The sequence below is a fragment of the Saccopteryx bilineata genome, chromosome 2 (assembly GCF_036850765.1).
Source record: "Saccopteryx bilineata isolate mSacBil1 chromosome 2, mSacBil1_pri_phased_curated, whole genome shotgun sequence".
Lineage (NCBI taxonomy): Eukaryota > Metazoa > Chordata > Mammalia > Chiroptera > Emballonuridae > Saccopteryx > Saccopteryx bilineata.
Window position 1 is genome coordinate 310,567,168 of NC_089491.1, and position 144,179 is coordinate 310,711,346.

The window sequence follows — 144,179 nt, forward strand, 5'->3', positions numbered from 1 at the left end:
CCTCATTCTCCTTTGTTCCTCATCTCCTTTTCTCTACACAAACTCTGCACTAACTGTCTTCTCTTTCAGCACTGCACCATCCTGGCTGCCTCTCCTCTCCTCCACGTGGCCTGACTCTGCTCTCCAACCTGCTCTCTGCTCTAATGCTAATCTCAGGAACCGAGAGAGAGCAAGCTCCCAGTCTGCCCCACTTTATAGTGCAGAAATCAAAACCTTTAATCCAATATACAAAATAGGGAAGTCTCTAATACAGGGGTCCCCAAACTTTTTACACAGGGGGCCAGTTCACTGTCCCTCAGACCATTGGAGGGCCAGACTATAAAAAAAACTATGAACAAATCCCTATGCACACTGCACAGATCTTATTTTAAAGTAAAAAAACAAACAAAATGGGAACAAATACAATATTTAAAATAAAGAACAAGTAAATTTAAATCAACCAACTGACCAGTATTTCAATGGGAACTATGCTCCTCTCACTGACCACCAATGAAAGAGGTGCCCCAATGAGATACCACCTCACACCTGTTCGATTAGCTGTTATTAGCAAGTCAGGTAATAGCAAATGTTGGAGAGGCTGTGGAGAAAAAGGAACCCTCATACACTGTTGGTGGGAATGTAAAGTAGTACAACCATTATGGAAGAAAGTATGGTGGTTCCTCAAAAAACTGAAAATAGAACTACCTTATGACCCAGCAATCCCTCTACTGGGTATATATCCCCAAAACTCAGAAACACTGATACGTAAAGACACATGCAGCCCCATGTTTATTGCAGCATTGTTCACAGTGGCCAGGACATGGAAACAACCAAAAAGCCCATCAATAGATGACTGGATAAAGAAGATGTGGCACATATACACTATGGAATACTACTCAGCCATAAGAAATGATGACATCGGAACATTTACAGCAAAATGGTGGGATCTTGATAACATGATACGAAGCAAAATAAGTAAATCAGAAAAAAACAGGAACTGTATTATTCCATACGTAGGTGGGACATAATAGTGAAACTAAGAGACATTGATAAGAGTGTGGTGGTTACGGGGGGGAGGGGGGAATGGGAGAGGGATAGGGGGTGGGGAGGGGCACAAAGAAAACAAGATAGAAGGTGACAGAGGACAATCTGACTTTGGGTGGTGGGTATGCAACATAATTGAATGACAAGATAACCTGGACTTGTTATCTTTGAATATATGTATCTTGATTTGTTGATGTCACCCCATTAAAAAAATAAAATTATTAAAAAAAAAAAAAAAAGAAATAAAAAAAAAACAAAACAAGAAAGAGGTGCCCCTTCTGGAAGTGCAGCGGGGGCCGGATAAATGGCCTCAGGGGGCCGCATGTGGCCTGCGGGCCATAGTTTGGGGACCCCTGCTCTAATACAAAGTCACATATCTGAGGCATGATGGGATTGTACCACCCCACATCCAAAAGAGTGGGAAAGGCTTAGTCCTAAAACCAAGCCCCAGACTACAAGGATCCTGCCTGCCCACAGCCCGCCCCCAACACACATTAATATCACCCAGGCGAAGGGCTTCCATGTGGGCAGCACCATCTTTAACAAAGTGAGCATAATATATTTTATCTGCCCAACAGAGATATATTTATGCAAAAAACAGAACAGGGTAAAATGGATCAGGGATATTGAAACTATGTTGGCTTGGACTAAGGGAAAAAAAAGCAATACCCAGCCACTGATCTGCCCTTTAGGAGTGGCTGGGGTTGTGACTGACATTAATTGTTCGCATGATCTGGAAACGCTAAGGAAAGTAACTAACATAAATTGGCCCCAGGTTGTTAGTGCCTTTCCTCATCATTCCTGGGGCGTGGAGAGTCACTGCCTGACAAAAACAAAAGAAAACTTTCCACCCAGGCTGCCAAAGGTCTCCAGGGACAAAGCACAAACCTGAGCTCACAGTAAAAAACAAACAAACAAACAAACAAAACTATTAATGGCAGATTTAGGATTCAATAAAGAGTTGATGCTGAAACCCATGCTTGTAACTCCTGTCGATGTGCCTTCTACACACACACCAGGACATACCACACACCCTCACGGACAGGGTTGCCTTAGGATCCAAGGTATTTAGGAAATCACCTACTCCAATCTCCCTAACAAGGCAGGCATCTTTCTGTAGCATGACACAGATCATCAGCCTCTGCCTGAATACCTCTAGGGAAGGAGTATACATTCCTTCCTTGGATAATGAGCAAAAACAACACGAAATAGGCTCCTTCATCCTGAGTCAGGTGATCTTGGACAGGATCATTAACCAGATGAATTTAAGTATTTTAATCTGTGAAATGGGGATATCGTCTCATAGGGCCATGCTGAGGCTAAATAGAGCAATGGATATAAAAGTTTATTAGACACATAATAGATAATCTTATTTTTTCTTCTCATTAACATCTAGATCTAAGTAACAATAAAAAGACTTATTTGGCCCTGGCCAGTTGGCTAAATGGACAGAGCATCAGCCCTGTGTATGAATGTCCTTGGTTCAATTCCTGGTCAGAACACACAGGAGAAGCAACCCTCTGCTTTTCTTCCCTACTTCTCCCCCATCTCTCCCTTTTCCCCTCCTGTAGCAGTGGCTTGATTGGTTCAAGCACTGGCCCCAGGCACTGAGGATAGCTCATTGAAGCATCAACCTCAGAGGCTAAAAATAGCTCAGGTGATTGTTGGTCCCAGAGAAGGGTTGCCAGGTGGATCCTGATCAGGGTGCAAGCAGGAGTCTGTCTCGTTATCGCCCCTCTTCTCACTTAAAAAAGACTTACTATGCTTTGCATTTATCAGCTCCAATGATAGGCATTAGATTTTTTAAAAATCTAAATTTTAGAGGGAACAAATCTCATTCATTTCAATATTCCACTGGGGATGAGTTTTGCTATGTAAAAAATTGCTAATTTCGTCTGACCAGGTGGTGGCGCAGTGGATAGAGCGTCGGACTGGGATTCAGAGGACCTGGGTTCGAGACCCCGAGGTTGCCAGCTTGAGCATGGGCTCATCTGGTTTGAGCAAAAAGCCCACCAGCTTGAACCCAAGATCGCTGGCTCCAGCAAGGGGTTACTCGGTCTGCTGAAGGCTCGTGGTCAAGGCACATCTGAGAAAGCAATCAATGAACAACTAAGGTGTTGCAATGCGCAATGAAAAACTAATGATTGGCCTGACCTGTGGTGGTGCAGTGGGATAAAGCGTCGACCTGGAACACTGAGGTCGCCGGTTCCTAAACCTTGGGCTTGCCTGGTCAAGGCACATATGGGAGTTGATGCTTCCTGCTCCTCCCCCTTCTCTCTCTCTCTCTGTCTCTCTCTCTCACTCCTCTCTCTCTCTAAGAAAAATCAATAAAAAACTAATGATTGATGCTTCTCATCTCTCTTCGTTCCTGTCTGTCTATCCCTCTCTCTGACTCACTGTCTCTCTAAAAAAAAAATACATAGCCTGACCAGGCGGTGGCGCAGTGGATGGAGCGTCGGACTGGGATGCGGAGGACCCGGGTTCGAGACCCCGAGGTCGCCAGCTTGAATGCGGGCTCATCTGGTTTGAGGAAAGAGCCCACCAGCTTGAACCCAAGGTCGCTGGCTCTAGCAAGGGGTTGCTCGGTCTGCTGAAGGCCCGCGGTCAAGGCACGTATGAGAGAGCAACCAATGAACAACTAAGGTGTTGTAATGCGCAATGAAAAACTAATAGTTGATGCTTCTCATCTCTCTCTGTCCCTGTCTATCCCTCTCTCTGACTCTCTCTCTGTCTCTGTAAAAAATAAATAAAATTTAAAAAATATACATAATTGCTAATTTCTATTTAATTTTGAACCAACTCTGTTTCTGAATTTCAAAGTGTCTTCTATTTCCAGTCTGAAGGCTTGTGGCTACCTACTTACTCCGTCTGTGCTGGGATGGGGGATGAGTCTGCGAAGTCTCTTGATTGGGGATGGGTATAACCTCCACTGTGAGGACTCGCTCTCTTTTTTTTTCAAGACTAAATTTTATTCACTTAGACTCCATAATTTAAAAATTATGTTATTATTTACATGCAATACAATTAACCTACTTAAGGGGTACATTTTGCTGAAATTCTATAATTGTAGACAATTGCATAGCCACCCCACAATCAAGATATAGAACAATTCCCTCACTTTAAGTTTTCCCCTTTAGATCCTTGATTTTTTTAAAATTTAATTTAATTTTTTTTTTTTTTTTTTTTTTTTACAGAGACAGAGAGAGAGTCAGAGTGAGGGATAGACAGGGACAGACAGACAGGAACGGAGAGATGAGAAGCATCAAACATTAGTTTTTTTAGCATTAATCATTGTTTTTTTTTCGTTGCGTATTGCGACACCTTAATTGTTCATTGATTGCTTTCTCATATGTGCCTTGACCGCAGGCCTTCAGCAGACCGAGTAACCCCTTGCTTGAGCCAGTGACCTTGGGTCCAAGCTGGTGAATTTTTGCTCAAACCAGATGAGCCCGTGCTCAAGCTGGCTACCTCGGGGTCTCGAACCTGGGTCTTCCGCATCCCAGTCTGATGCTCTATCCACTGCGCCGCCACCGCCTGGTCAGGCAGATCCTTGATTTTTTTAAAGTAGCTTTTTAAAAATACTTTTCTCTCTTTTTCCTTTATTTAAATTTTATTTATTGAATTTTAGAGAGAGAGGATGTGATAGAGAGAGAGACAGACAGACAGACAGAAACATCAACCTGTTCTTGTATGTGCCCTGACTGGAGATTGCACTGGCAACCTTTGGCTATAGGGATAATGACCAACTGACCATCTGGCCAGGGATAGGTCCTTGATTTTAAGAGGAATGTTGACAAATTGGCTGCAGTTTAGGGTTAGAAGTCTTGAAGTCATGGCATTGGCAAACCACCTTAAGGACTGAGGCTTATGGAGAATGTACCAGCCTTCCAATATTTGAAGAGCTGCTATGTAGATAAAGAGTGAACTTAAGGAAGCTTAGAGGGAGCCATCAGGACCTGGGGGTGGAAATCAGAGATATTTTGACTCAATATAAAAAATGAATTTCTAATAACAATATAATAACAACTATTTACAGATGATGAAAGTGAGACTCAGAGTTAAAAATTAATTACTCTAGATCAAACACCTGGGAAGTGGTAACTTCAGAATTTGAATCCAGGTGTTCTGATTTTCAATCCAGATTTTCCCATTCTCCCCTTTTCTTGGAAATATATGCAGGAGGCTCAGGGGGCATGGTGTCAAGGTGAACATGGCCTGAGTTAGTTGCTCAGATGTTCATCATTTTGATCATTTATTTTCTAGCTTGGGCCATGTTTTTGTTGGGGACAGCCAAGGCCCAGTGAAGACCAGTGTCCCTTCCAGCATGCGTGGAGGAGGGGGAGGCCACGCTCTCCTCAGCCTGTGGTTTGCTTTGCTTCATTCCTGGAGCCACCTGGTAATGCCTCTGTTGGAGGCCAAGCAGGTACACATAGGATTTGGGCAGACCACAGAAGAACCAGGGAGCTGAAAGGCGGGCCATTCCTATTGATTGGATTCTCACAATGGCGGATGAGTGAACAGAACACCGCCTCCAGTGATCAGGAAAACCACCTCTTGTAGCGGCAGGCAAGCAAACAGGAAAACTGCTCCTAGGGGAAAGGCTACACCCACACGTGGCTTTCTTCCACGTGCTCACGCATTCATCACGCAAAACAAGTGAGCAAGCCTAACCACAGCTGTTTTCCCTACACCTCTTTTGTGCGGGTTTCCAGTGTAGGTTGAGGATACAGGTCAGTGAGGAGCTGGGTGCTGGGTTAGCCTGTGTGAGTGCCACTGATAAGCGTAGAGGCCTGAACAGGAACATAGAACAGGGACACAGTTCAGTGCCCTGAGGCAAAAGGCACAGTGGCGTCACTGACAGAAAGTACCGAACATAGTACCGTGTTGAACACAGCACACAATAGGTAGAGAATGAGCAATTCTGATTAATCAATAGGCGGGTAGGTATCTCAAAACTGAGCTACTTCCCTTGCCCTTTTGTTAGCTCTAAAGAAGTTCTCCTTCCTAATTTCTTCATTCTTGGCTCTGCTTCTATTTGTATCAGTAAATATCTGTAGGAATTGGGGATCGGGGCCATTCTCATGAAACCTATAGGGGATTGAGAGGCGGTCTCCCCCAGGCCCCTCGATGCACTCCATCTGGTCTCTGAGTAGTTATTGCCTTCGCAACAGACAGGGAGCAGCTGCTGGCTCGGCTGGGCTTGGGCCTGAGAGGAGTTTGGAGAAATGCCTTCCACCTACCTAGCTGGGTTTGACTGAGAGACTGAGGGTGAAAGGGGGAAACAATTGAGAATAAAACAGCATTCTCAGGTGAAAGAGAGGAAAAAAGGAGAGAGAGAGGGAAGAGAGAGTGTGTAACAAGAGGAAGGGAGCCTGAGTGATAAGAGCTAGGGCTTTATTGTTCAACTCCTAGGGAGCAAGTTAGAGCTTCCACTGCCAGAGGAGAAAGGACAGGCAGGTGAGGAGCTTTGCTCCATTTACTGGGCTTATTGGCCTTGTGGCCTTCTTCTTCTATTGTGGTTGCACAGGTTACTGCCCCCCAGGAAGACCTCACTGCGTGAGGATGCTCAAGTGACCCTCAGCCCTCACCTGTGGATGGGAGACAGCAGGCGCCCCTAAGGCATTGGGTGTTAGTTGGATGTGACCAAGGCATCTGCGGAAGAGAGGGAACTGAGAAGGCAGAGGCACCTCCCCCCGCTGCACTTCTCCTCTTTTCTGCCCTCCTTTTCTCTGGGAGGGGCTGGTGAGCAGTGGAATTCCGCAGTTAGGCAGGTGGGCCAGTGCATTGGGTTTGTCCAGCTTAGGGCCCAGCCCACTGGCAGGAAGCAAGACAGAGGTCACTTGAATTCAGACCATGTGTCCCTGTTAAATACATCAGCTTTTAAATCAATCTTTGTTCAAAGTCCAGTGAGTTCCAAGACAACAACTCAGCAGCAGAGAGTGAATTCCTGAGTGGATCCAGCAGCTTTTCCTTCTAGATCCAGGTAAGAAATTACTCTGTGTCCCTCTGACTGACAGACTGGCCACCTGGGCCTGAACCACCTTGTTTCTTTTCCTTTTTCCTTTTCTAAGCAGTAGCTGGCTGTCCAGGGCAGAAGAGAGGCCCATGGGGAAGGAGCAAGGAGCCAGGCCCCTTTGGTGATGGGGCGTATGTGGGTGAGAACTAGTCTCCTAGATTGTCTCTGCTTGAGACCCAACACTCGCAGGTGAGGGTCTGTTTCACAAAGGAGTTGGTAAACTGATCCTCAGAAAAAGCTTTCCCAGGGTTGCATGGAGGTTTTGATGTACAGCCAAAGGGAGTGAGACACCAGACCTCACAGGTCACAGGAAGATACTTATAGGACCTTCCCACTAATGCAAGGGTTTTGGGTATTTTCTTAAAGGATTCAACCTAATGTAACTGAATAATAAACATAGGCACTGCTCCTCTTTTCATCACTTTATAGCACTGAGCAATAAGGAAAAATGAACTAGATTTTCTAAGCTGGCCAAATTTTAAAATGTAGATCTTCAGACTCTATCCTTTGGAGTTTCTAGTTCTTTGGCTCTTGTGTGCATCTGAAAAAATATTTGTTTTTTTTTAATACTTATCTAGATGATTTTTTTTCCCTAGATGATTCTTATGTGCAGGCAGGTGTGGGAACCACTGTTAGCTTCTTTCCTAAGCAGAGGGGTTAAAGGACTTAAAATTCATCTCAGGAGAATCCTGTTCTGGCTGGCTCTGCAAGAAGGACACATTCCTCCTTGGTTCCAGTCCTGCAGCATTGCGCTGACATGCTCTCATTTCTGTATCCAGAAGTCACAGGGCTACTGTCTCAGGTCATGGTTGTCTAGTCACCCGGAGTCACTTGTTCCTTACTGAAGCAAATAACTCAGGGACTTGACATTTGTGTTATGACTAACTGTATTGGTCGTAGCGTTGACTCTGTTGCATGTTCTTTGCACTATAAATCCATGAAGTTGCTAGTAAAGAGGTCTTATATTCAAAGACCACTGGCTAGACAGCTGCTCCTCATCCAGAGGGAAGAACATAGGGCTGGAATGCAAATAACCTGGGTTGTGATTCAGTTGTTAGTGACAGGCTCTTAGACAAGTTGTTTAGCCAGTTGCAGCTTCAATTTTATCATCTATTAAAGCCTCTCATCTTTTGCTGAAGACTGAACTGAAAAGAAAATAATAAATATGTGTTTGAGCAGAAACATAAATGTTCTCACATTTCAAATGTATGTATCCAAAGGCTCGGTGGAATCGTGGGAGAAACAGCCTTGTGGCTACTTGGAGTCCTTGTCCAGTCTTTGAATCTCATTGAGCTTCTATTTACTCATCTAAAAATATGGAATTGAGACTTAATGATCACAATTGTTATTTTCAGCCTACTAAGTATAACAGATCCTGGCATTTTGAAGGCTGGATCCTTCTTGCCACTTGGGTATGAAGTAAAATTTGAGCCCCCCCAGGAAGGAAGGGCTTTAAAATCATCTTCCTCCTCTACTCTACCCCTGTATCCCTCATTTGTATCCTTATTATCAGAAATTATCTTGTTTACTTTTTTCTTTTTTTTTTGTATTTTTCTGAAGTGAGAGGCAGGGAGGCACAGACACAGACTCCCACATGTGCCCGACCAGGATCCACCCGGCATGCCCACTAGGGGGCAATGCTCTGCCCATCTGGGGCGTTGCTCCATTGCAACCAGAACCATTCTAGCACCTGAGGTGGAAGCCATGGAGCCATCCTCAGCGCTCAGGCCAACTTTGCTCCAATGAAGCCTCAGCTGCGGCTGGAGGAAGGGTGGCGAAGCAGATGGTAGCTTCTACTGTGTGCCCTGACCAGGAATTCGAACCCGGGACATTCACATGCCAGGCCGATCGATGCTCTACTACTGAGCCAGCTGGTCAGGGCTTTGTTTACTTTTTATATACCATCTTGGCAAGATATTTAGCTTCAAGAGACCAGAATGTGCCTGGCTTGTGGTGGTGCAGTGGATGGACCATCAACCTGGAATGCTGGGGTCGCTGGTTTGAGGCCCCGGGTTTGCCCGGTCAGGGCGCATATGAGAAGCAACTGCTATGAGTTAATGCTTCCCACTCCTTCCCCACCCTCACTTCTCTATCTCTCTTCTCTCTAAAATCAATAAATAAAATATTTTAATAATAATAATAAAAAGAGCAGGGATGTCCTTTGTGTCCTGCTGTAATTCCAGTTCCTAGAACAATACCTGGTGAGAGTAGATGCTTAGATATTTGGATAAATGGAAGTTAGTGTGGCAGGGAAGGAGGTGCGAGGATAGAATCAGGACATTTTGATAAACTTTTCCAAAGGAGAGGAGTTGGAAGAATTCTGATACTCAGGTCATCTGAGGTCTCAAGTCTGATCATGTGGAAATGGGCATCTCTGTTTTACATTTTGGTTAAATGATTTTCACATTTGTTGCATAGGAATTTGATAAGAGTAGCAAGTTAGAGCTAGACACATTGCCCTCAAGATCTCAGCAACTCCTCACCTTAATCCTTCATGAGAGACTGCCCAGATTTCTTTCATTTCTTTGCCTGGTTGGTTTCATGGCTAGATGATTAAGAGCATGGATGTGGAACTGGAAACCTGCATCCCAGAGCAGATGTATTCTTCCTCTCTACATCTCCATTTCCTCATCAGTCAAACAGGCATAATAGAACCTAGTTCCTAGTTATGAGTATTACATGGGAGAATGCGCTTTGTACCTAGTACACCTGAAGTATATTCTGATGATCTTCAGACAGCTTTGTGAGAGGCATGACCCTAGGGAAGGAAGAAACCCTGGTAGTGGCAAGGGTCCCCCCGCAACCCTGCCCCGGGACAGAGAGAAAGTCAGAGAGAGGGATAGATAGGGACAGACAGACAGAAACAGAGAGAGATGAGAACCATCAATCACCAGTTTTTCGTTGCAACACCTTAGTTGTTCATTGATTGCTTTCTCATATGTGCCTTGACTGTGGGGCTACAGCAGACCGAGTAACCCCTTGCTCAAGCCAGCGTCCTTGGGTCCAAGCTGGTGAGCTTTGCTCAAACCAGATGAGCCCGTGCTCAAGCTGGCAACCTTGGGGTCTCAAACCTGGGTCCTCCGCATCCGAGTCCGACACTCTATCCACTGCGCCACCGCCTGGTCAGGCTCAAGGGGTTTTGATAAGCAGGAAAGATAGCACCTACTAGTTTACCTGATGACAGCTAGGGAGGGCTTGCTCTTGGTCTCAGATGACCCCCAGCTTCAGCAGCTCCAAGCCTCACAGACATAAACACTGAAGCTCCTCTGTAACCTACAGAACTGAGTCTAAGGCACTTTACCGTCTAAACTTCTTTGTCTTTTCCACATTTCTCTGTCCTCTGGCTGTTCTGAACCATTCACCATTCCTGAACTCACCTGTACTATTTATTTTGTCTTCCTCCTCCCACTTGAATTTTCTAACACAGAATATCCCTTATGGTTTGAAAAGAGCCCAGACTCAGTTGGGTTTGAATTCAGGTTCTGTTGGGTTCTCCAAACAGCCATGGGAAACTAACTTAAATTTTCAGAGTCTTTTTTTTCCTCATTGTAAAATGGACCAGGAAGATGAAATGAAAACTCATAAAAGTTATCTCAGCTGGTGCTTGGATCCTAGTGAGAGCTCAGTAAATATGTATAACAATAACAACCCACTTAACTTTTTTTTTCTTTTTCAATTATGGTTGACATGCAATATTACATTAGTTTTAGGTATTAGATGTTTATATAACTTACAAGCTTATTGATCACTCTGATAAATTTGGTACCCATCTAGCACCATACATAGTTACTGCAATATTATTGACTCTATTCCCTGTGCTGTACTCTGAATCCCTCTCATTATTTTCATAACTGGCAATTTGTACTTAATCTCTTTCACCTTTTTTACTCATCCCCTCAACCTCCCCTCCCACCTGGTGACCATTGTTTTGTTCTCTGTATCAGTGAGTTTGTCTCTGTACAAAACATTTACTTTTTAATATTCCAGCACCCCTGCCCTTTTTTTTTTTGTATTTTTCTGAAGCTAGAAACAGGGAGAGACAGTCAGACAGACTCCAGCATGCGCCCAACCAGGATCCACCCGGCACACCCACCAGAGGGCGATGCCCTGCCCCTCCGGGGCGTCGCTCCTTCGCGACCAGAGCCACTCTAGCGCCTGGGGCAGAGGCCAAGGAGCCATCCCCAGCGCCCGGGCCATCTTTGCTCCAGTGGAGCCTTGGCTGCGGGAGGGGAAGAGAGAGACAGAGAGGAAGGAGAGGGGGATGGGTGGAGAAGCAGATGGGCGCTTCTCCTATGTGCCCTGGCTGGGAATCGAACCCAGGACTTCTGCATGCCAGGCCGACGCTCTACCACTGAGCCAACCGGCCAGGGCCACCCCTACCCTTTTTTGGTAGTTATGTTCATAACTCTCTTCACTGCACTCTGGGCTCTGTGAGGGCAGGACAGTATCTAATCTGGATTGAGCTCAGTGTCTGCCCCACAGTAAGTACCAAATATAATTTATTGATTATATAAATGATACTTGAAATTCAGAGGATGGAGTGGTACCTTTAGACTTTACTGGTCAGGAAAGGATTTGTATATAATCTAACATTTGAACTTAGCCTTGAAAATAGGTAGGTCTTGGATTCATTCACGTGTAAAAAATGTTTGCTTAGGTCACAGGCATCCCCAAACTGCGGCTCCCTGAGGCCATTTACGGCCCCCCCCCGCACTTCTGGAAGGGGCACCTCTTTCATTGGTGGTCAGTGAGAGGAGCATTGTATGTGGTGGCCCTCCAATGGTCTGAGGGACAGTGAACTGGCCCCCTGTGTAAAAAGTTCGGGGACCCCTGGCTTAGGACATAATCTTAAGTGGGATGGTATTTCAGGCAGAGCATGGGGTCTGCTGAGGAGTAGAGCAGAATGGGCTGGATTATGCTGAACCTCAAAACCTGAGCCAGGCACCTGGACTTTTTCTTGAATATGTATCTAGAGGCTAAGATGGTGAGAGCAAGAACAGGAAGTGCCTCAAGTCATCTTGAGCAGTGACTGGGAGAGATGGGAAGTGGAAGGACCCTGGTATATACAAAAAAAGTGAGAGGGTAGCAATGCAAGTTTAAAGGCTCTTGTTAAACAAGATGCCAATTTGGGGGGATAGCTTTGTTCTAGCCAACCCTCAGGATGGTTTGGCTATTATCAGGCACTAGTTTTATCAGTAGGAGTAGATAGTGTTTCCTTTCCTTTCTGTGAGGGCCTTTTTGTATTCGCACAATATTGACTCCATCTCTCGCCCAACATACAGAACTCTTAGATAAACAAGTAAAGTGTGAAAGACTTTGAACTACAGCCCAGAGTCCTACCATCCTACCATATAGGACAAAGTGTCATTCATGGTGGCTGGGGCAGTACTTAGTACCAGAAGGACAAATAAACTGCGAGATAAACAGATTCCATTCCTTATCCTAAGTCAGAAACAAGAATTGAATTACTCACTGGGCCTTTAATCACTCTTCTCCACATAGTTCAACATGCAATGCATTTCATTAACTTTCTACACTTGAAATCTATTGCTCGGGAAGAACAAACAGTAACTATCACAGTGGGGAAATACAGTTAGCAAATACATATTTTAGGGCTCCACATATCCTATTTTTATTTTTATTTTTGTATTTTTCTGAAGCTGAAAACGGGGAGAGACAGTCAGACAGACTCCCGCATGCGCCCGACCGGGATTCACCCAGCACGCCCACCAGGGGTGACGCTCTGCCCACCAGGGGGCAATGCTCTGCCCCTCCGAGGCGTCGCTCTGCCATGACCAGAGCCACTCTAGTGTCTGGGGCAGAGGCCAAGGAGCCATCCCCAGCGCCCAGGCCATCTTTGCTCCAATGGAGCCTCGCTGCAGGAGGGGAAGAGAGAGACAGAGAGGAAGGAGGGGGGGGTGGAGAAGCAAATGGGCGCTTCTCTTATGTGCCCTGGCCGGGAATCGAACCCGGGTCCCCCGCACTCCAGGCCGATGCTCTACCGCTGAGCCAACCGGCCAGGACATATCCTATTTTTGATAGTAATTAATTAAAATCACAATATACTTGAGTGAATTTTCACAGGTCTTGCCTGACAAAGGAGGAATCCAGTTGGCCTTAAAAAATATTATCTGCAGAAAGATATAGGATCTGCTTTAGGTAAAATATTTCTGAAGAAGAATAAAGTTGAATTGCCTTGCTCGAGGTATCTGTCTATACCAGCTGAAGTACAGTAGGATTCCTTTCCCGCTGTAGAAAGGAACCACCTGGGCTGGTGCTCTGAAGGAAGGCAGGCATGCCTGGCATAGGGCAGGAAGCCCTTCGTCAGGGCTGATGGCTGTGGGGTAGTGGCCTGCCTAGAGTTTTGGACTTAATATCACCAGTCTCCACCAGTTGTACTTTCTAACAAAAGTCCAGTGATTTGTTCATCTCACTCTTTATACATGTATGCAAATACTGAGGAAGCATTCCTCACAAGGGCAGGGTGTGCAGATATGCCTGGTCAAGCTTCCCAGGAATGTTGCTTTCTCCTTGCTAAAGTTCAAAGTGTTTTATACATCAGCATGGAGTTCAGTACAAAGTGAGTAACATTTAGGTTGAATGTTACCCAAGAGCTCTTGCCCTCTCTTCCCCTCATGTCTTCTTGAAACAGAAATCATTTACTCTTTGGTTACATCCTAAGCGGTACAATCAAATATCCTTCCATAGTCTCAGTAACTAGGGTTAAATATTACTCATCTACTGTTTTGCTAAGTTTTTGCTGTTAGTGTTTTCATGGCTCAAGGGTTGGTTACATAAGAGCCTTGTGAGGATAGGCTATATTTTCTCTGTAGTCTGATATTGACTACATCATGGATTCCTAATTACTACTAGATAAGATGCTGGTTAGGCCAGAGTACTCATGATTAACAGTTGTAAATCACTGTGTTTATAGACTAATCCTAATTGCATCCTAGACATTAGGAGATCAGCAAAGAAGATACACCCTGGGCTCCTTTATTGCTGATGGTAGTCATCGTGCCTGGTGATCTCTGGCTTAAACCAGCCTTCTTCTGTTTTTCCACCTCCAAGCAGAATGCTGTTCGTCTACATACTTTCGCTAATCTTTCAGAAATCAGTGAGGCCGTCTTGTGAGTGAGCATGTTCTCTAGGTACTCCCTGGTTACCAGGGTCCATACGCCATCTTTCCCACCCTTGTCTGCTCCTTGGGTCCCTTTGCTGGGGTACCTTGGGCTCAAACCTTTTAGATCTAATCTGCTCCAGATGTTGGGACAACTTAGTTTTGAAGTTCTGTGAAAGCTCCTTGGAGTCTTATCTCTTTTTGATACCTAGCATGAGGTGCTATTTTTGTACTTCCCAAGATTTCAGACGTACATGGTACTTCTGGACTTAGGGAAATCTGATTTTATTATGTGAGCTTTAAAATGTCATGGGGAACAAAATCTTCAGCCTTGGCTTTTCATCAGCTAAAACTAACTTTGCAGAGGTGGCCTGGAGGGAGTAGACAGAAAACCCCTAACCTGGTCATCAAGGTGCCTGCCCATCCCTAGTCTATCATTCCATCTCTACTTGTCTGCTCTTAAAGGAAAATCAGGAGCATTGCTCAAATGTTCTCTCAGAAGATGGAATTCCCGTTGCTGCAAGACTGCCGCCAGACGACAGGGAAGACGGGGTGCATGGGCTGGGCTCCTCTGCTCAAGATACAGTGCTTAGATGCTTACACGTTCTATTTATTTTTATTTATTTTTATTTTTTTATTTTACACGTTCTATTTTAAGTAACCTTCCATGTGCCTTTTCTATTCTGGGTATACTTCTGTCTTCGGCTCAGAATTAAGGAAGTCACCCATGTTCTCACAACTACCACATAGTGACTGGGTTTAGATTTAAAACTCTTGTTCTTTCTAATGTACTTTTCCTAGATTAGAATGCTGATGGGAGAAGGAAAGAAAAATGCAAATTTCTTTCACATGAACCACATATCCATATGGCCATTTTAGGCTTTTCCTTACTGAAAACTACTCTGTTCTAAAGATCTTTTAAGATGACTTTTTCCATGTGAACCCTTTCATTTTTGAAACTGCTCCTTCAGTCCCTTCTTTTCCCTGCTCATCCTGCTGAACCAGTCCCTGAAATCCTTGTCTTTCCTGACTTCTCTTATCTATCAATTCACATTGGCCCCACAGTCTAACACTTCTAGTGCCTGAGGCAGAGGCCATGGAGCCATCCTTAGTGCCCGGGCCAACTTTGCTCCAATGGAGCCTTGGCTGTGGGAGGGGAAGAGAGAGACAGAGAGGAAGGAGAGGGGAGGGGTGGAGAAGCAGATGGGTGCCTCTCCTGTGTGCCCTGGCCAGGAATTGAACCCAGGACTCCCGTACGCCAGGCCGACGCTCTACCACTGAGCCAACTAGCCAGGGCTAAATTTAATTTCTTGACTCATTGTAGTGAAACCATAGTGTGGCTATTAGAAATCCTTTTCGCCAGTGGTTATAAACTGCCAGCCCAGTTTATAACTGTTTAGTTTATATGGAGCTTCTTAAAAATCTGAAATAGTTGTCAGCTTTTTAAAATGAAAACATTCTCCTGGATTAAAGATTTAATTGTAGCCTGGCCTGTGGTGAGGCAGTGGATAGACCACTGACCTGGAACACTGAAGTTGCTGGTTTGAAACTCTGGGCTTGCCTGGTCAAGGCACTGAGATATCACTTCACACCTGTCAGAATCACTATCATCAATAAATCAACAAACAACACATATTGGTGAGGAAGTGGAGGAAAGGAAACCCTTGTGCACTGTTGGTTGAAATGCATATTGGTGCAGCCACTGTAGAAAACATTATAGAGCGTCCTCAAAAAATTAAAAATGGAACTGCCTTATGACCCAGTGATTCCAATTCTGGGTATATCCTTGAAGAAACCCAAAACACTAATTTGAAAGAAGATATGCACACCTATGTTCGGTGTAGCATTATTTACGATAGCCAAGATATAGAAGCAACCCAAATGCCCATCAATAAATGGGTGGATAAAAAAGCGGTGGTACATATATACAATGCAATATTCCTCAGTATAACAAAAGAATGAAATCTGCCTCAGCCAAACAGCTTGGTTGGTTAGAGCGTCACCCCAAAACACAGAGGTTGCTGGTTTGATCTCTGGTCAGGGCACATACAGGAACAGATCTATTTCTCCCTTTCTCTCTCTCTCTCCTTTCTCTCTCTCAAAAATCAATTAAAAAAAATCTTACCATTTGCGACAGCATGGATGGACCTAGAGGGTATTATGATAAGTGGATAAATCAGAGAAAAACAAATACCATATAATTTCATTTATATGTGAAATCTAAATATCAAAATAAACAAAATCGAAGCAGACTCATAGATACAGAGAATAGACTGATGGTTGCCTGAAGGAATAGATGTTTGGGGACTGGGTGAAAAAGGTGAAGGAGCCAGAACTCGGAGAGGGAGGGGCAAGGCAGAGTCTTTCAGTTGCCACATATTTGTGTATTCTTAGCCAGGCCACTCACTGTGGGTACAGCTGGATCCTGAAGGCCTCTCCTAACCAGGCTGCCACCTTGGTTTCTCAAGTTGAATACAGGTAAGCTCAGGGTAGCTGTTAATAGTTTACCCAACCTTGACATTCTTCTCCAACCCATGAGGATATTATCCCAAGATTGAAGGGAGAAAAGAGGAGTTAGAAACAGAAAAGGGTAGTTTTCTTTTCTTTCTTTCTTTCTTTCTTTCTTTCTTTCTTTCTTTCTTTCTTTCTTTCTTTCTTTCTTTTTTTTTTTACAGAGACAGAGTCAGAGAGAGGGATAGGTAGGGACAGACAGACAGGAATGGAGAGAGATGAGAAGCATCAATCATCAGTTTTTCGTTGCGACACCTTAGTTGTTCATTGATTGCTTTCTCATATGTGCCTTGACCGCAGGCCTTCAGCAGACCGAGTAACCCCTTGCTGGAGCCAGCGATCTTGGGTCCAAGCTGGTGAGCTTTTTCTTTTTCTGCTCAAGCCAGATGAGCCTGCACTCAAGTTGGCGACCTCGGGGTCTCGAACCTGGGTCCTCTGCATCCCAGTCCAACACTCTATCCACTGCGCCACTGCCTGGTCAGGCTGAAAAAGGTAGTTTTAAGCACTAGTTTTTTAAGTTGGTGGCATTTTAAAAATGCTCATGTTCCTGAGGCTTGCAGATTAGTCCGATCAGCAGTAAGATTAGTAAAAGGTCAGAAAGTCAGAGGGGCCATACACAGGTGCTTGCATGTGAGAAACTCCACTCTGGTGATCTCCTCTCATCCTGTATCTCCTCTTTTGCACCCAAAGTTGATGACGATATAGCAGAGCTGCTAAGTTTTTCCAGTTTTATGCAGTGACCACAATGATCATGGCTTCACTTTTTTCTTTTCCTGATTTTCAGTGGGAGGACTCAGGCCCCGGGACCTTAGTAAGAGTTCACTTGAAACATTGCCTATTTGTTTCATGTTTTCTTGGCTGCTTAGTCACTCATGCCACTGTCGGTGTGGCTGCCAGGCTCTGCTGAGACCACGTGAAATGGCCGAGTCATCTGGTAGTGGGAGGCTCTCTGCCTGGTTTGTAGTGTACATCTGTCTGTGGGCACAAAGGTCAGAGATGGCTATCTTGAATTACCACAGTGTGGCTCCCAGGGGACCTGGGGCACTTTGTTGTCTTTTTCACCCTCCACCCCATACACTGCATGGTCATCAGTTCCTGTTGCTCCAGGAGTGAAGGGACAATTGGTTTATTCTCTGACTTACTGCTATAGAACTGTGATGAGAGGAACGAGGGCTTGCCCTGCAGGCAGTTTACCCAGCAGTCTAGCCATCTTCTGTTGGATCTCAGCCTTACCTCAGCAGTTCTGGTCGCTACTCTTATTCCCCTACGAACAAAGAAATGTGAGCCAGGAGGGTTTGGGACACTGGTAGGCGTCTTCCTCTTACTAACTGGGTGCCAAAGCCTCAGCTGTTGGTTTTCACGCTTGTCCTTCCTCTTCCTGTGGCCCAGGACCCTGCTTCTTCAGTGGGGCAATGGGAGGGGAAGGATGGACGGAAATGGAAGCCATTTTAGGAGGGAGAAATCTGACCTGCCCATGAGAATCCTTCTCTATTGGGCATCCCTAATCTGCTCTGACTAGAACTTTAGGGACCTGGAAAACCACCTTTCTATCTCATTTCCAATGCATCGGGCTAACTCTAAGGCCTGGCTGCTCTGTTTTTAATTGAGGTCTTCCTTGTCTTGTCCTGCCTCACCTAACTCCTATGAATCCTTTAGGTCTTGGAAAAGTCATTTCTCTAGGAAGCTATTCTTTTTTTTTTTTCTTTTTTTTTCATTTTTCTGAAGCTGGAAACAGGGAGAGACAGTCAGACAGACTCCCGCATGCGCCCGACCGGGATCCACCCGGCACGCCCACCAGGGGCGATGCTCTGCCCACCAGGGGGCGATGCTCTGCCCATCCTGGGCGTCGCCATGTTGTGACCAGAGCCACTCTAGCACCTGAGGCAGAGGCCACAGAACCATCCCCAGCGCCTGGGCCATCTTTGCTCCAATGGAGCCTTGGCTGTGGGAGGGGAAGAGAGAGACAGAGAGGAAAGCGCTGCGGAGGGGTGGAGAAGCAAATGGGCACTTCTCCTGTGTGCCCTGGCCGGGAATCGAACCCGGGTCCTCCGCACGCTAGGCCGACGCTCTACTGCTGAGCCAACTGGCCAGGGCCTCTAGGAAGCTATTCTTAATTCTCCTTACCCCATTCCCTACTCCCAAGACCTTTTGTTATATTCTTCCTTTTTACTTGATTCTTTCCTAGCATATCATTCACCACATAGCATTGTAAAAATATGTTCTCCCTGATATGAGAAGCATATGGGTCTATTTTGTCTATAGATTTATCCTCAATGCCTAGAACATGCGAGGCTCTTTAAATATTTGAATGAAAGTGAACTTGAATTTTCTTTTTTTTATTCATTCATTTTAGAGAAGAGAGAGAGAAGGGGGTAAGAGCAGGAAGTATCAACTTCCATATGTGCCTTGACAGGCCAAGCCCAGGGTTTTGAACCAGCAACCTCAGTGTTCCAGGTTGAATGCTTGATCCACTGCGCCACCACAGATCAGGCTAGCTTGAATTTTCTTAAAAATTTTAAGACACATATTTGGATTTAATTTTTTTAGGTCAGGGGACAAAGAAGAATTTGGTTTTGGAGGTATTAAAAGTAAAGCATCTGTGCCTAGTACCCACAAAAATATGTACATCTGAAACTCAAGTAAAAAGGTTATCCTTGGGGAAATAGATTTGGAAATCATTGGTAAGTCTTGAAAGGAGGTCTCCTATATCCCCAGTGTTGCTTCTCAAATGGTCTGGATTTGATGTGATTAGAATAATAAAATTATAGGGGATGGTGGACAAGGTTCTCACTCCAATTAGATTTCTTTCCCATGGATTTCTCCATTTGTTTTTCATCACAGAAATGGCCTCTGCCTTCAACCCCCGAGAATGTAAGCTGTCCAAACAAGAAGGACACAGCTATGGCTTTTTCCTGAGGATTGAGAAAGACACTGATGGACACCTTGTCCGGGTGGTTGAGAAGGGGAGCCCGGCAGAGAGGGCTGGCCTCCAGGATGGAGACAGAGTTCTTAGGATCAACGGCGTCTTTGTGGACAAGGAGGAACACACACAGGTGAATGGGACATTTGTGGTACTTCTTCCAGGATCTCTTCAGCCCACACATCTTTGCTGTCTGGGGGGTCAATGGAGCTTTCCTGGCTGTCACTGGCAAAGCCTTTATGGATGCACTTTCTGCCAGCTAATCAAGTCTCTTACACTTAATCAAAAACTGTACGAATTATTCCTAGATTTTAATAGTGTCAGGTCTAAAATGCACTGTGTGTTGGCTATAGGCCAGAAACTATGCTAGGCAATTTCATATTCATTACTTTGTTAAATCCTCATCACGACCCTGAGGTACGTATTACCATTTCACAGATGAGAGGTGGCGCTCGGATAACTTATGTGTTCATGCTGGGAACAAATGGGAGGGCCTGATCTGACCTCTCGTCTGCCTGCCTCCAAGTGGGTGCCCTTTTCAATACACCATGCTGTCTCCATAGACCTGGAAGGACTGTTGTGCTCTAGGGTAGCATTCACCCCTAGAAAGAATGAATCCTTGTAAGAGTCTGCTGGGCTGGGGTTGGGCCACACTCTTGATTCTAATAGAACTAGAGGCCCAATCTAATCTGCACCTGGCTCTTGAAAGGGCTGGAGTGGAGATGGCTGGGACATTATCTGCTATCAGGGATCAGCTATCAGAATCTCCAGGGCCAGAGAATGAGCCAGAAAACTTTCTCTGGTGGTTAATAGAAGGTTATTGGTTAAAATTGTCCCTTCTTCCTCCTAGGTTGTGGATCTGGTGAGAAAGAGTGGGAATTCAGTGACTTTACTAGTTCTGGATGGGGATTCCTATGAGAAAGCCATGAAAAAAAAGGTAGACTTGAAACAATTGAGTCCAAGTCAGAAGGGGCCATGTTTGAATGATAAGAAGCTGCCTCCTATGATGAATGGAGGAGCACAGACTTGGACCCAGCCACGGCTCTGCTTCCTGGTGAAGGAGGGGAACAGCTATGGCTTTTCTCTAAAAACTGTCCCAGGTAAGCTCGAGGGTGGGGCATGAACAGCCAGCTTTCCGGAAGACAGATATTATCAATTAATGACTTCTTTAACTTTTCAGTTGCTATGGATATCTAACAGCAGCTGTACTCTCTCCCCTTCCTTCCCATGCCTTGCACAGTTATGCAATGAGGGATTAAGACATTGGACAGCAGCAGGGTTGTGGGGTAGCATTGGGAAGTCCAGACCCCCAGTGTTTGTCAGGCTGAGCCTTTGAAGCCAGAAGGTTAGAGGATTGATGCTTCTTTGGTATTCTTTTCTAGCTTCCATAGGGTAAGCGTAATGGGGAGATTGGAAATAGGCAAGAAAAAGGAGGTTCTTCATAATAGCTACTTTTGAGGAAGAATGATATCTTTTGTTCATCTCTCAGAGTGCCCAAGTTGTCACTCATTTATTCAACAACTTCTTGGGCATCTACTGATGTGTCAGACATAGTTATAGTTGTTGGGGACACAGCAAAAATCCCCACCCTCCTGTGATATTTAAATTTTATCCTCAGCCTGACCTGTGGTGGCACAGAAGATAAAGTGTCAACCTGGAAATGCTGAGGTTGCCGGTTCAAAACCCTGGGCTTGCCTGGTCAAGGCACATACGGGAGTTGATGCTTTCTGCTCCTCCCCCCTTCTCTCTCTCTCTCTCTCTCTCTCTCCCCTCTCTATAATGAATAAATAAAATCTTTAAAAAAAATAAAAATAAATTGTATCCTCAGCTGTGGCCGAGCCTCAATCTGAGGTGTGTCCTTGACCTCTAGCTGACCAATACATAGTTATTTGAAAAACTCTGACCATTAGGAAGTACTAGAAGTTCTGCTTCTGGAATTTCAGAGGTGCAGGCTGACCTGTGCTCAGTTGACCATGGTTCTATAATGGTTTCTCTGGGATCGAGAGCTGTGTTAGCCTTGTGGTTCCACCTCTAATGTTGTTTCTCCCATATTCTTTCTGGTATGGGAGTGACACTGGTGTTGGATCATAATTTGATAAGTGATAAAGGGCATAACCAAGAGTAAACATAAACTAGTTTCTAAGGCTTACTTAATCTGTAGCAAGAGATATAAACTATAAGAGGTATTTCCCAAGTTTGTCAGTTATTAAACACATGCTGTAGGTGGTCAAGGGAAACTTGGCATTTCTTAGAAGTCCATTATCAGTAAAATGGTAAAAAAAAAAAAAAAAAAAAGAAATCATGATACAGATTCTATTATTTGGTCCTTGGGTTAATGTACATAGTGAATGGTTTAGATTAGCTTCATGAAGAAAATGTTTTCTTCATAACAGAGATATAACAAGGTAACAGGAGAAATATATTTAAGGAAGCAGAATTTAAGTTACTGTTTTCCTTACAAATAATTTATATACTTATTATAAAGCAAACTTTGCCTAGACCATTAATATCTTGGAAGAACTGACAGCATTTCTTTAATCACTTAAATCATACCACCTACTAATCTAGACTGCATGCATGTATGCTTCCCCTCTCTCCTGTGCCCCGTCCTCTTTAGCCCGAATCAGTGAGATTTACTGACTTCGTTGGTCTATGATGGTTGGTGACAATACTAGTTAAAGAGGACAGAGTGGAGTGGATGTCTTCCAATTCTACAAATGCAAAGAAAGGGAGTATGACACAATGATGCAGTATGGGCATGGTCTGGTACTTGCTCATTCAGCTGGCCAGTGCTGCATGTAATTCCTTATTTGTATTTAGTTGGGTTCAGAAATTTTATGCAAATTTACAAAGAGCAATTGAATGATGACTGTGTCAAACTTTGCTAGAAGCTATAATTATAAATCTAAACCAGAAGCCAAAGGCTATTTGAGTTAACCCTAAATTGAAAGTCCTAATACTTTTACATTGGGAGAAAACCCTTTGCTGTTATATTTCCTGTGTAATGCAGTTGTAACATTCATCCACCTCTTACTCTCTTACAGGTAAAAAAGGAGTGTACATGACTGACATAATACCTCAAGGTGTGGCTATGAAAGCTGGTGTTCTAGCTGATGATCACTTGATTGAAGTGAATGGAGAGCCTGTAGAAAATGCCACTCATGAGGAAGTAGTTGAAAAGGTACTTTTCTTGCCTTATCTTTCTTTCTTTTTTTTTTTTTTTCATTTTTCTGAAGCTGGAAACAGGGAGAGACAGTCAGACAGACTCCCGCATGCGCCCGACCGGGATCTACCCGGCACGCCCACCAGGGGCCACGCTCTGCCCACCAGGGGGCGATGCTCTGCCCATCCTGGGCGTCGCCATGTTGCGACCAGAGCCACTCTAGCGCCTGAGGCAGAGGCCACAGAGCCATCCCCAGCGCCCGGGCCATCTTTGCTCCAATGGAGCCTTGGCTGCGGGAGGGGAAGAGAGAGACAGAGAGGAAGGCGTGGCGGAGGGGTGGAGAAGCAAATGGGCACTTCTGTGTGCCCTGGCTGGGAATCGAACCCGGGTCCTCCGCATGCTAGGTCTTGCCTTATCTTTCACTCTGCTCTCATTAAAAGTGACAAGAGCTAGGGCCCTGGCTGGTTGGCTCAGTGGTAGAGTGTCAGCCAGGCACATGGATATCCCAGGTTTGATTCCCAGTCAGGGCACACAGGAGAAGCTACCATCTGCTTCTCCACCCCTCCCCCTCTCTTTTCTCTCTCTCTCTTCTCCTCCTGCAGCCATGGCTTGGTTGGAGCAAGTTGGCCCTGGGCACTGAGGATGAATCCATGGCCTCACCTCAAGTGCTAAAAATAGCTTGATTGCTGAGCAATGGAGCAAAGGCCCCAGATGGGCAGAACATTGCCTGGTAGGGGGCTTGCTGGGTGAATCCTGGTCAGGGTGCATGCAGGACTCTTTCTCCCTGCCTCCTGTTTCTCACGTAAGAAAAATTAAAAAATGACAGAGATAGGAGTGGTAGTTTATGATATGAGAAATATAATGATGGAAGTTGCCCTTTTGTATTAAGAGCAAACAGACTCACTAGTGGCCTCAGGAGAGTTGATACAGGGTTTTAGAATAAGGCCTTTACTGGTTTCATGATGTCTTGAAGATAAGTGTTCTGCTTTTGTCTTTTGGATCTTATTGTATTTGATTGGTCATGCCCTCTGAATTGACAGTAAATTCGATGTTGAACCAATGTTACTAAAATATTTTAATAAAATCTGGAAAATAACTAACGTTGCAATGAATATAGAGTTATATGTGGGGTGTACTGGAAGGCCAGTTACCCCAAATCTTATGTTCCAGCATGGTCTCATGACACATTAAAAACAGTCTGAAATTTTCCTTTAAGGTCACATGGAATCTTGAACATTGACCAACATTATCTCTTCCTGGTAGAATAATCTTTCAAAATAGACCTTTACTCTTTATTCTTCTTCTTTTTCAAACTCATTTTCTAGCCTTCTTCTAAGTACCTTTCTGAGTTTTCTGAATTCTAGCTCTCAGTTGGGTTTAGTTAGCATCTGTGTATGTGAGGTTATGCTTAACAAAGGGAAAAACAACAACTCTGAAAGTGGAGGTAAATACCTGTGAGGTGGCAGGAGATAGTATAACAGCTGAAATAGGGTCTTACATCCCTATTTTCTGTTGAATCTAGAGACTGTGTGCCTCTCTACAGAACCTTTCCTATTTCCCAGTATCGTTTTTGGAGATTGATGTTGGTCCTCACCTGTGTATGTGGTTGCAGGTGAGGAAGTCAGGAAGCCGTGTCATGTTCCTGCTGGTGGACAAGGAAACTGACAAGCACCATAGTGAGCAGAATATAAAATTCAAGAGAGAAACAGCCAGTCTGAAATTATTACCCCACCAGCCTCGAGTTGTTGAAATGAAGAAAGGAAGCAATGGCTATGGTTTCTATCTGAGGACAGGCCCAGAACAGAAAGGTAAGGCACTTGAGAGCAGAAAACTTGGCAGTGTAAACACCAATTCTTTACCCCAGTCTGACTCCAGAGTTCCCCGAGTTTCCCCACCCTCAACACGAAGAGGGACAGTAAGAAGCTAGAAGGCATAGCTGGGTCAGTTTCTATGGAACATGAGGGCCTGGTGATGGGCATCCCCCCAAGTTTCCATAACAGAATGTTAAGGTAGAATTTCAGACCTGGGCAGTAGTATGCTGTTAAATTGGCTCTCAGGGGAGGGGGGGTACTAATTTGTAGCATTTGTTGATTTTTGTGTATAAATACCCCTACCATGTCTGATTTTAAGCTATCAACATGACACAGAATGCGAAGTTGAGAAGTACTATGCATAATTGGTGCTCATGAGCTGGTATGATATCACAGCACTAGGTCTGAGACACAGGTGTAGGTTGGGATCTTGGATTCAAACAGAATCAGGAATCTTTCTGATTCCTTATAACTCAACAAGCAAAAAAGCCCTTCTAGGAAAGGTGAATATATAAAAGAATGTAGGTTCAGGCTATGTAAACTGTTATACACCCAGAGGTTGCTATTTTTTTTATTTTTATTTTTGGTGCCGAAACCCGGGATCAAACCACAGAGGTTGCCATTTTAAAAATTATATACATTTACATGAATTCCTCAAATATTAGTTGGGTTCATATTATGTAAAAACACTGTCAGAGGGTTTTTTTTGGTATTTTTCTGAAGCTAGAAACGGGGAGAGACAGACAGACTCCCGCATGCGCCCGACTGGGATCCACCCAGCTCGCCCACCAGGGGCGACGCTCTTCCCACCAGGGGGCGATGCTCTGCCTCTCCGGGGCGTCGCTCTGTCGCGACCAGAGCCACTCTAGCGCCCCCAGTGCCCGGGCCATCTTTGCTCCAATGAAACCTTGGCTGCGGGAGGGGAAGAGAGAGACAGAGAGGAAGGAGGGGGGGGTGGAGAAGCAGATGGGCTCTTCTCCTGTGTGCCCTGGCCGGGAATCGAACCTGGGACTTCTGCATGCCAGGCCGACGCTCTACCACTGAGCGAACGAGCCAGGGCCTGTTAGAGGTTTTGAGAATATCAAGTGAATCAGATGAATTCTTCAAAGAACCTCCTAGTTAGATAAGACACACACAGGTTGGAGCAAGTTTTTCTCACTAGAAAGGTACTGGAAGGCCTCATCGTAGAGGTGGCACTTGAATTTAGGCTTTGTAACATGAAGAGAATTTAGACAAGTAGATGGAACAGGGACAAGGAAGGATGTTCCAGAAAGGTAGGAGTTGTGTGAACAAAGCAAGGAAACACAGGCACAGTTTGATTGACATCTCATGTGAGGAAGCACAGGAAACCAAGGTTGGAGAGACCATGACGGGCCTTTAATACTAGGTTGAAGAGTTTGGACTTGATTCTGTAGTCTATGAGGTGTTAAAATATTTTGAGCAGTGTCAGAGAAAAAAAATTAAGCCTACAGTGCCTGGGGGGCTTTGCACATAATTACTTCTAATAATTCTGCAAGAATTGCTGAAATTGAGGGCTTGGAGGAGATGCAGTAACTATATAAGGTCAAATAGTTATGGTATAACTGGAATCAAACTTGGGTCTGTTTAGTTCCAAAGCCCACGCTCATGGTGGCGCACTGGGGAGTGACTCAGCCAGACAGTAAGTCAACATGAATCTGAAGGCAGACCTGTACTGGAGAAGGCAGAGAACAGGGACAGGGACAGCAACTGGTGTGTTAGTAGTTTAGGTAGAATTCAAGACAGGAGCTAATACAAACTGCATTTAAGGTGGAGGAAGTGGGACTAAGGAAGTGATGTGTAAAATATTAAGGTAGCATCGAAGGACTTAGAAGTTGATTAGATATAGGGAGTGGATGCTGTGGAAGAATCAGCTGTCAAGTGTCAGCGACGGGGCCAATGGAGCTCCCACTAACAGGACGAAGAGGAGGGGCTTTGGGAATATATCACATTGGGAGAGATCTATGGGATATCCAATTAGAGATGCCAAACAGCTAGCTGGAAAAGTGAGACTAAAACTTGCTAAAACTGTGTGAGGGACAAAAGGAAGTATGAGAGATATGAAGACATTTGGTGATGACAGTTCAGGTTAGAAGGCTAATTCACAGACACATTCACAATTGCTACTAATATGCCAGCATGGGTTTCCTAGGGTCAGATTTTCTTCAGTTTTTGTTCTTCACTCTTCCCTTCCTCCCCTTTTATTGGTTAGCTTCTACATAAAATATATGGATACAAGTATGCCACTGACTTCTGGGAACTTGCTGACCCTTAATGCTTAGACTGCTATTTTGTCAAGATTGAATTTCAGGCACTTTTAGTAACAACATGATTCTTTTAAGACCCTTTCATTGTTAATAGGCTGGGTTTGTTCCTTCAGTGAGTTCCGAGCAGTGAATGAGACTGGATAGGGTGCTTACAGGCTTCTTAGAATGTCAGTGGGAGGGACAGGAGTTATACTCAGCATGCCTATTATATCTATTTTATCAGGGCCCTGGGTTCCAGCAGAAATCCTAGATTTTTTAGGGGGCTTTCTGATAATTTATTTTTTTTTTGGGGGGGGTTCTTAGGTCAAATCATCAAAGACATAGATCCCGGAAGTCCAGCAGAGAAGGCTGGCTTGAAGACCAGTGACCTGGTAGTTGCTGTCAATGGCGAATCTGTGGAATCCCTCAATCATGACAGTGTGGTGGAAATGATCCGAAAGGGTGGAGATCAGACTTCACTGTTGGTGGTAGACAAAGAGACGGACAGCATATATAAACTGGTAAGTAACACAAGGTCTCATATTCATGAATTTAGATTGGGCATTCACTCATGCCCTCAAATTTTGGCTAAGTTACCTCCCTCACCCCCTTTTTTGGCCAAGTGTTTTCCAGCTCATGAATAGTAGCTTCTATTTCCACCATCATGGCTACTCCATGAGCTCACTGTGTCAGCACTGGTATTCACTGTATCAGCTGATGAGAGAGTCTGGCTGATTTCAACTGGCTGGGTCATTTTCTCTGTTTGGTTGTTACCACTTTGATCTTCAAACTGGAAAGGGTATAACAATCATCATTACAGATGCATAGAAGCTCAAAGTGGGAGTGATAAGAGAATACCATGTTATTGGTAGAGGAGCTTTAGGTCCTTATATTCAAAATTTTGAAAGAATTTGCAAATATAATTGCAGAATTACTTTTGGTGTCTGAGAAAAATCTATGAACAGTAGTAGCCTGGGTATAGGTAAATGTAGCCCTAATTTTCCTAAATAGGGAGCAATTGGATTTTAAACTATAGACCAGTTAAGTTCCATTTATCCCATGTAAAAGCTTAGACAGGATTACTAAATAGCTTGTAATAATTTGAAAGATTATTATATGCAAAAAGTAGACTTATTTTTGAGGTGTTCTGTGGTGTATAGCTTGAGCACACAGAGAAGTTATAGGGAGCTAGCTTTTGGCTTCGGACAATCAAAGCTGCTAGGAACAGGATGAGCCATTTCTGCAGCGGAGTGAGCTCCCGGTTGGTAGAAAAGGTCACAAAGTCAGCATGTCACTGCTCTAGCTGTTTTGAAAGGGATTCTGGCATCGAGTCCTTTCTAACTTTTAATATTATGACAGAATGATTAGACTATAATTTTAATGTTTTGGTTGAAAAAGAGAACTTTGACCTATAAAGATGTCTGTCCCCATAGTCTTTCTCCCTATTCCCTCCCCTCAAAGTAAGTTAATAGGTAGGCTGGATGTTTGAGATATATCAATGAATAAAACAAACACCTAAACCACTGCCTGGAACATAGACACCTAAATAATTGAATGAAGAATGAATAAAAACTCATCAAGTGTTTTACGTTATTGTATTGCCTCAGGATTAGCTGCTACAGTCAAATAGTTGATTTGCTTGTTTGTGCAATGATGTCAGAGGTGTTTCTGCATATAATGAGTCACTGATCATTTCCCACATTTTAAAGAAAAAAAAATGTAGCAAATTTGCAAGTATATCACTGAAAGGTCTAAAGTTAGCTGAATTGGGTAAGTAGAAGGTTCTGTGCTGGTGCTATTCTTGTTTAGAAAGATGTGGTCTTGCGGTTAGTAGGACTGATGGAACTGGAGGACCCCAAGTCTAATTTTAGCAGGGCTGCTGAGCAAGATGATTTGAGGCAGGGTACACATTGTACTCACTTCCGATTGATTCATTTTTTTTTTTACTCATTGCCTCACAAATGTCTGTCTTGTGTACTTAAAATCTACCCTTTTAATTCTCTTAACTAAAACCCAGTCAGCTAAGCTCTTATTTCTATATAAAAAAATCAGCCATGTTTCCTGTTCAGTGCCTATTCTATATTCAAGACCATCATTCAATAAAAATTAAAAAAAAAATAAATAAAAAGGACCACCACTGCTGTCTTCTCATGGATGGTCTAGGAGTTGAGATGGATTAGAAATATATAAAGATAGTAAGGAGTTTGGCATAACGGAAGTGTTAGTTAATGGTTACAACAATAAATAGTAAACTAGAGTAAACAGATCACAGTGCTGGAGGGGTAGCTGGGAAGCAAATATCAAAGGGTTGGAATGAACTGTTGATACCATGTGACCGTATGGATTGCTGCCACCATCCACTCCTACCCCCAATTAGTTATTGCGTGTACTTTAGATTGTGATAAAAATAGTGTCGTTTGTTATACTTTCTCTTAAGTGTTTAAGGAGCTCTGCAGATCATCTTACTGAAGGGGAAGGATCACATGGACTTACTTTGCATGAGATAGTGGACAAGTCACTCAATGTGTGTAATCTCTGGACAGGAAGATTGCCAACAGTTGTTCAGTGGCTTGCTTACTATCACCAAGTCAGAAGAAACTAGCAGTTCTGTTAGACATATTTTTGGATCCCTGTACAACATTCTCAACTGCTTTTTTTGATTTAATTTTTTGAAAGAGAGTGAGAGTGAGACAGACAGAAAGGAGAGAGATAAGAAGCATCAACTCATAGTTGTGGCACCTTAGTTGTTCATTGATTGCTTCTCATATGTGCCTTGACTGGGGGGGCTCCAGCCGAGCCAGTGACCTTGGGCTTCAAGCCAGCAGTCTCTGGGCTCAAGCCACGATCATGGGATTATGTTGATGATCCCATGCTCAAGTCAGAGATCCTGTGCTCTAGCTCAGTGATCCCCAACCTTTTTTGGGCCACGGACAGGTTTAATGTCAGAAAATATTTTCACGGACCAGCCTTTAGGGTGGGATGAATAAATGTATCACGTGACTAAGACAAGCATCAAGAGTGAGTGTTAGACAGATGTAACAGAGGGAATCTGGTCATATTTTAAAAATAAAACATCGTTCAGACTTAAATATAAATAAAACGGAAATAATGTAAGTTATTTATTCTTTCTCTGCGGACTGGTACCAAATGGCCCACGGACTGGTACCGGTCTGCGGCCTGGGGGTTGGGAACCACTGCTCTAGCTTGTGAACCTGTGCTCAAGCCAGATGTGGCTGTAGTCAAGCCACAACCTCGGGGTTTCAGACTGGGTCCTCAGCACCCCAGGCGGATGCTTTACCCACTGTGCCACCACCAGTCAGGGTGTACTGCTTTTATTTTACATATATGTGCATTTGTTTACATGTTTATACACATTACTCCATAACCAAGTTCAATCTTCCTTCACACCTTTCCTGGTTGGAGTAATAGAGAAATTGTACAGCCCACAATCAGTTGTATCTGGAAGAGGAGTGGAACATGTATGACACCTTATAAAGTAAACCAGTACATTTAATAGTGTAATCACTCCTATTTATAATTAATATTTTTCCTTTTATTTTCATAGGCTAATTTTTCTCCATTTCTCTACTATGAAAATCAAGAACAACCTAATGGTTCTGTCAAGGAGGCTCCAGTTCCTATTCCTGCTCCTCTGGGGAGCTCGAGTCCAGATACTACAAAGGAAATAGATCATAAGCCTAAATTGTGCAGATTGGTTAAAGGTGAAAATGGCTATGGCTTCCACTTAAATGCAATTCGGGGTCAGCCAGGCCCCTTCGTCAAAGAGGTATGGTAATCTGGTTCCAGTAGCCAATGAACACAGCCACAGTTAGGAAGGCCTAGTTCTCCCACCCACCAGACTTAGTAAACAGGTTACACTGAAGGCCTACATTGCGTGTTTCACTTGGGTTCAAATAATTGCTGTCATGGTCCCAGACTCTTTAAGATAGCTACTAGTACATCTTAAGCTCATATCTTTTTTTTCCCCTTAAACATCTGTTCAACTCAATTGAACAATAAGACTGTGGTTGTCGGTCACTATCAGCACTGACTGGGAGTGGTGCTTATTTGCTCCTGTGCATTTGGCATAACGTCCCTATGCTGTAGACACTGACAGTGAGAAGATTATCCTTAGAGCTCTCAAGTTGGGAATGAAGAAGGGGAGCTATGAAATCTAATGCCTTCAACCCAGAAGACATACAATATGATATCCAACCACTGTTACACTACTTGTTTGAGTATGGAAGTTGTAGCTTACATGAGCAGAAAGCATTAGAGCACTTTTCTTAACTTCTGCACCTCAAGGAGAAATAATAACACAGTTAAGAAATTTTCAAACTCCTCATCTCTCTTCTGAAGGGAAACTAGCCTAACATTCTCTAATTTGTATCTGGAGGTGATAACTCAACCTTTGTTCACAGGTACAGAAGGGCAGCCCTGCCTACCTGGCTGGGCTAGAGGATGAGGATATCATCATTGAAGTGAACGGGGTGAATGTGCTGGACGAACGCTATGAGAAGGTGGTGGACAGAATCCAGAGCAGTGGGAAGAATGTCACACTTTTAGTCTGTGGAAAGAAGGCCTATGATTATTTCCAGGCTAAGAAAATACCTATTGTTTCCTCCATGGCTGATCCACTAGATGTACCCCTTGATTCCCAAGAAGGAACATCGGCACAGTCAGAGCACGACTCACACACAGCAAAGGAACGAGTGAGTGGTGACACATTGTTTTCAGTGATCTAACTTATCAGAATATGGAAAAGCCCTTAATAAGTGTACCTCATGTCCACATTTACCACAGATTTCCTAAAATACTAAAAAATTACAAATGTAAAGGTAATTGTCAAGTCAACTTATTATGAGAAAGGACGTAGTATAACAAATTTCTTATTTTTCTTTTTTTCCCCCATAAGTGAGAAGTGGGGAGGCAGAGAGACAGACTCCCCCATGTGCCCCAACTGGGATCCACCCAGCAATGCTCTGCCCATCTGGGGCTGTTGCTCTATTGTTTGATAACTGAGCTATTTTAGCACTTGAGGTGAGGCCAAGGAGCCATCCTCAGTGCCTGGGGCCAACTTGCTCCAACTGAGCCATGGCTGCAGGAGGGGATGAGAGAGAGAGAGAGAGAGAGAGAGAGAGAGAGAGAGAGAGAGAGGAGGAAGAAGGGGGAAGGGTAAAGAAGCAGATGGTCGCTTCTCCTGTGTGCCCTGACTGGGAATTGAACCCGGGACATCCACATGCTGAGCCAACCAGCCAGGGCCAAATTTCTTATTTTTCATAGCATAGAATTGACGGTAACTATCTAGAATCAATAAATGAAAAAATAAGTTTATCAAAATTATAATAGAGGTAGAACTTGAATCAGATTATTTATGTACAAATTCTGTTCTGCCTTGGGCAAATGGATTTACTGTCTCTGTGCCTTGGATTCCTTACATATAAAACAAGGATAATTTGTAGGACTGTTATCAGAATTATATTAACTAAGACTATTAAAGTGGTTCAAACAGTGCCTTATGCACAGTAAGCATAAATATGGTGGTGGTTAGAAACAGTATTGTTTTTAAAATAATTGGTATGTATTTAAGTTTTATTACTAGGGAAGAGTAAACATTATGTATTTAGATTAGATAATTACTTGGTAAATCTCAGGTTTTTTTTTTTTTTTTGATTTTTTAATTGATTTTTAGAGAGAGGGGAGAGAGAGAGAAGGGGGAGGAGCAGGAAGCATCAACTCCCATATGTGCCTTGACCAGGCAAGCCCAGGGTTTCAAACTGGCAACCTCAGTGTTCCAGTTCGACGCTCCATCCCACTGCGCCACCACAGGTCAGGCCTCAGTTTTTATTTTTTAATTATTATTTTTAATTTTTTTATTTTTTGTGGCAGAGATAGAGTCAGAGAGAGGGACAGATAGGGACAGACAGACAGGAAGGAGAGAGATGAGAAACATCAATTCTTCACTGCGGTTCCTTAGTTGTTCATTGATTGCTTTCTCATATGTGCCTTGACCGGGGGGCTATAGCAGACCGAGTAACCCCTTGCTCGAGCCAGTGACCTTGGGCTCAAGCCCAATGAGCTCGCGCTCAAGCTGGTGACCTTGAGGTCTCAAACCTGGGTCCTCCGTGTCCCAGTCCAACGCTCTATCCACTGTGCCACCACATGGTCAGGCAGTTTTTATTTTTGTGCAATTTTTTTTCATAGATAAACTGGAGGTCCAGGTTCATAAAGGAAATGTATGACAAAGCTAAGGCTCTAAAAGTTTTATATTATTTTTCTTTCATTACATTAATTTAATGTATAACCACTGTCATAGTCCATTTAGGTTACTATAACAAAATATCATATACTGGGTGGCTTATAAATAGCAAACATTTATTTCTCATAGTTCTGGAGGGAGGGAAGTCCAAGATCAAGGTGCCAGCAGGTTTGGTGTCTGGTGAATGCCCCCTTCCAGGTTGCAGACTGAGGACTTCTTGCTCTGTCCTAACATGGTGGAAATACCTAGAGCACTAATCCCAGCAGTGCCCTCATAACTTACCACTTTCCAAAGGCCCTATCGCCTTAGACTATCACCTTGTAGATTGGGATTTCATTATACAAACTTTGGGGAGCTACAAATATTCAGTCCAAAACACACACAATAGCCATTGACCATATTCTAGATTTCTTAACAAAGAAAGTGTTCTCTTGTCTTTTAAGAATACTATAATATCTCTATAGGGAGGCAATTATAGTACAGTTAGCTTTATAGAAATTTTATATATATACAAATATACTTGAAGAAATTTGTTAGTTTCTACTAAGTGACTCTACTCCCTGATTTAAGTCATGCAGCTGTAGAATAGATCATCCATCTCCTGATATTCACGCTCTACCACTTACAGATCCTTTGTGTTCTTTTGCACAGGCCTACAGTACAGCCTCTCAATCTTCCTCCAATTCTGAAGATACAGAGATGTGATGAGAACAAATAATGGCTTTGGCTGATAGCTGTTTCTGGATATTTAATAGGAATCCTTTTCCAAGGAATGAGTGGCCACCCATTTGCTGTCTCTGTTAAAAAACTCCTCTGGAAACCAGTTCATCATGTGTAATTGTTTTCTGTTGTCATTTCTCTCAGAGGTGGCTCTTGCATATTTATGGTCAACTTAGGAAAAGTTAAGTTGGGGGCTAGATTCTACTCATGTAATTTCTTTCAAGCTTCAACTTAACTATATTTCTCTGTTATGATGATATCTCTTACTTCTATAGGTTCCTTGAGCACCAAAGACAATTTATAAATCTGTATATGTGAGAGCTTGATAGTATCTAAGCAGATAAGCCTTCAACAGATTATGCTTTTTAAAGAATTTTGTGGTTATTAAAATAAATGCCATTAAAATGCCTTTATTTATTTTTATTTTTTTTTCTGAAGTGAGAAGTGGGGAGGCAGAGAGACAGACTCATGCATGTGCCTGACTAGGATCCACTTGGCATGTCCACTAGGGGCCGCTGCTCTGTTGCAACCAGGGCCATCCTAGCACCTGAGGTGGAGGCCATAGAGCCATCCTCAGTGCCTGGGTCAACTTTGCTCCAATGGAGCCTTGACTGTGAGAGGGGAAGAGAGAGACAAAGAGGAAGGAGAGGGGGAGGGGTGGAGAAGCAGAAGGGTGCTTCTCCTGTGTGCCCTGGCTTGGAATTGAACCCGGGACTTCCATACACTGGACCGATGGTCTACCGCTGAGCTAGCCAGCCAGGACTTAAAATGCCTTTTGAGTGTGCTTGAACCTCCCTGTTCGCTGACCTAACCTTAACAGTGTTTTTATTTTTGGTAAACTTTTTATGCTTTAACCTTCGTTTTGCCTCAAGAAATCTAAAACAAAATAAAATTCAGAATAAGATCCTAGTAATAAATAGATTTCCTGGTAGTAAAATTCAGGATTTTCTTACTTTGCATTTCTGAGTGTTCTACAAAATTTCTAGCATCTTCCTTTTACAGACAAAGAAACTGAGTTGTAGGACAGTAAAATTACTTATTCCAGTTAGCAGTTATTGTTTCACCCACAGCATACGGGGCAGATGGAAGGAAAATATGAGACTCTTAAATAAAACTAAAAAAAAAAAAAAAAAATCAAGAAAAATGGCATACTTGAAATCTCTCTTGATAGAATCTATTCCAATTGCAGCCCATCCCTTCCCCAGAAAACGACAGATAACTTCTTGGCTACGTAACTGAGGCAAGGTTGGGGAAGGAAGGGGGTGATCTGCTAACTCACGTTAGATCAATCAAGTAAAATACCAAACTATCACTAATAGCTAAGGCCAAAGAGTTATAATCTCTTATTTTAGTGACAGTCCATCTAAGGGAGAGCCAAAACCTTCTCCATGTGAACCCTGACTTAAACAGAGATCCTACACATTTGGTTCAGCTACTGTAGACTTCTCTCACCCCAGAGTTCCAGTGTATTTCCCCCTCTAGTTCCCTGGCTCTTTCCCACCCCGCTTCCCAATGCTGCACCAGCCTCAAATCCACACAGGAACCTCTAGGCTGAACATTAGATTCAGTTACCTCATTCTCTCATGCTCTAGCTGATGCTACTTATGATCACAGGATCGTCTGAGGAGGAAGGCATAAGCTGGAGGTAGAATATGCTACAATAGCATCTTGTTCGTTTGAAAATATTAGACCCTGGTCCCCTCCATTTATTCCCTCTTATATCCAAATTCTCACATAACTGGCCTGTTAGCAGTCTGTAACAGACATGAGTTCAAGGTGCCATATGCTTCTCTGGTGCCTGTTTGTGAGCCAAATAGAGGAACAGGATGCTGGAGAGAGCACTGACCAAGAAGATCACATCAAACCAACGGTGGTAGAAGTTGAACTGCAGTTCTCCAAGGACTTCGGTAATTATGGTGCGGTATTCTAGGGGCATGCTCATTCGGATCAGCAGCACAGAGGAGACGAAGTACATGCCCTGTGAGTTAAACACGTTAATCCAGAAGTCAGTCTGAATAGGTCAAAGGACATGGTTAAAATATATTTTATTTATTAAAAAAATTTTTTTTTTTGTGAGAGGAGGGAGGATAGTGAGCTATTGGGATCCACTTGGCAACCCCCATCTGGAGCCTGATGCATGAGTACTGAGCTATTTTTAGCACCTGAAGAGGGGAGCTATCCTCAGGGGTCATGCTAGAACCAATAGAGCCACTGGCTATGGGAGGGGAAGAGGGAGAAAAGGGGGAGAGGAAGTGGGGAGAAGCAGATGGGTGCTTCTCCTGTGTGCCCTGACTAGAAATTGAACCTGGGATGTCCATACACAGGGCCAATGCTCTATCCATTGAGACACCGGCCAGGGCCAAAATATAAAACACTTCTGGTATTTCACAGCTCTAAAGATAAATCTAGTTTTTACAACTTACCATTATCTGTGCTAATAGCAGGACAATGACATTGGAGGACTTACTGCTAGAGATGGCATAAAAGAACTGTCAAGAAAGGAAAAAGATGAATTTATGCAGCACTGCTATATCCTGTGTCAAGAACATTAAGTTGCATGGTTAACATTTAATTAAAAGTGTCTCTTTGATGCCACAATCCTATATAGAACAATTTTTTATGATTAAGGCTATAAAGAAGAGACTTAAACAGACTGAAAAAGGATCTAGTTATAGTTTTCCCAGTGGAGTGGTTGGTGATTTTAAGTGACACAAAAGGATTTCAATTGTTAAACTTTTTAGAAACTATGTGATACATATAATTTTAACATCACTAAAAAGCATTAAGACAGATTATTCCAGGTACCTGTAATTGTTACTAGGCTCCTGAACTCTTTCCAAAATTGTGCTAGAGATCCTGTCTCCTCCCTTCCCTCAAGCTGTTCTCTTTTCATTCATACAACTCTGGGATCTGAAACCCCTACCTCTTTTACTAGAGAGGACTCACCTTCCTAGAAGTGTTCCTATTTTGAACAGAAAACAGTTGTATATTCCTGCTTCTCCTACTTCCATATCCTCCTTACATGTAAGTGGCTCTCACAGTTATTCTTCTAACCTCAAATATGTATCTCAGTCATTACAAATATCTGCTGAATTCCTACCATGTGCCAGGTGCTATTCTAATTTATTATTTTTTTATTTTATTTATTTATTTTTAGAGAGGAGAGAGAGACAGAGAGGGAGAGAGAGGAGAGAGAGACAGAGAGAGAGAAGGGGGGAGGAGCAGGAAGCATCAACTCCCATATGTGCCTTGACCAGGCAAGCCCAGGGTTTCGAACTGGCGACCTCAGCATTTCCAGGTCGACGCTTTATCCACTGCGCCACCACAGGTCAGGCGCCAGGTGCTATTCTAGATGCTGCTGACATATTAGTGAACAAAACAGACAGTGGTCTCATTCTATGACTTCTGGTAAATGCAGTTATCTGATTATATAATGTAAATACATCATCATCAATTTATGTATTTAACTTTTAAAAAATTCTCTTGTATACCTTTTATTTTATTTTATTTTATTTTTTTTTGCATTTTTCTGAAGCTGGAAACAGGGAGAGACAGTCAGACAGACTCCCGCATGCGCCCGACCGGGATCCACCCGGCACGCCCACCAGGGGGCGACGCTCTGCCCACCAGGGGGCGATGCTCTGCCCATCCTGGGCGTCGCCATGTTGCGACCAGAGCCACTCTAGCGTCTGAGGCAGAGGCCACAGAGCCAACCCCAGCACCTGGGCCATTTTTGCTCCAATGGAGCCTTGGCTGCGGGAGGGGAAGAGAGAGACAGAGAGGAAGGCGCGGCGGAGGGGTGGAGAAGCAAATGGGCGCTTCTCCTGTGTGCCCTGGCCGGGAATCGAACCCGGGTCCTCCGCACGCTAGGCCGACGCTCTACCGCTGAGCCAACCGGCCAGGGCTTGTATACCTTTTATATTTGTGACTGCTGTTTAAGATCTCAGAGGACAGAAATCTTAAATAGGGAAAATTATCCCATGATGATGCATGTAATTAAACAAATAATTACTTTTTTTAACTGTGATATATAACATACCTTGGTAAGAGTGATCAGCAATCCTCTGATAGATGTGACAATGATTATTCCAACCAGAATGAAGGAAATGTGTTGGGACCAGAACTTCACCTGTCACCATAATAGAAAGGAAAAAAAAAATTTTTAATTACTTTTAATGGGATGACATTGATAAATCCGGGTACATATGTTCAGAGAAAACATCTCCAAATTATTTTGACATTTGATTATGTTGCCTACCCCTCACCCAGAGTCAAATTGTCTTCCGTCACCTTCTTTCTGGTTTCTTTGTGCCCTGCTCCCCGCCACCCCCCCGTAACCACTCTTGCCATGTCTCTGAGTCTCATTTTTATTTCCCATCTATGTATGGAATCATATAGTTCTTAGTTTTTGCTGATTTACTTCTTTCACTCAGTATAATGTTATCAAGGCCCATCCATGTTATTGTAAAAGAACCTATGTCATCATTTCTTTTTTTTTTCTTTTTTTTTCTTTTTTTTTTTCATTTTTCTGAAGCTGGAAACAGGGAGAGACAGTCAGACAGACTCCCGCATGCGCCCGACCGGGATCCACCCGGCACGCCCACCAGGGGCAAAGCTCTGCCCACCAGGGGGCGATGCTCTGCCCATCCTGGGCGTCGCCATGTTGCGACCAGAGCCACTCTAAAGCCTGAGGCAGAGGCCAAAGAGCCATCCCCAGCGCTCGGGCCATCTTTGCTCCAATGGAGCCTTGGCTGCGGGAGGGGAAGAGAGAGACAGAGAGGAAAGCGCGGCGGAGGGGTGGAGAAGCAAATGGGCGCTTCTCCTGTGTGCCCTGGCCGGGAATCAAACCCGGGTCCTCCGCACGCTAGGCCGACGCTCTACCGCTGAGCCAAACGGCCAGGGCTATGTCATCATTTCTTATGGCTGAGTAGTATTCCATAGTATATATGTACCAAAGCTTTTTAATCCACTCATTCTCTGACGGACACTTGGGCTGCTTCCAGATCTTTGCTATTTTGAACAATGCTGCCATAAACATGGGGGTGCATTTCTCCTTTTCAAACTGTGCTATAGTATTCTTGAGGTATATTTCTAAAAGTGGGATGGCTATCAAAAGACAGTTTGATTTTTAATATTCTGAGGAATCTCCATACTGTTTTCCACAGTGGCTGCACCAGTCTGCATTCCCACAGCAGTGCAGGAGGGTTCCCTTTTCTCCACATCCTCGCCAGCACTTATTCTGTGTTGTTTTGTTGATGAGCACCATTCTGACTGGTGTGAAGTGATATCTCATTGTGGTTTTAATTTGCATTTCTCTAATGATTAGTGATATTGAGCATTTTTTCATATGCCTATTGGCCATCTGTGTGTCCTCTTGGAGAAGTGTCTATTCAGTTCTTTTGCCCATTTTTTGAACCAGCAACCTCAGTGTTCCAGGTAGACGCTTTATCCACTGCGCCACCAGAGGTCAGGCTCTTTTGCCCATTTTTTGATTGGACTGTTTGTCTTCCTGGTGTTGAGTTTTACAAGTTCTTATTTTGGTTATTAACCCCTTATCAGACGTATTGTCAAATATATTCTCCTATTGTGTAATTTGTCTTTTTATTCTGTTCTTATTGTCTTTAGCTGTGCAGAAGCTTTTTAGTTTGATAAAGTCCCATTTGTTTATCCTGTCTTTTATTTCATTTGTCCATAGAGATAAATCGGCAAATATATTGCTGCGAGAGATGTCGGAGAGCTTACTGCCTATGTTTTCTTCTAAGATGCTTATGGTTTCATGGCTTACATTTAAGTCTTTTATCTATTTTGAGTTTATTTTTGTGAATGGTATAAGATAGTGGCCTAGTTTCATTTTTTTTGCAGGTAGATGTCCAATTTTCCCAACATCATTTATTAAAGAGGCTGTCTTTACTCCATTGTATGCTCTTACCTCCGTCAAATATCAGTTGTTCATAAAAGGGTGGGTTTATTTCTGGGTTCTCTGTTCTGTTCCATTGATCTATATGCCTGTTCTTATGCCAGTACCAGGCTGCTTTGAGTACAATGGCTTTGTAGTATAACTTGATATTGGGAAGTGTGATACCTCCTACTTTATTCCTCCTTTTCAAGATTGCTGAGGCTATTGGTGTTCTTTTCTGGTTCCATATTAATTTTTGGAATATGTGTTCTATATCTTTGAAGAATGTCATTGGTATTTTAATTGGTATTGCATTGAATTTATAAATTGCTTTGGGTAATATAGTCATTTTAATGATGTTTATTCTTCCTAACCATGAGCACAGTATATGCTTCCACTTGCTTGTATCTTCCTTGATTTATTTATCAATGTTTTATAATTTTCCAAGTACAAGTCTTTAATCTCCTTGGTTAAATTTACTCCTAGGTACTTTATTTTTTTTGGTTGCAATAGTGAAGGGGATTGTTTCCTTAATTTCTCTTTCTGACAGTTCATTGTTAAGTGTATAAAAATGCCTCTGATTTCTGAGTATTAATTTTATATCCTGCCATCTGCTGAATTCATTTATCAGGTCCAGTAGTTTTTTGACTGCGACTTTAGGGTTTTCTATATACAATATCATATCATCTGCAAATAATGATAGTTTTACTTCTTCTTTTCCAATTTGGATGCCTTTTGTTTCTTCTTCTTGTCTGACTGCTGTGGCTAGAACTTCCAGGACTATGTTGAGTAAGAGTAGTGAAAGGGGGCACCCCTGCCTTGTTCCTGATCGTAAGAGGATTGCTTTTAATTTTTGCCCATTGAGCATGATGTTAGCTGTGGGTTTGTCATAGATGGCCTTTATCATGCTGAAGTATGTTCCCTATATTCCCACTTTGCTGAGAGTTTTGATTATGAATGGATGCTGGATTTTATCAAATGCTTTCTCTGCATCTATTGAAATTATCATGTAGTTTTTCTCCTCCCTTTTGTTTATGTGATGAATCACATTGATTGATTTGCGAATATTGTACCAGCCTTGCCTCCTCAGAATAAATCCCACTTGATCATGGTGTATGATTTTTTTCATATATTGCTGCATCTGGTTTGCTAATATTTTGTTGAGGATTTTAGCATCTATATTCATCAGGGATATTGGAATATAATTTTGTTTCTTTGTGTTGTCTATGTAGGTTTTGGAATCAGAATTATGCTTGCCTCATAAAAGGAGCTTGGAAGTCTTCCTTCCTCTTGAATTTTTTGAAATAGCTTGAGAAGGATAGGAGTTAGTTCTTTGAATATTTGGTAGAGTTCACTTGTGAAGCCATCAGCCCCAGGACTTTTCTTTGTTGGAAGTTTTTTGATAGCTGTTTCAATCTCATTTGTTATAGTCGATCTGTTTAGGTTTTCTGATTCTTCCAGATTGATTTTTGGAAGATTGTATGTTTCAAGGACTTTGTCCATTTCATCTAAGTTGTCTAGTTTTTTTGGCATATAGTTCTTCATAGTATTTTCTTACAATATTTTGTATTTCTGTGTGTCAGTTGTTATTTCTCCACTCTCATTTCTAATTTTATTTGAGTCCTCTCTCTCTTTTTCTTGGTGAGTCTAATTAAAGGTTCATCGATCTTGTTTACCTTTTCAAAGAACCAGCTCCTAGTTTCATTGATCCTCTGTATTGTTTCTCTAGCCTCTATGTCATTTATTTCTGCTCTGATCTTTATTATTTCCTTCCTTCTACTACATTTGGGCTTTACTTGCTGTTCCTTTTCTAGTTCTTTTAGATGCAGGGTTAAGTTGTTTATTTGAGCTTTTCCTAGCTTCTTAAAGTGTGCCTGTAATGCTATGAACTTCCCTCAGTACTGCTTTTGCTGTGTCCCATAAATTTTGAGTTGTTGTATGCTCATTGTCATTCGTTTCCAGGAATTTTTTTATTTCTTCTTTGATCTCATTCTTTTTTTTTTTTTTTAAATGTTTTATCATAGAATGGCAAAGCTGCTCAGTTTTTTTTTTTCAATTTTTATTTATTCATTTTAGAGAGGAGAGAGACAGAGACAGAGAGAGAGAGAGGAGAGACAGAGAGAGAGAAGGGGGGAGGAGCTGGAAGCATCAACTCCCATATGTGCCTTGACCAGGCAAGCCCAGGGTTTCAAACTGGCGACCTCAGCATTTCCAGGTCGACGCTTTATCCACTGCGCCACCACAGGTCAGGCTTTGATCTCATTCTTAATCCATTTGGTATTTAACAACCTGCTATTTAGCTTTCATGTGTTTGAGAATTTTTGAGTTTTTCTGTTGTGGTTGATTTCTGGTTTCATGCCATTGTGATCAGAGAAAATGCTTGATATAATTTCAATCTTCTTAAATTTGTTGAGACCACTTTTGTGCCCTAACATGTGGTCTATCCTAGAGAATGTACCATGAGCATTTGAAAAGAATGTATATTCTGCTGCTTTAGGGTAAAAGGTTCTGAAGATATTTATTAAATCCAGTTAATCTAGTGTGTCCTTTAAGACTGCTGTTTCTTTGTTAATTTTCTTTCTTGAGGATCTATCTAGTGATGTTAGTGGGGTATTGAAATCCCCTACTATTATAATATTGCTGTTGATCTCACCCTTTATATCTATCAAAATCTGCTTTATATATTTGGGTGCTCCTATATTAGGTGCATAGATATTTATAATGGTTATATCTTCCTGTTGGATTGCTCCCTTTATCATTATGTAGTGTCCTTCTTTATCTCTTACTATATCCTTTGTTTTAAATTCCATTTTTTTCTGATATAAGTATTGCTACCCCAGCTTTTTTTTCATTTCCATTTGCATGAAATATTTTTTTCCAACCTTTTACCTTCAACCTATGTGCATCTTTTGTTTTAAGGTGTGTCTCTTGTAGACAGCATATATACGGGTCCTGTTTTCTTATTCATGCAGCTACCCTATGTCTTTGATTGGATCATTTAATCCATTTACATTTAAGGTTATTATTGATATGTAGTTGTTTGTTGCCATTTTATTCTTTAAAGCTGTATGCCTCTTTTGCTATATTCTTTTCCCACTTTGATCTGTTTACAACAGGCCCCTTTAACATTTCCTGCAGCATTGGTTTGGTTGTACTGAGTTCCTTGAGGTTTTTTTTGTTTGTTTGTTTGTTTTTTTTTGTCTGGGAAGCTCTTTATTTCTCCTTCAATTTTATTTATTAAAAAAAATATTTTTTTAGATTTTATTTATTCATTATAGAGAGGAGAGATAGGGAGTGAGAGCAAAAGGGGGGGAGGAGCAGGAAGCATCAACTCCCATATGTGCCTTGACCAGGGAAACCAGAGTTTTGAACCGGTGACCTCAGAATTCCAGGTTGACGCTTTATCCACTGCGCCACCACAGGTCAGGCTCTTTCGATTTTAAATGATAGCCTTGTAGGATAAAGTAGTCTTGGTTGTAAGTTCTTGTTCTGCATTACTTTGAATATTTCTTGCCATTCCCTTCTGGCCTCAAGTGTTTCTGTTGAGAAGTCGAATGTCATCCTTATGGGGGCTCCTTTGTAGCTGATAGCTTTTTTTTCTCTAGCAGGTTTTTAATATTTTCTCTTTATCACTTAGCTTTGGTATTTTAATTTTGATGTGTCTTGGTGTAGGTTTCTTTGGGTTTCTCTTTAATGGAGTTCTCTGTGCTTCTTGAAATTGTGAGAGTTTTTCCTGTATTAATTTAGGGAAGTTTTCAGCTATGATATGATTGAACAAAGTCTCTATCCCTTGTTCTTTATCTTCCTCTTCAGGAACTCCTACGATGCAGAAGTTATTTCTCTTCATGTTGTCACAGAGCTCTCTAAGAGTTTCCTCAGACTTTTTGAGTCTCTTTTCTTTTTTCTGCTCTACTTCCACGCCTTCGTTCAACTTGTCCTCCAACTTGCTGATTCGATCCTCAGCTTCATCTATCCTGTTTTTAATTCCTGCCATTGTGGTCTTCATTTCTGATACTGTATTTTTCATCTCCAACTGATTCTTTTTTAATATTTCAATGTTGTTTTTTATACTTGCTATCTCTTTACTTAGGTGTTCGTAATGACCATCCATTGTTGTTCTAAGATCCCTAAGCATCCTAACAATCATTATTTTAAACTCTGCATCTGGAAGTTTGGTTATTTCCATATCATTCAGTTCATTTCCTGGAGGTTTCTCTTGTAGTTTCATTTGGATTGCACTTCTCTGTCTTCTCATTATGTCTTTGTGTTTGGGTGTATTGTTTGTAGAGCTGGTTTCTAGGCTTGGTGTTGTCTGTTTCCAGTTTTCAGTTGTGTTATTTCTAGGTCTTCTTGAGTTGGCATCAGCTGTTATTTGCAATCCACTGTGGAATTTGGCTTTTCTAGTAGAGCTGCTTTGAAGTTTTGATTTGTTTGTTTTCTTAACAGGTGGTAGTCTTGTTTACTGATCTAAGCAGGGAGCTTATTTGAAAGTGTATCCAGGAATGTGGTGGGTGTAAACTGAGACTCTGAAGGCCTGATCTGCTAGTTACTCTCTCTTGGGGCAGGGTGTTTTCTCAGCTTCAGTAGGGGGAGATGTATCTCAGATCTCCATGGAGACCTGAGTTACTGCTCCTCCTCCTTACTTCTTGTTTTCAGCTGTGTTTTGTTGCGCTGATTGGAGCTGGAGAGATGTCTGGAGATGAGTCACCCGAAACTATGTATTTTATTCTTGTATTGTGTGGAAGGATCAACCCCTCCCCCAGCTATGGCCACCTCCAGCACTGAGTGAGTCAGCTTCTCAGGTCATCTCATGCATTCCTCTGCCCCTCACCGTCTGTCTCTCTCTCTCTCTCCCCTTTCCTTTTGGAAGGCAAGCCAGCCCTTTCAATACACCTTGTTCCCAGGTCCCCAGGCAAGTGGCTGTGAGTGATATTTTCTGCTTTTTTCCTTGGAGTAAGAGCCCTTCTGGGCTCTCAGCCTCACCCCATCTCTGTTCCTGTAAGCAGGGAAGATCCACTGCTCCAAGGCGCTCCCTACCAGGCTCGGTGTGGCTTCTTCTTTGCTCCTTGGTTTTTGAGAGCTGTTCTTGTAGACCAGAGATGGTTTTTCACGCTGATTGTTCCTAAATTAATTTGTAATCCATTTTGGTGGTGTGAGCTGGGAGTCTGTGCATCTGTCTACTCCGCTGCCATCTTCAGGTCTCCTTGGAATTATTCTTTTTAAATAAAAGAATTTACAGACATTCTTAGCTGTGGTCTAGGAAATAGTTGGCTTTCATTTGGGTGACATGGTGATACCTTTTTCTCCTCATAGATTGCTTCATAGTGAGATGCAGCTTTGGGAGGCTGTGCTTGATTCAGGTGTGAAAAGTATCTGAGAAAGAGCTGCTATACCTTCCAACTAAAAGATGTATTCAGAATTATAAAATATGGAGTATATAGATGAATTATAGATGGGATATAGATATATACAAAACAACAGAACAGCCTCAGAAAACACTAATAAGAGTATTTCTAAAAATTCGGCCCCATAAGAAATTTAAAAGAGGAAAACATATATGTAATACTAGTGAAGCATACTTTAAATTTTTATTTATTTTTTATTTATTCATTTTAGAGAGGAGAGGGAGAGACAGAGAGACAGAGAGAGAGAGAGAGAGAGGAGAGAGAGAGAGAGAGAGAAGGGGGGAGGAGCTGGAAGCATCAACTCCCATATGTGCCTTGACCAGGCAAGCCCAGGGTTTTGAACCTGCGATCTCAGTATTTCCAGTTCGACGCTTTATCCACTGCGTCACCACAGGTCAGGCTGAAGCATACTTTACAGTATAATTTATATATTACTTGAAGGAAAGATAGATGCACTTTCACATGAAAAGGACATTGATCTATCAAAACATGTGTGCTGCCTGACCAGGCGGTGGCACAGTGGATAGAGCATCAGACTGGGATGCGGAAGACCCAGGTTCGAGACCCCGAGGTCGCCAGCTTGAGCATGGGCTCATCTGGTTTGAGCAAAAATTCACCAGCTTGGACCCAAGGTCGCTGGCTCCAGCAAGGGGTTACTCAGTCTGCTGAAGGCCTGTGGTCAAGGCACATCTGAGAAAGCAATCAATGAACAACTAAGGTGTCACAATGCGCAATGAAAAACTAATGATTGATGCTTCTCATCTCTCCGTTCCTGTCTGTCCCTGTCTATTTCTCACTCTGACTCTCTTTCTGTCTCTGTAAAACAAACAAACAAACAAAAAACCGTGTGCTTTAAGCTGTTTCTTAAGGACTGGAGCTCAATTTGCTCTGGTTCATTTGATTTTATACAGCTACCAGGGGCATGCCCAGCCAAGGTGGCTGGCTGGGAAGAGCATGCCATCTGCAGCTAGGTCATAGCACAGCTAAAGTGCCTTCACACGGACTAGGAATGTGGCATTGGTCTTATTATCAGACAGACTCATTGGCCATTCTATACACCTGAAAAATATACTACTCTACAAATACGGATGTTATATTTAAATTAGGACAAGCAGTGTTTAATGACAGTGGTTATTATAAAACAGGTAGAAAGATAACAGAAAATTTGTACACAAGTTACAGTTACCATCTTTAACTCAAAGTCCACTTTAATTGATAAAGATAATTTTTTATAGCAGAACTCATTTCAGTTCTAACAGAGAACACCTATTAGTAGTTAATATTCTACCAGAGGAATCAAAGGTGAGTTGTGTTTGAAGATCTCTTCAAGTACCACAGAAAATGTATCCAAGTGTTTGATGGGGAGAAACTGGTGAGGGGTAGCTGGCTACAGAGAAGCAGAGGAGAAACTGTAGAAATAATCAGCATCCACCACAATGATATGTATCAGTCATTACTTATAGTTCTATGCCCTTTACAAATTTGCCATATGAATATGTCAAAATATATAAAGGAGAGTGAGAAGAACAAAAGCAGAATCAAGTTTCTATAGTAAGGAATTAGAATCTTAATAATTATAATTTATAGCAGATAAAACATAAAGAAACAGAACAAACCAAGATCTTGATACAACTCTTACGTCAAATTGGATCCCCAGATAATTCACAGTGATCTCAATGCCTCTTGTGACTGGATCAGTTTTCCCAACTCGGTCAAAAACAATATTAATGGTTGCCTGCAGAGACACAGAGCTTTACATTAGAGCATTTCAATAATTACCTACTATCTCAAAAAGGTAATTCAAAATAATGAATTAAACACCACAACGTATCTTACTGCTGGAAGTTCCTAAAAAGGCAATTCTACTCTCAATCTAAGTAATATATAAAAAACCTATTTTGGTTACTCACATATAGGAAAACAAAAGTCCCTATCTACCTATCTTTCTTTTCTGTAAAGAGTGAAGGGGAACAGGCTATGGTACTCACACCTTAATTTATCAGGAACCAGAAAGGTAACATTCTGGTAGATGAAGCCAGGTTAGAGAATAAAGGAATTCTAGGGTCATTCCCCATAGTTATTTTCTGAATGTTCTAAAAGTAATTACTAAAGTAACAACAAAAGAGTTATAGTTAACAAGCCAATAAAAAAAATCAAATAGATTTATGAAAAATATCCAATTAATTCAAAAGAAGGCAGAAAAAAAGGAAAAAGGGAAAAAAGAACAGTTGAGAACAAAAAAGCATATAGTATTATGTTTGTTTTAAAGCCAATCATACCAATAATAACATTAAATGTAAATGGCTGAAACCAGGGTTGGCAAATGCAGTCACTGTAGCATGATAGTAGCCACAGACAATGTAGAGGAATGGGCATGGCTGTGTGCCAGTAACACAAAAGCAGGTGCTGGCTAGATTTAATCTGTGGGCTGCAGATGGCTCATGGTCTAAACATGCCAATTAAGTAGCAGAGATGGTCAGACTGGATAAAAATAAACAAGACCCAACTATATGTTGCTTTTAAGAAACGCACTTTAGATCTAAAGATAAAGGCTCCTCCTCGCAGGAGCATGCCTGCACCTTTCCCCTCCCTCTTCTCCTCTCCCTAAGTGTGTTTCCTTCTAAGCTCCCCTTCTTTTGCCTCTGTAACTTGTTTCCTGAGCCCATCTCTTCTACCTCTGTGACTTTCTAAATAACTTTCTCTTATATTTTGAAAAACAAGAGTAATAGCAAAATATATATAAAGATACAAATAGGTTAAAAATAGACTTCTGGTCAAGATGGTGGCATCAGGTAAACATGATTCTCGCCTCCTCCCACTACATAAAAATTATAACTTAACTACAGAAAAACTGTCATTCATAACTGCCTGAAATCCAGCTGAATGGAAGTCCTACAACTAGCGATTGAAAGACGCCACACTGAGACTGGCAGGAAGGGCACAGAAATGGAAGGAGTAGGTTCCACAATCATGTGTGAGGGATAAAAATCAGGAAGGGTATCTCGGCTGTGGAGTTTCCTCCTTGAGGAGCGAGGGGTACCAGCCTCACACTGGGCCTGCAAGTCCAGGGTTCCAGCACCGGGAAGAGAAATCCCCATAACTTTTGGCTGTAGAAACCAGCAGGGAGTGAGGCTGAAGGAGATGGAGGCTGCCAGAGTCCAAGGCAGCTCCTCCTAAAGGGCCGCATGGACTTACTCAGACTCACTCCCTCTGAACTCCAGCACTATAGTAGCAGCTTGAAGGGCAGCGGAGACAAATTTGGAGGAATAAAATTTCCCAGCATCTGGGTGAGAGCTGGTGGGCAGTTTCCTTCCAGACAGAAGTGCTGGCAGAGGCCATTGTTCCCTTGATGAGCTCTAGTTCAAAAGAGCCAGTAGATAGGCAGGTACCACATCGGAAACTTCCTCAGCCTGGTTCATGTTGTTTGCCTCATCCTGGTGATTCCCTGAGGCTCCGCTCCATCCAACTTACAAATGGCCTGTCTTGGCTCATGCTTCAGATTTTTCCTAAAATCTCTCAGACCAGCAGCATCTGGCTTTAGTGAGCCCTGTATCTCTCTGCAGCCAGCCTTGGTTCATAACCTGACCTTGTTCAGGTACCTCTAAGCCCAGCACAAGTAGCAGCCATATGCAGATCGCTGCAGATGATGGGTAGTCCTCAGAAGAACAGACAGTGGCTGATCTTCTTATGCGCCTCCCGGGAGGCTGCAGAGTGAGTACACCCCTATGGACAGCTTCAAACTACATTGAAGAACCACCATCAAAGCACCTCCATAAGCAATAAACTCAAGGGGTGGACTTCACCAAAGCCTTGCTGAAGTAAGTCCTGCTCCATGGGGTGGGCCCCATCACAGATGATCCTACACCGTGATTGGAGGTTGGTGGTCAGTGGTCACAGCTAGTCCTTGCACTTGATCAGATTGAGGGTAAATCCCTCCCATTGACATGCCGATAGCAATCAAGGCTCAACTACCATAAGAGGGTGTACACAGGCCTTGGCTGGTTGGCTCAGCGGTTAGAGTGTCGGCCTGGCGTGTAGAAGTCCCGGGTTTGATTCCTGGCCAGGGCACACAGGAGAAGTGTCCATCTGCTTCTCCACCCTTCCCTCTCTCCTTCCCCTCTGTCCCTCTCTTCCCCTCCTGCAGCCAAGGCTCCACTGGAGCAACGTTGGCCTGGGTGCTGAAGATGGCTCCATGGCCTCCACCTTAGGCGCTAGAATGGCTCTGGTTGCAGTGAGCAATGCCCTAGAGGGGCCGAGCATTGCCCCCTGGTGGGCATGGTGGGTGGATCCCTGTTGGGTGCATGTGGGAGTCTGTCTGACTGCCTCCCCACTTCTAACTTCAGAAAAAAAAAAGGAGGGTGTACACAACCCCCATAAGGGGCATACCTGGAGTGCCCAGCTCGGGTGAATGGGGAGGCTGTGCCACTGGACCCTACAGGATACCTACTGCATTAGGCCACTTTACCAAGCTCAGGAGAGGTAGCAGCTCTACCTAGTACATAGAAACAAGGAGGCAGCCAAAATGAGGACGACAAAGACACGTTCCAAATAAAAGCACAGAACAAAACTGCAGAAAAAGAACTAAACAAAATGGAGACTAGCAATCTACTAGATGCAGAATACAAAACACATTATAAGAACACTCAATAAACTTAGTAATAACCTCAACAATATAAAAAAGGGCCAGTCAGAAATGAAGGATACACTAATTGAAATGAAGGGTAATTGACAGGGAGTCAATAGTAGAGTAAATGAAGCTAAGACTCAAGTCAGCAATTTGGAATATAAGGAAGCAAAAACACCCAATTAGAAAAGCAAAAAAAAAAAAAAGATCCCCCCAAAATGAGGATAGTGTAAGGAGCCTCTGGGACAATTTCAAGTGTACCAACATTTGCATCATGAGGGTGCTGGGAGTAAAAGAGAGAGCAAGAATTTAAAAACCTATTTGAAAAGAATAACAGAAAACTTTTCTAACTTGGTGAAGGAAGTTGATATACAAATCCAGGAAGCACAGAGTCCCAAACAAGATGAACCTGAAGAGACCCACACCAAGTCACATCATAACTGAATTGTAAAAAGTTAAAGACAAAGAGAGAATTTGAAAAGTAGCAAGAGAAAAACAGTTAGTTACCACAAGGGAGCTCCCATAAGACTGTCAGCTGATTTCCGAACAGAAACTTTGCAGATCAGAGGGAGTGGCAAGAAATATTTAAAGTGATGAAGAGCAAAGACCTACAACCAACATTACTCTACCTAGCAAAGCTATCATTTAGAATTGAAGGACAAATAAAGAGTTTCCCAGACAAGAAAAAGCTAAAGGAGTTCATCACCACCAAACCAGTATTATATGAAATTTTAAAGGGTCTATAAGAAGAAGACAAAAAATGATAAAAAATATGAACAATAAAATGGTAATAAATACATATTGTCAACAATTGAATCTAAAAAACAAAATAAATAAACAAACAAGCAGAACAGAAACAGACTCAAAGATACAATGTTTTGATGGTTGCAAGGTGGGAGGAGTGTTGAGGGTATGGGTAAAAAAAGGGAAGGAATTAAGAAGTATAAATTGGTTGTTATAGAATAGTTATGGAGATGTAAAGTACACATAGGGAATACAGTCAATGATATTCTAATAACTCTGTATGGTGTCAGATGGGTGTGAGATTTATTGGGATGATTACCTGTAAGTTAATGTAATGTCTAATCACTGGGGTGTATGCCTAAAACTAGTATAATAATGTATGACAACTGTAATTGAAAGTAAAAAATGATATTAAGAAACCCCTAATAGGTTAAAAGTAAAAGTAATGAAAAAGATATGCCAACATTAATCAAAAGAGAGCTGGAACGTCTATATTAATATCAGAAAAGTAGATTTCATAGCAAAAATATTGCTAGAGATTAAAAGGGTCATTTCGTAGTGATAAAAGGATCATTTCAACACAGGGTATGTAAAACCCTGAATGTGTATGTACCTAATAACAGAGCTTTAAAATGCATGATGCTAAAACTGATAGAACTATAAAAAGAAATAGATAAATCCACAACAATAGTTGGAATTTTCAACACTCCTCTCCTCTCAATAATTGATAAGAAAAGTACTAGAGGGGTCATTGGCTCAACTTGAGCCCAAGGTCTCTGGTCTGATCCCTGTCAAGGCACATACGAGAAGCAATCAATACATAACTAAAGTGGAAGAATGAGTTGATGTTTCTCTCTCTCTCTCCCTGTTTCTCTTAAAAGAAAATAAAAGTAGTAATCAGTAAAAAAAAGTAGATAGCAACAATACAATCAACCAACTTGAACTGATTGAGATTTATAGAACATTCAGATAAGGAGAGAAAATACACATTCTACTGAAGTGCAAGTGGAACCCATGGTTGACCATATTCTGGGCCAGAAAACAAGTTCTCAATCAATTAAAAAAGATTCAAATCATACAAAATATGTTCTCAAATCATATGAAGTTAAATTAGAAATCAATTGCAGAATGATATTCAGAAGATCAGAAGATCTCCCAATATTTTATAACATACTTCTAAATAACTCATAAATCTAAGAAAAATTAAAAAAGAAAATCAGAAAGTATTCTGAGCTAAATGAAAATAAAAGTACAACCCATCAAAAAAGTTGCATTTTGTGCACTGCAACTAAAATAGTGCCTAGTAATAAATTTATAGCATTGAAACACCTATCTGAACAAAGGATTTGAGTCAATGATCTTAGTTTCCAATTTAAATAATTAGAAAAAGAAGACTGCAAATAAGTACCGGAACAGAAATAATAAAGATCAGAGGAGTGCCCTGGTGGGATAGCTCAGCTGGTTAGAGAATCATCCCAAAGTGCAGAGGTTGCTGCTTTGATACCTGGTCAGGGCACATACAGAAACAGATCGATGCTCCCGTCTCTCTCTCCTTCTCTCCCTTCCTCTCTCTCTATAAAATCAGTACAATAAACATTAAAAAAAAAAATCAGAAAATAAATCAATGAAACAGAAAGAGAAAAGCAGTAGAGAAATTCAATGAATACAAAAGCTGTTTTTTGAAAAGTCCAGTAAAACTGATAAACCTCAATTTAGACTGATCAGGGGAAAAAGAGAAAAGATACAAATGATCAATATTAAGAACAAGAGAGATATCACTTCACATCTACTAGGATGACTATAATAAAAAAGATAATCAGTGATCCCACTCTGGGAATATATGCTAAGAATCCCAAAAAACTAATTTGAAAGAATATATGTACCTCTACATTCATTGCAGCATTATTTACAATAGCCAAGACCTGGAAATAGTCCTAGTATTCATCAGTGGGTGAGTGGATAAAAAAGCTGTGGTACATATACACAATGGAATATTATTTGTCCGTAATAAAGAAGGAAATTTTATCTTTTGTGACAGCATGGATGGCCCTGGAGGTTATTATGCTAAGTGAAATAAGTCAGGCAGAGAAAGACAAATACCATATGATCTGAACTATACGTGAAATCTAATGAACAAAATAAACTGATGAACAAAATAGAAACAGACATAGATACATGTAATAGAATGACAGCTGTCAGAGGGGAGGGGGCTTGGGGGACTGAATGACAGAAGGTAAAGGGACTAAGCAAAAAACATGTATAGATCACACAGACACAGACAACAGTGTGGTGACAGCCAGAGGGAACAGGGAATGAGGAGGCAGGTGGAGGTGGGCAAAGGGGGGAGAATGGAAACGGAAAGTGACTTTGCCTGGGACAATGGGCATATGATGTAGTGTGCAGATGATGTTTCACTGAGTTGGACACTTAAAACCTGTACTCCAATAAATTCAATAAAAAAATAAAGTGGGATGCTTATAAACAACCTAAAAATAAAAGATAGGTAATAAGATTGGCAAGGATGTGTAGGAACTGCATCTATTACTGCTGTGGAAATGTAGACTGGTGCAGCTGTTTTGAAAAACAGCTTGGCAGTTGGGCAGTTTACCAAAATGTTAAACATATAGTTAGCATATGATCCAGTAATTCTACTCTTGCAGGTAAGCACCTAAGAGAAATAAAACATATGTCTACATAAAAACTTACACATGCCTGACCAGGCAGTGGCGCAGTGGATAGAGTGTGGGACTGGGATGTGGAGGACCCAAGTTCGAGACCCCAAGGTCGCCAGCTTGAGCTCAGGCTCATCTGGTTTGAGCAAAGCTCACCAGCTTGAACCCAAGGTCGCTGGCTCAAGCAAGGGGTTACTCAGTCTGCTGAAGGCCCACGGTCAAGGCACATATGAGAAAGCAATCAATGAACAACTAAGGTGTTGCAATGAAAAACTGATGATTGAAGCTTCTCATCTCTCTCCCTTCCTATCTGTCTGTCCCTATCTGTCCCTCTCTCTGTTTCTGTCACACACAAAACAATTAAATCTGTAGTTAAAAAGTCTTCCTACAAAGAAAACTCCAGGTCCAGATGGCTTGACTGTTGAGTTTCTACCAAACATTTGAGAGAGATATAATAACAATTCCACACAAACTCTTCCACTAATTGGACGAAGTACTTCTCAATTTATTTTCTAAAGTTAGCATTACTCTTACAGCAAAACCAAACAAAGCAAAACCAAACAAAAACAAACCAATATTCTTCATAAACGTGGATGCAAAAATTCTTAACAAAATCTTAGCATATTAAATCCAAGGATAAATCACCATGGCCAAGTAAAGTTTTCTGCAGGAATGAAAGGTTGATTTAATATTCAAAAATTAATATAGGCCCTGGCTGGTTGGCTCAGCAGTAGATCATCTGCCTGGCCTGTGGAAGTCCTGGGTTTGATTCCCAGTCAGGGCATACAGGAGAAGCAACCATCTGCTTCTTCCCCCCTCTCCTACCTTTTTCTCTCATAATCATGGCTTGGTTGCTTGAATGGTTTGAGCAAAATGGCTCTGGGCACTGAGGATAGCTCCATGGCCTCACCTTAGATGCCGAAATAGTTTGGTTGCCAAGCAACAGAGCAGCGGCCCCAGGAGGGCAGAGCATCACCCTGTAGGGGGCTTGCTGGGCGGATCCAGGTTGGGGTGTGTGCAGGAGTCTGTCCCCCTGCCTCTCACTTAAAAAACAAACAAACAAACAAACAAAAATATAATCCACTATACTAGCAGACTAAAAAAGAAAAATCATATGATCATCTCAATAGATGCAGGAAAAGCATTTGACAAAATCAAACATGCTTCATGGTTGAAAACACTCACCAAACTATGAACAGAAGGAACTTCCTCAATCTGTTAAAAAGCCTCTGGAAAAAATCAATAGCTAATTCCATACTAAATGGTATAAGACTGGATGATTTACCCCTAAGATTGGGAACAAGATCAGGATGACTGCTCTATTTAACTTTTTACTGGAGGCATTTGTCAGTGCAATAAGACTGGAGAAAGAGGAGAAAGAGAGAAAAAGAAAGATGGGATGAGATGGGATGGACTAGGCGGGAAAGGGAAAGGTAGGAAAAAGAAGAGAAGGGAAGAAATAAGGCTTCCAGATTGGAAAAAAGAAGCAACACTGTCTTTACTTGTGAAGATCTGACTGTATTTTTATAGATATAAAAAGCTTCTAGAACTAATAAGGGATTTAGCAAGGTTGTAGAATATAAAATCAAAATATAAGAATCAATTGTATATAGTGTGTCTGTCTGTAAAGTCATGATGCACTTTTGACCGCTCACAGGAAAGCAACAAGACGATAGAAATGTGAAATCTGCACCAAATAAAAGGAAAACCCTCCCACTTTCTGTAGGATGATGTGGCAGCATGTATGCATGCGCAGATGATGACATAACACCGTGTATACAGCGGAGCAGCCCACGGCCATGCCAGTCAAGATGTGGACAATACAGAGGAAAGTTCAGTGTGTTCTGCGGCTTGCTAAATTCGAATCCGTGACCAAAGTGCAACGTGAATATTGGCGCGTTTATAAGGAAGCACCACCATATAGGAATAACATTACTCGGTGGGATAAGCAGTTGAAGGAAACCGGCAGTTTGGTGGAGAAACCCCATTCTGGTAGGCCATCAGTCAGTGATGAGTCTGTAGAGGCTATACGAGATGGCTACCTAAGGAGCCCTAAAAAATCTGTGCATGAGTCCACATCAAACTGCACTGAATAGGTATGAAACTGGGAGAGTTTTCCTTTTATTTGGTGCAGATTTCACATTTCTATCATCTTTTGTTGCTTTCCTGTGACCAGTCAAAAGTGCACCATGACTTTACAGACACACTGTATATACTAGTAACATTCAGAAACTGAAATAAAAACAATCCCATTTATATTATCAAAAATATTAAATACTCAAGAGATAAATCCAATGAAAGATGTGCAAGGCTTGTACACAAAAAACTGTAAAACATTACTGAGAAATACTAAAGAAGATCTAAATAAATGAGGAGTTATACCGTGTTCATGGATTGGAAGACTGAATATTGCTGAGATGTCACATCTCTTCAAATTGATCTGAAGATCCAGTGACATTCTAATACAAATTTCAGTGGGTGTTTTTGTAGTTTTTGTAGGCATTAATAAGTTGATTCAGAAATTTATATGGAAATGCAAAGGACACAGAATACCCAAAACATAAAAAAAAAAGGATGAAGTTAGAGAACTTACACTACCTGATTTCAAGAAATATTATAAAGCTACAGTGATCAGATCAAGATAGTGTGGTACTGGAGAAATAAAGGCACATAGTTCATCTGGCAGCAGAGAAAAACAAAGAGCACAGAAACAGACCCATACATATATGGTCAATTGGTTATTGACAATATTGCGAAGGCAGTTCAATAAAGAAATAATTATCTTTTCAGTAAATGTTGCTAGAACAACTGGCTATCTATATGCAGAAATTAAATTTGGATCCACTCTACATTATTTTATTAGAAAATTAAGTCAAGATGGATCATACACCTAAATATAAAAACTAAAACTAAAAATTTCTAGAAAAATTATTAAAAAAAATTGTGACCTTGGGATAGGCAAAGATCTCTTAGATACAACACCAAAAGCATAATCCATAATAGAAAAAAAAACCCAACTGGACTTAATCAAATCAAGAACTTCTGTTCTTTGAAAGATACTGCTAAGAGAAAGAAAAGCTAGGCCACCGATTCAGAGAAAATTTGAAAATTATGTTTTTGATAATGAATTTCCAGAAAAAAAGTATTTATTTACTTACCATATTTATTATTTATCTATTTGTTTATTTATTTATATTTGAGAGAAGCAAGGAGAGAGAGACAGGAACATTGAGTTGCTCCTGTATGTGTCCTGACTGGGGAATTGAATCGCAACCTTTGCTCCAGACCAGGGGTCCCCAAACTTTTTACACAGGGGGCCACTTCACTGTCCCTCAGACCATTGGAAGGCCAGACTATAAAAAAAACTATGAACAAATCCCTATGCACACTGCACATATCTTATTTTAAAGTAAAAAAAAAAAAAACGGGAACAAATACAATATTTAAAATAAAGAACAAGTAAATTTAAATCAACAAACTGACCAGTATTTCAATGGGAACAATGCTCCTCTCACTGACCACCAATGAAAGAGGTGCCCCTTCCGGAAGTGCGGTGGGGGCCGGATAAATGGCCTCAGGGGGCCGCATGCGGCCCGCGGGCCGTAGTTTGGGGACCCCTGCTCCAGACAGTGGTCCAACCCAGCTATCTGGCCAGGGCTTAATTTTTTTAATTTTTAAAATTTTTTAGAGAGGCAGAGAGAGGGGAGGGAGAAGGGAAGCATTCATTTGTTGTTCCACTCAGTTGTGCATTCATTGACTGCTTCCCGTGTGTGCCCTGGCTGGGGACTGTACCCACAACCTTGTTTTGGGATGACTCTTTTAACCAACTGAGCTATCCAGCCAGGGCCCAAACATTATTTAAAGATTGGCAAAGTTCTGAATATATCATCAAAGACATATCACCAAGTAGATATATCACCAAAGAGATAAAGAGGTGGCAAATAAGCACATGAAAAGTTGTTCAATATCATCAGACATTAGGGAAATGCAAATTAAATTCAATACCATCTCATACCTATTGGAATGTCTAAAGTTAAAAGGACTGACCATATTAAGTGTTTCTGTTTTTTTGTTGTTTTTTTTTTTTTTGAGAGAGAGAGAGAAGGAAGAGAGAGAGAAATAGCAAAAGAGAGATGCATCAAACTCGCTGTTCCACTTAGTTGACCACTGATTGCTTCTCCTATGTGCCCTGACCTAGGGCTCCAGCTGACAACCTTGGTGATTGAGCTGTTGCCCTTAGAATCGGTAACTCTGGGATCCATGACCTTGGAGGGATGCGAGGTAACTGAAACTCTCATATGTTGCAGGTGGGAATGTAAATGGTATAAAATCTTTGGAAAAGTTTGGCTGTTTCTTCAAAAGCTAAACATATATCTTCCATGTGACCCAACTATTCCATACCTAAATGTTTTCTCCCAAGAGAAAAGAGAGCATATGCCCATATGCAGACTTGTATATAAATGTTCACAGAAGCTTTATTTGTAATAACCTCAAACTGTATACAAATGTCCATTCGCAAGAGAGGAGATAAACAAATGTGGTACACCTATACCATGGAATACTCAGCAAAAAAAACAACAACAACCAAATACTATTAATACATATAATAACATGGATGAAACTTCAATTATACTGAGTAAAAGAAGCCACACAGAAAAAGGGTACATACTGTAAGATTCCATTCATATAAAGTTCTAGAAAATATAAACTAATGAATAATGAGATCAGTGGTTGCCTGGGGACTGGAAGTACAGAAGGGAGGCATTTCAAAGGGTTATCAGGAGGCCTGGTCAGATAGTTCATTTGGATTGAGTGAGTCTAAAGTTGTGGGTTTGAGCTCTGGTCAGGGCACAATCAGGAATCAACAAATGAATAAGTAGAACAACAAATTGATGTTTTTTTCTCTCTCTCTAAAAAGGAAATTTAAAAAGTGGGTACAAGGGCCTAACCTATGGTGGCGCAGTGGATAAAGTGTCAACCTGGAATGCTGAGGTTGCTGGTTTGAAGCCTGGGCTTGCCAGGTCAAGGCACATATGGGAGTTGATGCTTCCTGTTCCTCCCCCACTTCTCTCTCTCCTTCTCTCCTCTCTCTCTAAAAAATGAATAAAATCTAAAAAAAAAAAAAAAAGTGTGTACAAGAGTACGAGGAAACTTTTAGAAGTGATAGGTGGGCCTTGGCCAGTTGGATCAGTGGATAGAGCATTGGCCCAGTGTGTGGAAGTCCTGGGTTCGCTTCCCGGTCAGAGCCACGTGAGAAGCAACCATCTGCTTCTTCCCCCTCTTCCCTTCCCCTCTCACGACCAGTGGCTTGACTGGTTTGAATGTTGGCCCTGGGTGCTGTGAATAGCTTGGTTGGTCCGAGCGTTGGCACCAACGGGGGTGTGGGATAGATCCCAGTCAGGGGGCATAAAGGAGTCTATCTATCTCCCCTCCACCCACATAAAAAAAAGAGTGATGGGTGGGTAGGTTTTCTATCTTGATTGTGGTGATGGTTGTTGCATAGGTATACATTTGTCAAAACTTACCAAACTGTACATTTTAAATATGTGCAATCTAATGAATGTCAATAATATCTCAATAAAACTGTTAAAAAATGTTATGTTCCCACACTGGAGGGGGTTTGGGAGTTTTGGTGAAAAAGGTGAAGGGATTAAGCAGCACAAATAGGCAGTTACAAAATAGTCATAGGGATGTCAAGTATAGCTTAGGAAATATAGTTAATAATACTGTAATAGCTATGTGTGGTACCAGGTGGGAACGAGGATTATTGGGGGGAATCACTTCACAAATTATATAAATGTCTAACCACTATGCTGTACACCTGAAACTAGTGAATGTCAATTATAATTGAAAAAAATATGCTATGCTCCCCTAAAGACTGTATCTCAGGAAAAAGCTTTCAGTAGCTTAGCTAATTGGATACACTATCTTCATTCATCCTCTCCCATTGAATATATCAAGATTTTAAAATGTCATCTGAATTAATATTGACATCAAATTATTACAACATTAGGTCCATTAAACACAGAATCCTCCATTCATCTACACTGACCAAAATTAACTAACAAGCTGACAAAGCCCCTCTTTGTGCACACACACTCCCAGTAAGGCTACCAAACCAGAAAGTCAAATCAGCCTTCTATAACCACACTGAAATCCACTAATACCTGCAGACGAGTCACGAGAAAAGACAAATAATGTACATAAAGTGCCCATAGAGAATAAACATTAAGTGAGAGCCACAGCCACAAAAGAATAGGATTTATAAATACATAAGAAGTTTATCTAAATTCTAAATACATTTTAGAATTTACTTAGAATTTAATTTTTAGGTATACAGGGGGCCCTGAGGTTATGACAGTCTTGACATATGATGATTTGAATTTATGACGCTCACTCCCATAAAAACTTAAAATATTGAGACGTGTTTCTGCTCATGCTGTTAGCGTGGCACTTACAGACTACGTGGGTGAACTAGTTTGGTTGTGTGTGGTGGAAGAATACACAGTACAGTGTACAGGAGAGTATATTTTATGTCCTTTTCCTTTTTCTGTGGCTTAGTTGTGTTTTTATGTTCTAGATGATTTTACAACTGTGTTAGAATAGGTAAGTGACTTAGGCTAGGGTGGATTTTGACTTACACCAAAATTCGGGTTACGTCACTGTTGTAGGAACAGAACTGTGCCATAACCCAAGGACTCCCTGTATACACATTATTAAAAAGCATAGGTGATTTCTGTTCTGAGCTAAAGGTAGGAGCTGAGTTACATATAGTCACATATTCATGAATAATATGGAAAGCAGAGTGTAAAATAAGAAACTTTTATATTTGCTTCATATATTTCATAACTTAAGACCTTAGTAATGACTTCTGACACAAGAAAAATGCAACCTCTCTTTTCTAGGTAACCTATAAAGTAGAAGGGAAAAGAGGAAGGCTCAAAGACGTGAAAGATCACATTCTCTGTGGATTCAATTGAATTTGAAAATTAAGTTGGAATTTAGTTCAATGTCTCAACCAAACACATTTTTCTCTTTCTGAAATTACTAGGGAAAATTACCTAAACCCTGACAGTTAAAAATAATACACTTACCATGAATATTTTCCAAACACAGTAAATAGAGAAAAAATAACCCAGAAAATTAAAATATTTTCCCTTGAAAGTTTTGGAGTATTCTATTCTCTCCTGAGGGAAAACAAACATAAAACATAGTCTCAGCAAAATGTAAATTTATATTTAACAATTTATATTTAACAAAAATAAGGCTAATCAAAAAACCACACATGGTAAGAATAATATTAAAATAATAATAGTAGTGGGCAATTTACTTAATACTTTAAGCCAGAAAGGAGATAAGCAAATTAAATAAATTATCTATTTTAATTTTCATAACTTATAAGATGTGTTCTATTATCTTAATTTTATAGATGAGAAAAATAAAGCTTAGAGAGGTTAAATAACTTGCCCAAGGTCAAACAGTTAGTAAGGAGGGGGAAGTTAGGCTCAGGTCGCCAAAGCTATAATATGTTAACCTCCATCCTATAGGGCTACTCCTGTGAAGTGATCCTCAAAAAGGACTAAAATAGAACAATCTTAATAGATTTTGCATAAATTATATTGCGTTTTAGGAGTAAATAGAAAAGTTACTTCTTGTAGTTAGGTCATTTCTTGATTTGGATCCTTTAGAATAGGGCTAGATCAGGGCAGCAAAGTGTCTTACTGATTTCCTAATATTACTAACTTGTAAGGGAATAAAAAGCAGTCAGAGGAGTTAACATCTTGATCCTGGGTCAGTAGGAAGTGTTGTGTACCACTTTCCTAGATGTTGAAAAGCTTCTTTTGAGTATCCCACTAATTTCTATTAGTGAGAGTATTCCATTAAGGATTTTGCTAGTAGTAGGAGCAATGTCATGAAGAATGCAGACTTCTAATGCTTCATGGCTAATACTGAAACTATGAGGTGTCTCTTGTACTGCTTGGCCACAGAGGACACTAAAAAGCTAGTTAGTCTTGTTCTCTCTTCAGTCATATTGACAAAAAGCACACTTCAGTTTCCTTGCTCTGTACCTTGGTAGCATATAGATCAGCTGTTTCCAGAAAAAGTTGCCTGCTTAGTTCTTCCAAAGCATCCACTTCCTGTTGAATATGAGTAAGATCTGGCACAAATGGGCATCAAGGTTTAAACCAAACAGGAGTTTTAAGAAATAGAAATGAAGAAAGCATAGGCTTTTGTTTTTTCCTATAGTGGATCCTAGGAACTGCCTATATATTTAATTTCCTGCTTCACAGCCAGCAGTACTACTTTGGGCAATTTCCCAACCTCCAACACAGTTATGTAAAAGCTTCTCCATCACAGCACCACCACCAAACACCTACCACCGACCACCTACCACTCAGTTTCTTATAGTTTCTTATTAGCTCAAGTAGCTCAGACAGACATTTTTTTTTTTGGTTGTTTTCCCCCTCGCTTTATCTAGTTAGATTAAGTCAATGTAATCTTGGAAATCTCAAATGGTTATATTGTAAGAAAAACACCTATAAAATAGCATAGTTTATCCTAAATTATCTGAATAAATACAATATTAGGAAAAGAAAACTAGTATTTACTAAGTTCTAATTCAGGCTAGGATTTGTAGATATTACCTTCTTTAGTTCTTTAGAGATATTATCTTCTAGTATTCTCATAACAATCCTATGAGACAAATGATGTTATCCATTTTGCAGATAAGGAAAGTAAAGCTCAGAGAGTCAAATAACGTGCTGAAAGTCACACAGCTAACAGGCATGGAGGCAAAGTCAGATCTATCTTACTCCAAGGCCTGATCTTTCCATTACACTATGCCACTTTCAAGAACTCAGTGAGGTCATGCTACTATTTTTTCTAGTTAGAAAAACAGGCTCAGAGAAGGTAAAGAATCCTGATACCATTGTTGACTTGACTTACTGTCACTAAGATAGCTTACACATAAACTTTGGCTTTTATAGATTTTTAAGTAATAAAAATACAAAGACAGCCCCTTCTAAAACAGAAGCATTGACTTTAATCTAAATCCTCCCTCCTCTGTAATGTTCCTCACTATACAAATCAGCCCTTCAGGGGCTTCCTCAGTAGTAGCTGAAACTGGCATGGTCCAGCCACCAAACAACAGAGTTTACTAGTTAACATGTCTGCCCCTCTCATGATTAGACAGACAGTAAGCTCCTTGAGGAGTGAGGCTATATTCTGTTCCTCATTTTAGGAGATGTGAAATAATTGCTTCTTGATTAAATAAATTTAAAGTAATCCTTTTTTCCTTCTCCTCTGGTCCTTCTATCTTTCTTTGGTCTAATTCGTACTTTGTATTTGACCCCAGAAAGATATGTCATAATTTATAGCAAGAATAGATTACATTCATTTCCTCCAACTGAAGCAAAAGGGAATTTGTACTTCCTCAGGCCAGGGAAGCAGGAATATGCTATCTCACCCCTGGGCCCCCCAAATTTGACTTAATAGCTTGATAGCCACAAAGAGTTTTGGTTATTCAGTTTGGGAATTAGTTTAATACAGCAACCAGCTGGGCCAAAAACTATCCATTAACTCAATCTGCTTGATTTTTAAATTAAAAAGTCACTGGAGATACAAAGCTGCTTAAAAATTTGTTTTAGAAATGGGCCCTTACAGACATTTAAGAAAGCCATTATATTTTGCAGTTGTTTTTCAGAGTGGAAAATGCAGTAGTGTAGTGGAAAGAACTAAGAAAGGGAGACCACAGTTCTGGTTCTATATCTCTGCCACAAATCACTGTGTGATTTAACTTTCTCTGGGTCTGCTTTCTCATCTGTAAAATGGAAAGACTCACTTGTTAGAATCTCTTCGGCTCAAAGACAATGATTTATGAGTATCTGTGGGTGCTGGAAAGATGACTTTGTACACACTATATTTCCTAAGCCTACCCCTGACCGGTGGGACTGTGGATGTGGTCAGGTACCTTAGAAAAGACTATTCCAATACTACTTTTGTCTCTTGCCCTTGGTCTGGAGTTGAGAAAAAGAATGTATAGTACTAGCTGGGTACTAGGGGATCATTTCATAGTTACATAAATGTCTAATCATTATGCTGTACACCTGAAGCTAATAATAATATTGAATGTCAACTGTAATTGAGAAATGGAAATTAAAAAAAAAAATCAAGCAGAGGGATAAAGGATACTTTCACTTCCTGGTGCTGAAGTGGTAACACTTTTTATCATTCCCCAGAATCCTGATGGTTTGCTATGCACCTCCCCCTTCTGGAACATAGTTCTCCGTGTCATTGCCATCCTGAAATGAAAAAGACAACAATTCAAAAAATGCCTGATACAAACCAAATAACCAAAAACACCCAAAAACCAAAACCAAACAAAAACACCTCAGCAAGGAGCACGGACCCTCATAGTCCATTCTCATCCACCTTCTATGTCATTTCTTAACTGCCTGTTTCATCTGCTGAGGTGTTTAGGGAAGGATATCAATTCTGTGAAGATCACAGAATTTGGAGTAGGTAATAAATTTGAGGATTGGCTCTGTCACTCAGAAGCTGTGAAATCTCAGAGTTTTATTTCCTCATCTCTGGATAGTGGTGAAGATAAATGAAATAATATATAAGAACTCAGGTTGTAAACTATAAAGTGCTATTCACATATTAATAATTATTACTATTATCATTTAAGGGAAAAAAAAGTAATAGGTGATGCACCTAGCTAAAGAACCAGGTACATGTTAGGAACTCAAATGTTTCCAATAGCAGACAAAAAGAAAAAAGCCCAACAAAATTACACAAACCTGGACTCTTCTAAAACATCACCATTCTCTCTCTAACTCCAATCTCCTCCCATTAATAAGTTAACAGGAAACTTACTATGCCTTCCTCTAGTCCTCTCAGTCTATTGAGAACCCACCACTTCACTAGTAGCTGCTAGCATGTTTCAGCCCAACATATAGGTTTTAAGAACAAGGTCTTTGTGAGAAAACTAAGATCATTTGTGCATAAATGATTACTTGAATATAAAGGGCCAATGCTTACAGGACTAAAATGAACCACTACAAGTCTAATAAAAATAGAGTAGGAGGGCTAAAAGATTTTATGGTATCTGTGGCAGGGATCCATGCCAATGGTACCAATGGTATGAAATACAAAATGGTATTCCCAATAACAATGACTTAACTATTTCCTCCACAAAATGACCTTCGCCTAGATGCTGAGTGAATGAAATATAGCTCCAGTTTGGCTCTTTCTGCCTTTCCTTTATACACACATTCCCTGTAACTCAGCATTGTTGGAAGATGTAATATCAAGTTAATAACAAGAAGAGGCTCACGTCTAGGGAGATTTTGACTTGACAAGACTCACAACCCTTAGTTTTCCTATTTTCACAGTTGGGAAAGCAGAAACAAGTACATAAATAAGGAAGACATTCCATCTCACCCATTAATAAAAGTTCACTTCAGCTTACCATACTGGATTAAAGGAGAGGGAGTACAGAGCCCATTTTTCTATTGTCCTTAGTTTGAATGTCTACAATACAACAAATACAATGACTGACTTTGGAGTGGAACTGGTTGATTACATAAAGGTGACTTACTCTATATTGTAGCCCCAAATTAATGTATTTTCTTTTTTCTTCCCTTTCATTCTTCTATTCAATTATAGTTGCTGTTTTTCTTAGCACTTACCACTGCATGTTTTAAAATTTTATTCAGTGAGAGGAGGGGAAGCAGAGAGACAGGCTCCTGCATGCGCCCCAACCAGGATCCACCCAGCAAGCCCACTAGGGGATAATGTTCTGCCCATCTGAGGTGTTGCTTTGTTGCTCAGCAACTGAGCTCTTCTTACTGCCTGAGGCGAGGCCATGGAGCCATCCTCAGCACCTGGGGCCAACTCACTCCAATGGTGCCATGGCCGAAAGAGAGGAAGAAAGAGAGAGAAGTGAGAGGGGGTGGGGTGGAGAAGCAGATGGCACTTATCCTGTGATCCCTGACCAGGAATCGAAGCCAGAACATCCACACCCTGCATCGATGCTCTACCACTGAACAAACCAGCCAGGGACATACATATATACATATACATATACATATACATATACATATACATATATATATATACACACACACACACATATACACATTTTAAGTGAGAAACAGAGACAGACTCCTGCCTGCACCATGACTGGAATCCACCCAACAACCCTGGCTGAAGCAGATGCTCTGCCTACCTGGGGCCATACTCACAACCAAGCTATTTTTAGCTCCTGAGGCAGAGGCTTGACAGAGCCTTCCTCAGTGCCCAGGGCCGATGTGCTCAAATCAATCGAGCCATGGTTGTGGGAAGGGAAGAGGGAGAGAGAGAGAGAAGGAGGGAGAAGCAGATGGTTGCCTCTCCTGTGTGACCTGACCGAGACTCAAACCCAAGACTTCCACACAGTCGAAGCTCAACTGCTGAGCCAACGGGCCAGGGTCAGCATTTACCATTGTATTGATGAATAAATCTTCATTATTTTACTTGATTTATCACCTTCCAATAAAATCTTTTGACCCCTTGCTATAAAGAAAAAAAAATTGTAGCCCCATAACGGGTAGAGAGGTAGTACAATCACTAGGAGTGAGAGTTGGCCTTATTTTAAACAATTCACTTTCACTTTCAACTTATCATTTGCCTATAAAACAATTTTGCTCTTATCAAATAAGTTGCAGATAAAAAATTAATATATTTAAAAATGAAAAGGTAACAACATACTGCCAGAGATGTGGTAAAAAGGAATAAAAAAACAATATAAGTCAACAAGTAGTGGACTATTTTCTTTTTTTTTTTTGAGAGAGAGGCAGGGAGAGAGACAGGAACATGGAGCTGTTCCTGTATGTGCCCTGACCAGGGAATCAAACTGACAACTTCTGCACTCTGGGACAACGCTCCACACAACTGAGCATCTGGCCAAAATCAATCAGTGGGCTTTCTTTTTATTTTTTATTTTTATTTTTTACAGAGACAGAGAGAGAGAGAGAGGGATAGACAGGAACGGAGAGATGAGAAGCATCAATCGTTAGTTTTTCATTGCACATTGCGACACCTTAATTGTTCATTGATTGCTTTCTCATATGTGCCTTGACCGTGGGCCTTCAGCAGACTGAGTAACCCCTTGCTGGAGCCAGCGACCTTGGGTCCAAGCTGGTGAGCTTTTGCTCAAACCAGATGAGCCTGTGCTCAAGCCGGCGACCTCGGGGTCTTGAACCTGGGTCCTTGGCATTCCAGTCCGATGCTCTATCCACTGTGCCACCACCTGGTTAGGCAATCAGTGGGCTTTTATTTTGAGCTCTTCTTCACTATGATTACCGCCACCACCATGATCATCATCATTATTGTTTTATTTTAAGAGGTAGGTCTAGAACAAGAATATATTAGCTGAATGCCTTTTAAAAACCCACAATCTGGAAAAACATATCCACTTGGCTAAGGCTTGGCTGTGGTCTTCAAGTGAAGAGGCTGAAAAATGTTTACTATGGTTTAAATATGCCATCCTACTGTTTTCTGGTCACCGTGATTACTGGTGGTAATCTAAAAAGTTACTTTTTTAATTAAATGGTTTGTTTTGAGATAATTATAGGTTCACATATGGTTGTAAAACAATACAGAGATCCCATGCTTTCCCTGACTGGAAACATCCTGCAAATTTATGGTACAATATCACAACCAGGGAAATGACACTGATATAGTCAAGGTATAGAACATTTCTATCACTACAAGGATCCGCGTGTTGCCCTTGTATAGCCCAATGCCCTCCTCCCACCTCCAACTCCTCTCTAAACCCTGGCAACCAGAATCTGTTTTCCATTTCCATTTTGTCATTTCAAAAATGTTATATAAGTAGAATCACACAGTATGTTGTACCTCTGTGGATTGGCCATTCTGTCTCAAGGGTAGACCTCCTTCTAGTTTTCATCTATGTTTTCTTAGGCCCGCTGGTATTCACTTTGCATATGTATTGTTTAGTGATGAGGCAGGGATTTGGGCAGAGTTTATACTTAGATTCTAGATCTTAACTTTCTGCACTTCTCTTGCTCCAAAAATTTCCTTTTAGATTTCCAGTTACTTTGCTGCCTTGAACTCTATCAATCTGTATACTTGAGTGGATGCTGGGAGGGTTGGACGGTGGTTGAAGAGTACACTCCAGGCAAAGAAGCCATAACCATGCAGTTACTTGATATACTTCTCAAATTTCTACTTGTCTCTGTTCATTTTTCCAGTACTTTCAAATTACTGTTTTTAATAATTTTTCCAGTTTTTATGCTTTTCTGTAAAAGGAAAAGCTTGAACTCTTTATAGTACCATTTCTGGAAATTTTCTCTAATATGATTTGACAGCAGCTGTTGAGATTTAACCAGTGAATATATATTTTTTCTTACTTTTATAAATTTTCAGAAGAGAGACTAAAAAATCCTAACTCAAGGATAGAGGTTAAGATTTTTTCTTCATAGCAATAGCTTGCATTTAATTTATACATATCATAGATTCCAGGTTTTTTGGTATGTCATAGCTATGTGAAAAATTATAAATTAAGAATTTGTGGGTTGAAAGGGATCCTATAGACCCCTGCTATAGACCTATTAGTCAACCCTGTCATTTTGCAAATGAGGATACTAATACAGTCTACTATTTTCTCAAGATCACTTAACTAGTTTATTGTAATGTGATTGCTTAGTTCAAGTTCTTTTCATTATACCATGGTGTAGTTGCACAACTATATTTTCCATCTTCTACAAAACCATAATCTCAAAACTGTACTACTATTGTTTGTGAACAGAGACTATATTTCAGCTATTTCATAGATTATCCACACAAAAGCTTTAATATCTAAGTCAACAGAAGATCAAAATAAAATAAATCAGTTAATTCTCTCAACCTGAAAAAAATTAAAGGCTTTGATCACTAAAGCAGCATGTTTATACTATATGAACTAGGTTTTTGATTAATGTTTCCCAAATGCTATAAACCTCACCTTCTATTCAGTGTTCCAAATAAGAAGACAGTGTGACCCTTTCCTGCCCCTATTTCTAACCATTAACTTTTTTGTTTATAATAGATGTTATTTTTCTTGTATGTCATCTCAGTATGGCCCTCTGCTGTTAAGTTGAAAGATGGTCTAAAAATGTTTGTGAAAAGTTTTTTTTTTAATTTATGTGTTGTTTTTTTTTAATTTTTTTTATTTTATTATTTATTTATTTTTTTAATTTCTGAAGCTGGAAACGGGGAGAGACAGTCAGACAGACTCCCGCATGCACCCGACCGGGATCCACCCGGCACGCCCACCAGGGGCGAAGCTCCGCCCACCAGGGGGCGATGCTCTGCCCATCCTGGGCGTCGCCATATTGCCACCAGAGCCACTCCAGCGCCTGAGGCAGAGGCCACAGAGCCATCCCCAGCGCCCGGGCCATCTCCGCTCCAATGGAGCCTCGGCTGCGGGAGGGGAAGAGAGAGACAGAGAGGAAAGCGCGGCGGAGGGGTGGAGAAGCAAATGGGCGCTTCCCCTGTGTGCCCTGGCTGGGAATCGAACCCGGGTCCTCCGCACGCTAGGCCGACGCTCTACCGCTGAGCCAACCGGCCAGGGCCTGTTTTTTTTTTTTTTGTTTGTTTTTTGTATTTTTCTGAAGCTAGAAACGGGGAGAGACAGTCAGACAGACTCCCGCATGCGCCCGACCGGGATCCACCCGGCACGGGGAGTCGCTCTGTTACGACCAGAGCCACTCTAGCGCCTGGGGCAGAGGCCAAGGAGCCATCCCCAGGGCCCGGGCCATCTTTGCTCCAATGGAGCCTCGGCTGCGGGAGGGGAAGAGAGAGACAGAGAGGAAGGAGAGGGGGAGGGGTGGAGAAGCAGATGGGCGCTTCTCCTGTGTGCCCTGGCCGGGAATCGAACCCGGGTCCCCCCGCAAGCCAGGCCGACGCTCTACCGCTGAGCCAACCGGCCAGGGCCTAATTTATGTTTTTAATATTTTGGTAAATAGCAAGGGAACTGCATGAATCCCAAGGGCCCCAGTGTTATCATGTTAGCTGTCTATCTGCCCTGTTGGACCAACTGGGTAAATACCTGTGGTAACTAGGTCAAATTGGGAGGCTGATTCATCTGAGAGCCACTCAGATTAATAAGGACTGTTGCAGGACCACAAACCATCCCAGATCCTGACTAGATAAGGTCTATAGGGGTACATCAGGGCTAATTACTAACCATGATTAGTGATAAAGTGGCTTAAAAGTGCACATCCAAACTTGACACGGGTTATTATTCATCTCTGGGGGTGGATAAAAGAAATATAGTAAAAGGGAGAATGTTCTTAGGAATCAAAATAGAAGTGTTTCTGTATAAGGGTCTTCTAATATTGAATACCACTGCTCTTATTGTTATGTTTTTAAAATCTGCATTCATACTCTTTCATGGAAAATAAACTGTATAGAATAAATGTAAACAAAATAAGTAAATGTATACATATGTGTGTTTACTTTCAGTATCTTAGTAAAGATATATAGAACTGAAGACAAATAATTAGTTGGTGAATCTCAGCCTCTCTATAATTCTAATGTCTATTTCTTTCTCTGACATTAAGAATTCTTTGACTCGACTATGGGTCTTACTAAAAAAATTGTTGAAGAAACATGAAATTCAAAAACATGCAGTTTAAAACCTCTATGTCACCATGTTATATACGTAATAATTTTAATAAAGACAGATTAATAAGCTTCATAAAGGTAGAAATTGATTATCTTGTTCATCTTTGTATTTTTATGTACTATCCAATATTTAGTACACTACTTGAAATAAACTAGACTTTCTATAATTATTAAGTAAATGACTATACAAAAGAATAAATGAAGGTGAAGCATTAAAACCAAATAATTATCCTGCAGAGATTACTAATAACTTCAATAATTTTCCTTAGCTATGTATAATTCACTGTTCTAAGAACTTTACATGTCAGCTCATTATTATTATTTCCATTTTACAGATAAGGAAACTAAGATATAAGGGAATAAAGTAACTAGGTTAAGGTCACTGTGAGCTACAGGCCACAGATTAAAATTCAGAGAGTCAGAATCTAGAGCTAATTCTTGTACCATTGTGATATAGATTTCTGGAAATGCTACTTTGCAAATATACATTTCAAACATACTTTAAAATAATAAAAATAACAGTAGCTGAAGACTTGAAGGATTTTTTAAAGTAGTTAAGAGAAAAGGAAGTTGAAAAGGTAGAAATCAGGCATGAAAAAGTTTGTAAAAACTTAGGGCAGCCTGACCAGGTGGTGGCGCAGTGGATAGAGCATTGGACTGGGACGCAGAGGATACAGGTTCAAAACCATGAGGTTGCTGGTTTGAGCATAGCTCACCAAGGTCGCTGGCTTGAGCAAGGGGTCACTTGGTCTGCTGTAGCTCCCAGGTCAAGGCACATATGAGAAAGCAATCAACGAACAACTAAGGTGCTGCAATGAAGAATTGATGCTTCTCATCTCTCTCTCCTTTCTGTTCCTGTTGTTGTCCCCCCCCCCCACCCCCACCCCGGTCTCTTTCTCACATACACACACACAAATTTTAGGACAAACATTCAAGGTAGAATATCTTGAAATATAAATTATACTAATGATTCATCTCAAGAGAATTTAGCTAAAATCAGGAAATACAGTTGTATTTGAAAACTTTCTTTCACACAGGACTAGACACTAAGTCTTCGATGATACCTTAACTTATAACGGAAATGAGTAAGATGAAATTCCCTGTTAACACCAATTCATAGTCAAATTTTCTTGTTGAGAAATTCTAACAGTACAAGTTTTTTAATATGCTAATATCTTTTTAAAAATATATTTAAGTGAGAGAAGGGGAGATAGAGAGATAGACTCTTGCATGTGTCCAACTGGGATCCACCTGGCAACCCTCATCTGGGGCTGATGCTCTGCCCATCTGGGGTCCAAGCTTGTAACTGAGCTATTTTTAGCACCTGAGGTGGAAGGCACCATGGAGCCATCCTCAGTGCCCTACAATCAATTGAGCTATGGCTGCAGGAGGAGGAAGAGGAGAAAGAGAGAGAGAGAGAGAGAGAGAGAGAGAGAGAGAGAAGGGCGAGGAGAGAGAGGAAGAGGGGTGGAGAAGCAGATGGTTGCTTCTCCTGTTTGCCCTGACTGGGAATCGAACCCAGGACTTCCATATGCTGGGTTGATGCTCTACCACTGAGCCAACTGGCCAGGGCCAATGTGCTAATATCTTACCTTTTCTTTTTGCTTATGATCATATCCATGGTTTGGAGTAGTCGCCGTTCCAGGGCTAGGATATCTATATCAGTCACATTCCTATAATAGGCACAAACTGTTAGTAATGTTTTGGGGTCCCATCCTTGGGCATAACACAAAACAGCTAGAGAAACACATATACTTTAATCATTACTTAGCAATTCAAGAAACTGTCTTTTTCCAGAAAATATTAAAATGAGCAAAAATATTGTACTTTTAATGTCATTTTTTACAGCTTATATTTCTGGGTCTCAGGGCAATGGAAGATAACTAGCTCTCTTACAGTTTTTCTTAGCTTTCATTCAATAACATTTATGGTGCATGTGAAAGCACACTTTTAACTTGGTATTTGTCTTCTACTGTTCTACTTTTGGGAGGAACTAATTTGTTGGGAGTAGCTCACATTACTGTCTACTAGAAATGTGCCTTTAAAAGGGGGGGTAGTGAGTAGGGAGTAAGGAGTGTCAAATTGATATTGCCATTAAAATAAATAAATGAAGGACAAATAAACACAAGCAATATAAGGGATAAGACTTATTTAGACAGATTACTAGGTCAATACCATGAAAGAGGAAAAGAATACAAAGGCAGTGTCATAGGTCTAATATTTAAGTATAAAGGATGGTGGCATGATATGACACATATATTCAAGAAGTAAAGGGAAAAAAGAAAAGAGATGAAGATCTCATTACCTGAGGAAATAGGACATGTAAGTGTATGGGCAGTTGACAGCACCAAATCCAGAAAGAAGAGCCATGAGAGTCACACCAATAACACCTACCCGGCTGATGAGCTGTTCTATGGACAAGATCCCTAAAAAACGTCAAAGCACATTAATGCCTGGTAACAGAGATGAAATGACTTTCATATGCACTGCAAAAGGAAACATCACTGAAAGTATCAACTATTACATACACTAACTTAGAGGCCAGATTTTATTACCATATAGATAATCTGCAATAAATATTGATTATCTATTGATTCTTCTCCTATCTCATATACTTCCATAGTCATCTCTATTATTAGGTGATGGTAATAATAAAATAACAACAATAAATGTAAATAACACTATTGACTGCTTACTCAAGGTGGTACAAACTCCAACAAAGCAAAGTACTTTCAGTAAGTTTTGGCAAATAACCCCCCCCCAAACCCCCCCCCCCCAAAACAACAGGAAAGTAAATCTGTTGGCAGAGTATAAATAGCAGGTAGCACTTTCTGCTATAATAACCCTCAATATATACATTCTCTATTAGGTTATAAGCTCTTTAGCTTATGTGCTATTCATTTTTGCCACCAACAAATGTATAATGCATCTAAAAAATGGGCTGAATTTATGAATGACTAAGGAATTCAAAGGCAAAGATGAATTTCAGAGTATTGATTGTGGCCCTGGCTGGTTGGCTCGGTGGTAGAATGTCGGCCTGGTGTGTGGATGTCCTGGGTTTGATTCCCAATCCGGGCACACAAGATAAGTGACCATATGCTTCTCTACCCATCCCCCTCCTTTGCTCTCTTCCCCTTCTATAACCATGGCTTGATTAATTTGAGTGCATTGGCCCTGGGCACTGAGGATGGCTCTGTGGAGTCCCCAACTCAGGCATTAAAAATAGTTCAGTTGTGAGCATAGCCCCAGATGGGGATTGCCAGGTGGATCCTTGTTGGGACACATGTGGGAGTCTGTCTCTCTATTCTTCCTTCTCTCATTTGGAAAAGAAGAAAAAAACAGATTATCAATTGTATTCTAATTATTATTTCTTTATTCAAGAACACTAAAAATCAACTCAGTAGCTAAAATAAATGCTGCTGTTGATATATTTGGAATAAATGAGAGAAAGCAAGGCTAAAGAATAATTCAGAACATGTGGTGTTACAGGAAAAAAAAAAGTTTTAATGTTTTTCACTTTCTATTTCTAGGACAGAATCCACTTTAGCCATTTACTTCTATGGCTAAACGCCACAGCTGCTATTCCGAAATTCTCTTAGTTTTAATAGTAGTGAGTCCCCTTGGTCCTTTATTCCCACTACACCATTTCAGAGCTCTTTAGGACCTTTGGTCTCTCGTCTTTTGCTTTCCCTTACCTTCCATTTTCTTCTTCTCTGAGCTTGGGATCCAGGTTTTCTTGCTTCAACAACTCTTGCCAGGACTCTCAGTCCTCTACTCTCCTCCTTCCCTGTGGCCATACCTGAGCTGCCTAAAATTACTAGAACACACACTGATACTGGTACCACTACAGATTTATGGTCTCTAGTCTTAACATAGCTCACAACCCTACTGAATAAGCCTTTTCTTGCTTGGTCAGCCATCTCTTCCCACGCCCCTCGGCAGATACTCTTCAATCCACTTTTCCAATCTTTGTTCTCCATAGTTAACACCATTATTCTATAGGAAATAAGTTATTACACACGAACTACCTCCCCTTTACTATATTTACATCTGCAACCATCCTAACTTGTTCCCCTCAGAACAATACGGTGTTTAAAGCTAAGACTTCTCTACTTGTGCTTTTGATCTTATGTCCTTTCCAACTCCCCAGAATCTTATTCTATTGCCTGTCCTCTCTCTCGCATCTCTAATTTTTTCTTCTTTTCTGGTTCTTTCCCTTCAGTTTCAAGTCTCTCTTTCTTAATAAAAAGTCTGTCCTTGGTCTTGAGTTTAGCTCTAGTTACCAATCCTCTCTATCTTCTCCTTAATATCCAAATTTCTTGAAAGAAGTTTACACTCCCAGTCACCTCTTCTTCACCTCAATTTATTCCTTGACTGCCTGCAATTCAGCTTCCATCCCATTCTTCTATGCTAAATGCAGCTGCTTTTACTAAAAATAGTAATGGCAATATAATAGGTAATATTCAAGCAGCTGTACCAGGTACTGTTCTAAGCATTCTACTTATATTAATTCATTTATTTCTCCTAACAACCCTATGAGGTAGATATTATTGAAAACTTCACTTTATAGTGAGGAAATGGAGGCATAAAGAGACTAAGTAACTTAGTTGAGGCCACACAGCTTCTAATTGGCAGAGTCAGGATTAAAATCCAAGCAATCTACCTCCAGAGCCTGGGCTCTTACCCATTATTATACTATGGTCATGAATTTTCTTCTGGTTGTAAAATTCAATGACATTTTCCAATCCTTGTTTTATTTACCCTTTTATGATATGGAATTACTCCTATTTAAAATTATTTCCTTTCTTGGCTTTCATATTAGCATTTCCCCCAGTTTTCCTTTTACTTCTCTAGTTGCTTCTTTTTGGTCTTTTTGTTCTGCATGGACCAGAATTCTATTATTTCAGTATATACACCTTCCTTGAGTGATCTCATTCATTTGCCCAGCTTCATCTAATGACATTTAGCTGGTGATGACCAATTTATTAGATTCCTGGAGTTAGATCCATGAATCTGATGGATGACTGATGACTCCATTATCTTTATCCTAAGTTCCCAAATTTATATCCAATTGCCTACTGAACATCAGTTGAATGTGCAGAGTCAACTTGAATTCAATATATCCCAAGCTCAAATTATATCCCTTCTTCTGCATGAACTATCTTAGAAAATGACATCAACTATCTAGTCACCAAAATAAAAACTCAATACCACTACTCTTCATTCTGTCTCTTATTCCCTCTATAATACATCAAGGTATTTTTTACCTTGAAGCTTTATATAATGTCTTTCTTTCTTTTTTTTTTTTTTAAGAGAGAGAGAGGCCTCACCAGGTGGTGATGCACTGGATAGAGTGTCAACCTGGGATGCTGAGGACCCAGGTTTGAAACCCTGAAGTCGCCAACTTGAGAGAAGGCTCACCAGCTTAAATGTAGAGTCACTGGCTTGAGTGTGGGGTCATAGAGATGATGCCATGGTCACCAGCTTGAGCCCAAAAGGTTGCTGGCTTGAGCAAGAGGCCACTGGCTCAGCTGGAGCCACCCAGTCAAGGAACGAATGAGAAGCAATCAATGAACAACTAAAGTGATGCAACTACGAGTTGATGCTTCTTATCTCTCTTTCTTCCTGTCTGTCCCTTGAACCCTCTTTACTTCACTAAGAGAGAGAGAGAGAGAGAGAGAGAGAGAGAGAGAGAGAGAGAGAAGGACAAGAAGGGAGAGACAGAAGAGGAGAGAAATAAGCATCAACTCGTAGTTGCTTCATTTTAGTGGCTTATTGATTGCTTCTTACACATGCCTTGACTGGGGACTCAAGCTGAACCAGTGACCCTTTGCTCAAGCCAGTGACCTTGGGTGCCACCACCGGTCAGGTTCTCTTATGCCTTCTTGCTGGGTCTACCTTCAGTGTTGTCCTTTACATCTCAGTTTTATTTTATTTTTTTACAGAGACGGAGAGAATGTCAGAGAGAGGGATAGATAGGGACAGACAGACAGGAACAGAGAAAGATGAGAAACATCAATCATCCATTTTTCATTGCGACACCTTAGTTGTTCATTGATTGCTTTCTCATAAGTGTCTTGACCGCGGGCCATCAGCAGACCGAGTAACCCCTTGCTCGAGCCAGCGACCTTGGGTCCAAGCTGGTGAGCTTTGCTCAAACCAGATGAGCCCATGCTCAAGCTGGTGACCTCAGGGTCTAGAACCTGGATCCTCCGCATCCCAGTCCGACGATCTATCCACTGTGCCACTGCCTGGTCAGGATTACATCTCAGTTTAAATGAAGAAAGTTTGACTCTAACCACTTGTATTAAATTTGATATCCTCATCTGCATAGTCAGAGCTATTTGTTTGTTCCTTGATGACAGTGGTCACAATTGGCAATTATTTGTTTATATACTTACCTCTTTACTGTTTAGTCCCTCCTGCCAGATTATAAATATCAGGAAGGCATAAACTAACTTTTGTACCTGGTTGTATCTCCAGCACTTAATATAAACTAGGTACTCAGTAAACAGTTGTGGAATGTTAAATGAATAAGTCCTCACCTAAATTCTGTTCATTCTACTTTCCATATACCTCTTGAGTTTGCATTTTTTTTATAGGACAGATCATGTCTTATTGATATTTGCTTTCCTGGCTGCCTAGAACATGGAAGGTGTTTAACAAATGTTTGTTGTCTGTGGGTACAAAATTGTCACCCGGTTATATATTATATATAAAAAAAAAAAATCAAGGGATAAATATAATTTATTAAATTAAAAAACTAGAAAAATGTCTCCTTTACTTTTATCCCTTTAAGGTGGTACCCCTTTATTGAATATTTTTTCTGGTTTAAAGTACTTTGTAGATATCATCTATTTAATATCATCATTTCTATGAAGTAAAGGACATTGTTAGTTTTCCTGTTTTCCAGTTAATAAACAGAAAGCCAGATAAAGCAACTTGCAAAGACCATCTCAGTGTTGCCATTTGTTCACACAGATTCTTGCTTCATATCATTTCTTAGACTCTCTTACTCTTTCCTCCTCTGGCATGTCTTCTAACCTTTCTAGGTTCAGATACTGCTTGAGAAGTACTTTCACTTTTACAGACATATTTCCACTGTAGGTCTTATGGTTTTTGTGGTTTCCATAGCAACAAACCCTACTGGTTGTTGGGACAGTCCTGAAGAAGCTCTAAGAAAGCAGTGTAAGTCTGGCTGCTTTTTAGCCACTGTCTAACTTTTCTTCTAATTTACTCTCTTAGGATGAAATAAATTAGACACCTGTACATTTGGACATAAAACCAAAATGCTTTCTCACTGGAGCACAAAGCTAAGACTAAAACTGAAACTATCTCCCTGGCTCTTCCTCTCAGTGTGTTCCTCAAGATAGTTCCATAGAATTTAGAAAAAGGAGTAAAGTACAATAGGATGTGATGATCTTTTTCAGTTGGGCAAGGTCTGACTGCACTGATCACCTGAGCTGACTACTCACAGGGAAAAGCTGGAGACTGGCATCAGTCACATCTTTGGACTGAATGTGACCTTGTGCCATTGTTGTAAGCAGTCATGGGGGTCCTTCTAACTGTTGTTCCGCATTTCTTTTTTTCTTTTTTCTTTTTTTTTTTTTTTGCATTTTTCTGAAGCTGGAAACAGGGAGAGACAGTCAGACAGACTCCCGCATGCGCCCGACCGGGATCCACCCAGCACGCCCACCATGGGGCGACGCTCTGCCCACCAGGGGGCGATGCTCTGCCCATCCTGGGCGTCGCCATGTTGCGACCAGAGCCACTCTAGCGCCTGGGGCAGAGGCCACAGAGCCATCCCCAGCGCCCGGGCCATCTTTGCTCCAATGGAGCCTTGGCTGCGGGAGGGGAAGAGAGAGACAGAGAGGAAAGCGCGGCGGAGGGGTGGAGAAGCAAATGGGCGCTTCTCCTATGTGCCCTGGCCGGGAATCGAACCCGGGTCCTCCGCACGCTAGGCCGACGCTCTACCGCTGAGCCAACCGGCCAGGGCTTGTTCCGCATTTCTAATTATCACAAACATATTTGTCTCTATGTGGGTTTATTTGAAATAGTTTATATGAGAGCTATATTATCAGGGTCTCTCTTCTCCAAATCTTTCTGTACAGTGACATGAGCATGCTGACCATATTAGCAAATCTTAAATTTCTATCTAGAGTGTTAGTTACTTTCCTAAACTAATCTACCACATGGTCAAGATGTAAATTTTCTTTTTCATTCACTGATTCAATATACACTTACGTGCTAGGTTATGCTAGGCACTGAGATATAAAGATAAGTAAGATGTTGTTACTGACTTCAGAGAACTAAGGTGAATGAGGAAGTCAGAAAAGGAAACAAGTAAATATAAATTTTATAGGTAATATAAATACATCGAGGTGGGCGCAATTACTATCCCCTAATGATGGCCAGGAAAATCTTCTTAGGGGAATTGATGAGAGTTGACTATTGAAAAAATAAGTAGACAATTTCCAGGTAGACAGGGTAAGGGATTGTCCAGGTTGATTGACGAGCTTTAGAAACTTTACTTTGGGAGAACTGGAGGACAGACACATAGGAAAGTCAGGCCACGGAGGGTCTTGTGTGCTATGCTGAGTTTGAATGTTTTTGGTAGGCTGATGTTTCTTAACTTTTTGGCCTTCTTCAATGCTATTTGAAATTTCAAAATAGATAGTTTGTAAAATATACAGTTGTTTATAATGTTGCATATGCTTTAAAAAATTGTACATTTCCTCTGTTCCTCCTGCAGAAGAGTCTTATAACCTTTCTCCCAAATCCCTGCTATAGGTAATGAGTAGACACAGATGAATACATGAGAGATAAGGCAGGTTCTAGACACAGGCTCATTCAACATTATGCCAGTCCAATTCTAGCATGTATTCTTATTCTACAGAATCTGGTGGAAAGCCAAAAGTTCTTTCCTAGGTTCCTTGAAGGTAAGGGTCTGAATGTTACCGAGGCCACATCAAATTCACATGCCCATGTGAGACTCAAATGCATTAGTAAACATTGTGGAAATAAAAACAGCATGTGGGGGCTGGAGCACCTGGGGCAGAGGTTCTACTGGCTGGTCCCTGATGTCACAGGTCCTGTGAGGCAGGTGACAACTTCAGTGAGTTTCTTTCTAGTTCAGTACTACGGCATTTAAAAAACTTTGTTTTTAAATTTGATTTTAGAGGAAGAGGAAGAAAGAGATAGAGAGAGAGAGAGGAACATTGGTCTGTTCCTGTATGTGCCCGGACCAGGGAGGGAACTGGCAACCTCTGTATTTGGGAACAATGCTTTAATTAACTGAGCTATTAGTAAGAACTATGGTGTTTCTCTTCATTATATACTATTTAAGCTAGATGTTTCCACTTTCCTAGAATTCTATAAACTCCCTAAAAACCAGTAATAAATTACTTTGTTTTAAACTAGTTTGATTCTGTTTTCTGCTTTAAGAATCCTGATACAGCAGAAAAGTGAACAGATTTATTTATTATTTAAAAAGCTCCAGTATGAACACTCCAGTACATTTATTATAGGTGAGCTCTCTAACATATTTTAGAGAGATTTGTATATATATTTCTGAAGTAGTTCTGGAAAGATTTGTTAAGTCAAGAGATTTTTGTTTGTTGTTTTTACACAGAAAGTAGAACATTGTTCATGACTTATTCTTGTATTTAAAATGAACTTTCTTATGTGAGGAAAGATACTGCTTCCTAGAAAGCTTTTTTCTATTTTTACTAATTGTGAGTATTTTATGTCACCGCTCTTTCCCAAAATACATATATTCCCTAAAGATAATCTTTATCATCACCTTAGCAGTGGTCATTTACCTTTTGGGTCACAGACCCCTTTGGGAATCTCATAAAAGCTTATGAAACTCACCTCCAAATATACAGAAAAATGTATTCCCATAATCTGCATATAGTATCAGAAAGTTTAAGTTAAGGATACTTTGTCCACTCTTTACTCCCTTGAAGTTCATTCACTAACCTAAGGCCAGAAACTCCGGCTCTAAAATGAAAGAAGTCTGTTCCCAAATCAGTCCTAGGATGAAGGGAAAGCCTGGTTTAAAACCAGAGAAATTTTAAAGACATAATTTGCTATATTTCTTGCAATTAGAAGTTTTAAAAAATAATTTTTTTCAGTATCATAACATTATGAACAACACATTCCCCAACCCCACCACATATACACTCACCATGTTTTGGGCTGAGAATGGGAAATGGATCTCCTAGTTTCCAGAAGAAATACATAAAAGTCAACCATAAGAGACAGGAAAAAAGCAGTCGCTGTTTATGCACTAAGAAAGAGGAGACAAGACTGTAAGGTGAAACAGACACATGCTAAAGACCTCACTCTACTTAAAAAATATATGATCATGCTAATTAATAGCTGGCTGGCTGTAACTTGGCAAATGAGTCATGGAACAATAGAATTTTTAAAGAAAGCATCCTTACCACCATAAGAGAAATTTGGCTGAAGTTAAGATGTGGATTGAGTTAAGGGACATAATCTAATAGAAATGGAAATAGAACTGTGGCAGGACGAATAACATAATTATTCAGTCAATATTTATTTTGTGCCCACCTTTTTAAGAGACTGTGTTTCAGGTGGCCCCGAACAATAGCTATTGAAAGTAGTGTAGAAACAAAACTTCCCACAGCCTCAATCTATTAATATGTGTCAACACAAGAGGGTAAAATAAAATACTCACACAGTCGGATGTTGCTTACGATAAAATAGCCAATGTAAAAAGGCACCAGGAAAACCAGGATCAGGAGAATTACGCACAGGTTCATTTTCCAGTGAAAATAACGGGAGCTGAAATAAATGTCAGACTATCATTAGGAGTGGAAGAGGACGGCAACTTTCATTCTCTAGTCTTCCAAAGGATCTCTTGCTCTTTGAACTCAAATGCCCATCTAATTAGTCAACAGGCTGTTACTATCTGCTCATTTATAGAGATTAAAAAAATAAAGTTCTGAAAGGTACATATAGTTATCTTAACCTCCTAAAAATTTCACTCAGTAAAATGAGAATGTTAGTGCTCTAGTTATATTGATAGGCAATGTATAACATACATATCAATGTATACTATTACTGGTACAATAACTATTGTTTCACTTACCCCTGGAGGTCTTATTCCAAAATGAGAATTAATCCAATTGTTTCTCTCAGAAACATTGATACGTAAAGACACATGTAGCCCCATGTTCCCATGTTCATTGCAGCACTGTTCACAGTGGCCAAGACATGGAAACAACCAAAAAGCCCTTCAATAGAAGACTGGATAAAGAAGATGTGGCACATACACACTATGGAATACTACTCAGCCATAAGAAATGATGACATCAGATCATTTACAGCAAAATGGTGGGATCTTGATAACATTATACGGAGTGAAATAAGTAAATCAGAAAAAAACAAGAACTACATGATTCCATACATTGGTGGAACATAAAAACGAGACTAAGAGACATGGACAAGAGTGTGGTAGTTACCAGGGGTGGGGGGAGGGAGGACACAGGAGGGAGGGAGGGAGAGAGTTAGGGGGAGGGGGAGGGGCACAGAGAAAACTAGATAGAGGGTGATGGAGGACAATCTGACTCTGGGCGAGGGGTATGCAACATAATTTAATGACAAGATAACCTAGACATGTTTTCTTTGAATATATGTACCTTGATTTATTAATGTCATCCCATTAACATTAATAAAAATTTATAAAAAAAATCCAATTGTTTCTTTAAAATTTTTATTTATTGATTTTAGAGAGAGAGAGGAAAGGGGGGGAGAGCGAAAAAAACAGAGAAAGAGAGAAGGACACACACACACACACACACAGAGAAATACCGATTTGTTTTTCCACTTATTTATGTATTCATTGGTTGATTCTTGTACAGTATATACCCTGACCAGAGATCAACCTACAACCTTGGCGTATCAGGATGATGCTCTAATCCAGTGGTCCCCAAATATAAATAAAATGGAAATAATGTAAGTTATTTATTCTTTTATGGGCCACGGACCGGTTTAACGTCAGAAAATATTTTCATGGACCGGCCTTTAGGGTCGGATGGATAAATGCACAAAATAAAATTAAGCGACTGGCATAAAAACTGTGGTATTTTTAAATATAATTGTCGAACTTATGAGACAAGCGTCAAGAGTGAGTCTTACACGGATGTAACAGAAGGACTCTGGTCATTTTTTAAAAATAAAACATCGTTCAGACTTAAATATAAATAAAATGGAAATAATGTAAGTTATTTATCCTTTCTCTGCAGACCTGTACCAAATGGCTCACGGACTGGTACCGGTCTGCGGCCCGGGGGTTGGGGTCCACTGCTCTAATCAACTGAGCTACCCGGCCAGGGCTCCAATATGAAAATTTTAAAAAAAAGTTAATAGTAATATATACTACAAAGACTTAGAAATACTTCTTTCATACCTGCAATATAATTAAATATCTGATTTGCACAACTTTATTATTATATTTAAATTCTATTTTGTTTATTGATTAAAATATTTTTGGATTTTTACAACAATTTTATTGATATAATTCATCATTTAAAGTGTACAATTCAATTGTTTTTGGTATATTCAGAGTTGTGTGATCATCGCAATTAATTTTAAACATTTTCATCATTCCATAAGGAAACCCCTTTCCTTCCAACTTCCCCAGCTCTAGGAAACTTTCTATCTATATGGATTTGCCTGTTCTGAATATTTAATATAAATGGGTCATACAATATGTGGCTTTTGTAACTGGCTTCTTTCACTTAGCATAAGTTTTTCAAGGTTTATCCATATTGTAGCAGCTATCATTTTTATGGCTGGATAATTTTCATTCCATTGTATATATACATCACATTGTTTATCCATTCATTAGTTGATGGACATTTGAGTTGTTCTACATTTTAGATCTCATAAACAGCAATGCTATTATGAACATTTTGTGTACAAGTTTTCGTGTAAAGATATGGTTTTATTTTATTAAATACCTAGGAGTGGAACTGCTGGGCTATATGATGAATTTATCTATTTTTTGTGTGTGTGACAGAGACAGAGAGAGGGACAGATAGGGACAGACAGACAGGAAGGGAGAAATGAGAAGCATCAATTCTTTGTTGTGGCACCTTAGTTGTTCATTGACTGCTTTCTCATATGTGTCTTGACAGGGGATGTGGGAGGCTACAGCAGACCGAGTAATCCCTTGCTTAAGCCAGTGACCTTGGGCTCAAGCTGGTGAGCCTTGCTCAAACCAGATGAGCCCACGTTCAAGCTGGCGACCTTGGGGTTTTGAACCTGAGTCCTCTGTGTCCCAGTCCGATGCTCTATCTACTGCGCCACCGCCTGGTCAGGCGAATTTATCTAATTTTTTAAGGAGTGCTGCTGTTTTCCAAAGTGGCTGCACCATTTTACATTCTCCCCTGCAGTAATATGAGGGTTCCAGTTTCTCCACAGCTTTGTTAACATTTGTTATTGTCTTTTTCATTATAGCCATCTAGTGGGTATCAAGTAGTATCACATTGTGGTTTTTTAAATTATTTTTTTATTTTTTACAGAGACAGAGAGAGAGTCAGAGAGAGGGATAGATAGGGACAGACAGACAAGAACGAAGAGATGAGAAGCATCAATCATTAGTTTTTCGTTGCACGTTGCGACACCTTAGTTGTTCATTGATTGCTTTCTCATATGTGCCTTGACCGCGGGCCTTCAGCAGACTGAGTAACCCCTTGCTCGAGCCAGCGACTTTGGGTCCAAGCTGGTGAGCTTTTTCTCAAACCAGATGAGTCTGTGCTCAAGCTGGCAACCTCGGGGTCTCAAACCTGGGTCCTTGGCATTCCAGTCCAACACTCTATTCACTGCACCACCGCCTGGTCAGGCACATTGAGGTTTTGATCAGCATTTTTCTGATCTGATTGCTAATGATGTTCAGTATTTTTTCATGTGCTTATTATTAGCCTATTTGGAGAAATGCATATTCAGATCCTTTGTCTACTTTTCAGTTGTGTTATTTGCCTTTTTATTATTGAGTTGTAAGAACTTATTATATATCTTTGACCGAAGTTAGGTATGTAATTTACAAAAACTCATTCTTGGAATATCTGTCTACTTTCTGGAGGGTGCTCTTTGTATTTACTGATCTCTTTGTATTTACTGATTTTATTTACTTATCGTAAGCCTTGTTTAAAAAAAGATTAGATGGTTAAGTGGCTTCTGAGGATACATAAAAGATGATGAAATAAACTATCAACCAATTTAAAAGAAAAAAAACACCATTGCCTCAAAGTGGAGTAGCTACTGCAAATGGGAAGCCAGAATACACTTCTAACATTTGCTAGTTTTGGGAATCTTTGACTTTGTAGGATTTTAATTTCCCAGTCTTTAAACAAGTATTTCTGACAATCTCTCTCTAAAGGACAACCCTGACTACTTTATTTTTATTCTGGGTTACTGAGTGCTATAGTCAAACATAAGTCAAATTCTGGGGAAGAAGCCAGTAGTGTCTAAAAATTGTGGGTATCTTCCCACTCTGGGCAAAGAAGAGAAAGATAGATGAATCGTGTCAGAGCTGCTGGGATTGAGTATTTGGGACTGTGTGCCTGTGGAGAAATATCTTTGTAAGGGGATTTCTCCAGTCTTGGAACAAATCAACACAAGTATTTAGGTGGGAGCTGTGTACAATTGGGATTCTGATGTACCTGGTTATTGCAATCTAACAGCCTACACTTTAGTCTTTTCTTCCCTCTCACCTGATTGGGTAATTGGAACACTCTTTCCCTCAATGAGCTCTGACTTAAAACCTCACAAAATAGCCTACAGGACTGTGCCCTTCTTAACCATTTATCTTGCTTCTAACCTTTGTAAATTTCTGTACTGACTACCTTACCTAAGATACCATAAAATGTTATTGTATATAGTTTCTATTAAATGTTAAAATGTATAAAAAATATATATATGAGGAAAAACAATAGTAAAAGATAGGTAAACTATCAGGCCAGGCCTGATGGCTATTATGAAAACGCACACCATAGAGTTCTAGAAAGTTGCTATGAGTAGGCCATGAATTTAGATTTATTTTATTAAAGATTGATTTGAAATAAAAATTTAATCAGTAAGATAAATCACAGTATCTGCAAAAAGAAAAAAATCAATTGCTTAAATAAAGCATAATTATTACTGATTTATTATTACTTATTACCAAAATCATAAAGATTTCATAAAGAAGAAAAAGTGAAGGCAATTAATATGTTCAACAACATCCTTTCAAAAGAAACATCAGTGAGTTTCAGAGAACTGTTTCTTACTGTTTCCACCTTAGTACAGATGGCAGGAATCATAAAACAGCTATTCAGCAAAGGCTATCCTACAGAGAGTCAGTACCATTTAGTCTAGATATACTGACAGCTATTTGCTCATCTGGATTAACCCACTTTAGAGCATGCAAAGAAACAAGAAAGCTAAACATCCTTCAGGCAATCATATTTAGTTTCAGCTCTGAAAGAAGGAAGGAGGTAGTGAGTTTGAAAGGACAAGTGTAATCCATATTGCCAATTAAAAGTGGACAATGTATTTTAACTGTCTTTTGGGCTGAGGGTTAAGTGACATTCTTTTGGGAAAATTAAGGATCCTAATAAGATTATACATTTGAAGAGTAGGCCATACTACTTCTGCTCAGTCATGAATAAAATATTCTTGGTAAGGTCCAAGATTTTCCATCGAAAACTAGTATTCTGAATGTAGTCAATGCATAGATATAAACTGTTACAAAGCAGGGCCAAATGTTAGCATGAAAAAAATAAGTGTTAACTAAAGACATGTCTCAGCCGACACATACCCAATTCCCAAAAGAGTAGCCAAAGAACCAGATTTTAGTAATGCTACTTCCTATACTCTTTAAGAACTATATCAAAGTAACTGAGTGATGTGTCTTACTTACTAGATAAGATTGTTAATTATAAATTAGTCAAAAGTTAGTATATATCATCTCTCCAAAACAATATTTTTGGTTTTAGACTATCTAAGCCATAGTCTTTTCTATCACTACCTAGATCAGAGGTCAGTAAACTATGCCCAGCCAGCCATCTATGTGTTTTTATAAATGAAGTTATTTGTTTGTTTGTTTATTTACTTATTTATTCCTTCTTTTTTTAAGTGAGAGGACCAGAGATAGACAGATTCCCAAATGAGCCCCAAAACAAGGATCTGCCCAGCAACCCCGTCTGGGGCTGATGCTCTGCCCATCTGGGCCATGCTCCCACCAAACTATTTTTAGCACCTGAGGCAGAGGCTCCATGAAGCCATCCTCAGTGCCTGGGCAGATGTACTCAAACCAGGCCAGCCATGGCTGTGAGAAGAAAAGAGAAGAAGAAAGAGAGAGAGACAAAGAGAGAGAGAGAGAGAGAGAGAGAAAGGGGAGGGGGAGGGATGGAGAAGCAGATGCAGATGGGCATTTCTCCTGTGTGCCCTGACCAGGAATCAAACCCAGGACTTCCACATGCTGGGCCGACACTCTACTACTAAGTCAGCTGGCCAGGGTCTTTTTTTTGTTATTGTTTTTTTTAGAGAGAGGAGAGAAAAATGGGGGAGGAGGAGAGAGGAGTGGGAAGCATCAACTCAAAGTTGCTTCTCATGTGTGCCTTAACTAGGCACGCCCAAGGTTTCAAACCAGCGACCTCAGCATTCCAAGTTGACTACAAATAAAGTTTTATTGGAACATAGCCACACCCATTTGTTTACATACTGCCTATGGTTGCTTTTGCTCTAGAACAGCAGAGTCGAGTAACTACTCAATAGAAACCATATGGCCGAAAAAACCTAAAATACATATTTACTATTTGACCCTTTATAGGAAAGTTGGCCAGCTTCTGCTTAGATAGCAGTGAAACTTCCAGGTTGTAATAATAAAATTTAATAACTAGCATGTACAACAACACTTGCTTATTCAGCATAGTCACAGGATATGTATCCAGCTCATCTAAGAAAGGTCTGGATTATTAAAGAACAAGTTTAAAACTAGGAGAGTCAGAACATATTTCTACTGTACTATGCTATAAGTTCTTAATTTACCTATCCAGAGATCATCATTATCAACTTTAATTCTCACACAAAAAAATTGAGGATATCATCTCTATAAGTCTCAAGTGTCAGTGGCCTATAAGGTTAGCTCAGCACTGAATCCTCTCTACAGAAACAAATGCCATTTTATTTCTTTTTTTAAATGGATAGTTATACAATGTTTAATACAGCCATATTTGTTACCCAGTTGACAAAGGTGATGTTCTAATTTATGAAAGAAATTTAATAGGTAATAAAATAATTTGTTAATGTAATAAGACAAATGTGAAAATTATTTTAGAGCTTGTTATTCATAGATGTCAACCTACTGGTACAAGACTAAAACCTGCATTAGATGGGTGGTTTCAAGCTTCCCCTAAGTTGCTGTCCAGTAGTAGTGCCTTTTAAGGCCATTGGAGATTTCTGCAAGATATACATCTCCATCCATCACAAAAGGCTCCCCATCTGTAGTGCTTGGTTATAGACAGCCCATTTGAATTAAGTCTGAATATGTCACACATGTAGCCTCAACCAATTTGTTTCCACAAATGCAGATATTAGAGAGTATGGCATTTGTTTCCATTGACTGTGAAAGTGCAACAACTCCTTCTCCCTCTATGTTGTTGCTGAATACTGACAATGCTTTAAGACTCCTGTTATGTGAAGCAAGAGCTTCACTGAGTTTCTTTGCTCTTCCATTTTCTCTTGTTAAAAGAAAGATCTATTACTTCCAGGGTGGTATTGCTTTTCAGTGGATCAGCCAAAACCACCATCCCATCACTTGTTATTTTTTCCATCATGTGTTATTTTATCACTGCTGACATCAAAGTAGTGCAGGTTTTTGCTTACTTAGGTACAGGGCATCACCTAACTGTTTTAGACCACGATTTCTTATACCATGCTTACTCAGGTGTAGTTCAATAAGGCAGAGGTTTTCTTTCATTATATGGCCTAGATGAACTGTGGAGTATTCCTGCTCACTGTATAGTATAGGTCTTAGGTTTATTCCTTTTTAAAAAAATTTTTTCCCTTGATTTGAGAGGGAGAGGGAGGAAGGGAGGAAAGGAGAAAAAGGAGAGGAAGGATAGGGGAGGAAGATGGAGGGAGGGAGGGAAGAAGAGAGAAAGAGAGAGAGAGAGAGGGAGAGAGAGAGAAGCATCAACTCACCATTCCACTTAGTTGTTCCATTTAGTTGTGACCTCACTGATTGCTTCTTGTACATGCTCTGACTGGGGATCAAATCTGTGACCTCAGAGCACCTGGATGATGTTTCATCCATCGAGTCACCTAGTCAGGGCTAGTTGTTGGTTATGAGTTTGGACTGTAGCAAATACTATCACACTTCACATTCACAGATCACAGTAACTCAGATCTAACTTCTCTTAGGATGAATTAATTTGTAGCACTTCAGCGAAAAACACTCCACCTTTATTTTCAATCTTGTTTCCAATAATTCTTAACTATTTCAAACTAGTGTTCTTTTTTTTTTTGACAGAGAAAGAGAGAGAGTCAGAGAGAGGGACAGATAGGGACACACAGACAAGAAGGGAGAGAGATGAGAAGCATCAATTCTTCGTTGGGTCACCTTAGTTGTTCAGTGATTGCTTTCTCATATGTGCCTTGACTGGGTGGCTACAGCAGACTGAGTGACCCCTGGCTCAAGCCAGCAACCTTGGGCTCAAGCCAGCGACCATGGGGTCATGTCTATGATCCCATGCTCAAGCCAGCGACCCTGTGCTCAGGCTGGTGAGCCCATGCTCAAGCCGGTGACCTTGGGTTTTCAAACCTGAGTCCTCCGCATCCCAGTCTGATGGCTCTATCCACTGTGCTACCTCCTGGTCAGGCTCAAAGTTGTATTCTTATGCAGTATTTTAGCAATCAATTCTCTACTTTTGCATCCAATATCATTACAAGTAAGGTTTAAGTAAACGAAGGTATATTGTTTCTGAAGCAGTTTTGCAGCATAGTATGCATCAACATCACTTATAAGGTGATATCTAACCTCTAAACTATTAATATATGAATTCTTCTCTAAAACTCTAGAACAGCGGTTCTCAACCTGTGGGTTGCTGCTCTAGAAAGAATTAAAAAATCTTCACCTGTTACTTTTTCTACTGGCATTAAGTGATTGTTATTAGCAATGTTTAATGTGATTCCTTCCAAACTCTTTTCAACTTCTTCATCCACTCCTTGGAATATATGCAATATAAAAGGATTAATCTTCTGGGACTTTTTCATACATAGATTATTATAATGTTCTTGGAGGCTGCCAAGAGGTTCTGGAGTTGACTCACTCGCTCTGAGCTCCAACACTGGGGTAGCAGCCCAAAAGGCACTAGGGATTTATAGGGAGGAAGTGAATTCTCCCAGACAGAAGTGCTGGCAGAGTTCATTGTTCCTTTGCTAAACCCTGTCATTTTATTATTATTTTGTCTTTAAGGTATACACTTTATTGAACTGGTCTCAAGTCAGTATACAGGTAAGCCCTAGCTGCTTCCACACCTCAATCCATTCCCTAAGGGACCAAAAGTCTTGATACAACTCAAGTTGCAGACAAAAAAGGGGGCCATGATGGCTGACCAGTCAAAATAAAACAAAACAAAAAATAAGTCACAGAATAGCTTGAGAAAAATAAAAAAATTCTAGGAGTAAAGCCTAGGTAGAACCTAGGCTCTTTGAGACTCATTCTCAACTAGCATTTTCAAGTAAATGGTTAAACCTTTTTTCCTGCTATTTCACAGTCTTTGTCAAAACAGTTACTAGGTGATTGGAACCCATGTTGTGTGTTATTATTATAATACTGAGACTAAACTAACTACATGGTTTTCAGCTATGGGATCCAAGAAAGTCTACTGGAAAGAAAGTCACATAGGTCTCTTCAAGAGGAGAGTTAATTAGCATCCTTACTCACCTGCTGTTCAATACTCCCAAGATTTCAAAGATGATGAGCTCAAACATGGTGCAAGAAAATGCAAAAGTCACAGAGAAGATCACCTGTACGACATACTGACGCACCTGTTAAAAGCCAAATAGAGACAGAGTCATTTTCTTGTTTGAAACACTGAATTGATAATATTCTGGTTACAAGTCAGAAAACTTATTTTGAAGAAATTTTTAAGTCACTGAAACGAAGGCCACAAAGTAACTTGCCTGGATCTAAAGAAATAGATGAAAGTAAGTAGTGGGAATGCTGATTGGTGCTGCCACTGTGGAAAACAGTATGTAGTTTCCTTAAAAATTTAAAAATGGGGGCCCTGGCCAGTTAGCTCAGTTGCTTAAGAGTATCCTCTGGAAATGACAAGGTGGCGGGTTTGATCCCCAGTCAGGGCACACATAGGAAGCAACCAAAGAATGCATGACTTAGTGGAACAACAAATGAATGCTTCCTTTCCCCTCCTCTCCCTCTCCCCTTTCCTCTCTAAATCTTTCTAAAAAAAAAAAAAAAAAAAAAAAGAAAGAAATCAATAAAAATTAAGCCCTGGCCAGATAACTTAGTTTGTTAGAACATCATTTTGGAGTGCAAAGGTTGCCGGTTCGATTCCCCAGTCAGAGCACATACAGGAGCAGCTTGATGTTCTTGTCTCTCACTCTCCCTGCCTCTCTCTAAAATAAATAAACAAACAAACAAACAAATAAATAAATAAATGGAATTGTCTTTTGACCCAGTGATCCCATTTTGGGGAATATATCCAAAGAAACCCCAAACATTAATTCAAAAGAATATATGCACCCCTATGTTCACTGCAGCATTAGTTACAAGCAGCCCAAGTGTGCATCAGTAGACGAGTGGATAAAAAAGCTGTAGTACAGCAATGGCATAATATTCAGCTGTAAAAAGAAGGATATCTTAACTTTTGCAACAGCATGGATGGACCTAGGGGGTATTAAGCTAAGTGAATAAGTCAGTCAATGAAAGAAAAATACCATATGATTTCATTTATATGTGAAATCTAATGAACAACCTCAGATACAGAGAACACACTACAGCTGTCAGAGAGAAGAGGGGTTGCAGGGCTGGCTGAAATAGTAAAGGGATTAAGCAAAACAACAACAACAACAAACAAAACTCATAGATACAGACAACAGCATGGTGAAAAGGGGGTGGAAAAAGTCGAAGAGGGTAAAGGAGGGGATAAATGGTGGCAGAAGATGACCAGACTCTGGGTGGTGAACACATAACACAATAAACAGATGACGTATGATAGAATTGTATATTTGAAACCTATATAATTTTATTAACCAATGTAACCCAAATAAATTCAATAAAAATATATTAAAAAAAAAGTAGGTAGTGCTTCTGAATCATGGGTCACTATTACTATCATCCTCTTGTGGACAGAGAATTTAAGGCACTAAAAAATGAAGTGACAGGGTTGTAAGTAGCACTTAGACATAGTAGCACACTGACAATAAAAATGACAGATTTACATATATATAGGTTAGAGCTAAAAGGGTTTCTTCAATACTCTGTAGACCTTGGATCAGTTCTGGACTACTCCAACAGGCCTTTAAATTTAAAGTATTGAGCAGAACAGAAGCTCTAGAACCCCGGGCTCTTTCAGACAGCAGCACAATCTCACTAGGGAAGTTTAATAGAGAATATCCTAGAAATGATCCCAAAGCAGTCTATAACCATTGAGCTCTATTAACTGATTTGGATTAATTAGAAAAAATCCAGTCAAGTCTGGCATTTTTCTGAAATTAATACTTAAGATAAGAAACAGACCAGCCTTAGGATTTTGGTATTAATTTAGGATGTAAGATTGGTTATTAACATTGAAGATCAGATACCCAAATAAACAGAAATATTTATGAGACATTGTATGTTAAATTATTTCCCAAAGAACTATTTACTATTGGTGAGCATATTAACCAAGGCATGACATTACCTGTTTCTGGTTTCTTGGCTATGTACATTACTTGCTTTAAAAAAAAAAAATCAACTAAGCCTAATCATATTTTCCAAGTTAAGAATTATATAGGATTCATTTGACAAACACTTCCTCTCTTCAAGTTAACATGACCTTTCTTTCATGGAAGTATTCTTTTTGTCCCACTTTAAAATAATTTAAATTCCTACTGTATTAGCATCATCAGAATGATCTTTTCTTACCTCATAGTCCTTAAACAGTTGACGCATGAAGAAAAGCCACCCAAATCCAAAGAAAAGTATCTAAAGGAAAAAGAAGATAGAAAGTCAATAAGCATAATCTTTTGATAAATGCTTTATACAGAGTGTTTTATGATAAAAGGTCTGCTAACTAGATAGTTTATTTCAGACATTAAAGATGAGATCTACTCATCTAAGATCTATTTAAAGCCCTTAACATCGGGAGTATACATTGAAATACTCTTTAATTTTTGAAATTATACATGCTTTATCAAGTGTTTTAAGTTAGGCAAAAATTAAAGCATAAATATTTTGTTATCTTAATGATAATCATTTTATGAGCCAGAGAAGTTAGCAAATAAAAAAGGAATCAGTGAAACTTGCTTTCTTACTGATGATCTCTGTTTGCAAGTATTTAAAAAAGCAAAACAGTGCTCGCTTCGGCAGCACATATACTAAAATTGGAACGATACAGAGAAGATTAGCATGGCCCCTGCGCAAGGATGACACGCAAATTCGTGAAGCGTTCCATATTTTTTGGCTATACCAGCGAATTTTATCAAACCTTCAAAGAAGACTTGGTTCCTATTCTACAGAAAGTCTTCCAAAAAATTGAAGAAGAAGCAATACTTCCAAACACATTTTATGAGGCAAACATAACCCTTATACCAAAACCAGGCAAGGATGGCACAAAAAAAGAAAACTACAGACCAATATCTCTAATGAATACAGATGCTAAAATACTAAACAAAATACTAGCAAATCGAATACAACAACATATTAAAAAAATAATACATCATGATCAAGTGGGATTCATCCCAGAATCTCAAGGATGGTTCAACATACGTAAAACGGTTAACGTAATATACCATATCAACAAAACAAAGAACAAGAACCACATGATATTATCAATAGATGCAGAAAAGGCTTTTGATAAAATACAACACAATTTTATGTTTAAGACTCTCAACAAAATGGGTATAGAAGGAAAATATCTCAACATGATAAAGGCCATATATGATAAACCATCAGCTAACATCATACTAAATGGCACAAAACTGAAGGCTTTCCCCCTTAAATCAGGAACAAGACAGGGTTGTCCACTCTCTCCACTCTTATTTAATGTGGTACTAGAGGTTCTTGCCACAGCAATCAGACAAGACAAAGAAATAAAAGGCATCCATATCGGAAAAGAAGAAGTAAAGGTATCACTTTTTGCAGATGATATGATCCTATACATCGAAAACCCCAAAGAATCCACAAAAAGACTTCTAGAAAAAATAAGCCAATACAGTAAGGTCGCAGGATACAAAATTAACATACAGAAGTCAATAGCCTTTCTATATGCCAACAATGAAACATCTGAGAATGAACTCAAAAGAATAATCCCCTTCACGATTGCAACAAAAAAAATAAAATACCTAGGAATAAACATAACAAAGAATGTAAAGGACTTATTCAATGAAAACTATAAACCATTGTTAAGGGAAATCGAAAAAGACATTATGAGATGGAAGAATATACCTTGTTCTTGGTTAGGTAGAATAAATATAATCAAGATGGCCATATTACCCAAAGCTATATACAAATTTAATGCAATTCCCATCAAAATTCCAATGACATTTTTTAAAGAAATGGAGCAAAAAATAATCAGATTTATATGGAACTATAAAAAGCCCCGAATAGCCAAAGCAATCCTAAAGAAAAGGAATGAAGCTGGGGGCATTACAATACCTGACTTCAAACTCTATTATAGGGCCATGACAATCAAAACAACATGGTATTGGCAGAAAAATAGACACTCAGACCAATGGAACAGAATAGAAAGCCCAGAAATAAAACCACATATATATAGTCAAATAATTTTTGATAAAGGGGCCAACAACACTCAATGGAGAAAAGAAAGCCTCTTCAACAAATGGTGCTGGGAAAACTGGAAAGCCACATGCAAAAGAATGAAGCTGGACTACAGTTTGTCCCCCTGTACTAAAATTAACTCAAAATGGATCAAAGATCTAAACATAAGACCTGAAACAATAAAGTACATAGAAGAAGACATAGGTACCAAACTCATGGACCTGGGCTTTAAAGAGCATTTTATGAATTTGACTCCACAGGCAAGAGAAGTGAAAGCAAAAATTAATGAATGGGACTACATCAGACTAAGAAGTTTTTGTTCAGCAAGAGAAATTGATAACAAGATAAACAGACAGCCAACTAATTGGGAAATGATATTTTTAAACACCTGCTCAGATAAGGGCCTAATATCCAAAATATACAAAGAACTCATAAAACTCAACGACAAACAAACAAACAATCCAATAAAAAAATGGGAAGAGGATATGAACAGACACTTCTCCCAGGAAGAAATACAAATGGCCAACAGATATATGAAAAGATGCTCATCTTCTTTAGTTATTAGAGAAATGCAAATCAAAACTGCAATGAGATACCACCTCACACCTGTTAGACTAGCTATTATTAACAAGACAAATAATAACAAATGTTGGAGAGGTTGTGGAGAAAAAGGAACCCTCATCCACTGTTGGTGGGAATGTAAAGTAGTACAACCATTATGGAAGAAAGTATGGTGGTTCCTCAAATAACTGAAAATAGAACTACCTTATGACCCAGCAATCCCTCTACTGGGTATATACCCCCAAAACTCAGAAACATTGACTCGTAAAGACACATGCAGCCCCATGTTCATTGCAGCATTGTTCACAGTGGCCAGGACATGGAAACAACCAAAAAGCCCATCAATAGATGACTGGATAAAGAAGATGTGGCACATATACACTATGGAATACTACTCAGCCATAAGAAATGATGACATCGGATCATTTATAGCAAAATGGTGGGATCTTGACAACATTATACGGAGTGAAATAAGTAAATCAGAAAAAACCAGGAACTGCATTTTTCCATACGTAGATGGGACATAAAAGTGAGACCAAGAGACATTGATAAGAGTGTGGTGGTTACGGGGGGAGGGGGGAGAGGGAGAGGGAAGGGGGAGGGGGAGGGGCACAAAGAGAACTAGATAGAGGGTGACAGGACAATCTGACTTTGGGTGATGGGTATGCAACATAATTGAACTTTAAGATAACCTGGACATATTATCTTTGAATATATGTATCTTGATTTACTGATGTCACCCCATTAAAAATAAATACAATAAAAAAAATAAAATTAAATTAAAAAAATAAAATAAAAAAGCAAAACAACTTCATGGTAAAGAAGTTAAGATTAAATAAAGGGGAAAATAGTCGAAAGAGTGATATTTTTTATGTTTTTTCCTTCATGGGGCTTTCTTAGCTTCTCTACCATCCCACCTAATCCATATAAGTGGTTTCTGTCTCAGTGTAAAGCCATGAGACTGCATGATACAACTTTTTCTTTTCTTTCTTTCTTTCTTTTTTTTTTTTTTTTTTGGGAGAGAGAGGAAGGGAGAGAGATGAGCGAGAAGCATCAACTCAGAGTTGCGGCACTTTAGTTGTTTATTCATTGCTTTCTAATACATGACTTCACCGGGGGACTCCAATCCAGCCAGTGACCCATCCTCGCTCAAGCTAGAGACCTTTGGGCTCAAGCAGGCAACCATGGGGTTTCAAACCTGGGTCCTCAGTGTCCAGAGTTGACGTTCTATCCACTTAGTTACCACCTGGTCAGGTTGCATGATACAACTTTGTCAGTTTTGGTTCCAACTGACATCAGAGACAGTAATCACATGACAGTTCTACTCAATGTTCTAAAGCTGGTTTGTTTTTACACTCTGGCACAACTCTTTTCTTATATTGGCTAGGAACTTTATTGAAGAATAAGATTCTTTACGCCTTCCCACTGACTTGAGGAGCAAGTGTCAACTTTTGAGCACACTTTAGCACTGACTCCTCCTCTTGCTGTTTGCCTCCTACCCACCAAACTCATATAATACTTTCAGCCACATGGAACTGACCTTAGTTCTTTAGATACAGCATTGTTTTATATCAAGACCTTTGAAGCTATTGTCCTTTTTTTTTTTTTTTGTATTTTTCTGAAGCTGGAAATGGGGATGCAGTCAGACAAGACTCCCGCATGCACCCGACTGGGATCCACCCGGCATGCCCACCAGGGGGCGGTGCTCTGCCCATCCAGGGGGTCGCTCTGTTGCGACCAGAGCCACTCTAGCGTCTGGGGCAGAGGCCGAGGAGCCATCCCCAGCACCCGGGCCATCTTTTTGTTCCAATGGCGCCTCGGCTGCGGGTTGGGAAGAGAGAGATAGAGAGGAAGGAGAGGGGGAGGGATGGAGAAGCAGATGGGTGCCTCTCCTGTGTGCCCTGGCCAGGAGTCCGCGTGCCAGGCTGACGCTCTACCACTGAACCAACCGGCCAGGGCCAAAGCTACTGTCCTTTAACAGAAACTTCTCTCCAGTCCCTCCCTACTTATCCTACAGTTTTTTTTTGTTTGTTTGTTTGTTTTTGTATTTTTCTGCAGTTGGAAACGGGGATGCAGTCAGACAGACTTCCGCATGCGCCCGACCGGGATCCACCCAGCATGCCCACCAGGGGCGATGCTCTGCCCATCTGGGGCGTCGCTCTGTTGCAACCAGAGCCACTATAGCGCCTGAGGCAGAGGCCATAGAGCCATCCCCAGCGCCTGGGCCATCTTTGCTCCAATGGAACCTTGGCTGCGGGAGGGGAAGAGAGAGACAGAGAGGAAGGAGAGGGGGAGGGGTAGAGAAGCAGACGGGCACTTCTCCTGTGTGCCCTGGCCGGAATCGAACCCGGGACTACCGCACGCCAGGCCAACGCTCTACCACTGAGCCAACCGGCCAGGGCCTATCCTACAGTTCTTAACATAGCTCTGAAAGGCCTTCTCTGAACTTCCAAATAAAGATAAGCTGCTCTTTTTGTACAATCCCTATTCTACCCTATTTCCCTTATCAAAGCACTTACCACACACTTTTTTAATGTCTAATTTAACTATATACATTTTACTCAATATCCTTTTATGATAAAAACTCTCAACAAGACATCATAACACCAAACTAAAAAGAATATGCACAGTAAAAGAATTATCAACAAAATGAAGACAACCTACTGAATGGGATATTTGCAAATGACAAATCCAATAAGACGTTAATATCCAAAGTATATAAGAAACTCATACAATACCAAAAACCCTCCAAAACATGATAAAAAATGGGCAGAGGACTTGAATAGACATTCTCCCAAAAAAACATACAGATGGCCAACAAACATATGAAACCATGCTCAATTCACTAATCATCAGAGAAATGCAAATTAAAAATACAATAAGGTATCACTTTATACCTGTCAGAATGGCTATCAACAATAAATCAACAGAAAATGCTGGTAAGGATGTGAATAAAAGGGAACCTTAGTGGCCCTGGCCGGTGGTTCAGTGGATTGGCCTGGCATATGGATGTTCTGGGTTTGATTCCCAATCAGGGCACACAGGAGAAGCAACCTCTGCTTCTTACCTCCTCCCTCTCCACCTTCTCTCCTTTTCCTCCTGCAGCCAGCTTGACTGGTTAAGAGTATGGCCAGGCACTGAGGATAGCTAGGTTGGTCTGAGCGCATCAGCCTCAGGCGCTAAAAATAATTCAGTACTTGAGCATTGGTCCCAGACGGGGTTCCTGGGTGAATCCCCATCTCAACGCATGTGGGAGTCTGCCACATTATCTCCCCTCCTCTCACCTAAAATAAAAGATTAAAAAAAAAAAAAAAAGAAAAAGAAAAGGGAACCCTCATGCACTATTGGTAAGATTGAAATTGGTGCAGACACTATGAAAAACAGTATCGAGATGCCTCAGAAAATAAAAATAGAGCTGCCTAACAGTCTAACCAAGGAAAAGAAAAACACTAATTCTAAAAGATACAAGCACTCCTATGTTCATTGTAGCACTACTAGTTATAGCCAAAATACGAAGGTAACCCAGGTACCCATCCACAGATAAATGGATAAAGACAATGTGTCACATACACACATAGAGGAATGTTACTCAGCAATAAAAAGAATGAAATCTTGCCATTTGCAACAACATGGAAGGACCTAGAGGGTATTATGCTAAGTGAAAAAAGTTAGACAGAAAGGCAAATACAGTATGATTTCACTTACATGTGGAATGTAAACAAAACAAAACAGAAAGATACCCATAGATATCGAGAACAAGCTGATGGCTGCCAAAGGGAAGGAAGAGGGGGGATGAGAGAAATAAAAAAAAATTCAAACATTAATAATAAAGTTGTATATAAGCTAAATAAAAAATATGAAAAAATGTGCTGGGTGTGCACTAAGTACCCAATAAATGTTGCTTGTTAATATTCTTGCTACTTTTACTCAGGAATATTGAGGCACAAGTTTGAACAGGGATAGGGGGAGCAAAAATAAAGCTATAAAAAATTTCAGCCATCTACAAATTTACTAGAAAAAACACAGAAGACTAAAGGCAAGGATTAAATTTTTTAAAATGTAGAGCCACACCTGAAACAACTTTAGATATTAGTAAAAATAAGCTATGACAACTTAGAAATAATGACACTAATAAATGCATGGATGAAGAGAAGGGGAGAGAGATATGAAATAGCTTAAATGTACTGATTAACTTATCTTTATAACCTGAGTCCAAAGGATATTAAAACCAAAGTCTATTAATAGATGTAAAAGTATAACCGGAAATAAATATGCTACATTATTGATTTACTGATCTTAGTCTGATAAACCATAAAATAGAGCAAAATAAGAATGTATTAACAAACTAAGCTTTTTACTTTTCTAGTGAGAGAGAGAGAGAGACAGACAGGGACAAACAAACAGGAAGGGAGAGAGATGAGAAGTATCAACTTTGTTGTTGTGGCACCTTAGTGGCCTATTGCTCAAGCTGGCGACCTTACGGTTTTAAACCTGGGTCCTCAGCGGAATGGAACAAGTAGCTGATTAAAGCCAAGGGGGGGAAAATGATTCAGTGAGCTGAGGGTGTTCATAAACTCATGGGATTGGCAATATGCACAACTGCATAATTTTCTACATTAGCCCTCATGCCCTAAAATAGGAGAAGACAAATTACAGCAGTGATTCAAGTGTGGAGTTTTGTATGCAGGAAAAGAAACAAGAGGGTATGAGATCCCTGGTCAGGGCACATACAGGAACAGATGGATGTTTCTGTCTCTCTCTTTCTCCCTTCTCTCTAAAGAGGGTATGAGAAAGTAGCTTGGATCTATGAATCCAGAGTGAGAAGAAAAGGAGAGGGGTGAACAGATAAGGAGAAAATACCCCTCGGCTAACCAGAACACCCTTTACCTACCATAAATCATTATCAGAGGAGACATTTAAATTCAGAGTATAGAGCCATGTTTATATGACTTACGAAGTCATGACTGAAGTTGGAGAAGTTAGGCATTCAGGACTGGGAGTGGTATGATGAAGATAATAATAATAGAAACAATATATATATATCACCAAGATCACCCTGAAATGAAACTTTAAACAGGGAAAACAAAACAACTGAAAATGATAATATATGAGAAAATGGGAAATGGAAGAAAAAGAGAAAAATCTATACCTTTACTATTCCATTTTGGGCTTCTTTCACATTGACAGAAAAGCTTAAGACCTTCACACAATTAATACAAAAAAAAAAGGAACTGGAGAATTTATTAAGTCTAAGATAAATATAAATTCTGTTAAAATTATAGAGACTCTAAAACAAGCAGAAGGAAAAAGCATTTTCAAACAGTTTTGCAAATAAAAGGTGCATAGCTTCTTATTCAAAAGAGAGAGTTAATACTTTTAAAATTGTACAGTCTTGACCTTGGGACTTAGATGTACTTTGGAGCTGATATAAGTCTTATGACTGTATAGAAGGTTCAAAACATGAGTTAGATAACAATTGCTTCTTATTAAAAAAAAAATAACTCCTACATTGAAAATTAGACACAGATAAAAAAAAAAAAGCTGGCAATGGCAAGACAGGTATTAAAAACCCGACTGAAAAAGATGCCTTTCTTGGATCATTTATTTACCCTTTTATTCATTTAACAAATATTTATTAGTGCCTAATATGTGCCAGGTCTTAGGAAGAGAATGGTGAACAAGAGAACATGGACACTGCTCTGAAGGAGTTTATAATCTATGGAGGAGATAGACAAGTAATCACATAAGAGTGTGATAATGTAATTATATTATAGTAATGTTATAAGGGAAGTGGGCAAAGGGTACTATCGAAAGATGTTTAGGGACATCTAATTCAGTCTGGGAGAGGTTTCTTGGACGTTCGTGCTGAAATCTGAATAAGCCAGGAGAAAGACGTGGAGGGGTATGGGTAACGGTCCAGAAAGAGAGAACAAACTGTGGAAATCTGAAAGTTAAGGAAGTAGAAGGCTAGAGTATAAAGTGAAGTGAAAAATGATGAGAGCATCTTGGCCAAATAGCTCAGCTGGTTAGAGCAGTGATCGGCAAACCGCGGCTCACCGCGGCTCATGAGCCACATGTGGCTCAATCAGATTGAGGACGTTTTTAGCAAAGGTCAGTTTAGGAGTACCCTAATTAAGTTAATAACAATGTACCTACCTATATAGTTTAAGTTTAAAAAATTTGGCTCTCAAAAGAAATTTCAATCGTTGTACTGTTGATATTTGGCTCTGCTGACTAACGAGTTTGCAGAGCACTGGTTAGAGCATTGTCCCAATATGCAAAGGTCACAGGTTTGATCCCTGGTTAGGATACTTATAGGAACAGATAGATGTTGCTGTTCCTCTCTCTCTCTTTCTCAAATCAATAAATTAAAAAAAAAGAAAAAGAGAAAAAAAGTGAGAGCCAAGACTGAAGAGGTCAGAGCTGGGTCTTTTAAAAGACCCTATACCATATTAAGAATTTGAACTTTATACTGTGACATGGTGAACATTTCAAGATGTTACCTGAGGCCGACCAGCTTCAATATATGAGCTCTGATTTCAGATTTTATTTCAAAGGAATCTTTCACTTCTTATAAAACAGAAAAAATGAGGGACAGGTGTTTCTAAAGTAACCACACCTCTCTGGACAAGTGGTTTTTAGTAAGTAAATAGTCACTAGGCCTCTACTCTGTGCCAGCAACTGATCTAGATGCTAAGGACTACAGCAGAGAAGAAAGAGAATATCCTGGATCTCACATCTAACAAAAACACAAACACGAATGCTAACTATCAGAATGGGAAACTACGAAGACAATCCCATTTACAATTGCATCAAGAAACAAAACAAAACTAAACAAAAAACAGTCTGACTAGTGGTGGTGCAGTGGATACAGTGCTGACCTGGGACCTTAGGGTCACAGGGTTTGAAACCCTGAGGTTGCCAGCTTGACCGTGGGCACACCAGCTTGAGAGCAAGGTCACTCGCTTGAGTGCAGGATCAGTCACATGATCCCATGGTCGCTAGCTTGAGCAAGGGTCACTGGCTTTGCTGGAGTCCCCTGGTCAAGGTATGTAGGAGAAGCAATTAATGAACAACTAAAGTGCTTCTACTATGAATTGATGCTTCTCACCTTTCTCCCTTCCTGTCTCTCTCTTGCAAAAACAAACAAACAAACAAACCTAGGAATAAATTTAACCCAGGATATAAAAGACCTGTACTTGCAAAATTATAAGACACTGAAGAAACTGAAGAAGATACAGATAAATGGAAGCATACACCATGTTCATGGGAGGAAGAATTAACATCATTAAAATGTCTGTACTACCCAAAGCAATCTAAATTCAATGCAATTCTTATCCAAATACCAATAGCGCATTTCACAGAACTAGAAAAAATATTCCAAAATTTTTTATGGAAACACTAAAAACCCTAAATAGCCACAGCAATCCTGAGAAAGAATAACAAACTTGGAGGAATCATGCTACCTGATATCAAACTATACTACAAGGTCACAGTAGTACTGGTATAAAACAGACATATAGATCAATGGAACAGACTAGAAAGCCCAGAAATAAACCTGTGTCTTTATGGTCAACTAATATTTGACAAAGGCAAAACGATACAATGGGATAAAGATTGTCTATTCAGTAAATGATGTTGGGAAAATTGGACAGATACATGCAAAAAAATAAAAATGAAACTAGACTACCTTCTTACACCATACACGAAAATAAATTAAAAATGGATTAAATACTTAAATGTTAGACACAAAACCGTAGAAATCCTAGAAGAAAACATAGGCAGCAAATTCTTAGGTGTTTTTCGTATAACTATGTTTCCTGAAGAAACACAGGAACCCTAAAGGGAAACAAAAGAAAAAATAAACATATACAGGGGGTCCTTGGGTTATGACGGTCTCAACACATGATATTTTGAGTTTACAATGCTCACTCCCATAAAAACTGCCTGACCAGGCAGTGCTGCAGTGGACAGAGCATTGGGCTGGGACGTGGAGGACCCAGGTTCAAAATCCCGAGGTAGCCAGCTTGAAGCCCAAGGTCGCTGGCTTGAGCCCAAGGTTGCTGCCTTGAGCAAGGGGTCACTCACTCTGCTGTAGATCCCTGGTCAAGGCACATATGAGAAAGCAATCAATGGACAAGCAATCAACGAACAACTAAGATGCTGTAACGAAGAATTGATGCTTCTCATTTCTCTCCCTTCCTGTCTATTAGTCCCTATCTGTCCCTCTCTCTGTGTCTCTATCAAAAACAAACAAACAAAAAACCCCAAAACTTAAAATACTGACACGTGGGTGTTTTGGCTTTTGCCATTAGTGTCATATGGACTACGTGGGCTAACTAGTTTGGTTGTGTGCGGTGGAAGAATATGCAGTATACTATATTTATGTTCTTTTCTCTTTTCTGTGGCTTAGTTGTGTTTTTATGTTCTAGATTATGATTTTACGACTATGTTAGGATAGGTAAGTGACTTAGGCTAGGGTGTGTTTTGACTTATACCAAAATTCGGGTTGTGTCACTGTCATAGGAATGAAATGGTGTTATAACCTGAGGACCCCCTGTAATGAAAAGTCAATCCACAGAATGGGAGGACATATTCACCAATGATACATCTAATAAGGGGTCAATATTCTAAAATTATAAAGAACTTATGAAACTCAACACCAAAAAAGAACAAACATTCCATTAAAAAATGGGAAAAGGACCTGAATAGATACTTCTCCAAAGAGAACATACAGATGGCCAAAAGACATATAAAAAGATGCTCTTGTCATTAATCATTAAAGAAATGCAAATTAAAAACCACAATGAGATATTCACTTCACACCTGTCAGAGTGACTATCATCAATAAACCGACAAGCAACAAGTGTCAACAAGGATGTACACAAAAGGGAACTCTTGTGCACTATTGGTGAGAATGCAGATCACTGCAGCCAGTATGGAAAACAGTATGGTGTTACCTAGAAATAATTAGAAATGGAACTGCATTATGACCCAGTGATTCCACTTCTGGAAATATATCTGAAGAAATCTGAACCACTAATTTGATAGAATACATGCATGTCTATATTTATGGTAGTGTTATTTACAATAGCCAATATTTGGAAGCAGCTCAAGTGTCCATCAGTAGATGACTGGGAAAAAAAGCTGTGGTAAGTAGTACTACACAATGGAATACTACTTGGCCATGAAAAAGGAAATCTTACCATTTGAGAAAGCATGGATGGACTTGGAGAGCATTATGCTAAGTGAAATAAGCCAGTCAGAGAAAAACAAGCACCATATGATTTCACTCCTATGTGGAATCTAATGAACAAAATAAACTAACAAATAAAATAGAAACAGACGTACAGATAAATAACAGACTTGACACTTGTGAGAGGGAAGGAAGGTCAAGGGCTGAACGAAAACATTGAAGGGATTAAGCAAAAAACCACAAACAAACAACAAACTATACAAACAAAAACTCATAGACACAGACAACAGTATGGTTATTACCAGAGAAAACGAGGGTTGGGAGGAGGTAAAATAGGGTATAGGAGGAATAACTGGTGATGGAAGAAGATTTGACTTAGTGTGGTGAACACACAATACAGATGATGTAGTACAGAATTGCATACCTGAAATGTATATAATTTTCTTAACCAACGTCATCCCAATACATTCAATAAAAAAGTAAAAAAAGATAAGAAAAAGCACTTTAAATTATTGGAAAAAGGAAGAGGGGGAGATCTGAGCTTCTCCAAATATTAAGGGTTGGCCAACAAATATTATTGAGTGCTTGCATTCGAGAGAGGATGCAGTTATGAACAAGACAGGTTCTCAAGGGGGTGGAAAGAGACTTTGCATGGGGCATTGGGTGGGCGGCAAGATAGGTGGGTAAAAGATGTTATATTGAGTGGCAGTCAACACATAACTTTAAAAATGACAGGTTCTCAAAAAATTCCAAGAAATACATAAATTTTTATCAGGGCTCTGATAAATGCTACTTAGAAAATAGAGTAACTCAGTGAATGACATCGTAAAAGAGGCTCACTAGACGAAGCTTCTATATATCTGGGACATTGTTTTACTTATGCTTGCCCCTCAGAGTTTTATATACGGTAAAGACAGATAAAAGTTCATCGAGGGTACGAATGAATGAAGGTGACCAATCAGGAAGAAAGGAGGGTCAGAAAAAGATCCGAAAAGCCCGGCAGCAAAGAGAGGATAAAGAATGGTGCGTTAGTGCACGAACGAAACCTTACACTTTGAAGATCTTTCAGTGACAGCGGCAAATTCCTCCACACCCAGATTCAGCAAAGCCCCCTCCTGCCCCCAGGAGCCAGCCCGGATTGGCCTGCCCGCGCGCTTCGAACCCGGAACCACACTCTTCCCCAATTCAGGGGTTAGGGCGCAATCCAGAAGCTTCGGTGCTCTTTGGGGACCGCTCCCCTTTCTCGAGGCACTGGCTCTGAGCGCTGAGGCCACCCGACCCCTTCCTAAAGTGGACAGGAAAGCGGGCGAGTTGGGTGGGGGTGCAGACTGCCGCAGGACGCATCCCGACAAGGGCGGAGAGAACAAGACGAAGCAAACTCCATACCCTCCCTGAGTTCCGGGAACGGATGAGGCGGGAGCAGGCGGTGAGCAAGGAGAGCGAGACAAGGGCCAGCCCGCATAGCTGAGGTCGCGAGAAGACAATTCGGAAAAGTGAGGCTGAGCTGAGGACTGCCGGGGCGGGAGGCAGTGGCTCACCTGGGAGGTAATCATGATGCTGGAGTCTATGAGGAAACTCATGGCGAGGTATAGGGAGAGCTCGTGCCTCCACTTCCCATTCCCAGAGGCCACAGCAACCTGGGCTGTTGGGTCCCTTACACAGGTGGCTTTCGCCCGAGCGCCACCGCTGGGACCCGGGATTGAGAGCCCGACGCCATCAAGCTGCGCCCTAGCCAGCCAATCAGCGACAGCACCCAATGCTTCTCCTCCCGCTAGGAGTGGGCGGGGCAGACGGGAGTCGCCTAGGAGCTGAGGCGCGGGGGTGGGGCCAGGGAGACATCCTGGAGGCGGGGCCTAATTAGAGGCCGCCTGGCTAAAGGGAGGGATAGACTGCAAGACAGTATTTCAACTTCTGAGGCTGAAGGCTTAATGCACTGCTATGGGGCTTATCCTTTCTCACCTGGGTTCTAGCTAGTGCTTGTAGTCCCTGAAGTCTTAGTCCTAGAAGCTGGCTCCAGCTGAGGGCAACCACCCAGTGTGGGAGTGGCTGCAATCAAAGCTGCTGTAAATATCTAGAAGTGTAGCTGTGAGTGAACCTGGCAGCTAGGTCCTGAGTAGTTCCTGAGTAATGGTTAGACAATTGAGTAATTGAGAGTCACAAATTTATTACACACTGGGAAGGTGTCTCTCTTTCTTGGTATCGAACTCTGCCATTCTAAGCAGCTAAAATTACCTATCAGATGTTCAATCTCTGATTCAGAAGGCCAGGGAGCTGTGGAGGTAGTGCTACTATGGAAAAAGTCGTAAACCAGAGAATTTTGTGTCCCTGGCTACATTTATCAGGAAAGCAGCTATACACTCTAGGCATTTAGCTATGAGTTAGAACTCATCTAACTGAGATTCAAGGCCATATGATAGTGTAGCATGCTGGGAGAGTCTATCAAAACAAACAGCTTACCTTGGTAGCTGACTTGGGTGTGTAGTGGGGGTCAGGGTCTCGGTGAACCTGGTGTAGCAGACAAAGGTATGCAATTCCACTAGCCCCAGGAATGTGCAAGGCTTTGAATGACACCATTCAGAACTTTCCCTACTATAACGCCTGTGTCCAGGCCAAGGACAGGTCTGGTTGACCCAGTGAACTTTTCCCTGCTTTCATTGTCTGTAGAAACCTTCACACTAGATTAATGTCCAATTGACTCTTCTCTCAAAGCAGGTCACTTTCCTGGTGGTGGTAGACTTTGTCACCAAAATGGCTTGTCCTCCTTTCCCTATCCTTGGTACTACTCTCCCAAGCTACTCTAATTACTGCTATCCTATTTTATAGTGAGATCTTCTGCTTCCTCCTCCAAGAACTGTCAAACCGCCTGGGCTCTGAATGAGCCACCAGTTTGTGTCCCACTTTCCAAGGATGTTTTCCAAAATATTTTATGTTAATAACAACTGGCTATTGTTTACCATTGATCTAGAGATTGACAGCCAGACAGCTAGATAGATCTGCCATTAAAATACCTGCTGACAACACGATCAATCTCTGTCCCTTGGACCAGTGTTTATTCACACCAATTTACTATATTGTTTTTCATAGCAACTAACTGTTAATACCACCTGTCTTCTCTCATCTTCCAGCATCATCCACATCCTTACAGCTAACTCTAGTCCCTTCTTCCTCATAATTCATACAAAAGACTGAGCTTAGGAGTTGACATTAACAGTGGATCCCTGGGAAACACCTTAGCAGTTCATGCAAACACATAAGCACCTGCCCATGCTAGTAACTGGATGATGTCTATTAGGAATATTCTTTAAATTTTATTTTATTTTTTGTATTTTTTCCGAAGCTGGAAATGGGGAGGCAGTCAGACAGACTCCCGCATGTGCCTGACTGGGATCCACCTGGCATGCCCACCAGGGGGCGATGCTCCGCCCAGCCAGGGCATTGCTCTGTTGTGACCAGAGCCATTCTAGCGCCTGAGGCAGAGGCCACAGAGCCATCCTCAGCACCCGGGCCAACTTTGCTCCAATGGAGCCTTGGCTGCGGGAGGGGAAGAGAGAGACAGAGAGGAAGGAGAGGGGGAGGGGTGGAGAAGCAGATGGGCACCTCTCCTGTGTGCCCTGGCTGGGAATCGAACCCGGGACTCCTGCACGCTAGGCCGACACTCTGCCACTGAGCCAATTGGCCAGGGCTAAAATTTTTTATTATGATATAGTAGAAGATTCACATGCAGTTATAAGTTTGGGATCTTTTGAGATATATGACAATTCCATGGCATCTTACTTCAGCTCCCTCCATCCACATACACCATCCTATCATGTAGCTTTCCTTGCTTTGCCAGGTTCATTGAGACCATGAACTCCACCATATACCCTAGTAAGCCAGGAAACCCCAAATATTCAGAGAGGAGGCACTTACCTCCCAATGGTCTTATGAAAAGCTTCTCTACTGGATACCTAGGAAGTGTATAGGGCCAGTTTTCTCAAAATGTGGTGCTCTAATTGGTTGGGGAGCTTGTTTAAAATTTAGAATCAGCCTGACCAGGCAGTGGCGCAGTGGATAGAGCGTCGGACTGGGATGCGGAAGTACCCAGGTTCGAGACCCCGAGGTCACCAGCTTGAGTGCGGGCTCATCTGGTTTGAGAAAAAGCTCACCAGCTTGGACCCAAGGTCGCTGGTTCGAGCAAGGGGTTACTCAGTCTGCTGAAGGCCCACAGTCAAGGCACATGTGAGAAAGCAATCAATGAACAACTAAGGTGTAGCAACGAGAAACTGATGATTGATGCTTCTCATTTCTCTCTGTTCCTGTCTGTCTGTCCCTGTCTATCCCTCTCTCTGACTCTCTCTCTGTGTCTCTGTAAAAAACAAAAAACAAAAAAAAACGAAAAAAATAAATAAATAAAAAAATAAAGCCTTTAAAAAAAATTTAGAATCAGGCCCTGGCCAGTTGGCTCAGTGGTAGAGCTTCGGCCTGGCGTGCAGAAGTCCGAGTTCGATTCCCGGCCGGGGCACACAGGAGAAGCGCCCGTCTGCTTCTCCACCCCTCCCCCTCTCCTTCCTCTCTGTCTCTCTCTTCCCCTCCCGAAGCCGAGGCTCCACTGGAGCAAAGATGGCCCGGGCGCTGGGGATGGCTCCTTGGCCTCTGCCCCAGGCGCTAGAGTGGCTCTGGTCGCAACAGAGCGACGCCCTGGAGGGGCAGAGCATCGCCCCCTGGTGTGCAGAGCGTCGCCCCCTGGTGGGCGTGCCGGGTGGATTCCGGTCGGTCGCATGCGGGAGTCTGTCTGTCTCTCCCCGTTTCCAGCTTCGGAAAAATACAGAAAAAAAAAAATTTAGAATCATGGGCCCTAAGGCAGAGCAAAGGACTTGGAATTTCTGAGGTTAGCTCTCAGGAATTTTTAACAACTTTCTAGGAGACTTATATAGACACAGATAGGGCTGGAGGACTGGTTGTGACAATCTGCTTCCCATTTCAAAGACTTGTTAGAATGAATAGGGACCTTCACAGTGGGGAAAGGCCACCTCTGATTTGCCTGGAGAAATGCAAATGAGGGCCAGATGCTAGCTGTGCTCTGGGCTTATCTATCTATCTATCTATCTATCTATTATCTATCTATCTCATCATTTCCTCTAGGCATGCTCACTCTATAGCATGAGCACAGCCTAACAACCATTTGTGCTTTGGCTCAGAAATTCTCCTCGCCTCATCTTCCTTGAGTCTAATCAGCGATGGGCAATCTTTTGAGCTTGATGTGTCAAAATTCACCAAAAACCCGAGCATAACTCGGGTGGTGCGTCACTTCGAGAAAAAAAACATAATTTCACGATATTTATATTAGTTTAAATAACAAAAATGTATAATTGTAATATATAACTGTATTTAATAAACCAAAAACTAATTATTTAACTTACCTGCTTAGTGACTTCTTTGTTCATCTGTCAGTCGATTTCTTTTGTTGGTCTTGATATTATTTAACTTGTGTGGGGTGCTGTGAACTAAGATAAGTGAGGGGGAGGGGGAATTCTTTAACTAACCCACCTATTAGTGACTTTTTTGTTGCTGAATTTCATTGGCTAAATCTTCAATTTAAGGTTGGTATTTTGTACACTTCAAGCCCAAGCAAGCGCTACTGACTTCATCTGTCAATCTGTTTCTTTTGTTGGTTTTGATATTATTTAATGCTGAGAATAAGGTCTCACAAAAGTACATAGAGGGAAAAATTGTGAGTAAAGCCATTGCTATATTTTTCAGGGTGCTAAAAGTGTCTGGTAATCGGTTCCAGGCACTCCAAATTTCCTGTTCGTAGTGGCACTCCTCTTGATTCTCCAAGCGGCACCTTTCCAGATTCTCAATCTTTGACCTCAAGTCGACAAACACCTGAGACCAGATGCTGTCTTGAAATTCTTCAAGTTGCATCTTATGTAAATTAAGGTGGCTGCCACTATTTCTAATGGCGGGAAACGGCACCCATAGCACAGGCCCTCGCCTCTCCCAGCCTCCCCCTCACTTATCTCAGTAATGATGGTCAATTAGAAATCCACGACATCCCAGAACAGTAGATTGGATGATGGTTGCTGTAGTTATGTGGTTGTTGGTAATGGCAATCACAGGACCCCCAGAGATGCGTCCCCTGCGGTATTCCGCTGCTCCCTGCTCCGCTGGCCGGAAGTGAGGTCAAAGATCCCCTAATGGCCTAACCGGAAGTCCCAGAACTAGAGGCTCTGTGCTGGAGTTCTGTTGTTTTGGCCTACAGACTTCCGGCACAGAGTATCTACACTACAGCAAATGTTTTATCCTCAGCTACTGCACCTGGCCATGCAGGAGCCGAGGATGAAATGTCTTTCTTGGCGTGCAGCCCTATACTTCTCTGGTATGCGGCTGCATTCGGCCGCGTGTCATCGAAAATGGCTATGCGTGTTAGTGCTGACACGCGTGTCATAGGTTCGCCATCATGGGTCTAATTTGAACTTCTTCTTTTGTTAGTTCCCACCTTTTTAAAACCTTGGCTATAAACTTATTTCCCCTTATACAGCCTCATTTTGAATATGTTGACCTTGATGCTCACCTAGTATGCACTTAGGATGCCCTGTCCTGGGCCTTGATTGGTTTATATAAGTTAATTCTGTATCAATCCTTGAGGCTGTATTCTTGAGGAATGAACAAGTATTAAATAGTTGTGTATTCCTATGCAAGTAAGTTAAATCTCTGTACCTTATTTTCCTCATCTACAATAAAAAATAGGGGTAATAGTAGCTTATCTCATAAAGTTATTATGAGGAATAAAAAAGTAATATACTTAAAATTTTTAGTAAACTACCATATTTCCCCATGTATAAGATGCTCCTATGTATAAAATGCACCTGAATTTTGGGGCTCGAAATTTGAAATAAATGTATCACTATATTTCCCCATGTATAACATGCACCTTGTTTCAAAACATTCGGGGTCTAAAAACTGGGTGTATCTTATACAGTGGTTGTAGATTTTTTTACTTGCATTTAAGAAGTTGACATTTCAAATGCCATAATTGGAACTGAGGATGAGGCAGTATATGAAGATGGTGATTTGTCATCAGACACAGATGAAGACAAGCTAATGGATGGGAGTTTGACAGAGGAGTTGCATGAATTTTATGATGAATAAAACTTGAGTTCAATAACTTTATGTACCGTATTTCCCCATGTATAAGATGCACCTTCATTTTGGGGCCCAATATAGTGAGAGTCCCCCTCCTGGCCACCTCTTGCTCCTGGGAGGGGGGGCAGCCCTTTCTGTGTCTCCACCCTTCCTACCAATCTGTGTGGCTTCTTTGGTGACCCTTGGTTATAGATTCCTCTTAGTTTAGTTGAAAGTTGGTTTTTCAAGATGAATGTTCTTAAATTAAGTTGTATTCCAATCTGGTTCTGGGATGTGGCATTTGGAAAGTCTGCCTACTCTGTCACCATCTTCCGGTCTCTCTATTATTATTATTATTATTATTATTATTACTATTAATTTCCATTTAGACTTTCCTTCATTATTAATCAGTTTTAATGTCTATTTAGTTTATTTAAATTTTTTGGTTGCTGATTTTTCAAATTGTTTTTTATCCCCCCCCCTTTTTTTGCTATATTGACTATATTTTCCTTAAGTTTTTCCTTTAGTACTTTGGAAGGCATACATTTTGTTTTATAATAACACATTCAATTCTTCTAAATACTAACATAGACACTAACATAATATCTTTGTAAGTTAAGAATGTTGGAGACTACTACTTCTCATATTTCTCCTCTCTTACTCCTTCCACCTGATACAGTCCCCAAGTTTATGTTAGTATAATCTAGAGCAGGGGTAGTCAGCCTTTTTATACCTACCGCCCACTTTTGTATCTCTGTTAGAAGTAAAATTTTCTAACCGCTCACCGGTTCCACAGTAATGGTGATTTATAAAGTAGGGAAGTAACTTTACTTTATAAAATTTATAAAGCAGAGTTACAGCAAGTTAAAGCATATAATAATAATTACTTACCAAGTACTTTATGTCGGATTTTCGCTGTTTGGCAGAATAAATCTTTATAAAACAACTTACTACTACAACTTGCTCCACTACCACCCCCAATGAAAGCTGGAATGCCCACTAGTGGGCGGTAGGGACCAGCTTGACTACCACTGATCTAGAGTTTTAAACTTTTTTTTTTTTTTACAGAGAGAGAGAGTCAGGGAGAGGGATAGATAGGGACAGACAGGAATGGAGAGAGATGAGAAGCATCAATCATCAGTTTTTCGTTGCGACACCTTGGTTGTTCATTGATTGCTTTCTCATATGTGCCTTGACCACAGGCCTTTAGCAGAACGAGTAACCCCTTGCTTGAGCCAGTGACCTTGGGTCCAAGCTGGCGAGCTTTGCTCAAACCAGATGAGCCTGCACTCAAGCTGGCGACCTCGGGGTCTTGAACCTGGGTCCTTCCGCATCCCAGTCCGATGCTCTATTCACTGCGCCACCGCCTGGTCAGGCTAGTTTTAACCTTTAATTTAAAAAATTACTATTATTTTTCTTTTTCCTTAGGTGAGAAGGGGAGGCAGAGTGACAGGCTCTGACATGTGTCCTGACTGGGATCCCCCCAGCTAGCCCCTTACCAGGCGATGCTCTGCTCATCTTGGACTGTTGCTCGGCAACTGAGCTACTTTAGCACCTGATGCAAGGCCGTGGGACCATTCTCAGCACACAGGGCCAACTTGCTCCAACTGAGCCATGGTTGCAGGAAGGGGGGGGGTGAGAGAGAGAGAGAGAGAGAGAGAGAAGAGAGGGGGAGGGGTAGAAAAACAGATGGTCACTTCTCTTGTGTGCTCTGATTGGGAATCGAACCCAGGATGTCCATACACCAGGTGGACACTCTACCACTGAACCAACTGGCAAGGGCCACTATTGTTAAGAATTATTTATGACACTTGTATTCTGTTTGTAGCTATACATCCTATCGTTGTGTTTGATTTTATGCTTAATGTCTTCAGTATTTATCACCAGGCTCTTACTTTACCTTCTTGAATTCTTTTTAAACAATTCTTTCTCCTGCCTGACTGGTGGTGGCACAGTAGATAGAGCATCAACCTGAACACTGAGGTCCCAGGTTTGAAACCCCAAGGTCACCAGCTCAAGCATGGATTATTAACATGATTCCATGGTTGCTCGCTTGAGCCTAAAGGTCGCTGGCTTGAAGCTCGAGGTCACTGGCTCGAGCCCAAAAGTCACTGGCTTGAGCAAAGAGTCACTGGCTTGGCCTGAGTCCGCTGGTCAAGGCACGTTTGAGTAGCAATCAATGAACAATTAAATGTGACACAACTCTACGAGTTGATGCTTCTCCTCTCTCTTTTTTCCTCTTTCTCTCTCTCCAAAACAGAAAAAAATTCTTTCTCCTTTGGCTTAAGTGAATCAAGAAATAAATTTTTCTTTGAAGAAGGGTTTGCAGCTATTTTGAATTTTTAAATAAATTGAGAATGCCTTTCTTTTCTTTCTTTCTTTCTCTCTCTCTCTCTTTTTTTTTTTACAGATACAGAAAGAGAGAGTCAGAGAGAGGAATAGATAGGAACAGACAGACAAGAACAGAGAGATGAGAAGCATCAATCATTAGTTTTTTGTTGCAACACCTTAGTTGTTCATTGATTGCTTTCTCATATGTGCCTTGACTGTGGGGCTACAGCTGACCGAGTAATCCCTTGCTCGAGCCAGCGACCTTGGGTCCAAGCTGGTGAGCTTTACTCAAACTAGATGAACGGGCACTCAAGCTGGCGACCTCGGGGTTTCGAACCTGGGTCCTCCACATCCCAGTCTGACACTCTATCCACTGCACCACTGCTTGGTCAGGCAAGAATGCCTTTCAATTGCCTTCACTCATGAATAAAATTTGGCTTGTTGTGGAGTTCTTGGCTTAAACTTTTCATCCTTAATAGTTTAAAGATATCCTATTATTCTCTGAAATTTAATATGTTATGGAAACACATGAAGCCAGCTGATATTTTCTTCCATTGAGGGTAACTTAATAAACATCCTGTTCATCAAAGTTGGCATGAGAGGGTCTAACTCCATATTGGGAGGGAAGGCTGAAATGGAGAAACACGTGTTTTTTGTTTTTTGTCCTCACCTTAGTTTCCCTTTCCCTTTAGAGCTATTACTAATCCCCATGACCAATAGTGACCTCTGATAAAGAGGGGAAAACTCTTCTCCCTACCCTTCCAGACCAAGTGCACAAACCCTCCCCTTAAATCTCAGAATAGCCCAACTGAGTCTAAGGTGTCTCTCTGAGTAATAATTCTATGCTAAATACAGTGTGTTTGTAAAGTCATGGTGCACTTTTGACCAGTCACAAGAAAGCAACAGATGATAGAAATATGAAATCTGCACCAAATAAAAGGAAAACTCTCCCAGTTTCATACCTATTCAGGGTTCACGCACAGATTTTTTAGGGCTCCTTAGGTAGCTATCCCGTATAGCGTCTACAGACTCATCACTGACTGATGGCCTACCAGAACGGGGTTTCTCCACCAAACTGCCGGTTTTCTTCAACTGTTTATCCCACCGAGTAATGTTATTCCTATGTGGTGGAGCTTTGTTATAAACACACCGATATTCACATTGCACTTTGGTCACGGATTCGAATTTAGCAAGCCACAGAACACACTGAACTTTCCTCTGTACCGTCACATCTCAACTGGCATGGCTGTGGGCTGCTTCGCTGTATATGTTACACTCGCCGGGTAAAACAAACACTGGAGACGTTTGGAGAGTTTCAGACAAAGTTTTATGGCCAAGAGAAAAAAAGAAAACAAAACAAAGCAAAACAAACCTGCGCAGGGGTGAGCTCAGGTGGTAGTCACAAGAGCCACACCGAGCGCCTACAGTCTAGGGGTTTTTATAGCGTAGCAAGCAAGTGGTTCATACAGAAGCGAATTTGGCGTTTAGCAATTGGCTCCCCTAAATTAAATTTTAGTCACGTGCCTTAGTAACCAGTCATACAGTTGAAAGCCCCAGCTGGAAATGTCCCTATCTATCCCCTAGGATGTGGTTACATTTACTATCTTAGGAGTTTTTACGACTTCCTTATCTCAAGGACTCCTCAGCTCCTAGCCATCCTGGGAGTCTAACGACTTCCCTATCTCAAGGACTCCTCAGCTCCTAGCCATCCTGGGAGTCTGGGCTCATCTGTTTACTGGACTAGTTCCTTTGAAGTTATTTCCAAAGCCCATTAATGTATTTTATGGCTTTTATTCGAATGTCACAGTATACACAGTGTTACATCATCATCTGTGCATGCGCACATGCTGCCATATCATCCTACAGAAACTGGGAGGGTTTTCCTTTTATTTGGTGCAGATTTCACATTTCTATCGTCTTTTGTTGCTTTCCTGTGACCTATCAAAAGTGCATCATGACTTTACGGACACACTGCAGTAATTATATCACATGGAATAATATTTGTGATGGTAATGATAGCTAATACTTACCAAGTGCTTACCATGTGCCAGATACTATTCTACAGTCATTTTTAATTTGTGTGTGTGCACGCCTGTGTATGTGTGATAAAGAGCGAGAGACAGACAGAGACGGACAGGAAGGGAGAGAGATGAGAAGCAGCAACTCATAGTTCTGGCACTTTAGTTGTTCATTGATTACTTCTCATATGTGCCTTGATCCATAGGTTCTAGCTGAGCCAGTGACCCCTTGCTCAAGCCAGCGATTTTGGGCTTCAAAGCAGTGTGACCTTTAGGCTCAAGCCAGCAACCATGGGGTCATGTCTATGATCCCATGCTCAAGCCGGGGACCCCACACTCAAGCCGTATGAGCCTAGACGCAAGCTGGTGACCTTGGGGTTGCAAATCTAGGTCCTCAGTGTCTGAGGTCCATGCTCTATCTACTGTGCCACCACCTGGTCAGGCCTATTTTTACAATATCGACATGTACTAACTCATGAACTAACTTAGTCCCTGACTTGCTTCCATATGGCAGATACCATTGTTCCCTTATCTTTTGGAATTATATTGAGCACACTGGGACTCTTAGGATGCCAGGCTCAAGAGAATAAGGTTCAGAGAGAAAAGAATTATTTCCCTCTTCTTACTATTTTTATTTAAGGCTCACCTTCCAAATTCTTTTTTCTTATCTTAGAATCTTTCATTTCAGGATTTGACATTGAAATAGCCATTCTCTTGACAGGAAGCCTCACCACCTACTGACAGGATATAATCCTACTTTGTTCATAACTGGTGAGAAGCAGGGAGAATCTGAAAACATAATTGTTCATTAGCAGTGCATAAACCATAGCAGGGATTGTTTTCTTATATTTCAAAAATTGTAGAATTATGTCTTTATATTTGCAAATAAAAGCTTTAGAATTTTTTTTGGTACATAGTGAATTTATTCTAATTTTCATTTTTATTAGCTCGAAAAAGTTTCCTCTGTTATATCTTTGATGGTAGGATTCACTTGTCCTGTCTCTCCTTGAGGAGCACCAATAGCTGTGTATGAATTTCTATTGCTTTCTCTTCCTATCTGTTATCTCCTCTCCAATAATTTTCATTATCTTATTCTTCTTCTTGGAATCCTGGGAGCATTTTTGATGTTTATTCTTTACAAAATTGATTTGGTTTTATGTGTTGCTAATTCTGCTATTTATTCTTCTTAATTCTGCCGAGGCATTGTTTGCTAACTCTGCCAGCTTCTTTTCCAACTCAGTTTATTATCTTATTATTTTGTGTTTTATGGAGTCCATGTTTTTTTTTTTTAATTTTTGAGAGTGCAAAACATTTTAAGCTTGCTTTTTTCCCCTTAAGTAAATATCTTTTGAAAATTTGCTATTCTTTTACTTTGGTGTTCATTGTTTGTTTTCTTCTTATGTCTATGGAACCTTTCATAGACTCCAGGTTATTAACAATTTCTTTGTTGTGATTTTCTTTTTCTGTTACTCATGTGTAAAGATATGAGTCTTACCTGTCTTCAGTATATGTGTAGGACTTAATAGATACAATAATTAGGTCAACAGAATTTTTAAAAAGTCAAGAAGGGTCTTTGACTACTGGATAAGTAAATACCTAAAAAATATTTAAAGGGAAGACAACTAGTTTGTAATTCAAGAAATAATATATAATTGTTCCAGACTTGAGGTTCTGATCTGGGAGACATTAGAAATGTCCATATTTTGTTGTAATGTCAGAACACCTCTTGCCATTCTGTCTGCTTTAAAGATATGACTGAGGACTTTTTTTTTGTTACATCGTATTCTGTTGGTTCAGCTCATTTACATTTATTTTATCTCATCTATTTTCTGTTGGTTTTATCAGTCTAACTCAATTCTAGAGGTGCCTCATACTTTCTTCCATCTGGTCAGTGTGGAGATGATAACGGTAGCAAATGAAAAAGAAAAATGCACCTGGATGATTTAGAATAAATGAACAGTTTTCAGGAAAGTTGAGTATTACAGAAAAATAGAAGCTAGAGGAAAATAAAAAAGAACTCAAAACTCTGTTTTGGCCAATGAACTCATGAGCAGATATCCTTGGCTGAGGGCTGCCCTCATAGTGGCAATTGTAAAGCAATCTGGAATTTGCATTACAGGTATCATTTAATGTTCAAATCCTGCCTACTTCAAAGAAACACTTGGAGCAGATTGCATTACATATCATACATATAATGAAATCATTAGAAAAAGAAGAAAGGAATCAAAATTGATGTCTTTAACATATATCTTGCTCTTCTGTAGTTTATTCTTTCCAGAGTAATTGCAGTAGTCTAAGAGAAAGTGACCAATAAAATACAATGGTATTGACAGTATGTGATTTCTAAAGTTAAGTCATAAAACACATTGAAACTTCTGCCTTGGTCTCTTGGATCACTTGATCTGAGGGAAAACAGTCACCAACTCTTGAGGACCCTCAAGCAGGCTCATGGAGAGGAGGACCAAGTGGAGAGAAACTGATTTGCCAGTACCAACTTGCTAGTCATGTAGCATGAGAGTGATTGGATCCTCCCTCCACCCCCAGTGTGAAGTCTCTGTAATGGTAGACCCTGTTAATCTGACTACAACATCATGAAATATGCCAGGCTGTTCCAGAATTCCTGACCTGTTAAAACATGCTTATTGTCGTGTTAAGCCACTAAGTTTTGGAGTGATTTGTTAAACGGGAATATATAACTAATACACAAATCATTACAAGTGACACTTTTACTAAATATTTGGATGGCATAGCCTGTGCTCTATCCTTATAACCTTTGATTTTCCTCTCTTCACCACTCACTGTTCAACTGTTAGGTTTTTGTTATAATTACTGTAAATGGATAATACTAGATCCTATAACAGATAATTCTTGAGACCTCAGAGGATTAATAACTGTTTATTTTTTTATTCCTTGTTAATTTCAAAGGCCCAATTAATGGGAATAGGCAGGGGCTGGGGGGCATTCTCTAATCTACAGTTATTCAAAGACTCTGTCATCTTCAATTTATGGCATCCAAGATTGCTCTGGGTGATGACATTCAGCAATTCATACAAAAATCTCTTTTCCTTCCTTTACTTATGGCAAAGCAAATCTGCTTTACTTCAGGCCTGGAACAGCTGAGACCTTCAGGGAACCTCTTTCTCAGACATATTTCTATGTAATGTCAGCCTGCTGTGGTGTTGGGGCATGCTTAGCCAATTATCACCTGCCTGCCCTAGGAGATGACTTAGTAGTCATTCATTAATTCATTCACCAAAAATTATTATGTTCAAAGCACTGTGCTAAGTGATGAATTTCAGAGATATATAGGATGAAATCTCTGTCCTAGAGTTTTCTTTCAGATATAAGGGAGAACACAAGAAGTAAGTCAATTTGGTAAGTGCTATAATAGAAATGCTTAGAAATACTGAGGGGGTCACAAAGGAGGGACCAACTGACTTTGTCTTGGGAAGATTGTGAAATTTCATAAAGAAGGAGACAACTGAGCTGAATCTTGGAGGATGAGAAGGAGCTGATCATAGAAAAAAAAGGACAGCACAGAGTCCTGAAGAATATGGAGTTTATTCATCATTATGTGATAGGCCTGTTCATATTGAGGGCCAGCCAATGATGGTAAAAAGATGGTATATCAGGAGCTTGCAAGCAATAGAGATAATTTTGGCTATATTAATTTTTCTTTTCTTTTTTTTTCTTTTCACGAGACAGGGACAGACATGAAGGGAGAGAGATGAGAAGTATCAACTCCTCTTATATGTGCCTTGACCAAGGGGCTCCAGCCAAGCCAGTGACCCCTTGCTCAAACCAGTGACCTTAGGTTTCCAATCAGCAACCTTTGGGCTCAAGCCAGTGACCAATGAATTATGTCTATGATCCCACCCTCAAGCTGGTGAGCCTGTGCTTATTAAGCTGGATGAGTCCAAGCTTAAGCTGGCGACCTTGGGGTTTTGTACCTGGGTCCTTGGTGTCCCAGGTTGATGCTTCATCTACTGCATAAAAAATGAAACTCTGAGGTAGCTTAGCAAATTGAAGGGAGGCTGATGAACCAAAATCTGGAAAAAGAGGATTAAAGCATCTTCCAGAAATCTAGGAAAGGGGGAATTAATTATGAGTCTTTTCAGGGACTTCTGTTAAGATAAATGAATTTCAACCAAGTTTTTATCTCTCTGTTACTCCACTCAAGAGGCACATTCCAGCCTAACCTGTGGTGGTGCAGTGGATTAGGTATCAACCTGGAACGCTGAGGTCACCAGTTCGAAGCTACGGACTCGCCCGGTCAAGGCATATACAAATGCTTCTCTCTCCCTCTCTCTCTCCTCTACTCCTCTTTAAAAATCAGTAAATAAAATATTTAAAATAAATAAATAAATAAATAAATTTCTCTTAAAAAAATATGGAGATTCCAGGGAGAAAGTGTATAATTGGCCATTTGAATAAAAAAACCAAACCAAAACAAAACAACAACAACAAAAAAACCCACAAGAAACACCAACAACAAAAAACTCTGATCTACAACCAGGGGAAGCTGGACAAATATTACTAAGAGTTACACTGAGATGATGTTCAACTGGGGAAGGCTGTTTTCCCTAGGTAAAAATTGAGACGCGATTATAGAAAAAGGGTGACTAGATTCTGGGGAGGTGAAACAGATATGTTCTATACATGGCCTGAAGTCAGTTACAAGGGCTTTCTAAGTCATGTTAAAATATTTAGAATTTATTGGGTAAGCAATGAAGAGCCATTGAAGAATTTGAAGCAGAGATGACATGATAAATTCCAGGCAAAATCATTTGGTTTATATTAAGTTGCCTATTTATTTTTTTATCTGTAATGAATAATTTTAACTCTTCCTACAGTTCTCAGTCACATGGAATAGAATAAATCCTGTTCCTTAGCCTCTTCCCATAAGGCCAAATAAGTATATGTACTTTTTAATTTTTCTCGAGGTTTGTGTGAGCAAAGGAGGGATCAAATCTCAAATGACAAGGAGAGTTTTCATGTTCTCCTCTGTTTCATGTTTCAGATACTCCTTTTTTTCATCCAGATGTGTGCTGGGTTGACTTGTACTGGCTTGTAAACATCATTTGCTGAATATCCTGAAATTTTGTAAGCTAGTTGTTAAGTACAGTCATTATTGATAAATTGCATAAACTTAAAAAAATGAAACCCAAAGGTAATAAATATCAAAACCTCTGCAATTCTTAATTATTTTACCCATGCTTTTGAGATTATTTATATTTATTATATGGTAGAAATATTTTATAATGTTATGCTCCTGCACATCTCATCTTTGTACCAAGGAAATTGGCAAAACTGGAGCCTCTTGACTCTGGAAAGAGCTGGTTGTTAAATATTTACCAGCATACTACTGCCCCCCTCACCACACCCCAGTCTTCTTGTTCTCTGACTTTTTAATTTCAAAGGAAGAATAACTAGAAACGGGAAGATTCTTCACAGTCTATCTTGGGTGACAGGTCAAAAGAAAACACAAAGATCACAAAAAGTCAAGTTAGTTTTATTTGTTTGTTACAATCTAACATGTGACTATTAGCTCTGACATAAGGATGTGGAAGATTGGAGAGTTCAGGACATAATCCCAATAATGGCTCTCTCCTTTACCAGAGATTTCCCCAGGAAGTTTGTCATGACTGTGTTTTTTACCTGAGTCTTTATTAATCCTATTTCATAGATGAAAAAATTTACAGAAAAAGAGAGTGGGGTCATCTATTTTTCCCTTCAGGAAACTTTATGAATTCTTCCAGAATTCTCTTTGTCTTCCCTGGAGAACTTCCAGAAGACAGCAGGGCATGAGTTTACAATATATTCCATTTCTCCCTGTTGCCCACTTCCACAGAAGAACACCACTCCTTCCCAGCTTTGGGAGCTGTAATGTATAGGGCAGTGAAGAGTGCCCTGTCTTTCATAAAAATCTTTCTTCCCTCTTGTCTAACTGAGAAACCTAGAATTTTGTTTCCCTTTTCTCCTTCCTTCCCAATTACATATTTAATACAGTACAATAATTATAAGAAGGGAAAGTTTTCCTGACTATTTCACTATCACTTCTAGGCACACACTTACTTCACTTCACAGGTTGTATTTATGTTCACAGGGTTTCCATCCAACTAGGCAAAACAAACCCTTTGTTAACTTGGGTTGTGTGATCATGTTCATACAACATGCATAGAGGAATAATTTGGGGTCAGAGGAAGGAGAGGAGGAGGTAGCGGGAGTAGGATGAGAGATGCTGTGTGTGTGGTACACTTGTTCTTTCCCTCAGCATGCTCTAATGACCCTTTTCAGGAACTCATGAAGAGTAGCATCTGTAGCAGCCTTGCCCCAGGCCTTCCACATGGCTTAGACTGAAGGGTGCTGCATGCAGCTTTTTTAGATTTCATAGATTAACTCCCTTCTGCCAGGAGTCAGAAACTGTTTCAGGGACTAGTACATCTCTACACATAAGACAGTGGTTCTCAAAGTGTGCGCCAGGGCACACTGGTGCACCCTAGAAGATTTCCAGGTGTGCCCTATGGTATTTCAGAGAAATATGTGCCTGTTGGGGACCAAAATACCAACAGGGTTTTTGCAGTTTAGATTTTTGGAGGACAGAAGTTGGGGAATTGACTGTAAGCTGACAGTTTGCCCAACCCCCCAACCTCACTTGCCTGACTAGGTTGCAAAAGGCTGTTAAGCTGTGATGCTGGATTGTCTACACTACCCCCCATGTTCCCAGGAAAGACTGAAGGCGAGTTTCTTCTATCCTTTGTTTGGTGTAAAGTTAAGATGATATGTATGGTGGGGGTTTTCTGCACTCAACACAATTAAGAGTAAAAAGAGAGAAATTCTTCAATATATTGATGAGGAAATGAGAGTTTACCTTTCAAATATAAATATATGCCCAAACATTGAAGAAATTGCTAGGACACATCAGGCTCATGTTTCTCATAAACACAAGAATGAAAAAACTTACCACATTCGTGCCGGGACCTGCCAAATTTACTAAATCATACTAAGAATGTATCTCTCTATATAAAAAGATAACATTTTATCTTTTTAAAAATATTTTAACCCCTCCTTTTTATGAATTCTAAAAAAGCATAACTCAAAAAATGTAACAAAAATGTTTTTTAATGTCAGAATAAATTTAATTTTGTCAAATTTATTTTGTTTAATTACCATAAAAGCACACTTGGACTTTATATTTTTTTCTTTAATATTTGACTTAATTATAACATATTTCTCAGAAATTTGTATATAGTGCACCTACAATTATTTGTAGGATTTTAAATGTGCCCTGACTTCAGAAAGTTTGAGAACCACTGCCATAAGACCTAGTAAGCTGAGTAGCTGCAACAGCACCTTCAGGAATGCATTTTTGAATGATTAGAGATGTTCTTTTTTGTAGTGTAATTCTTAGAAGTTCAAGACTACAGAAATGTTTATCTTTCCCCTCATTTACTTCTTTTACTTTTCTTATTGGTTCACTTTATACCAATATTTTATTCAACAGTGTGGATATGTGAAAGTGATGACTGTCATTGCTTCAGTACACATTTTATAAAAATGACTTCTGACCAGTTTGGATAAGGCCTCCTTTACTTTCCTTCATGTTCAAATTAGTGAGTTAAAGAAAACCCACTTATTTCTTGTAGTATGTGCATAGTGTTTCCTGGGTATTATTTTACTTTACCTATCTTATGATACTCCCCCAGTTAACTGAGGGAAAATTGTCAGATGGAATAGATATGTGACATCTTGGGGTTCCCAGAGCTGACAAGAAACAACCAACACTACTGACTTGAACTTCATTGCTTTTTATGGGAAAATCTGATCCCCAGGTCTCATTGACCTTCAGGAATATTTGTCTAATTCTGTGTTGGATGTTTCACCTGTGTGGCAAGTGATACGTTGAAAAGCAGATAGGCCTTTATATAATGCCCCAAATGCTAGGCATGGGGATTACTGAGCCAGGCTTGAAACTTTCTAAATAAACTTTGAGTAACTCTGTTCCTCCTGGTCACAGCTCTCCCCTGATGGAAGTGCTATAACTGCTATTAATCAATTAGACCTTTTCCTCTGGAGGGAGCAGCACTTTTTACGTCCTGCTGTCTAATACTTTTTATTGATAAGCCCATGTGCCATAAGGATTAGTCTAACAACAGAAGGACAAGGAGTAGGATCTAAAGCTGGAGCTAATGGAGCTGGGGGATCGTAATCTAGAGTCAGTCATAATTATTTGCCTCAAAACAGATACTGGCCCTGGCCGGTTGGCTCAGTGGTAGAGTGTCGGCCTGGCGTGCAGAAGTCCCAGGTTCGATTCCCGGCCAGGGCACACAGGAGAAGCACCCATTTGCTTCTCCCCCTCTCCCCCTCTCCTTCCTCTCTGTCTCTCTCTTCCCCTCCCGCAGCCAAGGCTCCACTGGAGCAAAGATGGCCCGGGCGCTGGGGATGGCTCCTCGGCCTCTGCCCCAGGCGCTAGAGTGGCTCTGGTCGCAACAGAGCGACGCCCCGGAGGGGCAGAGCATCGCCCCCTGGTGGGTGTGCCGGGTGGATCCCGGTCGGGCGCATGCGGGAGTCTGTCTGACTGTCTCTCCCCTTTCCGGCTTCAGAAAAATACAGAAAAAAAAACAAAACAAAAAACCCCAGATACTAAGAGATCCAGTTGTAGAGAGAGAGTAAGGGCCTCCATGAGCACAGAGTTGCTTGTGAATGGAAGCTGGCAACAGTTGTGTGACAGCTTAAGATGGGGCATGGAAGGCCCTGGCCAGTTGGCTCAATGTTAGAGCATCGTACTGGCATTTGGATGTCCCGGATTCTATTCTTAGGGCACACAGGAGAAGCACCCATCTGCTTATCCACCCCTCCCCCTCTCGCTTCACTCTCTCTCTCTCTTCCCCTCCTGCAGCCAGAAGCGAGTTGGCCCCAGGTGCTGAGGATGGCTCCATGGCCTCTACCTCAGGCTCTAGGAAGAGCTCAGTTGCTGAGCAACAGAGCAACGCTCCAGATGGGCAGAGCATCACCCCCTAGTAGGCTTTCCGGGTGGATCCCAGTCAGGGCACATGTGGAGTCTGTCTCTCTGTGTCCATGCCTGTCACTGAATTAAAAAAATAAAAAATAAAAAAGATGGTGCACAAAGAGACATTTTTAAAAGGGTGAAAATAGTTACCAATCTATCCCAGACATTTCTCAAGGTCAAAGAGTCTCAGGTTCCTTCTAAACATATTCAAGATTCTGTTTTGAGTCTTCCCTGAGAAAAGTAATCTCTGGAGTATCTATTCTGCACTAAAAAACTCATCAGGCACATGGGAAGGGTCAGATGAAAAGCATCCAACTGCCCTTCTTCCCGGTCTCCCTGCTGTCAGAAGAGCCTTTCAGGAAGTGGCACTACTCAACAGGCTCCAGGTTTGGCAACCAACTCATTAATCCTCATGATACCCCTGGAGGTAAGTAGGTGACTATCTCTTGTCTGTAGACAAAAAACTGAGATTCAGAGAACTTAGGGGATGATAATAACACAGCTCCTAAATGGCAGAAAGAAAATCCATGTCCCTTGATGATTGTGTCTGTTTCTTCCAAAAATAGGCTTCCTCTTTTCTTGGGAAGGTTGAGGGAAAATGTCAACTTCCATGGTGGCAGTGTATATAGAGTGAAGCAGGATGCTGATTTATCCAAGCAAATACATTGACTTACATACTTGTGGCTCAGGAGAGAGACCAGAAGCTGTCCCTACATCACTCCAACAGCTTGTAAACAGCACGAGCAGTTTCCACTTAGAACAGTGCCCCCCCCCCCCCTTTTTGTATTATGTCCTAGTTGAGATAGACATGTTGTCCTTTATCTGGAAAGAACAGAGCTGCTCTCAGGCTCTGAATTTGTGTTTTCTTAAAATTGGTCTTTAAGAGCAAAACTGTAGGAGCAATAGTGTAGCCATTATGCATTGTCTGGTTCTCAGGCCTGGAAATTTGTTACTTCTCTAACCATAATGAAGAAGGTATGGAATAGTGTAGGCTGCAAGGGGAATATTCAAGCAGTAGCCAGAAAGTAACATGTTATAAGATAAATATCTATGTTCTATTCAGTGCTTGATACATTCCTTCACAGAAAGTTGATCACTTTGGATGAACATAGGTAAAATATATTTTAGGCTTTCTCTTTTAAAATGTAAAATTTCCCTGGAGTAATTATTTTTTAAAACATTTAAACTTAAATTTTATTTATTTTTATTATTTATTGAGAGAGAGAGAGAGAGAGAGAGAGAGAGAGAGAGAGAGAACAGGAGAGAGAGAGGGTAAGAAGTATCAATTTGTAGTTGCTTTCGCTTTAGTTACTCATTACTTACTTTTCTTACATGCCTTGATCAGGGCCCAAGCCAGTGTCCTTTGGTTCAAGCCAGTGATCTTGGGCTTTTCAAACCAGCAACCTTTGGGCTCAAGGTGGTGAGCTTTGGGATTGTGTGGACAATTCCTTTGCTCAAGCCAGTGACCTTGCGCTGATGAACCAGCACTCAGAGCTGGAGATAATGGGGCTTCAAACCAGTGACCTCAGCATTCTGTACTTTATCTACTGTGCCACTTCCAGACAGGCTTTCCTGGAGTAATTATAAAAAAATCAGACCTTAGAGTGAATTTAATTTTTAGATTCCTCTGCTTTAGAGTGGGGCATCAAGAAATAGGGATATTGTTAAAGGGGAGACATGGTTTTAGAGGAGGCTTTGCTCTGGGATGAATATTTTAAAAGGAAAGTGATAACCAGAGGGCAGCACAAAGGATATGCATACTTTAGGATGATGCTGGTTGTGGGGAAGATAGAATGAAGGCAGTTTTTCTGGGTACCTCTTTTGGGTCCCCTGATTATCTCCTGTCCAAATCCCTGCCATGTCAACTTGGTTTCTATCCTAACTACCTTAGTCTTAGCATTGTAATTTATGAAGCATAACTTTAGTTTAGATGAACCGTGTTGGTGACCACTGATGATTTCAATTGAACACTGACTTTCTCCCTCTGCTCTTAGCATTGATTGGCTCTAGGTAAAACTGCTCCCTGTGTAAAACATGCACTTGTTACCTGAGTACTTGTTACCTGGACCCAGTACTTGAGGATTATTGGCTGTGGGAATGAACAGAGACCTTTGAGAATCCTCTTGTCCCCTTTAGTCTCTACATCCCTTCCAGGAACGAAGCCTGGCCTGGGACTGAACTTTGGGACCCTGGCAGTTTGGACTTAGCTTTGTAAGTGATTCTCCTTAGTGTCACTTTAATGGGCCTTCCTGGAGCCTGAGAATTGACTCTCCGTAAGGCAGGTCTGTGGCCATGTAGACTGGCTTAAATCTGGGCTTACTCCCTGTTCTGATGAAAAGAGGCTGAGCACTGATGTTGGAAGCTAAGAGAAAAAAAAAAAGCAGCCTTCTTTGCTTCAAGGAAGTATAATGCCAGGCCTAAAAACCTTTTTAGTTCACAGGGAGAGGATCTGAAGTCTAGCATTCTTGCTCTGATGGTGACCAGGGCAGAAATTCCAACAATAGGATGGATGTAATTATGTCAGAATCCAGATGCTGCAGTGACTCAAAAGAAAGGACAATGAGAACACTGGGTATCTCCTGGACTAATGATTTCAACTGAACACTCCAAAATGGTGTGATGGGGTTTGGAAGCCACAGAAACAAGTTGAAACCATAAACAGTCTGACCAATACCATAGGAAAGCTGGGCTCGCTAGTGTAAGCTGACCTTGCAAATTGGTGCCTCATGGGTTAAACTCGGCTCACATATATTTTATTTGGCCCACATAGCATATTTAAAATTTAGTTGGAAATACTAAAAATATTATAAATTTCACTTAAATGTTTGCATTTCTGGCATCTCTTGAAAAATCAGATGGCCAGGTACCACTATCTGAACAGGCCTCACCAGTTGAAATCACCAGCCGGTATCCTATAGGTGTTTGTGTTTGGGATACCTGATATAGGGTCAAATAATGCCCTCTAGGGAAGGGCTGGGGTGACAAAGTACAGCTGAGTTAGTGGGCTTGAGGTAACACTAGTAAAAAGCTATGAGGCAATCATAACTCTGATCAGGATTTCTATGAAGAAATGGGGACTAAAGCAGAGTCCCACAGCCATTGGGGTGAAGGGGCCCAGTAATCATATGAGACTGGAAACTTTGATGGGACACGGGATTTGTCTTGGTATCCGTTATATATAAGAAAGATAGTTTCCTACTTATACAGCATACACTGTTTCACTGCACACCTCTCTAATGAGGGGAGGGACAGAAAGCTCAAATCATGTTGGCATCATTTCCTTTCATCTTGCCCTATGCCGGGCTCGGGAATCTTTTTGGCTGAGAGAGCTATGAACGCCACATATTTTAAAATGTAATTCCGGCCCTGGCAGGTTGCCTCAGTGGTAGAGCATCGGCCTGGCGTGCAGGAGTCCCGGGTTCGATTCCTGGCCAGGGCACATAGGAGAAGCGCCCACCTGCTTCTCCACCCCTCCCCCTTTCCTTCCTCTCTGTCTCTCTCTTCCCCTCCCGCAGCGAAGGCTCCATTGGAGCAAAGATGGCCCAGGCGCTGAGGATGGCTCTGTGGCCTCTGCCTCAGGTGCTAGAATGGCTCTGGATGCAACAGAGCGATGCCCCAGAGGAGCAGAGCATCGCCCCCTGTGGGCATGCCGGGTGGATCCCGGTCGGGCACATGGGGGAGTCTGTCTGACTGCCTCCCTGTTTCCAGATTCGAAAAAATGCAAAAAAAAAAAAAATTAAAAAATGTAATTCCGTGAGAGCCATACAAGCACCTGTGTACATTACGCATTATCCAATAAAAATTTGGTGTTGTCCCAAAGGACAGCTGTGATTGGCTCCAGCCACCCACAACCATGAACATGAGCGGTAGGAAATGAATGGATTGTAATACATGAAAGTGTTTTATATTTTTAACGGTATTATTTTTTTTTAATTAAAGATTTGTCTGAGAGCCAGATGCAGCCATCAAAAGAGCCGCATCTGGCTCGCGAGCCATAGGTTCCCGACCCCTGCCCCATATGTTAGCTCATGTGTCTTCTTGTGTTCTTAGGCACCACTTCATATGGTTAGATCATCTGACCTAGCCCGACTGCTGGCTTTACTCAGCCTGCTTAAGGGTCTGATGTCGGAACCGGTAAGCTCTGGACACAAGTAAGTCACCTTCTCAGTTGGTAGCCTTTGCTTTGACACCTTCTCAGCCTGCAGCTCTTCTTTCTCACCCTCCTTCCCCACTCTGGGGGTCTCTACGGGTTTCTCCCCCTCCAGCATTGCTGTGGGCTCCAGCCCTTCTGTGCTCACTCTGTCTGCTTCCTGCCTCTTCTCAGCCACCTCAGGGTCTGCTTCTTCTTCCACTGGTTGCTCCTCTTCCTCCAGTTCCTGTGCTCCCACCTGAGCGTAGGAAGGCAGTGTTTCTTGGTAAGCCCCAGACAAGTCCCCTAAAGGCCCTGTGCCCACTTTCTCCTCAAACTGACTGAAAGGCTTAGCAGAAAGTGGGCTGGTCTCCACCATGCCGACCTCAGTCAAAGGGAAATAATGGGACACGATTTTCTCCTCTTCTAGGAGCTGGTAGCCCTTGGCTTTCTGGATGGAGGAGACAGCAATGGAATGGAGGGACTTTTCAGGAATCTCCCCCAGTGGCTGCTCTATGGGCCTCTTGAAGGCAGACCTGATCCTCTTCAGGCCCAGGTGGCTCATCTCCAGAATGTTGAGGAAGAGGGACACAGAAGCCACAGACAACATGAACAGGATGAAGATGGTTTTCTCAGTGGGCCGAGACACGAAGCAGTCCACCACGTTGGGGCACGGCCACCGGCTGCAGCGATAGAGGGGCAGGATTCGGAACCCGTACAGGAAGTAGTGGCCCACTATGAAGCCCACCTCAAAGAGGGTCTTGAAGATGATATGGCAGATGTAGGTCCTCAGCAGCGTCCCCTCCAGCCGGAACTTCTTGGTGCCTTTGCTGCTGCTGCTGCTCTTCTTGATGCTGCTCTGGTCGGCGGGGAGCGGCACCCTCTCTCCACCGCTGCCTGCCGCCTGTTGGCACAGCTCCTCCGCCTCGCGCTCCTTGCGCTTCTCCTCCATGCGCACGTGGTGCACAGCATGGCCCACGTACACCAGTGAAGGCGTGGAGACGAAGATGATCTGCAGCACCCAGAGGCGGATGTGGGAGATGGGGAAGGCCTCATCGTAGCAGACGTTCTCGCAGCCTGGCTGCTGCGTGTTGCACACGAAGTCGGACTGCTCATCTCCCCACACAAACTCTGCGGCCGTGCCAAGGATGAGGATCCGGAAGATGAAAAGGACAGTGAGCCAGACTCGGCCAATGACCGTGGAGTGCTCATTCACCTCCTCCAAGATGTTCCCCAGGAAACTCCAGTCGCCCATTTCTCACCAACCTGGAGGCGGGAGGAGGTAAAAGCTGAGCTACCACAGTGCAACCCTGAGTCTCTGCTAACCCTTGGGGTACCTCTCCTTTCTGAATTTCTGGAACAGTCCATGTGTAAACAGTACCAAATGAGTGCTTCCTCTAAGCAGACTATGACTAGGGGACAAAAGAGGCATAAAAGAATCTACTTGCATTAGCTTTCTTATCTGTAAATTAGATGTAATGGTAATACTTGTTATCAGGCACGCCACAAGCCGTCTAAAAAGATAAATATGTGTATAATTCCATGAACTCCACCCAAAGTACAGATTCATTGTGGACCATAAATAGAAGTCATGGGTACATGGAATTAAATCAAGATCATAAGCAGAACTAAGATTCATGAAGCATAATATTAAGGTTCATATACCATGAGTGTCTGAGCCCCAACAAAATTTTTGTACATATGAAATTGTAGCCATCTTACTTTTGACTCTGTTGAGCTATAGTTGTATATTTGAAGGGAAGTGGAAGGAAACATATTTATTAAATACCTACTTTGTGATGGACCATTGACATTATATCATTTCATTTAATTTGGTCCTGATAGACTATAATCTTCACGAGGATATGAACCATACCTGTTTAACTTACAGCTATATACTCAGTGCTCTCAGAGTCCAGCAAATAATGAAAGCTCAATAAGTGTTTGTTAACAAACTTGTTTCCAGCGTCAGAGAAAACAGGCTCAGAGAGGTTAGAAGAATAGTCTATAATAAACTAAATAACAGCAGATCTGTCTGCCCGATTCCGAAGGCTGGGTCTTTTCCACGATGCCACTGAGATATACTGCTTGGGATTAGAGCTACACAGTTCTTGAACGGTGTCACTGAGATATACTGCTTGGGATTAGAGCTACACAGTTCTCTGAACGGTGCCACTGAGATATACTGCTTGGGATTAGAGCTACACAGTTCTCTGAACGGTGCCACTGAGATATACTGCTTGAGATTAGAGCTACACAGTTCTCTGAACGGTGCCACTGAGATATACTGCTTGAGATTAGAGCTACACAGTTCTCTGAACGGTGCCACTGAGATATACTGCTTGGGATTAGAGCTACACAGTTCTCTGACTCCTTTATCTTAATTTAGGTTTTCTTTCCACCAGGTTGAAATCGGGAAACCTTTCTTAGTAGTTTTACAAATTGAGAGCAGTATTTTTAAATTCTTACTACTTTTTTAAGCCCAAGGAATGGGTAGAGTGCTTTGGGAAGGAATCGTGTTATAGAATGAAGAAGGTCCACTAGGACACTTTTAATGTCCCACACAATGAAATTGTTGGGATCTATAACATGTGGTTCTTTTGACAAAGCTAAAAATTAATCTGTAAAAACAAAAAACAACAACCATTAAATGTGATAGTAGATAATCCCCTAGCAACAGCAATGACTAATGTAAATGGGGTGGAAATGGACAGGAATGATGTGTGCAAACTGGGTCATTCATCCAGTGCACACCTGTTGTGCAAGCTGGTACCTGATGATGGCCCATGACAAAACTTCCACCTCAGTCTAAGACAGATGTTCCTCCAGCTTGGACATCTCTAGAGTGTGGCATTTAGTCATTGCTGCACTTAGACCAGGGCAAGAGCCCTTCTGAGAGATGCTGCTCTGAGCTTCTGCCAGCCATGTCCTACCCTATAGGATTGAGAGTCACATGGGGACAAAAGAATATGCCTGTTGATTATTTAAAAATATTTTTAAAATTCATTTTACAGGGAGTGGGGGGAGAGAGAAGTATCAATTCATAATTCACTTTAGTTGTTCATTGGTTGCTTGTCATATGTGCCTTGACCGGGCAAGCCCAGGGTTTCGAATCAGCGACCTCAGCATCCCAGGTCTACGCTTTATCCACTGTGCCACCACAGGCCAGGCACCTGTTGCTTTTAATGACAGAGATATTTGTTAAACACCTGAATGAGTGATGAAAAGTGATATTTTAAAGTAGGTGTGATTTTCATCTTTAGGAGAGGATAAACAAAATGGCATCTTAAAGCCTCCTTCCAACCTGTGGTTTGGAGTCTGGCCAGAGAGTACTTGGTACCAACACTGATTGCAGATATGAATGATACCCAACAAATGCTCTCAGGATACACACAACAGCTATCTGCTTCTTGTTGGAGAGCAGAAAGCATAGCTCTTCTTGGACCCCCAAAACTCCCAATTATGTGAGGGCATCCACCAGTAGCTCCTTTCCTTCTGGGAAGCTGAGAGCAGCTGTGGCCGCCCAGCCTTGCCTCTCGCATTGGGAAGAGTTTAGAAACGGGGAATGGAGAGTGAGAGAGGGTCCTCTGCTCAGAACCAGCGGTTCAGACTCTCAGTTGCATGCATCTAGTTATAATTCTGCTGCTAACACTCCTCGATTTATGGTTAAATCTAGTGCTTGCCCTGTAACAATGGCAGCCATTCACACTATCTTCCCCCCCAAAACGGGAAATATCACAATCAGGTAAGCAGTCTAAGCAAAAATCCTATTGGTGGTAGAACCAAAATAACAAAACAAAACAAAACAAACCCCCCTCCCCCAGAATTTCTTATCAAATAGTTAATTCTAACATTCATTTTAAAACAACAACCATGTAATTTACTCCTATATGTTCAAGTTTGGCATTAATGTATACTAAATCTAGTGTTGCTAGTGTCTTAGCCCCATTGATTCATCAACTCAGTTTTGAAATCTTACGTTGTACTGTATTAGTCCTTTGGGATTTCTGTGTGCATTTAACTCATGTACCCACATGAATGTGTGCGGCAAGCACATGCTCTCAGGACTGTATGCTCCTTTAGGATCAAAAGCTTTCAGTCTTGAAAGCTTTGACTGTATGCTCTCAGTCTTGTTTTGCCCCTTTAGGATCAAAAACCTTCAGAGGGTAGATACCATTTTGTCTTCATCTCCCACGAACCATCATAACACAGAACAAAGACCATTACAGAGTGGGAGCTCCACTGACACCAGTGGATAGGACGAACAGTAATCATCTAAAATCTGAAATTTTCAGTCCCTGAATACATGTAATACCATGATTACTTAGAGCCTAGGAAACTCAAGTCCTCACTGCTGATAGCAGTGGGGAGATGGGGGATTTGTAAAGAAATGGCAAAACTAGAAAGGGATAGTAAATTGATCCAAAACTTACAGTTTTGAAACATTGTTTTGTATAACCTCAAACGTGATTGTCATGACACATGGCCATGACACATGAAGACCCTCCTGACTATCCCATTTGTAGTTTCCAAACTCAAGCCGGACAGGCTACCCTGCAATGCTAGGGTTGAGTGGTTTTCTTTTGTTGTTTGTTATGTTTCATTTTTAAAAGTCTATTTACAGTGTGTCTTGTAACAATGGAAGGAGAGAAACTGTAACTTAGGACAAAATCTTTTTAATTCCATGCCATTGAAACAGGCCAACTATGTTGTTAAGGAGAGAAGCCTTAGAGGTGCTGAGGCAAAGTGCCTCAGGTCTCCTGATGTCTCATAGTAAAATTAGACTTTAAAGGAAGTCAGAGCAAACTGTTCCACAAACTGTTCCCACTCTCAGGAGCAGCGAGAAATCTAAACTCAAAGAAGAATATTTTTCTTCTCTTGTTCAAAGATGCAATTCTGTTTTCTTTTGCTTGTGAAAATTTAGTGAACAGATTAAAGATGGAAACTAAACTGTAAAGTTCAAGATTCCAACCCCACGGCATCCACCAGAACATTTCAGAAGGGGATCCTGGTTTTAGGTAATGATTAAAATAGCACCTTAGGTTTGGGTAGCCTCCATCTATTTATAAATTATATACTCTTACGTATCTTATTTCAGTCCTCATAACATCCTGTGAACTAGGTCAGTAATTCTCACACCTGGATTTCACAGACTAGTATGATAACAACAACAACAAAATAGGGTGGCCAACATAGGGCCGCAAACTTATGTTTCCAAGTGAGGACATAAAAATAAGAAACGTAAATCACTAACTATAACTACTGTTTGTATTCACCATCATTTCATAAAAGGGGAATTTTAATACCACAAAACTAGAAAGAACATAATTTCAGAATGAAGACAGTCCTCTAACCAAACACATTTAACTTGATGAAAAATTTACTGCATCGTTTACTACATCATTCTCACATTTTTGTCATAGGCTGCTGAAAAATTCATTTGGACCGAAACTGACAGGTCCACAGATGGGTGTTTGAGAACTAGTAAACTAGGCATTACCAGCCGCCATTACCAGGTAGGGAGACAGACTAGGAGCTGGCTCAGCTAGTGAGGGCAGAGGTGGGCTGTGGGCCCTGATTTTCTAGCAACAAGCCCAGGTCAGTTTTCAGTACAGCATAGATTTCTCCTGGCTTTGAAGAGGCAGAACAATGCATACATATCCGTGTTAACAGGCTCCCTAAAGGATAAGATGGCTACTTACCATTCTGGTTGGTAAGGGACTGTAAATATGCCTCCGGTCATGTTTCTAGAGCAGCCACTTAGCCAACAGCTCCCATAGAGAGTCAACAGAACCTACTCCCAGGATGAGGTTTATAGTTCCTAGCCAGAGCGATTCCTGTGATCCATGAAATTCCCCAACATCAAAAATGCGGAACATGCACTACAGCCACAGCACTCAGTAGTTCTTATATCACTCCCATTGTTGAGTTTGAGTGGAAAAGTGTAAAACTGTTACATAAACATCAGATACTTAGTTTAGGTCCCTCTGGATTCCTGGGAGCATGTTAATTCGTTCTGAAAAAATGAAAAGACTTTTAAAAAATCAAGTTTTAGTTAGAATCTGACCATCTCTGAGATTCTTTCCCCCCATTCCTACATTCCTTTTCCTTCTACACCTCTGCTAACTCTTTGGCCAATTTCTAAGAGGGTCTTCAGAATTGAAGTCTAAATCTAGCCATCCCAACCCAAGACTGAACATTAGTGGCAACATTTTTTCTTTTGGAGAAGCCTAGAAATGGCCCTTAGATTGGGCTGGGAAAGAAGTGGGGATGAGAGTTATGGAGTGGGGAGGTGGGAAAGCTACAGACTAATAATATCACTCAAAGAGAACTTGCCAATAGGAGTAGGGTCCCCCGGAGAAATATGTGCTCTCTTTCTCACTTGGCGCTCAGCAGCAAAATGGCAACTTTGGCCTTTTTCATTTGGCACCTAAAAGCCCACCTCCCACTTCTCTACCACACCCCTACTGTGCTGCACGACTGAGCAGATATGACTGGATTGGTCCTGATGGGTAGGTTTTACTGTCCAGCAATATATTAAGCTCCCAGCCAGACAGCTTTGATGAAGGGAGGGATGTTTGGAAAACAATAGGAGAGAGAGAATGGGAGAGCTATATTGGGCACTGAGGGGAGGAGGGTGAGGGAAAGCTGATGTGGGAAAGCTCGGACAGGGGCTCCTGCAGCTATTAAAAGTTTCTTTTAGTGACAGACAGGCTGTCTACAACTGGGAACCTCTTGCCTCTCTCCAGGGGCATGAGACCAGGTGTATTTCTCAATGTCTCATTATCAGCTTAGAGAATCTTACGGATGTAGGGATAGTTAAAGGTCACCTGTGTGCATCCTTCTGCTCTGAGCCAGACTGTGCTAAAGCCACCCCAGGGAGAAGTTGGTATTTTTTCTAAAGGACAGTATTTTATTCTTTGTTGGTGGTTTGTTCTTGTGCCTCATAACTTTTAGCAGGGAAGTCTCCCTCTTTGAAAGGAGTCTTAATACTCCAAAGAATTCTGGCACCATTTGTCAACGTAATAACATTTCCCTCCTTGTTTTATTCATAATTACCAATGCTTTTGAGTCCTGACTAGTTAGCTCAGTTGGTTAGAGCACCATCCTGAGACATCGAGGTTGAGGGTTTGATCTCTGGTCAGGGCACATATGGGAAGCGATCAGTGAATGCAGAACAAAGTGGAACAACAAATGAAAGCTTCCCCCACCCCTCCTCTCTCCGTCTTTCTAAAAAGATATCAATTAAAAAAAAAAGAAAAGAAAAATAAAAATAAACTTTAAAAATGTTAAAAAAAAAAAAAGAAAAGAAAAGAAATAAAAAGCTTGAATGGTCGGTAGATGAGGAGCTTCTGTTTTGGCCTCTTCCACTATGCCTTAAGAAAAAATACTTTTGGCCCTGGCTGGTTGGTTCAGTGGTAGAGTGTTGCCTGGCATTTGGATGTCCCAGATTCAATTCCCAGTCAGGGCACACAGGAAAAGTGACCATCTGCTTCTCCACCCCTCCCCCTATGCCTTCCCCTCCCACCCCGCCTCTTCTCCTCCTGCAGTCATAGCTCAATTGGTTCCAGCACATCAACCCCAGGTGCTGAATACGGCTCCCTGGAGTCTCAGCCTCAGGTGCTAAAAATAGCTTGGTTGCAAGCATGGTCCCAGATGGGCAGAGCATTGACCCTAGATGGGGTTTGCTGGCTGGATCCTGGTCAGGTGGCATGCAGGAATCTGTCTATTTCCCCTCTTCTCACTTGGAAAAAAACCCCCAAACTTTTGAGAAGCTGCAGTATCAAGGGAATTCTGCATCATTACACCAGCTGTTTTAGACTTTGCACCTCCATCTGTAGAATGGGGGTTATGAAGTTTTTTGCTCATCCAGAAGCTCTTAGATCACATATACCAGTGTGGCCTAATGAGGCATGATGCTCTCTGCCTCTGTGAGGCCCACTTCCTTCTCACTGTTTGGGACTGACTATAGCAGTGGTATAAAAAAATGATTGTTTTGACCATATTTTCCAAACCAAAAATTGGGACATTTTATTCTACAAGTGTATTTGTGAAAACAGTGGGACAAATATAGTTGAAACTGGAATTGTTTAAGGAAATCTTCAATGTATGATTACTAAATCGAAGGCAACCTTAAGGGTTAACACAAAAAAATCTAAGTGCCCCTCTCCCCCCAGTTTCCTGTTCTTTCTGGTGTCATGGGCAGACTGCATTTTGATGGTGGCAGTTTGAAATATGATGGCCACCAATGTTGTGTGAGTCTCAAATTTCTTTCTTTCTTTTTTTTTTATTAACAAGGCAGGGAGGCAAAGAGACAGACTCCCACATATGATCCAACCTGGATGTACTCGGCAAGCCCCCTGTGGGGCGATGCCCTGTCAATCTAGGACCAGTTGCTCTGTTGCTCAGCAACTAAGCTATTTTAGTGCCTGAGGTAAAGCCATGGTGCTATCCTCAGTGCCTGGGCCAATTTGCTTGAATGAGCCATGGCTGTGGGAGGGGGAGAAAGATAGAGAGAGAGAGTGAGAGAGACATAGAAGGGGGAGGGGGAGGTGGAGAGGTGGAGAAGCAGATGGTCGCTTCTCCTGTGTGTTCTGACCAGGAATCGAACCTGGGACTTCCATAGGCTGGGTTGATGCTCTACCACTGAGCAAACCAGCCAGGGCCAAATTTCATTTTTTATTAAAATGTTCAGTAGCCCACAGCCTTACATACTTTAGAATTCAGATTTCTTTTGAACTTCCAAGATTTAGGGCCCATATCAAGTGGGACAATGCCCTCTAGGGAATCCTTCAGTTAAAAACAGCTGGTCAAGGCAATGAAGTAAGAAGTCAGAGAGAAGAGGGAAGAAATGCAATAATTCTTTTGGGGATGTTCAGTAAATGTCAATTCCTGAATCCTGTGCTTTCCCTGAGACACTCGAGAACCTACATACCTTCTTTTCAGAATGAGCCTCTATCCAGGGATGCCCAGTCCAAACTGGCTAATATGGTGGGCAGCCCTATTTCCTGAGATCATTGTGTGAGAGATGGTAGTAGGGTACAAGCTTAAGTCTGGAAAAACAGGGGATGCCAACAGAGCTCTTAACCAATAATAGTCTCTCAGGCTTGGTTTAATCTAGCTTTCTAATTTAGCATTGGCTTTGCTTATTTACTCTGCTGACATCGAAGGCACTCTACTAATAATTCTCAATTGATTGAATCATTTGTTTTGTCAGTTCTTCTGTTTTCAGCTGGAGAGTCCTGGAAAATATAAACACTTAATTCCATACCTCTGGAGGAATGTTTTTAAAGAGATGGTGAGAGAGGCTTATCTTAGCTGTTACTGAGAAATGAGTTGCCCATTCTTACCAGGAATCAGAGTCAGTTGCTCAGGTCTTTCAGGGGATGTCATCTCGTGGTGGCCCTATTGTTTCATTTGATGTAAAGAAATCTCTAGAACATGAGATTGACCACATTTACATGCAAATTTCAATGTTGTATATTCTATAATCGTATAGAATGTGTTAATAAATCATTGACATTTTGGATAATTTAATAGTGGTCTTCTTTTGCCAGGGTGTTTTTGGAAACAATGGAGCAGTTAGATATATCCAAAGATAAGACCTGACCCTGGATGTGGCTCTTCTGCTTCCTATTCATAGGCAGCTTGCTCAGACTCTCTAAGCCTCATTTTCCTCACCTGTGAAACAGATGATAATACCTGCCTCTCCTGTTTTGTGAAAAGGACTTTTGATAATGATGGCGGTATTGATCTAATCTATGCAATGCTGCGAATCCCTGTCACTTGTTGGTTATGTTTGCTGTGATCTCTCCTCACCCCACCCCTGAGTATGACTGTGTCCTATGCTGCAGGGTAACGAGTTGGTTTGTTTCTAAGAGTGTCTTGGCCAAGGTCATACACTCCCCCTTTCAACAGGGAAAATGTCAGAACTGAGAGACCAGAAGAGATCATTGGCCCCAACTCCTCATGTTATATATGAGGTAACCAAGGGGCAGGGTGGAAATGACAGTCTGAGGTGGTGGTGGCACAGCTCTAAGGCCTGGGTGTACTATATGGCAGATTAGAAGGGGATAGGTGCTACCAAAAGTAAAAAGCAGAGAGGTGGAGAGAGGTGGTGCTTATGCAGACCTCACAGAAGGTCAGGTTTGGGCAGGCTTTAAAGAAGGTGAGGGAGGGAGCTGTGACGATGTGGGAGGAAGAATAATCCAGGGCAAAGGCTCTCAGCAGCAGGAAGGCCAGAGGAGAGTGGGAGAAGACAAAAATGGTTGGGAAAAGTAACTTCTTCTTTTCTTTATCCAGTTATGGTTTATTCACCTACACCTTTTTAAAACTTCAACAATACAAACAAATGAGATACTACCCAACATCTGATGTGGAAGTTTGCCCTTCCTGTTCACCACAGACTTTTGCTAAGACTGTGTGCCTGGCACTGTGCTGGGAACAGAGATGGGTGAGGCCCAGGGACCCTTGCGATGGCTGACACATGAGTGTACAAAAAGGCCTCATGTACATATGCTCAAGAAGAGGGGGAGGTGGGAAACCTGGTCCCCCTGATCTGGCTTTAGGACTGGGACTCCAGCTTGTAGGAAACTGAATATCAAAGTGGTTAATACCAGGCTTTCGACTGAGATTGTCTCAGCATCATCACTAGCGAGCTACTTGACTTTACCTAAGTGACTTTATCTCCACCTCAGTTTTCTCTTGTGAAAAATGGGAATCAATGGCTACTTCAAAGAGTTGTAGTAATTGAATAAAGCAATGTGTGTAATATTGATTTCAGTGCTTAGCATACAATAAGCACTTGATAAATAGTCACTCTGTCACCTTTATTAGGAAGAGGTTTTGGATACTATTAGAGAAAGGTCAAGTGTTCTTTGCTTTGCCAGCATAGGGATTCATACAGGTTTTTTCTTGTTTGCGCCACCTGGAGAGGGCCAGGAGTTGAGGCATGGCCTTCTCTGTCCCTTCTCCCTTTGCTGATTTGGTTGTGAGCCAGAGATTCTTCATCACAGCTATTTGGCTGAGGTTTAAGGTCTCCCATCCCGTGCCCTGAGGGGCGAAGTGCAGGCTGGATGGGGGCGGGGGATGCTCGGTAGAGGATTTCCTGCACAGATGAGTTGTCAGGACACAGCCTAGTTCTCTATTGAATGGAACAGTTCAGGCATGAGAGCAGATTGTGCCAATTCTATAGAGCACGACCCCTTGGCCTGGGCTTCTCTTGCTAACAAAGTTATCTTTCCCAATCTGCTTAGGCAGAAGGGGTACACACTTCCCATCCTTGTGCTGAGCACACAAAGCAGGCAGGACCCAGACCAGGTCTGAGTCTGGCTCTCAGCTATCACCCCTACTCTGAGTCCTCCCCTCTCCCCACTAAAAGTCTTGGCTTCTCCTTAGCTGTCCCATCACCTTGAAGAGAGAAGCACAGGCTGCAGAAGTTGGCAATGGCCAGGGGTGAGACCATGGTGCCTGGGGAGGTATGGAGGGAACATTCCAGAATGGGGGTAGGGAAAGAGGCCGCTGCAGCCTAAAATCCACTGGGTCGGGAGCAGTTATTGAGGCTCTCATTGTGGTTCTCCAGACCAGCAGCATCAACATCACTTGGGAACTTGTTAGGAATGCAGAGCTCTCAAGTCCCACCCAGAGCTCCTGAATCAGAAACTCGGGATGGATCCCAGCAAACTGTTTTGACAAGCCCTCTAGGTGATTCTCATGCTTGCTAAAAGTTTTGAAATGCTGTAAGCGGTAGCCCCAGCTACTGAAATAGTTCTTCCTAACTCCTGTGTCCAGAACTTTTGCATGACAGCCCTCCCTCATGCTCCACTGCACTTCCTGACACTCTGCCACCAAGACAGGGCCTTTGCACATTTCTTTGGGATCATCAGATAAAAAAAAAACAACCTTGTGGATTTTGCGGTAGGGTCTCAGCTGCCGTATTAGCACATCCTACATACATAATATTAGAAATCAAAAAGGGAGAGAAAATTTTTGTACATACATGATGTATATATCAAGATTGAGGGGTTTCCATTTTATCAAGAATCAGTGAGGTTAAGTAATTTGCTTCCAGTCAGAAAAGGAAAGGGGCAGGGCCAGACTGGAACCAGCTTTTCTTGACTCCAAAGCCCACGTTTGCATTGGCTGCCCACATTGTCTCCTGTTGGGGAAACAGCTGTTTTAGGCTTGCTCACTAGTTTACCGGCCACAAGCACTTTGCCTGATTGGTGCGTGAGCGCATGGCAGTGCCACGTGTGTGTGGCCTATGTAAGGCTATGCGTGCTTGTGTTCAGAGGGACTGTGGATGGCAGATTGTCTGCCCATCACTGTGAGGGGCCATTTTGCTGTTTCTTTGCCTGAGAAGGGGTTTCCCCCTGCCTGTGTGCTCGTCCGCCATTGCGGGATTCTGTTAAGCAGAATGACCCAACACTTTCTGGTTCTGCAATTTCTCTACCATCTACCTGAGTCCAATGTAGACCTGCCTGGCCTTGGCCATAGGTGTCACATATCCTTTAATTATAAGATTTAATTCTGCAGCACTGACCATTCAGAGCCTTTGGGTCTCTGGTCTTTGTGCTAATCAGTTAACATTTGGAGTGTGTTGGACAAACAAGTGTGTTAGGCTTGCTCGCTTGCACTTTGCCTAATTGGTGCATGAGCACGGGGCAGCACCACATGTGTAGAACTATGTAAGGCTGCAGGTGCTTGTCCTCAGGGCAGCGGATTGTAGATTGAGGAGCCATTGGGAGGGGCAATTTTTGCTGTTGTTTGCCAGAGAAGGGTTTTTTTCTCCGTCTATTTGCTCGTCAGCCCTGAGATACAGAGGTGGTTTTCTCTGCCTGATTGCTGTCTGCCATTGCGAGACTCTAATAAATGGAGTGGCCCACCATTTTCCAGCTCCATATTTCCTTTACTGTCTGCCCGAATCCAGTGTGAACCTGCATGGCCGTGGCCACCAGCCTTACACCTGGTGCAGCCGGCAGGATTCAGATCAGATTGATAAGGAGCTGCCAACACCCTTGAAGGGTGGGGAGTGGAATGGTCATTGCTCTCCAGTGTGTGGTTCCCCGTGGCTCTCCTTTGGGGGCTGTGGGCTGGGTGTTTTTTGCAACCCTGTGAGAAGAAACCAAGAACTCTATGAGAAGCTGCCTGAGGTCAAAAGCTCCCAGATAAGCTGAAGAAAGAGAGGCAACAATGGCTGGAGTGAGCACTGGAGAAGGAGGCTGAGCGGGTTCGAGAGCTGCAGTGTGAGATGCAGGCTGAGCACCAGCGGTGCCTGGAACTGAAAGATAGCAAAGGAATTATGGGTTTCTGAGTTGCAGTTTGCCCTGGAAGCAGAATGCTGGCAGAAACAGCTGTTGAAGAAAACACTGTGGATTCAAAAACTCGAGTCTCAGCTTCAGGCCGAGCTGGCAGCCGCAAGAGCCAAAACGATTGCCAAAGAAGGAGCAGCATCTGTACCAGCAGAGTGGCTCTGAACTAGCAGGAGCAGATCTTTCTGTATATTCTGAGAAGGTTTGGGCTGAAGCTGCCATCCACAATCTCAGAGCCTGGACAGTGGTCACCCAGAAGGTAAAAGCCCAGCAGCAGAGTCCCGCAGGGGCAGGTATAGCCCCCTCCACAGGTAGTAGAGCACTCTGTGGTCTGTCCTTACACCCACGCAGAGCTGATGGAGTTGGGAGCAAACTTTAGGCAGAACCCTACTGAGCCTCTGGTAGTCTGGTTGCTGCAGTTGTGGGACATGGAGAGGATGTCATCATGCTTTCCAGAACAGAGATGGGGAAATTGGCTGCCATTGCCATGCACTCCTCCTTGAGGCAGCCTCTTCAGAACTGCCATGACAACCCAGGAAACCATACCCTATTAGAATGGGTGGTGGCCGCCATTCCTACAGTCTGGCAGAATGTCAGAGACTTGCCAGGAGCAGTGAGTAGGTGGCAATGCTATAGTGAAGTAGTAAAGGTCCTTCAGGAAGTAGATATGAAGAATGCTTCTTTCAATCTGAGGTCCCGTGGGCCAGATTAGGAAATGTTTATGGTAGGGATGAGGGACCTTATCCTCTGCACACCTCATCAGCCCTTTTTGGGTCACTAGTGGTTATCTTTGACACCTATGTTGGGCAACCCATCAATGTGGTTATGCAGATGGTAGCAGATTTGGGGGAGCTGGAGGCAGCACAGGGTCATAAAGCAGTGAGGGCTGCTGCCCATGCTGCTCCCCCATCCCTGCCCCCAACTAATAAGGAAAATAAGCCTGTAAAGATTACCCAAACACAGATGTGGGTCGATTTAATTGGGGCTGGGGCAGATAGGAAGAAATTAAATGGCAGGTCTAATAAAATTCTTTTGGAGCTTTGGCAGCAGTTTAAACCAGAACAGAGGTTCCAGCTTCTGAGACAAAGGACCCCAGCAGCTACCAATAAAATGGTTGGTGTGCAGGTGGCATGGTTACAAGGTTATATGATGGAGACAGCCAAGGGAGAGGAGAATCCGCAAGACCCATTGTTCCAGTTTGAATAGAAGGAAGGCCAAGAGACCCACCTAACAGGGATGGGTGGGAAGGCCTGAGACCCCATGTGAAATTGACAATCCACTGTATGTGAACAATTTTTTTTGTTCAGAAAATATTATTTTCCCTTTTTAATTCAGTGAGAGGAGGGATGGCAGAGAGATAGGCTCCCATATGCACCCCAACCAGGGTCCACCTGGCAGGCCCACTAGGGTGTTCTTATGTGTAACAGGTGATGGCATTTGAAGATAATAGATGCTTTTTTTTTATTGCAGCAGCAGCAGCAACAGATAAGAGAACTGTCAAGGTGGTCCAGGCCCTGGATGTGTTTGACCCCGTCAGGCCCTGTAGGCTTGTTGAGGGGTCTGGATGGGGCTTGTGGCAATGGACAGAGCCCTTATGAAAAGGTGCTGCAGTCCATTAATGAAGAGCTGTATGCTTAGTTGCCTGTAATGGACCTTTACTTGGTGATTTGCACAGACAGATGGGCTATCGTGGACTGATCACTGAGTGGTATAATGGACTCTTGAACTGCAACCAGAGGGGGTCATCGGCGCCCGTTTCATGGACATGCCTCTTTTGGACAGTAGGAGAGTTCCTGATGGGGTGGAGGAGGCAGCTGCAGTGGAAGCCCTCCTGCACCAGGAAGCTGCTTTTGTCCAGTTGCAGAGATTCACCAAGAACACTTAACAGTTTCTATGGACACGGCCCTGGACTATACAGGCCCTCCCACCCACCGTGAGGGAGGGGACTAGAGAGGGACAGGGGGTTAGTGCCTTGGGCAGAGTGCTCAGGGAGACATTGTGAAGGGCACCTTTGTAATTATTGTAATTGTATATATAACTTGTGCTGTTGTGTTGCTGTAGTCTGTTTGTTTATGCAATGTACCTCATTCCTTGCACAGGGACCATTGCGGAAAATACCTGTTGTGTAGATTGTGAAATGAGCAACCTAAAGGGGTGGAATGTTGGGCAAACAAGTGTGTTAGGCTTACTTGCTTGTACTTTGCCTGATTGGTGCATGAGCACGGGGCAGCACCACGTATGTAAGTCTACATAAGTGGTTTTCTCTGCCTGCTTGCTTGTCCGCCATTGCGAGATTCTTATAAATGGAATGGTCCATCATTTTCTGGCTCCACAGTTTCTTTACTGTCTGCCAGAATTCAGTGTAAATCTGCATGGCCATGGCTACTGGCCTTACAGAGTGTAAAATTTTTTTGTTCAGAAAATATTATTTTCCCTTTTTAATTCAGTGAGAGGAGGGATGGCAGAGAGATAGGCTCCCATATGCACCCCAACCAGGGTCCACCTGGCAGGCCCACTAGGGGGTGATGCTCTGCCTATCTGGGGTGTTTCTCCATTGCTCAGCAATCAAGGTCTTCTTAGTGCCTGAGGCACAGGCCATGGAGCGCTATCATTGGTGCCCAGGGCTGACTTGCTCTAATCGAGTCATGGCTGCAGGGGGAAAGAGAGAGAGAGAGAGAA

At 41.4% G+C, this 144,179-nt stretch overlaps 3 protein-coding genes, 1 non-coding gene and 1 pseudogene across 9 annotated transcripts; 2 read left to right on the forward strand and 3 right to left on the reverse strand.

Annotated features, from left to right (window-relative positions):
* The first annotated feature begins 6,862 nt into the window (after positions 1–6,862).
* PDZK1 (PDZ domain containing 1) lies at positions 6,863–34,951 on the forward strand. Of its 5 annotated transcripts, none has more exons than XM_066261723.1 (10): positions 6,871–7,006; positions 16,554–16,637; positions 19,512–19,723; positions 20,441–20,690; positions 22,635–22,771; positions 24,366–24,561; positions 27,153–27,349; positions 30,394–30,615; positions 31,250–31,540; positions 33,739–34,951. In XM_066261723.1, the coding sequence occupies exons 3-10, from the start codon at positions 19,514–19,516 to the stop codon at positions 33,790–33,792; spliced, it is 1,557 nt and encodes a 518-aa protein (XP_066117820.1). In that variant the 5' UTR covers positions 6,871–7,006; positions 16,554–16,637; positions 19,512–19,513; the 3' UTR covers positions 33,793–34,951. The 5 variants fall into 5 exon arrangements, with proteins under 5 accessions (XP_066117819.1, XP_066117820.1, XP_066117821.1 ...); XM_066261724.1 differs by having other exon boundaries at positions 6,988–7,006; positions 16,558–16,637; XM_066261722.1 differs by lacking the exon at positions 16,554–16,637 and having other exon boundaries at positions 6,863–7,006.
* LOC136326182 (Golgi pH regulator) lies at positions 34,202–105,340 on the reverse strand. Its single transcript, XM_066261727.1, has 14 exons — positions 105,137–105,340; positions 91,988–92,047; positions 89,786–89,889; positions 80,528–80,634; positions 80,012–80,113; positions 72,128–72,248; positions 71,415–71,495; positions 63,340–63,449; positions 61,218–61,306; positions 60,243–60,335; positions 46,748–46,843; positions 37,847–37,936; positions 36,231–36,296; positions 34,202–35,785 (listed from the first exon to the last, which is right to left on the reverse strand). The coding sequence occupies exons 1-14, from the start codon at positions 105,176–105,178 to the stop codon at positions 35,579–35,581; spliced, it is 1,368 nt and encodes a 455-aa protein (XP_066117824.1). The 5' UTR covers positions 105,179–105,340; the 3' UTR covers positions 34,202–35,578.
* Positions 87,195–89,444, reverse strand: LOC136324414 (leucine-rich repeat-containing protein 34-like; annotated as a pseudogene).
* Positions 92,416–92,522, forward strand: LOC136327834 (U6 spliceosomal RNA). The gene has a single exon (XR_010729895.1). It is a non-coding gene; the product is annotated as a U6 spliceosomal RNA (small nuclear RNA).
* A 22,655-nt stretch (positions 105,341–127,995) lies between the features above and the next one.
* Positions 127,996–134,591, reverse strand: GJA8 (gap junction protein alpha 8). 2 transcript variants are annotated; one of them, XM_066255182.1, is made up of 3 exons: positions 134,527–134,591; positions 133,893–134,206; positions 127,996–129,456 (listed from the first exon to the last, which is right to left on the reverse strand). In XM_066255182.1, the coding sequence occupies exon 3, from the start codon at positions 129,443–129,445 to the stop codon at positions 128,120–128,122; it is 1,326 nt and encodes a 441-aa protein (XP_066111279.1). In that variant the 5' UTR covers positions 129,446–129,456; positions 133,893–134,206; positions 134,527–134,591; the 3' UTR covers positions 127,996–128,119. The 2 variants fall into 2 exon arrangements, with proteins under 2 accessions (XP_066111279.1, XP_066111278.1); XM_066255181.1 differs by lacking the exon at positions 133,893–134,206 and having other exon boundaries at positions 134,527–134,583.
* Between the last annotated feature and the right edge of the window lie 9,588 nt (positions 134,592–144,179).

Coding starts and splice junctions, on each gene's coding strand:
- PDZK1 (XM_066261722.1), top strand. CDS start 19,514: ATGGCCTCTGCCTTCAACCCCCGAGAATGTAAGCTGTCCAAACAAGAA. Junction 20,691..22,634: donor TTCTCTAAAAACTGTCCCAG/GTAAGCTCGAGG, acceptor ACTCTCTTACAG/GTAAAAAAGGAGTGTACATG. Junction 31,541..33,738: donor CACACACAGCAAAGGAACGA/GTGAGTGGTGAC, acceptor TCTTTTGCACAG/GCCTACAGTACAGCCTCTCA.
- GJA8 (XM_066255182.1), bottom strand. CDS start 129,445: ATGGGCGACTGGAGTTTCCTGGGGAACATCTTGGAGGAGGTGAATGAG.
- LOC136326182 (XM_066261727.1), bottom strand. CDS start 105,178: ATGAGTTTCCTCATAGACTCCAGCATCATGATTACCTCCCAG. Junction 72,249..80,011: donor CATTCTCAGCCCAAAACATG/GTGAGTGTATAT, acceptor GACGTTTTTTAG/GGATCTTGTCCATAGAACAG. Junction 35,786..36,230: donor TGCTATTAGCACAGATAATG/GTAAGTTGTAAA, acceptor TTTAACTCACAG/GGCATGTACTTCGTCTCCTC.